The following is a 124261-nucleotide window of genomic DNA, read 5'->3' as shown; positions in this document are numbered from 1 at the left end:
CCGTCACTGTTTCTTGTCGTTTCAAGTACTTTTGCGACTTAATGACATTTCATAAAATTCTGTAGCAGAGGCGGCAATAATTTAGTCGCGGCCTTCCGCCGCAAAATGAACGTAGCGGAAACCCTGACGTTAAAAGCCATGACAACTCCGTCTATATATAGCTAGCTACTTAGCTAACAAGCTAAATCAAGCTAACCAAGTTGTGTCCGCATCGTCCAGGCGTCCAACACGCCTCCTCGTGTTTTACCGACGTGCTCCCGTGATACGAGCGGTGTTATATCACTGATGTTTACCTGCAGTCACGACGCACACGCGACTCCCCGCCACACGCGGCTCCCAGCAGAGATAGGAAGAAAGCGAGACGTCTCGCTCCGTCTAAAAAAATGATGCTGTTAAGCGCTATAGCGGGAAAAAAAAGCCGTGTGATGACATAACCGACAATAATCGACAATTGAATTTGTCGGGGACTAATTTTGTCATCGATTTTTGTCGACAACATCGACTAATCGTTGCAGCCCTACTGGTAAAGTGTTAAGCTTACCTCACCTCAAATCGCATTCCCTTTTCAAATGCATGAAATAACTGCTGACAGACTAAATGCATTTGATGCAGAAAATAATAAAACACAACAATAAAATATGGTGCTAAATCAACAAATAACTCACCAAATTATCCTTTAGCTTCGAAATATACTTTTTCCAAGTTGTTCAAAAGTTGCAATCTTCTTGTCGCATTTCTCTTCCACTGCGAGCAGCAGCAATGGCGGGCTTTTCCACAGGCTCGGTGAAGAAGCAACTACGCAAGTGCGTGACGTCAGAGGGATAACCTGAACTATTTCAGTACAATGACAAAAATTAATTAAAGTGGTTGAGCACTGTAAACTTAAAATTAAAAATTTGTTCTTATGACTCAGAAAAATAGAGGTGAATTAACTTTTATAAATGTTTGGGTTAACACAACCCATTTTCTTTAACAAGCTTTTACTGTTCGAGCTTACAGTGTGTTAAATCTAAAACCACATTCATATACATTAGGGAAGGACATTCCTTAAGGACCCCAAGAGCAAAGAAGAAAAATGAAACACTCAGTCATGATCATCATCTAAGTACTTGCACAGCTATTTAAATGTAATTTAATCATGACCATGTGTAAATGTGTAACCTTTAATATATTGATATTTTCAGAAATACAAAATTTGACTTTTATAACTTAAAATGTTGCTCGTGTCATTTTATCTGAATATACTTAACAGTTAAAGCAGTGTGTGTGTGTGTGTGTGTTCACTGCTGTTGCTTTGTATTTGCTAACCCACATCATATTATTTTCTACATTTGTTCTTTTTGCTATAATTTATAATTTTGTTTGTCTTAGCATTATGTTACAGTTCACAAAGCATATGTAAGTTAAAGCAAACAGCCATATGTTACTTTCAGTTCATCTTTATTAAGTTGCAGGTTTGGAAATTATTTTATAGTTTGTTTCTCTGTCCATACTTAAAATTGTTTGTTCCTTTGCTCAGAGCCTACATTCAAGTCTATTGTTTGAAAGAGGCCCCTCAAAGAATTTCCTGTTTTTTATGGTTTTGGTGATGTCATCACTAACACCATGGGTTAAACCAACTGGTGGGGGGTTCTTTTTAGTCTAAATGCGTTTGTGACCTCCCCCATTGGCGGATAAGGAGCTGTAGGACTGAACCTTAACCCAGGGTCCCCTGAGACAAACTTTAATTCACGGGTCTACACACAGATAGGGTTACGCAGGGACATGGCTTCAAGTTGAATTGTACAAATATTTATTTCATGAAATGAAAAAAACAAAAGTTTATGGCTTAAAAAAAAACATGGGATTAAAAATAAACCTCGACAATCCTGTCTCGGAGGTCTACAGACAACATGCACTGTTAACTGTGGGACCTTATATAGACAGGTGTGGGCCTTTCCAAATCATGTCCAACCACAGTGAACTCCTCGTCAAGGATGATCAGTGGAAATAGAATTCACCTGAGCTCAGTTTTGAGCTTGATCGTAAAGGCTGTGAATACTTTTTTACATATTATATTTTTGTTCTTCATTTTTAATAAATTTGCAAACATTTTTAAAAAACCTTTTTCATGTTGTCATCATGGGGTATTGTGTGTAGAATTTTGAGGACAAAAATTAATTGAATCCATTTTGGAAAAAGGCTGTAACATAACAAATGTGGGAAAGTGCTAAGTGCTGTGAATACTTTCCCTATGCACTGTATCCCCTTGCACTTTAAACAATTCCATTTCCTGTGGATATTTCACAATAAAAGTCCCAGTGTGAATGTCTATGTAGACTTTTATTGTGAAGTCAACAGAAACGGAAGTGACGTCAGGAAAAGACAAGGAAACATGTCTCTGATCATATATCAAAGATAAATTAGTCTTTAAGGATTGAAATTGTCATGGCAACATTAAACATTAATTTGATTTCATTATAAATATATTAATATTAATATATAATATATATTAAATAAATTATATTTACAAACATGTTCATCAAAATGATAAAATTATAATAATGACAGTGTGTGTGTGTGTGTGTGTGTGTGTGTGTGTGTGGTGGGCGGAGCCTGTGGCAGCAGAAGGTTCATTGTCTGAGGAGAGAGAGCGGGAGGAGGGAGGGACGAGAGAGGTAGACAAAGACTGCAGCTGGCAGAGAGAGAGAGGGAGAGAGAGACAAAGAGGAGGACGACTTTCTCATTCTTTCTTCATGTGGGGGAGGAGAGGGGGGGGATTAACCACCGGCTCATCTGACACACACACACACACACACACACACACACAAACGGCAGCAGAGCGAAGCTTCATCTGGATCAACATCATCAGCAGCATCATCATCATCATCAGCAGCAGCAGCAGCAGCAGCATCATCATCATCACCATCATCATCATCATCATCATCAGCAGCAGCAGCAGCAGCAGCAGCAGCAACGGCAGAAAGGACGAGAGACAAAGAGAGACAGAGGAGGTAGAGAGACGATCTGTTCCATCAGACGGGAGGAGAGAGAGACAGGAGAGAGAGACAGGAGAGACAGTCAGACAGAGACAGAGAGACAGGCCTCCTCCTCCTCCTCCGTATGTTCCCTCTGCGATGGCCGACCACATGTTCCTGCTGCTGTGTGTCTGCTAAGTGTGTTGTTGTAGGTGGGTGTGTTCGCTCCGCTCGGTGTGTGTGTTGTGTGTGTGTGTGTATGTGTGTGTGATGGGGAACGCAGAGAGCATGGAGAGCCAGTTGGCTGTGATCCGGTCCAGAGCTGCACCGATTCGACTCCCGATGCCCGACGCCGCCGAGCTGGAGGAGAGGTTCTCCATCGCACTGGTGAGTACAGAAGAAGACAAGTACACAGGACACACAACAAGTACACAAGTACACAGGACACACAACAAGTACACAAATACACAGGACACACAACAAGTACACAGGATACACAACAAGTACACACAACAAGTACACATGATACACAACAAGTACACAAGTGCACAGGATACAGGTTGAGATTATGTCTCAGAGGAAGCGATGCCTCACGTCTCCTGTCTTACACGAGGTCATGGGTCAGAGGGTCGTAGGGTCATGTTCTCATCTCTCATTGGTTCTGCTCCTAGAGTATTGACGTAATCATCACAATTTTAAATCCTAAATATAATCATGTTTGATGATTCAGCTGAGTTCTCGAAGTTAAAGGTTCTATAAACATCTCACAGCACCAGATCATCTGGTACCGTGAGAACATCAGAACCAACCGGGTTCCACACCAGATTCTTCAGACACGAGTCAGTTCAATGTAGACAGTTAATCTAGAGTTTCTCATCAAAGATTTCTGAAATATATATTTTTATTAAGAACCTGTTTCCTCCTGCTCGGTTTCAAACCTGGGTCCAACCTGGGTCAGGGTCTGGGTCAGGGTCAGCCTGTTTTTGCAGACGATATTAAAACGTTAACTTGTGTTTCAGAACTCGATGAACCTGCCGCCTGATAAGGTTCGTCTTCTGCGTTCCTATGACAACGAGAAGAAGTGGGAGCTGATCTGCGATCAGGTGGGCGTTGCTAATAAAGTTACTGAGTTTGAATCTGTTGGTGCTTACGATGCTAATTAGTTTGTGTTAGTTGTGGCCAGTTAGTGGTTTTTAATGGTTAGTTAGTAGTTTTAATAGTTACCTATGGTAAGTTAGGATATTTATTTTAGTTAGTAGTTGTATGGTTAGTTGACTATATTATAGTTAGTTTGTGATAGTAAGTGGTTGGTAAGATATGGTTAGAAGTTGTTATGGTTAATTACTCGTTTTAATTGTTACATATGTTAGTTAGTAGGGTTAGGGTTAGTTACTGTTGTTGTAGTTAGTTAAGAATAGTTAGTAGTTGGTTTGTGGGAAGAAGGTCAAAATGTTGCTGGTGTTGCAGCCATTTTGTATATTTAGTGTTATTGTTGTGAATGTTTTGATTCATTCTTAAATAAATGATCATCAGACGTCTGTATATGATCACATGGAACATCCACTTTCATATTTCGAACCAGGCTTCATGTCTGATGTCATCCAATGAGATTGCGTGTGTTTGATGTAGGAGAGGTTTCAGGTGAAGAACCCTCCACACACCTACATCCAGAAACTGAGAGGCTTCCTGGACCCTGGGGTGACACGCAAGGTGAGATGATCACCTGTCTGTCTGTTAATGACCCGTCTGTTACTGACCTGTCTGTCTGTTACGGACCCATCTGTCTGTTACTGACCTGTCTTTTATTAACCCGTCTGTCTGTTACTGACCTGTCTGTTACTAACCTGTCTCTCTCTCTTTTATTAACCAGTCTGTGTGATAGTAACCTGTCTGTCTGTCCACCTGTCTGTCTGCAGAAGTTCAGAAGACGAGTACAGGAGTCGACTCAAAGTCTCAGAGAGCTCGAGATTTCTCTTCGTACAAACCACATTGGGTACATGTCTGTTTCTCTGACCACCTGTCTGTCTCTCTGACCACCTGTCTGTCTGTCTCTCTCTCTAACCTGTCTCTCTCTCTTTGGATGAAGGTGGGTCAGAGAGTTCCTTAATGAAGAGAACCGAGGTCTCGACGTTCTGGTCGAGTATCTTTCCTTCGCTCAATATGCCGTCACGTGAGTTATGGATGAGGGGGTTTGGAGATTAGGGAGTTTGGGGATTATGGATTTGGGGGTTAGGGGTCTAAATGTCTCCATTAGTGGTTCAGGGTTAGTTGTTTAGATTTAAATGTGATCTAATGTTTGTCTTTATATGATCATGTATTGGTCTCTATATAGCTCTGTATATATGTTAATTCATGTTTTTCATATTCAGGTTTGACGGAGAGCAGTCAGATGCAGGCGGTGACGTCTCATCTATTGACTCACCCTGGAGTCGGTCCATAGAGGATCTCCATGGCGACTGCAGCCTCCCCTCCCCGTCCTCCTCTGTCCCCCGGGCAGCTCGACACTCCATCAGGTAACAGAGAGTTAATGTAAGTTAAATTCATACGAAGTTGATGACGATCTTCACTCTGACCTCTGTGGTTGTAGTTCCACACTGGTGACTCGCTCCAACACGCTGCCGAGTCGTCGAACTCTGAAGAACTCACGACTCGTCTGTAAGAAAGACGACGTTCATGTTTGTATCATGTGTCTGAGAGCGATCATGAACTACCAGGTAAAAACAACTAATCATCCTAATCAATCATTCTCTGAACTGATCAAGTTTCTCCATAATGAAAAAGCTTTATTCTTTAAGAAGGTGGTGTCATTCATGTAAAGATGTTGTCATACATAAAGTATTGAACGGGATTCGTTCCATATAAATGATCGTGATAACATCATCCTCATCCTCAGTATGGCTTCAACATGGTGATGTCACATCCTCACGCTGTCAACGAAATCGCCCTGAGCCTTAACAACAGGAACCCGAGGTCAGTACAGTACTAACTATTAACTATTAACTGCTAACTACTAACTATTAACTGCGAACTATTAACTGTTCACTGCTAACTGCTATCAACTGTTAACTGCTAACTGTTAACTATTAACTATTAATGGTTAACTGCAGAACCTAACCCATAGTACAAACAAAGGTGGAGACACCGTATAGTATAACCCCGCCCCCTCTCTTTGCCCCGCCCCCTCAGGACGAAGGCCCTGGTGCTGGAGTTGTTAGCTGCCGTGTGTTTGGTCAGAGGAGGTCACGAGATCATCCTGTCAGCCTTCGACAACTTTAAGACTGTACGACAACATGTGACCTTTGTGAATGTAATCAATGTGATTGATTGATTGATTGATTGATTGATTGATTGATTGAATTGTTCCAGGTATGTTCAGAGTCAATGCGATTTGAGAAATTAATGGAACATTTTAAGAATGAAGACGACAACATCGACTTCCTGGTGAGTTGATCAATATTATCTGTATAATATTCATATTTTACTGTTATTAAAGATGTCACTTCCTCCTAAAATGAGTCATGACATAAGTGTGACATCAACATGTTAAGGATTGCTTGTTGCCGTGGTGATGGTCACAGGTAGCCTGTATGCAGTTCATTAACATCGTGGTTCACTCGGTGGAGGACATGAACTTCAGAGTCCATCTTCAGTATGACTTCACCAAACTGAACCTGGACGAGCACCTGGAGGTAACGTGGTCACATGATCCGCTCTGAGCCAATCACATGGCTTCACCTGAGGCCCGTTTCCTTCTCCTGTCTCTGTCACCCTCTCCTGTCTCACTCACCTGTCTCCTTCTCCTTCTCCTGTCTCTGTCTCACTCACCTGTCTCTCTCTCTCCTGTCTCCCCTCAGAGGCTGAAGCACACAGAGAGCGACAGGCTGCAGGTTCAGATTCAGGCGTATCTGGACAACGTGTTTGACGTGGGGACGCTGCTGGAGGACGCCGAGACCAAAACTGCTGCTCTGGAAAGAGTGGAGGAGCTGGAGGAGAACCTGGGCACGGTGAGACAGACAGCTGGAGAGACAGACCGGTGGTGAGATGGACAGGTGTCGTCCTGACCTGGACCCGTTTCTCTCTCTGTCCTCAGATGTCAGAGCGTCTTCTGGACGTGGAGAATGAAGCGATGCTGAAAATCGTTGAACTGGAGAAACAACTGATGCAAACCAACAAGGAGCTGGATCAAGTCCGGGTCAGTGCCGTCACTATGGAAACCGTACAGTCAGTCACCATGGAGACAGAATACGTTGTACACAATGATGCCGTCTGACACACGTTGTACTCACCTGTGCAGGACGTGTACGCCAACGCCAACTCTCAGGTGCACACGCTGCGGCGGATGGTTCGAGAGAAGGACCAGACTATCCGCCGTCAGAGTCGTCTGGAGCGTCAGACTCAGGAGGCGCAGCAGGCGGGAGGACCGGGGGGACCGGGGGGACCTGGAGCTCCTCAACCCCAGAGAGGAGAGGGGGATGGGGGGGTGGCTGACTCCACCTCCCCTTCACCTCCACCCTGCCACAACCTGTCCCCCAGGTGAGACCAGAGCAAGTGTTGCTGTAAATATATGACTTATTAAGAACCAATAACAGAACGCTGAGGAACCACAATAATTCCTATTAATATCAATATGAATATATTCTATCACTATCATCAATTATTACATGTAATCACATAACTGACCATCTGTTGACCAACATAAACGTTGTCATGCGTCTATTGTGATTTTTTGTTTTGCTGCCTCAGAGTGGCCAATTAAGAAATGTACAAATACAACATATGTACATATATATATATATATATATATATATATATATACATATATATATATACATATATATATATACATATATATATACAAACACAAACCGACAAAGATACAAAGAAGAATAGATGCAGGTTTAAGTAACACATTACTTCTTCACTAGTTAATAACTTCTGTTGTTCTGAGGATCAATAATGTAAAGGACCAATAACAGAACCCTGAGGAGCCTCACAACTTGTGACTTTGTTCTGTTTGTGATCACATGGAAGAAAGGTTAGCTGTTGCTAAGTAACAAAAAGGATCAATACACCTTTAACTGTAATGTTTTATTGATAACTATCCTCTCGGAGGGTTTGTAACTTTGACCATTGACTGAGCCATTTGTTGTTGTTGATTGATTATTGATTGGTTTCTCCAGCCCTGAGACCATAGCCTATCACAGCCTGGGGCCAGGGATGCTGGCCCCACCCCCTCCCCCTCCTCCTCCACCACCAATGCCAGGCACAGGTGTGTTTCAGCTCCACCAATCAGAACGCTCATCTGATCAAACGTCACATTCACCTGAGAACGATCAAACTTTTCCTCGCTTCTTTGTTTTCAAAGTATCCAACGGCCTGTGTCCTACACCACCGCCCCCCCCTCCTCCCCCTCCCCCACCCTGTCGAACCAGCGAGCTCTCCTCCGTCCCGATGCCCCCCCCTCCTCCGCCCGTGGCCCCCCCTCTCCCGGGGTCGGGGGGGTCACCGACAGTCATCTTTAACTCCGGACTGGCAGGTGAGACGAACACTGGTGTTTGTTCAACAGGACACTTTTCACTTTACTAACACATCCATGTTTCTCTTTGTCTTCTCACAGAGGGTCCGCTCAAGTTATTTTGTAAGTGTCATCACTTCATCTCCAGTTCTTCAGCTGACTTCTGTTCATCTGTGTCTCAAAGATGATTAAAACACCAACACCATCACTTGTTCATCTGTGGCTCAAGAAGTGAATTCATATCAAAGATGATTAAAACACTAAACCACAGACACGACAGCAAAAACCTCCAGGTTCATCTTCAGAGAATCAGTTCTGAGATCAGGGTCAGGGGTCAGGGGTCAGTGGTTAGGGTCAGGTGATAAGGTCAGGGGTCAGTGGTTAGCACTTGTTCTCCAGGCAGAGTTACAGTGGGAAATGTCAAACAAGTGTTTTCATAGAATGTCACCTGTCTCTGTATCCTCACTTGTCTCGTACAGCGGTAAAGATTAAGAAGCCGATCCAGACCAAGTTCCGGCTGCCCGTGTTGAACTGGGTCGCTCTGAAGCCCAGTCAGATCAACGGAACCGTCTTCAACGACGTCGATGACGAGTCCATCCTGCAGGTAAGGACCTGTCCGTCTCTTTGATCACCTGGCTCCCTCTCAGGACCCGGATGTCGAGGGGTTTGAGGAGCTGTGTATTGATTACCCGTCTTTTCCTTATCACCTGTCTCCCTCTCAGGACCTGGATGTCGAGGGGTTCGAGGAGCTGTTTAAGACGAAGGCTCAGGGTCCGGCGGTCGACTTGACTCTGTCCCGACAGAAACTTCCTCAGAAAGCTCCATCTAAAGTTTCTCTTCTTGAGGCCAACAGATCCAAAAACCTGGCCATCACTCTGAGGAAGGCCGGCCAAGGGTCAGAGGTCATCTGCCGGGCCATTCACACGTAGGTCATCTGCACCAATAAGAACACAAATCAGTGACACTGAATCACCAGGAGACCAGAGCTGTATCCAAATTCAGGCTCCGCCTCCTTCCGAGGCTACATTTGTAGTCCGATTGCTTAACGGCGTCACGACTCGGTCGACCCACTTCATTGGCTAATTCAAACGCTGCCTTCTAGGCCCACGCAACAAAGGATCATCAGCAAGGTCGGTTAGGAAGGGAAATAACCACGTCCAACGATAACGTGAACAGAAAACATACTTTCAAATGTAAGTATCAGGCTTCATAACATCTAAAAGTATCGTGTAGCTAACGGTACATGTTTAAAAAGCAGTGGCCTCTGAAGGGGCTCTGAAGGCCCTCTGAAGGGACTCTGAAGTGCATCTCAAGGGCCTCTGAAGGGGCTCTGAAGGGCCTCTGAAGGCCTCTGAAGGCGTGTGGCCTATCCCCTGAATGGGGCCACAGCTCAGGTGTGACCCAGGTCTGGATCAAACATGGCTGACAGGTTTAGATCAGTAATCAGCTCCAGGCAGCAGCACTGGGGCCAGTGAAGGACGACGGTGATGACATCACACAGGTGTGTTCATGCTGCTGAGTGGGTACTGATGATGTGGTTCCTGGTTGTGCAGGTTCGACCTGCGGACGGTGCGAGTGGACTTTGTGGAGTGTCTGATGCGTTTCCTGCCGACGGAGGCCGAGGTGAAGATGCTGCGACAATATGAGAGAGACAGAAAACCTCTGGAGGCTTTGAGCGATGAAGACCGATTCATGATGCAGTTCAGTCGCATCGAGAGACTCAGTCAGCGCATGTCCATCATGACGTTCATGGGCAACTTCACTGACAACGTCCAGATGTTAACTCCGGTAAGACGCACAGGCAGAGAGACAGGAAGAGAGTGTGTTTACAGACAGGTAGACGTGACCTGTCTCACTGTGTTGTGTTTCCTCTCAGCAACTCCACGCCATCATCGCTGCTTCAGTTTCCATAAAGTCGTCTCAGAAGCTGAAGAAGATCCTGGAGGTTTGAATACAATCAGTATATATTCATATATATATATGAATATTCACACACAGATCAAGGGTTAATGTTCTATGTTACATGTATGATTTTCTGTGTTGTTGTAGATCATCTTGGCTCTGGGAAACTACATGAACAGTAGTAAGAGAGGAGCAGTGTATGGATTCAAACTACAGAGTTTAGACCTGGTAACACACACACACAGATCTGAGTCTGATTATTTTCATCACCCGTTATCATCAATATTACTTAATTTTCACAATTATTATTATCAAATCCTTTTTGTCCTGGTCCTTGACACAATTTAACAAACAAACACACAAACAGACGGGGTGTGTGTGTGTGTGTGTGTGTGTGTGTATGTGTGTAGCTACTGGATACGAAGTCGACCGACAGGAAACAGACGTTGCTTCATTACATCGCCAACGTGGTGAGAGAGAAATATTCTGCAGTGTCTCTGTTTTTTAACGAGCTTCACTACGTCGACAAGGCTGCTGCAGGTGAGTCTGTCAGCCAATCACAGCACAGTGTCTGAGACAGGACATGAGATCTGAAATGGGACATGACATGAGACAGGACATGAGACATGACATGAGACAGGACATGAGACAGCAGCAGTGAGACATGACACACAGGCAGACAGGCAGCTCACCTGTCTGTCTGCCTGTGTGTCAGTGAGTCTGGAGAACGTGCTGTGTGATGTGAAGGAGCTGCAGCGTGGGATGGAACTCACCTGGAGAGAGTTCAGTGTTCAGCACAACGCAACACTCAAAGACTTCATCAGCAGACACGAGTCACGACTCAGCAAACTGCAGGAGGACGCTCGCATTGCACAGGTGACCACACACACACTGTGAAACTGATGTGATGAAAATGTAGTTAGTGATTGATTGATTGATTGATTGATTGATTGATTTAGGACGCATTTGAAGATGCAGTCAAGTTTTTCGGAGAGAGCTCTAAGACGATGCCGCCGTCCGTCTTCTTCCCCATCTTTGTTCGCTTCATTAAAGCGTATAGGGTAAGTAAACACGACTCAAGGAAAGCTCCTTCCCCAGTAGTACTACAATGTTTAACTTTCAGGTAATCAACCTAGTTTTCTCAGTCGATCTATAAAGTGTTTCTGATTCTGAATCATTGCATTAGTCACCATGAGTGCTGACACACAAAAATACACACACACGATCAATAATGACTGTATATTTAATGTGTTAAATGTGTGTGTGGCTGTGTAGTTGGCGGAGGAGGAGAATGACCATAGGAGGCGTCAGGAGCAGATGTTGTTGGAAAAACTGGAGCAGGAGGAACAACAACAACAACAACAACAACAACAGGAAGAGACGAAGGTGAGACTCTGACCTCTGACCTCCTGACCAGGGTCAACTGTCTCTCTCTCTCTACCTGAACCAAGCAACGTCACTTTTCAACTTTTCTTTTAGGACAGTTTAATACAAGGAAATCTTAATTTGTAGCTTGATGTTTAAGGGTTGAACTAAATACCCCCCCCCCCCCCCCCCCCCACAGTCTCCTTCCCACAGGGGGAAGAGGCAGCAGCAGGAGCTGATCACGGAGCTGAGACGACGACAGGGAAAAGACAGCCGCCATGTTTATGAGGGGAAGGACGGAGCACTGGAAGACATCATCACAGGTAAACTCTGAGCATGTAAACACATCACACCAGCTGCTCCACATCTGTCATCTGACTGGCTGCTTGTTTCGTCCCCGCAGCTCTAAAGACCGTCCCATTTACGGCTCGATCGGCCAAACGCAGCTCTCGTTTTTTCTGTGACCCCGCCCACACGGAGGAGCACTACTGAGAGAGATGGCCACGCCCACTTACAATCCACGGGACCAATTAGCACTTTGAACATTTGTGAACTGATGACATAACAACTTGTCAGTTTCTGCACAGACTAGGTGCCCAGACACCACCTGACCTCTGACCTCTGACCTGATAACTACTCAAATTAGCTTGAGTCTGAACAAGTTCTTCTGACGAACATCATGTGATCCACCAAGGCTCCTGACAATGGGTCAAAGGTCGTCAACGAATGATTGACAGACACTGGAAAAAGGGTCGAGGAGGAGGAGCTGTAGGTTCTGACCACAGGTGGCGCTGAAGAGCAGAGCAGTGTGGAGCTGAAACAATCAGGACTATGAATCGGGTCACATGGTTAGTGAGGAAAGATTGAGGGGTCACAGCACCCCCTAGATTAAAATGTCGGTCAGTAGGTCAGAGGTTGTTGTAGGTTCCTTCAGTCTGTGTCTTGTACAGGGTTCTATCCTTTCACCACATTGTGTTCTACTGTGACTCATCGCCCTAAAACCCGCCCCTTCTTCCTGCTGTTAGCCTGTTAGCTAGCACCATGTGTGACACAGGAACTCAGAGCTTCTTGTTCTAAATGTGAAACCGGTTCAGCTGCGAGCCCCAGTGTGAAACATCGCTCTACAGAGGGCGCTACAGTAGACCACTGACACCACACTGACACCACACTGACACGACCCTGACACCACACTGACACGACCCTGACGCCACACTGACACGACCCTGACGCCACACTGACACGACCCTGACGCCACACTGACACGACCCTGGCGCCACACTGACGCCACACTGACACGACCCTGACGCCACACTGACACGACCCTGACGCCACACTGACACGACCCTGGCGCCACACTGACGCCACACTGACACGACCCTGACGCCACACTGACACGACCCTGACGCCACACTGACACGACCCTGACGCCACACTGACACGACCCTGACGCCACACTGACATCACAGCCCAGTCGTCAATCAAGTCAAACATGTTGTTCTCGACGGGTTTAACTGGACACACCTGGACAGACCAACAGAGGCAGTATTGAGCTACAGACGGACTGATGCTCACACTGAGAAATAGAAACATACAGGGCACGTCTCACCTGTCATCTCCTGGTGTCCTTGTTGGTCTACCGAGTCCCCCCCCCCCCCCCTCCTCCCAAATGTGACTTATTCCTGACCTATGACCTTCATTTCAAGTTAAAATGAGACAAACAGCACAAAGTTTTTCTACATGAATAAACATTTTTTAGAAAGTTGTGTAGCTCGTAATGTTCAGTGTTTGTTGGTGTGTAAATAAAACGCACCCTGTCACATGACGCTGTCGTGTCTCTGTTGTACATTTGGCCTCAAAGTCACGTGACCTGATAAACTGCATTACCCACAATCCTTCATTAACAGGTCAGATTTTCACTATTTATACAAAGTGAATATGAAAAGATTCAGTGACTCTGATTAGCTGTTGAACATCGAAGTCACAGTTTCCTTCTTTCTCATTGGACATCACATCCATCATTTATTTATTTCAAACATTCCTGAATTACACCTTGTTAATATCATTGGTCACTTCCTGTTGTTTTTGCCCTGATTTGATTGACATCATCCTGAGAAGGAGTTGGAAGTTCGACCTTTGACCCTGAGTCCTCTCACCTGTACACAAACACAAAGCGACACACAGGTGAGTCAGTGAGACAGGTGAGTCTGTGAGACAGGTGACTGGTTGAGTCTCACCCTGAAAGTGTGTCCTGCCAGCGGCTGCTTTCTTCTCTCTGATTGGTCGAGGCCTAGAGAGGCTGAGGTCACATAGAGGTCAGAGTAGTCTGGACCTCCAAAACAACAGGAAGTGGTCTTCATCACTGGGAGAGAGACTGTCTGCAGCCGCATACCTGAGACAACAGATCCCCTTCATCATCATCACCATGGGGAGGTAAGAACCAATATAATCAATACTGATCAGTGGGACCAGTCTCACCAGTATCAGGGTCGATGTTGATGACTCGTCCTCCATTGTAACAGGCGACCCAGAGACGACCTTCAACATCAACAGTCATCCCGTCAGGAAGCCCCTCCCCCTCCTCCATACGGTACACCACACGGCGGTTACCTAGGCAACAACCAACAGAAACAAAAACACTTAATATTAATCCCCTGCAGTACAAGTACACACATGTACTGCAGTATAAATACATGGTTACCAAGGTGACCGGTGTTTGAGTCGTAGTCGAAGGCGTCAACGGTCAAAGACAAAGAATCGATGTAGAAGAACGTCTTCTGATCAGGAGACCAGTCCATTCCATTAGATATGTCCACCTGAGAGTGAGACAGGCACAGAGAGACAGACAGGTCAATGACCAGTCCATTCCATTAGATATGTTCACCTGAGAGTCAGACAGGCACAGAGAGACAGACAGGGCAAAGACCAGTTCATTCCATTAGATATGTCCACCTGAGTGAGACGGGCGAGTTTACCTGGCTCAGGTGTCTGGTCACAGTGAGGTCAGAGGTCACAGAGAACAGTGACCCCTGCTGTCTTTCATCCTCCGCAGGTCCCGTCTCCTTCCCCATCGTACCTGAGACACATCACACCGTCACCATGGCAACAGTCACATGTCATGACACAGGTGAGCAGGTGACCGAACTCACCTGCCAGCAGTCGTCCAATCGGATCCACCTTCCCGTCGTTCAGTCGGTTGTTTGGTTTGTCCTGGTCAACCTCCAACATTGATGTCATCATCTGTGTCGACCAATCAACAGCCACGATGCTGCGACCGACACCTGCAGCGTAACCGCCGCACCTGCGAGGGACCGCAAAGCTAACCGTGTCACCTGTCGACAGGCAGACAGACGGGTTACAGACAGACAGACGGACGGGTGAGACAGACAGGCTACAGGCAGTTTACAGACAGTCAGACAGACAGGTGAGACAGGCAGGTTACAGACAGACAGACAGACGGATGAGAAAGACAGGTTACAGACAGACAGACGGATGAGACAGACAGACAGACAGACAGATGATACACACAGGCTACAGGCAGTTTACAGACAAGTCAGACAGACAGGTGAGACAAGCAGGTTACAGACAGACAGACAGACAGACAGACAGACAGGTTACAGGCAGGTTTCAGACAGACAGACGTATGAGACAGACAGACAGACACACGGATGAGACAGACAGACAGACAGATGAGACAAACAGGCTACAGGCAGTTTACAGACAGTCAGACAGACAGGTGAGACAGGCAGGTTACAGACAGACAGACAGACAGATGGAGGAGACAGACAGGTTACAGGCAGGTTTCAGACAGACGGGTGAGACAGACAGACAGGTTACATACAGACAGACAGACAGGTGAGAGAGGCAGGTTACAGACAGACAGACAGACAGACTGATGAGACAGACAGGCTACAGGCAGGTTACGGACAGTCAGAAAGACAGATGGGTGAGACAGACAGGTTACAAACAGGCTGCAGACAGGTGATTACTTGTGCAAATAAAATCAGTTGAATGTTTCCTGCATGCTGATTGGCCGACCTGTCTCCACAGACTGGATCTGATTGGTCGTTGGACTCCAGCGGTGGATCTTCTGCCCAGCGATGTCAACAAACAGCAGAGTTTGCTCTGACTCCTCCCACACTGGCCCCTCACCAATCAGAGCGCTCGCTTTCACCACACACTCTACCTGTACTGAAGACATCTTCACCCGTTTGTCTGGACCAATCACAGAGCAGGATTCACCTCAGTCACTCATACCCAGTACAACAAAACAAAAAAACTACTAAGTACTAGATACTACACAATATACAACAATTATTATCACATAAACAGTACCATTATACTACTCAATAAAGTTCCATGTAATACAGGATATAAAGAAGTAATACTTTCACAACCCAGTACTACACAATGTACTGCTGCCCCCGTGGTGTGAATTCATAACTACAGCAGCTTTCAACAGATATCAAGTACAGTACTGTGTAGTACATCACACAATAAAACCGTACTTTGTAGTATTTTACGCATTATAGTCTGCTGCATAAAGTCTTATGTAGAGAACTGTGGTAAACATAATACTACAGGTACTGAGAATTAATACTGCACATTATACTTCAGTAAGTCTATTAAAATGAAGTAATACTGCAGTATTCCGTCAGTTCTAGTTGTTTATACCCGACATTACGGTAACAGCCGTAAGAAGCGATTTCATCTCAAATATTTTTTTAAATAAACAAATAGAAATGTGTATATATATATAAATTAAACAAAATTAATGAATATGATAATAATGTAAGGAATTCTGACGTAGAATTTCAAATTCAAAGTCCTCCCGAATGTCAAGTGTCAAATTAATATTAGAACTAAAAGTTAACTTCCAGTTCCACGTCACTCTGACGCCACAGCGACAAACAACTGGTTTCACGGTGTTGACTCGGTGACCTCGGTTCGGCCGTCGGACGGTTCGGGTTCGGGTCACACATCCACCGGGACCGAGCGGAGTGAAGTCGCTGTGTTATCGAGCTGAACGTCGATGTAAAGATTGACTCATATTTCACTTCCGTAAACAAATTCAGATTTTGTTTCTCAAAGTCCGGGATCCAGAGACTCCGACTCCGCCGGACGGTACTTCACATTAGTACTTCTTCAGATTGTGTTCAAGTACATATTCAAATAAAAGTGGTAATATATAAAAACCGACCTGGTGGAGTAAGTTGCTGCCGCAGATCTTCGCCCATCAGCCGACTGGAGCTCCTCCGTGACCCCGCCCCTCCCAACCTGAGGTCAACCGACTCGTCAGAGTCCGTCACTGACAGTTGATTATTGACTGATCAGTGTTTTTTAAAAAATATTTATTTTATAATTTAAATGTTTTAATTATTCATTATAAAACGGGTAGCTCAAATCAAGACATGTGATTGGTTCACATCACCAAGGTCTGAGGTGGGATATTGATTAAGTAAGCTGATGGAAAATCAATAATCATTAGCCATGACATCATGTGACCACATCTCTATGACAACCGATCCACTGGCGAGGGAGAGCAGGCAGAAAGTTCAGAGAGAGAGACAGACAGGTACAGAGCGTTAGAGAAAGAGAGAGACGGGTACAGAGAGACAGGTACAGAGAGAAAGAGACAGTTACAGAGAGAGAGACCGGTAGAGAGACAGACAGGTACAGAGAGAAAGATACAGAGAGAGAGGCAGTTACAGAGAGAGATACCGGTACAGAGAAACAGATAGGTACAGAGACAGACAGGTACAGAGAGAGACAGACAGTTACAGAGAGAGAGAGACAGATCTCAAACAAAAACAAAAATGATAGAATTTACAAAGAAATGATTTAAGTCTTTTCACAATAAAATATCCAACCGGCTCTGACAAGCTTTTAATGTGAAGCTACACCAACAGGAAGTGCTCACAGCTGTGACGCAGCTGAAACAGGAAGTGGTCACAGTCTGAGATCTGTCATGTTACAGTTTCCAATAATAAGTTCAAGTTAAACATCTGGTTTATGTTTGTGGGTTCGAGTAGAAAGTCCTGTAGGACGCCACTGACCCGGTCCTGGATCCGGTCCTGGAGGTCTGGATGAGTCCATCTAAACTGGACCTGAAGCAACACGGGGGGCGGGACTTACTGAGGGACGGGAGGTCAAACCGACAGATCGATAATCAATCGATACATTGTCACATCTGACATTAGTGCACATGAAGGAGAAGATGACAACAGGTTCTCATCTGCTATCCAATCACAACTTAAGCACAGGATCACTTTTTGGCAGCGGCAGCTCTGGCTCGGTTCAGCCTGTCAATCAGGAGCCGGTCGGAGGCGGAGCACCTGGAAAGGATCGCCCCCATCTCTGCGTCGTTCTTGCGCTCGATTGCAGCATCTGCCGCCCCCTCAAGGTCACTGAGGGGAAGAGGAGGGGTTACCATAGTGACCCGGGCTCACCTGTCTGATGCTGTCACAGTTGTTCCATCTTACCTGACGGCCAGGTGAGCTTTGACCTTCTGCTCAGGCGTCACCTTGGAAACGTACTTCTTGGCTTCATACTTGTTGTTACTCTTCATGCACACGTCAACAAACGCCTAAAAAAAAAGACGGAGCTGAGGCTCATGGGACATGTAGTTCTAACTTTATTTAGAATTATATAATCACTAATCGTTGAATCTTTATTTAAAAGAGTGATATTAACAATGTGAAGGGGACGGGGCTGCTTACCAGGTAGCCAATAGGAGACTTCTTGCTCTTTGAGAACTTCTCTAGCTCCTCCCACTCTTCCTTCTCCGCCAGAGACATCAGCTTCAACCACCAATACCTGCACAGGTGTGACAGACAGGTAAACAGAGAGAGGGTGAGACAGACAGACACAGAGAGACATAGACAGGTAAACAGAGAGAGGGTGAGACAGACAGGCACAGACAGAAATAGACGGGTAAAAACAGAGAGGGTGAGACAGACAGGTACAGAGAGAGATAGACAGTCAAACAGAGAGAGAGACGGGTACAGAGACAGAGAGGCACAGAAAGACAGAAAGGTACAGAGACAGACAGTTACAGAGAGAGAGAGACAGGTACAGAGACAGACAGGCACAGAGAGACAGACAGACAGGTAGTCTGCCTGTCTCACCTCTTGTCAGGAACCCTGAAGTCTCTGTACAGTTGTTCCGTCTGTTTGTGAAGTCCTAACGACAGCAGAGCCTCCATGGTCGCCTGGAGACAGAACACAGGAAGTGACATCATAAGGCTGTGACAACATCCTATACTTGTTTTTGAGTGGTTGTACCTCAGAATAAACCTTTACCTACCTGGAGAGACAGTCCCAGTAGCCCCGCCCCTTTCTCGTCGTCCAGTTTCCGTTGAAAACGAAGGAGACGCATTTCGTCCTCTGTCATCTAATGGAGGTTAAAACTAAATCAGACCGAGTGATGCATCCTCACATATCAAACATCTTGATGAAACTTTATTTATATTAATGATTTGAAACAAGGAAACAGGAACTGAAAACAATCAATGTTTGTTACCTTTGCAGAAAATTCATTCTTTGCTTTGTTGTATTCATCTATGGCGCTCTGCAGGAGAGACAGACGGCTGTCTAACCTCTGTAGACAGACAAACAGGTAGGTTAACAGACAGACAAACAGACAGACAGACAGACAGGTACAGAGACAGACAGATGACTGTCTAAACTCTGTAGACTGACAGACAGAAAGGAGAACAGACAGACAGGTTCTGTGTTTGCTCGTCTCCATGACGACCTCTCATTACCTTCTCTCTGTAACTGGCGGTGACGTAATAATTTGCCAGTTCCTGATGATCATCGTCCTGATTGTAAAGATCCTTCAGAGTCTCCTGCTCCTGAAGTTTACAGAACTGACAACACACAAAGCAATCAATCAATCATCAATCAACAACCAATAACAATCATCAATCAATAATCGATCCATAATAACTACTTTTTGATTTACTGAGGCTGATAAAGATTTTATTTAAACACAAGACTTGAAGGTTGTTTTTAATTAAGACCACGAGACAAAAGTGATGAAGGAGGGAACAGTGATGAAGAGGATGGTACAGATGAAGATGTTGATGAAGAGTGAAGGTACAGAGTGATGAAGGTGAAGGTAGAGATGAAGATGGTGATGAAGAGTGAAGGTACAGAGTGATGAAGGCAATGAAGAGTGATGAAGGTGAAAGTACAGAGTGATGAAGAGGAAGGTACAGAGTGATGAAGATCACCTGTCTGTAGAGACTCAGAGCGACCGGTTGGTTCCTCAGGGTCATAAAGAAATCTCCTCTGTTCATCTCGTTCTTCAAGTAACTGACGACTGTGTACACTGACAACAGACAGGTGACATCATCAGTGACATCATCCATCTGTCAGACAGGTAGGGGGCGGGGCCAAGCAACTCACCTAGGTCAGTGTCTCCACTCTCCACAGCTTTGCTCAGAGCCAATTGACTCCTCTTCATCTTCAACAGCAGAGGAACCTGTTCTCCAGAGCGAGCTTCAGAGTCCAGCAGCTACACAGAGTACACCACATTTAATACATCACATGTACATGTATCATATATAATATACATCAGATTTAATATATCACATGTACATATATTACATATGATATAAATGAAACATATCATATATAATACACATCACAAATTTATCATATGTATAGACAAAGTATTGAGTTATTTTAAAATACATGTGAAAATCTAAAAAACAGATGGATAAAAATATATAGTGTAGTGATAAAACTGACACCAGAGAAAAATAAATAAATATGTAAAATATATAATTGTAAATTTATAGGAATATGGCATGTAAAAACATACCAATATCTAAAATACACTATTATCTAGAAAACTATACAATACTGTCATATCTACGATAGTATAATACAATACTAAAATCCACAATACTGTACTAGCTACAGTACTTATTTCTACAGTAGTGTAATATCTAAAATACTGTATGTCCATTATTATATTTACAATATTATAAGATCTTCAATACTATCATATCAACACTGTAATATCTAGATTTCTATACCTACAATACAGTTGTCTAAGTCGGTCATGAACCAGTCAATCAATCAATCAATCGTTGTATCAACAAGACCAAAGAGTGAATCTGTCTCATTAACCACCAGGACATTTCAAAAGTACAAACCAAACTCACACTGTCTCTTTAAGAGCAGACCACAGGAAGTGTTGTCAAACAGTCATATCAGACGTGAAGGTACCTTGATGGCGAGCTCAGTGCGTCCACACTCATAAGCCTTAGCAGCGATGTGAGAGTACGAAACGCCAGGTGAGTCTCCCACCTTCACACACACCACTCGAGCAATGGCATCATCTGATAGGTCCTTCTGCTGCACCTGGACACACCCATAATGACATCACACAGGTGAATGTCAAACATGCGGAACGAAGTCTGAAAAGTAACAACTACAAAGATGCCTGTTGGATATTGATAATGAAGATGATATAATTATAGGTGAGACAGGTGAGGATCAGTCACCTTGCATGAGGCCCAGTGTTTGAGGACTCGACTGACGCCCTGATAATCTGGAATCTTCAGGTAACGACACATTTCTATCGCCAACGGGTAAAACTGTCGATACACGAGCCTGAGAGTCAGACAGGTACAGACAGAAAAGTGAGAGTCAGACAGGTACAGACAGAAAAGTGAGAGTCAGACAAATACAGACGGAAAAGTGAGAATCAGACAGGTACAGACAGAAAAGTGAGAGTCAGACAGGTACAGACAGTCAAGTGAGAGTCAGACAGGTACAGACAGTCAAGTGAGAGTCAGACAGGTATAAACAGTCAGACAGGTACAGACAGTCAGGTGAGAAACAGACAGGTTGGAGGGGCAGACTCACCTGTCTATCAGCACCTGTAGAGTCATCTGTTTAAATCTGAGGTCAGTGGTCAAGGCGTTTGTCACCACGGTAACAGAGAGAACACAGTACGCACACGCACGCGCGCGCACACACACACACACACACACACACACACACACACACACACACACACACACACACACACACACACACACACACACACACACACACACACACACACACACACACACACACACACACACACACACACACACACACACACACACACACACACACACACACACACACTTCTGACTCACAGTCTGTCTGTGGAGGATACTGGGTGTGTGTGAGCGGCAGACCCACTCCGTTCTCTCGGACTCCGTTCAGAACCCTCAGTTCTCTGCAGGTCGTCACAAACTGATCTGGACTGAAGTCTGTCAGGAAACACTTCCCGAAGGACGCCGCCTGGTGGAGGAGACACCACATTACATGTCACACTGACCTCAGTTCAGTCTCACCAGTCGTTGTCTGTCTCACCCTCAGCAGCGACTTCTGGGTGCTGGGGTCATATTCATGACCTGCAGCCTCCACACACTGTCTGACTGCTTCTCCCAGCATGCTTTGCTCTTTGATCTCCCTCAGGTACTCATCAGCCTTCTGACTCGACTTCTGCACACACACACACACACACACACACACACACACACACACACACACACACACACACACACACACACACACACACACACACACACACACACACACACACACACACACACACACACACACACACACACACACACACACACACACACACACACACACACACAGGGTTAGAAACAACAGTTCTGTGAGAAACAACGTAAAAATGTATCGTCATTATTCAGACAGTCAGTATCAGAGCAGACAGATGGGTGTTGATTCAGACAGACAGTAACAGAGTAGACAGACGGGTGTTGATTCAGACAGACAGTACCAGAGCAGACAGACGGGTGTTGATTCAGACAGACAGTACCAAAGCAGACAGACGGGTGTTGATTCAGACAGACAGTACCAGAGCAGACAGACGGGTGTTGATTCAGACAGACAGTACCAGAGCAGACAGACGGGTGTTGATTCCGACAGACAGTACCAGAGCAGACAGACGGGTGTCTCACCTCATACTCCCGGTGGGCCTCCAGCAGCAGAGCTCCAGGAGCCATGGATGCGATCTTGAACATGTCCTGACAGACCAGAGGAACTTCCTGTAGCAGCTCCTGATTGGTCGAGCTGATGATCCGAACTCCATCCAGTTCTCCGACCAACACACACGGATCCTCCAGGGGGAACCTGAGGTCAGGGGTCAAGGGTCAAACAACCCTCACCAGTTCTGTGAGAACAAGAACAATCGACAAGAGAAGTTCTTTAATCCCTCTGCCAGTCTCAACTGGTTCTGGGTCCAGTCTCAACTGGTTTGAAGGATATTGGATGGTGTCACCACAGACTCCAGCCACCAGGAGGAGTCTGTCCCACATCAGCACCACAGACGGCTGCTGACTCTTGGGTCTGCGACACCTAGAGGGAGAGTGAGACAGGTACACATCAGTCAGACAGGTAAACTAACAATCAACATGAGACAGACAGGTGAGAGAGTGAAACAGGTTAACGAACGCGAGACAGAGAGGTGAGAGAGTTAGACGGGTTAACAAACGTGGGACAGACAGGTGAGAGAGTGAGACAGGTAGATGAACGTGAAACAGACAGGTGAGAGAGTGAAACGGGTTAACGAACCTGAGACAGACCAACGTGAGACAGACAGGTGAGAGAGTGAGACAGGTAAATGGACGTGAGACAGAAAGGTGAGAGAGTGAGACAGATTTACGTACCAGACCATATGTTTGGGCGTCGGCGTCTTTTTAGTGTCAACTTCGCTCAGTTTGTCCTAAAGACACAAAAACATCAGCTGTCAGTCATCCACACAGACCCCGCCCCTCAGGTTAGACATTTGGGAGCTATTTGGGCAGAAGAGCAGCTCACCTGGAGATGGGAGGAGCCTGTCCAAAGGTGTCCTGTGTCAGTGAAGAGAGCAAGGTATTTGTAGCTGAAAGACACAGCCATCTGGACGATGTTTCCAACCTGTGGACTGAAACCTGGAGGACACTGAGACAGTGAGAAAGATGGGGTTAGATTCCTGTCTTTCTGTCTCTCAACCTGTCTGTCTGCCTGTCTGTCTCACCACAGCAGTGCAGGACGTGTTGTCCAGGATGTAGAGTTCAGGTCCGTTGGACAGAAGAACTTTAGTCTGTCTGTCCTGAGTGAGGACGACCCAACAGGACGGCTTCCCCTGTAGACCTGAGGACAGACAGACAGACAGACAGACAGACAGACAGGTCAGAGAGACTGACAGGTCACAGACACATACAGGTCATAGAGTGAGAGAGACAGGTCAGAGACACACCTGGGACTTCAGGTAATCTGCGGAGCTTCAGGTCGTCAATGTTGGTTGCCAAGGTGAAGCGGGAGGAGCCGGTTACAATGGCAACACCTGTTCCATAAGGAGAGTGGAAAACTTTGGCCTCCAATACCTGAGTCTGGACCACTTCCTGTTTCAGACAAAAGACTACTTCACAGACTGACCTGTCCCACAGTGGTTAGTTATCTAGATAATAGACTAGCTGACATACTGACATGCCCCACAGTGGTTAGTTATCTGGTTAACAGACTGGTTAACAGACTGACATGCCCCACAGTGGTTGGCTATATAGTTAACAGACAAGGTGACAGATTGATCTGTCTCACAGTGGTTAGTTATCTAGATAACATACTAGTTGACAAACCTGTCCCATAGTGAAGTGTCTCTTGAAAGATCCAAACAGATCATATATCAGAACTGATCCGTCTTCTTGAATACATAACAACTCATCACTGACCGTCCAACCCAACTGGACCACAGGACCACTCTTCCACTGAGACAGAGAGACAGACAGGTCAGAGAGAGACAGACAGGTCAGAGAGAGAGGCAAACGGGTCAGAGAGCGAGACAAACGGGTCAGAGAGAGAGACGGACGGGTCAGAGAGAGAGAGACAGACAGGTCCGAGATAGACAGGTCAGACAGAGAGAGAGAGGTTCATTATGATCAGCAGCTGATACTTGAAAAATGTGATTGATTAAAGTGTGTGTGTGTGTCTGTCTGTGTGTGTGTCTGTCTGTCTGTGTGCGTGTGTGTGTGTCTGTCTATCTGTCTGTGTGTGTGTGTGTGTGTGGGTGTCTGTCTATGTGTGTCTGTGTGTCTGTCTGTCTTTGTCTGTGTTTGTGTCTGTCTGTCTGTCTGTCTGTCTGTGTGTGTGTGTCTGTGTCTTTGAGTGTCTGTGTCTGTGTGTGTGTGTGTGTGTGTGTGTGCTCACGGGGAAACTGGCGATGTCGACTCCAGACGCTGAATAAATTTCCAACTGAGGACGAGAACTTGGAGAACGTCTGTGAGGTTCTCTGAGGAGAGCTGAGAGAGAGAGATGGGTTCACAAGAGAGAGTGAGTGAGTGAGTGAGTGAGTGAGTGAGTGAGTGAGTGAGTGAGTGAGTGAGTGAGTGTGTACCTATTGGTCCTCCATACGGAGCTGCAGCAACCAAACTGTCTCTGAGTCCATCACGTAAGTTCCAGCTCATCTCATACAGCTCAGTTTTACTGCAAAAAAACAAGCACATGTACAACAAGGGTTGAGACAGAGAGAGAGAGATATGAACGAGTCGGAGGCAAAACTACGTTCATATGATCCGTCAATGAGGCCAATATTCACAAATGGTAAAAACAGAGAATAATTCATGGCCCTGTTGAGATCTCTCCCACACCGTGAAGTTTAAAAGTGAAAGCTGGAGCCAGACAATGTTGTTCAGGGAGAAGAGGGGAGGTTTCCCCAGGACGCCCCGACGTGTCTGTCGTCGTTCGGAGGACCAACGGATCACCTTCTTCTTTACGTCGCTTTTCTGAAAACAAGTTTAAAACCACAATTTCTTCCTCTTCTACCGATCCCAACACAGCTCCGTTTCTGTTTCTTCTTCTTGTGGTGGTTCCACCAGTGTAGATAGTCTTTTGTCAGCAGCTTTGACGTCACCGCCGTGCGCACAGACCAATTCGTCGAGCATAAATCCAGCTTTAGGGTTTGGCCTAACAAGAAGTCTCACACACTCTCTCTCTACAGGCTAACGGGAGCTGGAGTGACGAAACTGAGGGGGATCGTGGAGGCTGCTGGTCCTGGTTTCCAAAACACGGAGGCAGTGGCCTCCCTGCTAGGCCTGAGGTCGGCCCGCCACACCAGGACCATTCTGAACGAGTGGGACAACAGAATGGACAGTGAGGAGAAGGAGATGCTGCGGGACTATTCTAATGGAACCGAAGGCCCCGACTCTGGGGACCCTTTTCCGGACATTGGTTTTTCAGTACGTCATGCTGACCCACCGGACACTGCTGCTGATTTTCACATGCAAACTGGGAAAGGTTTGTACGGACACTGTGTTCTGGCCACTCACAGGAAGTCGCTGGGTGGGAGGAAGAACATGGTGTGGGAGGACAGACTCCCACGGGACAGAGCCGGTGTGGAGACTCTTGTGAACAAGAGGTCTGGAGACCTGCAGTGGAGGATCCTCCACGGGGCTCTGGTGGTGAATCTCTTTCTGTCCAAGATAAATCCCACGTGTCCTCCACATGTCCATTCTGTCAACACGGAGACCATCATTCACTGTTATCTGGACTGTCACAGACTCAAACCTCTTTTAACATGTTAAAAACCGTGTTTTTCGACTGTGGGGAAATGTTTACGGAGACTGCTTTTATTTTTGGTGCTGGCTACAGAAAACAAGATGCTGAGAAGTGTCAGTTGCTGAATGTTGTGGTTGGTCAGGTCAAGTTGTGGATCTATAAAAGCAGAAGGACAAGATATGAAATGTGTCCTGACACGAGCTGACACACATGTAGTGTCTCTGGTGAGAGTCAGACTGAGAGTGGACTTCAGGTTCCTCTCTGATGAACGACAGACAAGAGTTTTTGAATCAGTGATGTTTCACCACGTCTGTGTTCAGTGAAGGAGGAGACTCATCTTTCACTCTGTGTTTATGACCTGAATCATTCTGGTTTTCTGCTTTTGTTGTTGTGTGTGTTTTTTTTCATTTCATTTGTAGAGGACCGTGATGTTCTCTGGTAAATCTTAATAAACATTGTGTTTTCAAAATCTCACACACACACACACACACACACACACACACACACACACACACGCACACACACACACACACACACACTTCAAGTCACGTGGTTCCAGACTCCGTTTAAACTTCCATCATTTTAACGTTAATGTCTCTCACCAACACTGACGTCTAACCCTGCCTACGCTCAAATTCTGATTGGTTGAACACTTCTGCTCAGTTCGTCATCTCTCTGACGTCACCTGTTGTTTGGCAAGTATAATCAGGTGCACACCTGTTATGAACTGTCCGATCACAGTGCTAACAGAGCTAACATCGTCAAATTAAACCTAATGCAGCCGGAAGCTAACGTTAGCAGTGTCAGCTAAAATACATTTAAAACCTGAACCCGATGAAAGAAAAATGTGCTGATAGATTCAACTGTCCGCCCGCGTCCCGCTGCTGCGACAGAGCGGAAAGAGAAGACAAACTGACCGATAAAACGCTTCTCCCAGCGGGTTCCAGTTAGCTGTGATGAACGACATGTCGCCTCCCCGGAGCTCAGCGTCACTGTTAGCTTCGACAGTCAGCTGATCAGCAGCAGCCTTTTTTCTTCTTCTACGGTCCAATGGGCAGCACTCATTTCCTGTGCTCGCCCCCTGGAGGCCAACACGCGCCTCACAGGCCGAAGGAAAACAAAACAAAAGATAAAAATTACTTTTTTAAAGAATCAATCTGTTTTCAGAATAGTTTCTGATAGTTTGGTATTGATCGAATGAATATGTCAGAAACAGAACAAATATTATGTATATGTTTTTTAATTATCATTTTTCACCAAAGAATTAAACTGTTTTTTAAGTCCAAACACTTTGACACAGTTTGGACCAAAGTTTCTAACCCTAACCCTAACCCTCTTCAACTCAGTGTATAGTCTATACAAGTATTTTTTCTTCACTTGAAAAAAAAAGTGATTTTATGACGTAAAGTAATTAAATGTTATAAAACTGGTTCAGATGTTTGGAGTCCCCCCCCCCCCCCACTGTAAAGTGAGAAACTTTACATTAAACCTGGTTATGAATGTTATGAATGTTTTATTGTTCTGACTTCACGTCACAGAACAAACCAGTTTCCACGAACAGAGGGAGAGAGACATAAACACACAAAGAGAGGAAGAGGGAGGGAGGACGAGGAGGAGGAGGAGGAGGAGGGAGGGAGGGAGGTTTCCTTCCAGATGACTTCATCTTCAAAACACGAGAGAGAAAGCAACTGAAACAAACTGTCTGTCTCTCTCTCTCTTGTGTCTTCATGGCAACACACCCCTCCCCCTGGGTGGGAGAGAGAGAGAGAGAGAATTAACCCTTTACTGGATTTTCTAATAAATAAAACAACATGATGATTAAATTATTCACTTCAACTCTATCAGATGATATTATTTTAAAATGTCCTTCATCAAAGACTGAATTTTAATTTTGAATGTTTTCATTGATGTTATCTTTTTCTAATGTATTTTTAAATAGGTATGTATAAATGTCTAAATGTAAAGTCATACATGTACAGTGAGCTTGACTTTTTAAAATTCTTTAAATATAATACATATAATATAATAATTTTATTTATGTATGTAATAAAATATATATTTTATAATGTTTATTGTTATTGATTGTTTTGTTTCATTTTGCAAATTATAATAAATTCATTTTGTTCATGGTGTTTTCATAAAGACAGTGTTGGATGTGATCAGCATATTGATTATTAGTCTTTTTATTGATCAACAGGAAACAGTAAGAAACAATAAGAAGCAGTAAGAAACAAAAAGAAACAATAAGCTACATTAAGAAACAATAAGAAACAGGAGTTGGGGGTTAGAAGTTCAGTGTGTGAGTTGTGGCAGGGAAGGAGTTAAGGGTGTGGACATTTCCACAGTCGGGAAGTTGGACGGAAAGTTTTCCTCTGAGCAAACCAATCAGAGCCCAGCGCGCACACACACACACACACACACAGAGACTGGGCGGGCGAGTCCATAGTGTTTTTTTGCAGCACAAAAAACCTTGAGTTTTGCTTCGACGGAGGAATCATGGTGACAACTGAGACCCACCAGACCCAAGACCTGCTGGTCCCCCCTCAGAACCAGGACCTGCTGGTCCCCCCTCAGAACCAGGACCTGCTGGACCAGCAGGAGGACGACCAGGCCTCGCCCTCATCCCTCCTGGCTGCGTTGGACCCTGAGAAAATGAGTCAGGGTCCCGTCAACGCCATTACAGTCCTGACTCTGCTGGACAAACTGGTCAACATGCTGGACGCCGTCCAGGAGAACCAGCACAAGATGGAGGTAAGAGGGGGTGGAGCCACACCTGGACACCAGGTCTGAAGAAACGAGTCCAGTACTGACTCCAGGACACTGACTTAAGTTCTGACTCCAGTACTGACACTGACTCCAGTTCTGACTCAAGTTATGACATTGAGTCCAGTTCTGACTCAAGTTATGACATTGAGTCCAGTTCTGACACTGACTCCAGTTCTGACTCAAGTTATGACATTGACTCCAGTTCTGACACTGACTCCAGTTCTGACTCAAGTTATGACATTGACTCCAGTTCTGACACTGACTCCAGTTCTGACTCAAGTTATGACATTGACTCCAGTTCTGACACTGACTCCAGTTCTGACTCCAGTACTGACTCAAGTTATGACACTGACTCCAGTCCTGACACTGTCTCCAGTACTGACTCCAGTTCTCACACTGACTCCAGTTCTGACTCCAGTACTGACTCAAGTTATGACACTGACTCCAGTCCTGACACTGTCTCCAGTACTGACTCCAGTTCTGACTCCAGTTCTGACACTGACTCCAGTTCTGACTCCAGTTCTGACACTGACTCCAGTACTGACTCAAGTTATGACACTGACTCCAGTTCTGACTACAGTACTGACTCAAGTTCTGACTCCAGTTCTGACTGCAGTTCTGACACTGACTCCAGTTCTGACTCCACTTCTGACACTGACTCCAGTACTGACTCCAGTTCTGACACTGACTCCAGTTCTGACTACACTACTGACTCCAGTTCTGGATCCAGTTCTGACACTGACTCCAGTTCTGACACTGACTCCAGTTCTGACTCCAGTACTGACTCAAGTTATGACACTGACTCCAGTTCTGACGACAGTACTGACTCCAGTTCTGACTCCAGTTCTGACACTGACTCCAGTTCTGACTGCAGTACTGACTCAAGTTATGACACTGACTCCAGTTCTGACTACAGTACTGACTCCAGTTCTGACTCCAGTTCTGACTGCAGTTCTGACACTGACTCCAGTTCTGACTCCACTTCTGACACTGACTCCAGTACTGACTCCAGTTCTGACACTGACTCCAGTTCTGACTACACTACTGACTCCAGTTCTGGATCCAGTTCTGACACTGACTCCAGTTCTGACACTGACTCCAGTTCTGACTCCAGTACTGACTCAAGTTATGACACTGACTCCAGTTCTGACGACAGTACTGACTCCAGTTCTGACTCCAGTTCTGACACTGACTCCAGTTCTGACTCCAGTACTGACTCAAGTTATGACACTGACTCCAGTTCTGACGACAGTACTGACTCCAGTTCTGACTCCAGTTCTGACACTGACTCCAGTTCTGACTGCAGTACTGACTCAAGTTATGACACTGACTCCAGTTCTGACTACAGTACTGACTCCAGTTCTGACTCCAGTTCTGACACTGACTCCAGTTCTGACAGCAGTACTGATTCAAGTTCTGACACTGACTCCAGTTCTGACACTGACTCATATAATGTCTCCAGTTCAGATACTGTCTCCAGTACTGACTACAGTACTGACTCCAGTTCTGACTCCAGTTCTAACACTGACTCAAGTACTGTCTCCAGTTCTGACACTGTCTTCAGTACTGACTACAGTACTGACTCCAGTTCTGACTCCAGTTCTGACACTGACTCATATACTGTCTCCAGTTCTGACACTGTCTCCAGTACTGACTACAGTACTGACTCCAGTTCTGACTCCAGTTCTGACTCCAGTACTGACACTGACTCCAGTTCTGACTCCAGTTCTGACACTGACTCCAGTTCTGACTCCAGTACTGTCTCCAGTTCTGACACTGTCTCCAGTACTGACTCTAGTACTGACTCCAGTTCTGACTCCAGTACTGACACTGACTCCAGTTCTGACTCCAGTTCTGACACTGACTCCAGTTCTGACTCCAGTACTGACTTAAGTTCTGACACTGACTCCAGTACTGACACTGTCTCCAGTACTGACTCCAGTTCTGACTCCAGTTCTGACACTGACTCAAGTACTGTCTCCAGTTCTGACTCTGTCTCCAGTACTGACTCCAGTACTGACTCCAGTACTGACTCCAGTTATGACTCCAGTTCTGACACTGACTCCAGTACTGACTCCAGTTCTGACTCCAGTACTGACACTGACTCCAGTACTGACTCCAGTACTGACACTGACTCAGTAGCTACACTGACTCCATATTTTCCTTCTGTTAAGAAAAACTTCTGAAGTGTTAATCTTGTTGTTGTTCTTGTTGTTGTTCTTCTTCTTCGTTTCTCTGTAGAAAGACTCTTGAAAGTTGTGAATGTATCTTTGTCATTCAGTGGTCACATGATCAGTGCTGCAGGACAAACAAGCAGTTTTACTGCAGTGACAGTGAATTCTTCACATTCTATCTTCCTGTCTGTCTCTCCGTCTGTCTGTCTGTCTGTCTGTCTCTCCGTCTGTCAGTCTGTATGCTGTGTCTGTCTGTGTCTGCCTGTCTGTCTGCTGCCGGCCTCGGTCGGTCGGTTGGAAGATCGATCGATCGATCAATAGATTGATTGATTGATTGATTGGTTGATTGATTGATTGGTTGGTTGGTTGGTTGGTTGATCGATTGATTGATTGGTGCGTGGGTGTTTCAGGTACACCAGGTGGATATGGAGGGTGTGGTCAGAGGGATCCAGGCTGACATGACCAAACTGTCCAAGAGTCACAGTCACACATCGAACACCGTCAGTAAACTGCTGGACAAGAGCCGCAAGCTGTCAGTCACCATGAAGGAGGTAAACTGATCAATACACCTGTCAATCACTACAACCCACCTGTCAATCACTACACCATTTGTCATTCACTATACCTCACCTGACAATCAATACACCTCACCTGTAAATAAATACACCTCACCTGTAAATAAATACACCTCACCTGTCAATCACTACATCTCACCTTTCCATCACAACACCTGACCTGTCAATCACTTCACCACCTGTCAATCATGACACCTAACCTGTCTGTCTGTTCACAGGTCCGTGATAAGATGGAGCGACAGGGCGTCCAGGTGAGGAAGCTGGAGGCAAACCACGCCCACCTGATCAGCAGGAACAACTTCAAAGTCCTAATCTTCCAGGTCAGAGACGTTGTCTGACTGTCTGTCTGTCTGTCTGTCTGTCTGTCTCTTTCTTTCTGTCTGTCTGAGTGTGTGTCTGTCTGTCTGTCTCTCTGTCTGCATCTCTCTCTCTCTCTCTGTCTGTCCCTGTGTCTGTTCGTCAGTCTGTCTTTCTGTGTGTGTGTGTGTGTCTGTCTGTCTGTCTGTCTCTCCCTCTGTCTGTCTGTCTGTCTGTCTGTCTGTCTCTCTCTCTCTTTCTCTCTCTGTCTGTCTGTCTCTCCCTCTGTCTGTCTGTCTCTCTCTCTCTCTCCCTCTGTCTGTCTCTCTGCCTTTCTGTCTGTCTGTCTGTCTGTCTGTCTGTCTGTCTCTCTCTCTCTCCCTCCCTCTGTCTGTCTCTCTGCCTGTCTGTCTGTCTGTCTCTCTCTCTCTGTCTGTCTGTCTGTCTGTCTGTCTCTCTGTCTGTCTGTCAGTCTTTCCCTCTGTCTGTCTGTTTCTCTCTGATAGTGATTATCAGTCTTTGACCTTATTTGGTCGTCAGCTGAACTAGGAAGTGAACAGTAAATACATCAGATTGGACAGTGATAATGTGATCTGGTTGTCATTGTAATGTTCGGAGTATCAGTACTACAGTATCAGTGCTACAGTATCATTATAAGTACTTTAGTTTCAGTACTACAGTATGAGCACTACAGTATAACTATAATTACTTGAGTATCAGTACTACAGTTTCAGTGCTACAGTATCAGTACTACAGTATCATTATAAGTACTTTAGTTTCAGTACTACAGTATGAATACTACAGTATCACTATAATTACTTGAGTATCAGTACTACAGTATCAGTATTACTACCATACGGTTCCGTGAGGTTCCATGTCCCAACGTTCTGCCGTTCTGTCCATCAGGAGGAGAACGAGATTCCCTCCAGTGTTTTCGTGAAGGATCCGCCTCCGTTCCCGCGTGATGAGATTTTGGAGGAAGGGGAGGAGCCAGCGCCTGGCGTCATGGAGGATCGGGAGGCCGGGCTCACCACCATCGACCTGTCATCTGACGAAGATGTGGGTCTGGAGGCGGAGCTAGATGAAGAGGGGACGTGGCTTCATGATCTGGAGAATATGGAGAAGTCAAGAACGGAGAAATTAAAACGCTCCAGTCTGAAGAAGGTGAGAAAGGTAGAAGGACAGACAGTTGTTCAGACAGACAGACAGGTGTTCAGACAGACAGTTAGACAGACAGGCAGGTAGGCAGGCAGGCAGGCAGACAGAAAGACAGACAGACAGGTGTTCAGTTAGACAGACAGATGTTCAGACAGACAGACAGACAGACAGTCAGACAGGTGTTCAGACAGACAGACAGGCAGGCAGGCAGACAGACAGACAGATAGGTGATCAGACAGGCGGGTGTTCAGTTAAACAGACAGACAGGTGTTCAGTCAGACAGACGGCTGTTCAGACGGACAGACAGGCAGGCAGACAGGGGATCAGACAGACATAAAGTCAGACAGTCAGGAGCTCCGACAGACAGACAGATAGACAGGTGTTCAGACAGACATAAAGTCAGACAGTCAGGAGCTCCGACAGACAGACAGATAGACAGGTGTTCAGACAGTCAGTCAGACAGACATTCAGGTGTTCAGTCAGACAGACAAATAGACAGGTGTTCAGACAGTCAGTCAGTCAGACAGACTGACAGACAGGTGTAACTGTCTTTCTCTTTGCAGGTGGACAGTCTGAAGAAGGCGTTCTCCAGACAGAACATCGAGAAGAAGATGACGAAGATCGGAACAAAGATCGTGTCTGTGGAACAAAGAGAGAAGATCAAACAAAGAACGTCCAGTCTGAAGGTCTCACCTCTGACCTTCGGCATCCGTAAGGTAAAGTTTTCCTCTGTGAATGTTCTCCCAAAGTTCACCTGTGAAGGTTCTCCCAACATTCCCCAGTGTTCCTCTGTGAAGGTTCTCCCAACGTTCCTCTGTGAAGGGCTTCCAACATTCCCCAGTGTTCCTCTGTGAAGGTTCGCCCAACGTTCCTCTGTGAAGGTTCTCCCAACGTTCCCCAGTGTTCTTATGTGAAAGTTCAACCAACGTTCCTCTGTGAAGGTTCTCCCAACGTTCCCCAGTGTTCCTATGTGAAGGTTCACCCAATGTTCCTCTGTGAAGGTTCTCCCAACATTCTTCTGTGAAGGTTGTCCCAGTGTTCCTCTGTGAAGGTTCTCACAACATTCCCCAGTGTTCTGGTCGCCCCTAGCTTCCTGTTTGGTTCTACCAACAGACTCCCAAAGTGTCTTTAATTCTTCTAAAAAAAAATGTTGGTTCCCGAAAGATCCTCAAAGGTTCCCATAAGTTTAATTTTTACTTTCTGTAAAATGACACTTGGTACCCAAAAGGTTGTGACCTCCGACCTCTGTGTTTTCAGCCTCGCAGCGGTTCCGACTCGCAGCTTCCTGAGTCCGTCACCACTGAGGCCCACGTCCAGGTCTCGCCCCTGGGCTGCAGCGACCTTGAGGACCCCTTCACTGAGGAGGGAGGGATAGAGGAGGAGAAGGAGGGAGGGATGGAGGAGATGAAGGAGGGAGTGATGGAGGAGGAGGAGAAGGAGGACGTGATAGAGGAGGTGAAGGAGGAGGTGATAGAGGAGGTGAAGGAGGAAGTGATAGAGGAGTTGAAGGAGGTGGTTTCAGAGGGAGTCAGTCAGGAGTACGCTCTGTCCTCCACTTTGCCTCAGGGGGGGGGGGAGAAGAAGAAGGAGGAGGAGCAGGAGGAGGAGGAGGAGGAAGAGGAGGAGGAGTAGGAGGAGGAGGAAGAGGAGGAGGAGGAAGAGGAGGAGGAGGACAAGGAGGAGGAGGAGGAATAGGAGGAAGAGGAGCACAAGGAGGAGGAGGAGGAGGAAGAGGAGGAGGAGTCGTGAACACTCGCTGATATTGTTTCTATATTCAGAAAAATCCTCTTCATGTTTAGATGGATATAAACCAATGTTAGCTTAGCATTGAGACCAAAAACAGGTGGGAGCAGCTGGATAGCTTAGCATAAAGACGAGAAACAGGAGGAGTCACTCAGAGGGAAAAACAAGGAGAGGATTTGTTTGAATATAAAACTGTTCCTTTATATTTTAGAGCACACATTTGTTTTGTGATCGATATTTTTCTTTCATTGATGAACGTCCACACACACACATATATACACACACACACACACACACCTGTTTGCATGTGTTGACGTCTTCACTCGTAAAATTAAAATTGAAAAAAGTTTTGTATGACGTCGGATCTTAAACCTGAGATTTTTTTTTAAATGTGACATTTTAAGAAACATGGTTTTCTTTTTGCTTACTCTTGTTTTCTGAAACTACAGATGAACAAACCTGACAACTAACTACAGAATTTCCGCCTCTCTGCCTGTCTGTCTGTCTGTCTGTCTCTCTGTCTGCCTATCTCTGTCTCTACCTGTCTGTCTGTCTGCCTCTCTGCCTGCCTGTCTGCCTGTCTGTCTCTCTGCCTGTCTGTCTGTCTCTCTCTGCCTGTCTGTCTGTCTGTCTCTCCCTGTCTGCCTGTCTGCCTGTCTGTCTGTCTGCCTGTCTCTCTCTGTCTGTCTGTCTGTCCGCCTGCCTGCCTGTCTCTCTGTCTCTGCCTGTCTGTCTGCCTGCCTGTCTGTCTGTCTGTACCCGGGGAACACTGAGGTGAACTTTGTGCAAGACAGAACTGATCCCACTAAAATTCTTTCATTTTTAATTTTCTGTTCTGTCAAAGTTCCTCTAACATTCCCTATAAGTTCCTGGTAGGTTTCCTACAGAACCACCCCCCAACATTCACCTTGAGTTTTCCTCTGAGGTTCTATGAAGATCTTTCCACCATGTTCCCTGAGTCACCCTGAGGTTTCACTCACTGTTTCTAGACAAAGTTTCCTCAACATTCCACTAACGTTCCCCTGATCTTCCTCTAACGTTCCCCCAACGTTCCCCTGAAGTTAAGCTGATGTTCCCCTGATGTTCGTCTTACGTTCCCCTGATGTTCCTCTAATGTTCCCGTGTTCTTTCCTGTGTTACCCAAAATCCGTCAGCCTGTTTTTTTTTCCGTTGACCGTCAGTGAGATAAAAACCAAAGATCGTTTCCTGTTGGTTGTTTTCGGGTTCGGGTTCTAAACCCTTTACAGAAACAATAAAATAAAAAAATTAAAATGTTTGTGTCTCGTTTGATTTTCTCTCAGCTTTTCAGATTGAAAACTTGAATAAATAAGTTTTTATTTAAATATAAAATATTTGTTGTGAACATTTACTGTTGGTTACTATAGCAACAGGTAATCTATTACAAGTCCTGCATTCAAAACTTAACTCAAGCAAAGTATCCTGAGCGGAAAATATTACATTAAAAGTAAAAGTACTACAGTCAAAATAGAGGACTGCGGCCTTCAATCGATACAATTATTATAAACTGAGTTGAAATCAAACTGATTCAATATTAAACATTAATGTGATTCTAATCTCTGTATCTCAATCTTTGTACTGTTGACCTCTGACCTCTGAGGGAGGGGGCAGGGCCAGGCTGTGGGGTGTTCTCTTCATGAGCCAATGGGAGAGTCCAGGGGGCGGGGCTTTACCCTAGAGACCAATAGAGAGAGTGAAGGGTGGAGGCTGGGATGTCAGTCCACACACACAGTGCTGAGTAACTGTCTGATCAGAGTACTACTACCACAGCGTGTGTTCACAGTACTGTGAGTACTGAGTTTACTGAGCGTAGTACTGCTGCTGCCTCTGTACTGTGAATACTGACAGTGCAGAGTGCTGTACTGCTGCTACCTCAGGACTGCGAGTACTGAGTGTAGTACTGCCTCCTGCAGCAGATGGACTCAGTGGCGCCCCCTGGCCTCTCTCTGGTCTCCATCTTGTCTCTGTTAGCATGTAGCATCCAGGTGTTAGCTGCCATCCTGCTAACACACAGGTTCGGTGGGCGGAGCTCTGTGACGGACAGGTGGATCCTGCTGTGGCTCTTTTATGATGTCATTGTCCACCTGACGCTGGTAAGACCAATCAGTTGTTGTTGTTTGATGACAGGTATCTGATTGTTGTTGTTTGTTGACATGTCTCTGTTGGTCGTTGTTTTTTGTTTGTTGACAGGTCTCTGCTTGTTGTTGTTTGTTTACAGGAGGGTCCGTTTGTTTACATGTCTCTGGTTGGGACGGTGCAGACGTCTGAAGGTCCTCTGGCTGAGCTCTGTGAGTTTAACACAAACTCTCTCACCTGTTTGCCTCTCACCTGTCTGCCTCTCACCTGTCTGTCTCTCTGTAGGGAGGGAGTACAGTAAAGCCGACAGTCGTTGGTTAGTTTCTGATCCAACGATTGTTTCCATAGAGATTCTGACGGTCGTCCTCGACTCTGTACTTGGAGTACTGCTCATCTATGCAGTACTGAAGGACCAGTACTACAGGTAATACTACAAGAATTACTACCGACTGGACTCTGTACTGGGAGTACTGCTCGTCTATGCAGTACTGAAGGACCAGTACTACAGGTAATACTACAACAAGTACTACAGACTGGACTCTGTACCCGGAGTACTGCACATCTACTCAGTACTGAATGACCAGTACTACAGGTAATACTAAGATAACATACTTGATGTATCTGAGTTTATGTATTAATATACATATTCCCGTGTGTTACAGACACTTCCTGCAGGTCGCTCTGAGCGTGTGTGAGCTCTACGGCGGCTGGATGACCTTCTGTCCTGATTGGCTGATTGGCAGTCCACACCTGGACACGTCCAGTCGACTTCACCTCTGGGTTTACCTGGTCTTCTTTAATGGGGTCTGGGTTCTAGTCCCGGTCCTGCTGCTGGTCCAGTCCTGGTTCTGTCTGAGGAGTCTGCACGTGGCCAGAAGGGACCAGGCGGCGGACGACAAGAGGAAGTGACATGTTTTATTGATCTAGTCAGAACTTTACGTATGGTTCTTATTAGATTGTACTGATCAACTTTATCAATGATCACTATCACTGATCACAAATTGTTGGATTTGTTGTTTCAAAATAAAACCACTGAAAGTTTGTTTTTTGTTTTTCTTTGGTCACATGATGATGAACAAAAAGTTACACAAACTGTTTCACTAAATTAAATATTATGACTAAACCCCGTCGAGTCAAACTGATAATCAATCAACTTACCCATCAATCACCTTCATTAATACTAAATCAAGTTTATTTATATATTTTTATTCAAACGTTCAAAATGTTTCAATACCCCTCCCCCTCCTCTCAGCCCCTCCCCCTCCCGTCAGCTCTTCTTGATCATCTTGTTGATGGACATGAAGGCCTGTTGGAGGCCCATCCCCTTCAGAGCGCTGCAGGCCTGAATCTCCCATGAGCGATCAGAGCAGCTGTGGAGCTCCAGCTGTTTGGAGATCTGAGGGGGGGGCCGGGGAGAGGAGGAGGGAGAGAAGAAGAGATGAGGAGGAGGAAACAGCTTCTCCTGGTGTCTATTCAGGTATAAATACACGCCTGTAGGGAGGGGGACTCGCCTGTAGGGAGGTGGACTCGCCTGTAGGGAGGGGGACACGCCTGTAAGGGAGGGGGACTCGCCTGTAGGGAGGGGGACACGCCTGTAAGGGAGGGGGACTCGCCTGTAGGGAGGGGGACGCCCGGAAAACAGCGCTATCTGGTGCCACAGCAGCGGATCACTAATAAAAAGAAGCAGGCGACGTGTTGCTGCTGCTGTCAACAGTCAGTGGGAGAAATTAGAAAAAGTGGTCCGATCTGAAGGTTCACTACATCTTTCTACTCCTTCACCAACATGTATTTAATTTGTGTTGCTTGAGAATTATTATAAATGTGCGACACAAAGAATATCATTCATTCAAGGTGGGGGCAAAGAGGAATGTCCGCCCCCCCCCCGCACTCTCTCCCTCTACCTCGCGCGCAGGGTTTGTGTGTGTGTGTGTGTGTGTGTGTGTGTGTGTGTGTGTGTGGGTGGGGGGGGGGCAGTGAGCACCGAGGTCAGAAGAAACAGAGTTGCAGTAGTGAATTTGCAGTCTGTCTAAATGCTGCAGTGTCTCAGGGCGAAGGGGAATTGTCTCTGTGTTGTGACCTGTTGAGGTTGAGGAAGTAAAAGGAGATGGTCCGGAGTGAGAAAAAAGAATAACGAGCGCTGTGTGAGGCGTCACTCGCTCTTCTCACATTTACTTTCTACAATCTGACTTCAGTTCACGACCTCCCCGTCTGTGTCGCACTTTCCCCTTGTCTCCAGAATGTGCGTACGCCATACGCACGGTTCAGAGTTTGCTTTCGGTCCGCACATTCTCCCGTCAAGTTTTTTTGTTTTTTTAGATCACAACCTTTGCGTGGGAAGTGGCGTACGCACGTTTCCAGCCCCATTTTGTGCGTACGCCACATTTATAAATGAGACCCCAGGTCCTGTCTCAGGTCCAGGTCCTGGGGGGCGTGTCTTACCTCTCGTATGGTCATTGAGTTGGGCAGGTCCTTCTTATTGGCCAGGACCATGAGGGGAACTCCTCGTAGGCGGTCGTCACTCAGGACCTTTTTCAGGGACCTGTGGGCCTCCATCATGCGACCGGGTTCACTGCTGTCTACCACGAAGACCAGAGCCTTACAGTTGTCCAGGTAGAACCTGGAGAGGAGCAGCTGATTGGTTGATTGACTGACTGATTGATTGATTGAGTGTGTGAGGTAATAATTTCACCTCCAGTTTGGTCTCATGCTCTTCTGTCCTCCCACGTCCCACACAGTCAGAGATGTCTTCTTGTCCAGGTCCCACGACCCCACATTGAATCCAATGGTCGGAGATGTTTCCACCACCTACAGGGTCAAAGGTCACAGTTCACACCTGGACTGACAGACACTAAGGCTGTGTCACCCACTCATTCACTACTCCCTACTCGCTATAAAGGGAATTCGTGGTAGTTGCTATATAGTCACTCTCCAGCCGCGATCTCGGACCCTACTTGAGTCGTGATGGTAATTACATTTTTGTCGTAGGATATGACGTAACTACAATGACCCCGGGCGGTGGATGATCCTATTATATTTAAATTATTTTATATTTATGTCTGTGTCTATTTTCACCATTATTCAATGGTTTTTGACAAAAATTTGGCGAAATAGAACAAGAAGAAAGAAGGCTGAGATGTGTTGCTGCTGCACCGCCGTCGTCTCGTCTCTTCCCTCCGCCGTTTATCGGCGCAGCAAGCGCAATGCATCATGGTATATATTGCTCGGTTAGTGACCATCGGATGTCCACTACTTTTCACGATGCATTCTGGGATACAATCAGTGCACTATATAGGGTATATGAAATCTAGGGGGTGATTTCGGACACCACTACAAAATGGCGATGGGACTATATAGTGCAAGATATAGTAGTTAGGGGGTGATTTCGCACACAGCCTTAGTGCTAAGGAAAGGTGCTTCAATGCTTCCTTTCCTATCTCCTTTAGCAGAGGACACACTGGACCTTCCTATGTGAGAGGAAAGGAAACAGACCCACAATTCATTGCGGCAGCGATATTTTAAGGTGAAGCACGAACGTAAAGTATCAAATCTGAAGAAGAAGAGGAGTATGAATATGATGCACTACAAAAACATCTTGTAGGCAACTTCACCTCATGATGTTTGCTCTCACTCCTGTCACTCATGTTTATCACCATGACAACATGTGACATCAGATGTTATCATCTATATGTAACAGTAACTTACATCTGGGTCATATTCATACTCTTCTTCTTCAGATTTAATCCTTTACGTTCGTTCATGGCGCGACACGTTAAATATCGCTGCCGCAATGAATTGTGAGTCGTGTTTTTCCTTTCCTCTCGCATAGGAAGCTCCAGTGTGTCCTCTGCTAAAGGAGATAGGAAAGGAAGCATTGAAGCTCCTTTCCTAAGCACTTAGAGAATCTGAACATGATCACGTTGCTGTGGAAACATTTCACTGTCTGAACCTTCAGATACCTACCTGTCCCGTCAGCAGGCGGGCGAGCAGAGTCGACTTCCCAGCAGAGTCCAGACCCACGAGGATCACCTGAACACATCACAGGTCCAAGAATGGTGATGTGGGGACGTTCACAGACACGTGGGGCGTTCACAGACAGGTGGGGACATGAGAAAAGATTTAGATCTTATGATAAAAGACTTTAACAATCTGTTTATTTCATATTGAATCTGTTTAGTTGTTGATGTGGTGTTGTTATGTTCACGGGCTAGTGGAAAACTCAGCGTTCGAGTGTCTTTACCTGGAACATTTTGGTGTAATGTGCCTTTTGTTTCAAACTTCATTTTCCTGATCAGGACATTCTCAGAGCCGCTAGTGGTTCTCTGGATGTTCTCTGTTCACCTGTGACTCTGTAGGTGATGAATCGTCACAGGTGGATTCAACATGGTGACTGTTTTCACTGTGTCTGTGTTGTTGACTTACCTGAGGACATGTGGAGGAGCGAGTCTGACCCATCTTCTTCTTCCTCTTCTCCTTCTCTTTATCCTGTAAACTGTCTCTTCTTCCTCGGGTTGTTCAAGTCGAACCTTCCTCACCTGTCGAACGTCTCTCAGGTGTGTTCAGGCTCATTCACGCCAGCGGCCAATAGCAGAGCAGCGACCAATCAGAGCGGGTCACGTGACCGTGTGACCGGTCGGACTGCATTGTTTTTATTGATGACTCACAGCTGATCGCTGGATACAGAGCAACACAATAAAAACTGTTGAATATTGAGTAACTTTTTGATCGATCGTCTTATATTGGTGCAAAGCAGTTAAACAGAAACATGTTTACATTTATAAAAGTCTTGAGCTCCACGGGAGGAGGAGGAGGAGCCCTGCCCGGTGAGGAGGGGTCTATCTCCGGGTATAAATACGTCTCTTCCCGCCTCCTCCCTCCCTCTGACCTCCTCCGGCGGCTCCTTCTCCTTGTCTCCCCGGACTCTCCGCTCCATCATGGGCTTCGGTGACCTGAAAACCGCCTCCGGTGTCAAAGTGCTCAATGACTTTCTGTCGGAGCGCAGCTATATCGAGGGGTGAGTGCAGAGGAACAGACGGAACAGACTCACCACACGATGAGAAACTGCGGTGGAGATCTCCGCTGCAGCACCGCCATCTTGGCTCCGAGCTGCTCCAGTGCTAGCTCACAGTTAGCTGTCAGATCGTTAGCTGAGCAGAATCAAAATGTTTAGGATAAATATTAATAGATGAAATTAACCTGCTAAGAGCAGTGAAGACACGATTCAACGTTCACACTCAATTCTACTTTCATCAGGTTAGAGGCGAAGAAGTAGCTCTATGCTAACGTTAGCATGGAGCCACATGGTGCTAACGATGCTACGTGTCGTGATGAGACGAGGCTTCAGACTCAACTGTGGACACCGAGTACTGCCTTAACTACCGAGTACTGCCTTAACTACCGAGTACTGCCTTAACTACCGAGTACTGCCTTTACTAGCCAGTACTGCCTTTACTAGCCAGTACTGCATTTACTAGCCAGTACTGGCGTTACTAGCGAGTACTTAGCCGGTACTGGCGTTACTAGCGAGCACTGCCTTAACTGCCGAGCACCGCCTTAACTGCCGAGTACTGCCTTAACTACCGAGTACTGCATGATACTGTAGTTCTCTAAACTTCATATTTTGATGAATAATTTATTAGTCACATTAATGTGCCTTTGAAAATAACTTAATTGACTGCCTCAACAGCACGAGTTGAATAAATCTTTTATAAAGTGTTTTAATTCTTCGTAGAAGATGGTCACACGACATAAATATGAAACGTTAATATTAACGACCTTCTGTTCTCAGGTTCGTCCCCTCTCAGGCCGACGTGGCCGTCTTCGAGGTGATGTCGGCCTCGCCCCCGGCTGACCTGTGCCACGCCCTCCGCTGGTTCAACCACATCAAGTCGTACCAGGGCCAGAAGAGCAGGTGAGGGCGGGGCCATCAGAGGGAGGGGAGGGGCCATCAGGGGATGGGGAGGGGCACAGCCTCGGATGTAATGGCGTCTGTCAGTCTTCCAGGTGTGAAGAAACCTCTGGGTCAGTACGGCCCAGTCGGCGTGGCCGACGCCACCTCCGCCGCCGCTTCAAAGGACGAGGACGATGACGACATCGACCTGTTCGGCTCCGACGAGGAGGTGAGGTCACAGTGAGGTCACAGTGAGGTCACAAATGAGCGTTTACTCAGCTGGGTTCTGTCTGACAGGAAGACGCAGAGGCCGCCAGGCTGAAGGAGGAGCGACTGGCCGAGTACGCCGCCAAGAAGTCCAAGAGTAAGTGACATCACACACCACGTACCTCGTGACGCTCCGATTGGTTGACTCTTCATGATGAAACAATCACCATCTTTCGGCTGAATGTCTGATGGACAACACATTTACCTGATCAGAGTCTCTAGAGCCAATCAGTGAGTCGTGTAGAGTTGTTTCCGTGGTAACATGTCCCTCCTGTTCCTCAGAGCCCACCCTCATCGCAAAATCTTCCATCCTATTGGACGTGAAGCCGTGGGACGATGAGACAGACATGTCTAAACTGGAGGAGTGTGTCCGCAGTATCCACATGGACGGGCTCGTTTGGGGACAGTGTAAGAATACTGCAGTACTACTGCACTGTACTACTATTGATCTGCAGAGCTGATGATGATCTATCTCACCATCTTTCGGCTGAAGACGTGATGTCACTTTATGATCTGAAAACTCTGCAGATCAAAGTTATTGTTATAGTTATTGATCACATTGACTGCTGATCAATCTGGTGACGTGATCAATTTGTGTCATGTAGCCAAACTGGTCCCGGTGGGTTACGGCATCAAGAAGCTGCAGATTGGCTGCGTGGTGGAAGACGACAAGGTGATGAAACTGAAAGCACTTCAGAGGCTTTTACCTTGTTGATGTGTTTTTTTTTTTTTTCTCTGACGAGTGGTTTCCTGTGTTGTGTGCCCGCAGGTGGGCACAGACCTGCTGGAGGAACACATCACGGCCTTCGAGGACTTTGTCCAGTCGATGGACGTCGCAGCATTCAACAAGATCTGAAACTGCAAACCTTTCACAATAAAAGCACTTGAGCACAAGTCCAGTTGTCGACATTGAGTATCTGACAGTGTACAAAGTAAAATTTCATCAGTCACAGGAAATCTCATACTATTCATCTTTTTATTTAGTTTATATTGTATCGTCGTGACAATGAGTCATATTAGCTGAATGAAGTTGTTTGTTAAAACTCAGTTGTTCAGTTTTTGTTCACTGAGGATTAACTTATTTTGTACATATTAAAATATAAACTGTTTATGTATATATTTGTGTAAATATTTATTTAATAAAACGAAATGTATATTAGGGCAGTAGTTTCTGCTCTGACCGGGCGGTGGCACCACCGGAGGCGGGGCACGGTTTCCGACTGCTGGGTTACGAGCAGCGGAAGAAGAGTCCGACCGGAAGCGGAGCAGCGCGCGGCGGAAGAGGCTTTTAATCTGTGAAGGAAACAACAAACGGGTAAAAACTGATCAGTTAATGATTAATAAATGTCTGCGTCACTGATCTGAACCCGCCGAGCTCCTCTGTGCAACGGCTTACGACAACAGCAGCGCCACGTCAGCTGCTTCGTCACCTTGGTTAGTCAGGTTTAAGTCGGAGTTGAACCGAGAATCAACTGATGTTAGCCTCGCGAGTATCAGCCAATCAGAGCGCAGGGGGAGCGGAGCTGTGATTGGTCAGAGCGGTGGGACAATTATTGATCCAGTTTTTATTTTAACATTTAAAGTTGAATGTGTCACGAGACAGACAGGGAGGGTGAGACAGTTACACCGAGGAAAGATGAGACAGACAGGGAGGGTGAGACAGGTAAACAGAGGGAGGGTGATGAAACAACAGGGGGATCTGTTCAAACTGTCTGTCTCACCCTCCCTCTGTTTACCTGTGTCTCTTCAGCCTCATGGACTCTCCACCAGAATCTCTCACCTGGTTGCCATTGGTTACAGCATGGAGCACTCTGATTGGACGAACACTTCCCTGACTGCACTGCTTCCAGGTGAGATTTTGCTTTAAATAAATTTGAGATATTTGATTATTGAATTCAAATATTGATGTGTGTGTCAGGTGTCCAGTCAGCAACAGGATGTCTCACTCCTCTGACGGAGGTAAGAAATGTAAACACTACACTTTCATTGATTTGATATTTGGTTTACTATGTTAATTATGCTGTGTGTGTGTGTCTCAGGTGACCAGAGCCTGGCGGGGTCATCCAGCAGGTTACTGGAGATTCGTCTTCCGCTTCATGTTTTCTTTAACTGATCATTAATATTGATTAGATGATATTTATTGATCACGTTAATGAGTAACCTTTAATCTTTGATTATGGATCAGTGACAGGTGTTCTATCTGACTGACAGGATGTGGGCGGAGCCTCAGCCCAGCAGACAGGGTTACTGTGGATACTGCAGAGTCCTGTACTCAGACCTGGACCAGGTACAGAACACGAGTCACGTGACCCGAACTGTCCAATCACATCACACGATAACCTCGTCTCTCTCTCTCAGCACCTGTCGAGCCTCAGACACCTGGACTCAGTCAGGACGTCCAGAGGCTCAGGCGTCGCCGATGAGAGTCGCCGCTCCAACCTGACGCTGCTGGAGCGCTTCCTGCAGGATGTCCTGCAGCACCACCCGAACCGCTACAGTGACCCCAGGTAACGGAAACAAACCCACCTGTCTGTCCGATGACACACCTGTCTGTGATCATCAACCTGTCTGTCTCCGTCAGGCCATCCCACGCTGATCTCCCGTCAGTCTCTTCCCCTCCGCTGCCAAGGCCGGAGCTCGATGAACTACGTTTCTTTGACGACGACAGTCCGTTGCTAGGGAACAGAGAACAACTGCCCAGCTCTGACGACACCATGCGCAGCCGATCAGGAGCCATTCAGGACAGGCAGGAGGACATAGGGACCGCCCCCACAGGGCACACACACTCACCACACTACCAAGCCCCGCCCTCTGTTCACAGGAAAGCCCACAGGAAGACAAACAGGAGGAAAACCAGCGAGACGTCCTGCTCCTCTCCCCGCCCCCCCACAGATTCTCTGGACGGGACCATCGAGGAGGTTCGTCCGACCTCACACTAGTTGTTTACGACTGAAAATAATCATCATTTGAATAATTTAAATAAAGAACTCACTAATTTCAAGTGATTTTGGAATAATAATTAAAATAATTTTTCAGTTGTGTTTGTGTGAGAGTTTCCATGGTTACAGAGGTGTCATGTTTGATCAGGTGATCCAGAAGTGCTGTCATGGTGTCACTTCCACTTCCTGCCAGCAGGAGGAGACGGACAGCTTCCACTTCAGCCTGCCGGTCTCCATGGAATCACAGAGCGACGACTGGGACGGTCCCGTGGAGGAGCGGCTACGGTCGTCACTCACACCTGTCCATCAGGGAGGGGGGAGGGACCTGAGCCGTCTGATGGACGGTCAGGTGGAGCTGGAGAGCCAGGTGTACTCGCACCAGCTCGACGCCGCCCTCGCAGGGGGCGGGGCCAGGTATATCCCAGAATCCTTCAGGGGGAAGACCTGGGCCCAGATCGAGCAGGAGGACGAGGAGAAGGTGGAGAAACTGGTCGGACAGTTCAGACGAGGAAGATTCATCTGCTACTTTGACAGCGAGTCTCTGGCGAGGTGAGGCCATGTAGAATATATATATTTATATTAACGGGAGGGGAGAGAGAGAGGGGGGGGGAGAGAGCGAGAGAGAGAGACATACGGGGGAGAGATAGAGGGCGGGAGAGAGAGACGGGGGGAGAGAGAGAGGGAGGGAGAGAGACGGGGAGGAGAGAGATACAGGGAGGGAGCGAGAGAGGGAGAGCGCCTCTGGGCGAGTGACTGTAAATGGGAGTTTGTTGTGAAAGTTTCTGTCTGTTGATGAAGGAGACGTCTACGTCCTGTCCCACACTGAACAGGAAGTAGCCATGAGTCCCGGTCGGGCCTGTATAAAGTGAAAGTTCATCTCTGGAGGAAAAGTCTGAAAACATAAACTACGTTTCACCTTTAATATTTGTTCATAAGTTGTTTTACAGTCGGAACGTGTTTATTGATGCGATTGAAGATCTTTAGAGAATGTTCACTCAAAATCAGGTTTCTTTTTTCAGGCCAAAATGAAATCTTTTATTTATGTTGTATGTATCGTCTAACTGTATTTAAGAATATTAAACTTCAGTCTGACGTCAGATTTATATTATATTCATATCACTGTCACAACAGAATATTATAACATTGTTATAGAATATTATCTTTTATAAATCATTTAATCTACTGATGATGTCATCACAATCAGGTACGGGAGGAGGGGCCACATCACTAAGGGGCGTGTTGAGAGCCAGGAGGCAGGTCCAGACTCTGACGATTATGAGTCTGCGTATAGGAGGAGGAGGAGGAAGGGGCGGGGCTTCAGGTTGGCATCCAGGTGTCAGGTGAGTGAGTGTCACAGAGGAAACAGTTTCAGTGGAAAGACGAACTTCTCCCCTGCTCTTCTTCCTCCAGGTGGTTAAAGTCAGTCACAGCACTCAGACCGTCCGATTGGTCGTCCCAGAGGTCCGTCAGCCACCTCAAGAGACCCCGGCCACCAGCATCCCTGCAGCCAATCAGGATGTAGCAGAGAGGACACCTGAGGTGCAGATGTGGCGCTGCCTCCCTCCGTCGTACTCCCACATCATTACGCCAGTGCAGCCTCGCACCTCTCTGGTCTACCTGCTGTGTTCCCCCTCAGGCTCCGCCCCCAGCTGCACACCTTCACCCAGCTCCGCCCCCAAACGTTGCAGAAAGAAAAGGCGTCCGCTGGACCTGCAGGGGGTAAAGGTCAAATACAAACGACTTCCTGTCAGGTTCTACGACACCAGCACCAACCGCATCCTGAAGAACCCCCCGAAAGGCTTCCTGCGGCGCCAAGGCCCCGCCCCCTCAGGCCCCGCTCCACCCTGCGTCCGTCAGCTGTTTCGAAGTCTGAGTCCAGACCTGAACACAGACAAACCTCAGGGGGATGGGGGGGGCAAAAATCACACCAGCAACTTCCTTCTGAGCACTCTCAGTAGGGACGCAGCTGATAAACAGGAAACAGTCCAGAGGCGTGGTAGGACGTCTAAAGCCCCGCCCCCTCAACGGAGGAAGGAGGGGACACACCCCCCAACCTCCAAGAGGAGAACCAGGGCTCAGGCCACGCCACCGCAACCCAGAAGGGAAGGCTTGCGGCGGACAGTCCCCGCCCCCCGGACTCCCTCCCCTCCTCGACGGGGAAGAACACGGAGGGGGCGGAGCTGCGAGAGGGGACGAAGATAGCAGGACACCTGAACAAGAAGGGGATCGGGACGTGTTCTCGAATCAGGATTCTATAAGAAGTGTTCTAGAATCGGGACACGTGTTCTAAATCGGACACGTGTTCTGGGATCAGGATACTTGTTCTAGAATAAGGACACATGTTCTAGATCGGACACGTATTTTAGGATCACGACACGTGTTCTAGAACCATTTCACATGTTCTAGAAGCAGGATATCTGGGTTATGGTTGTAAAATCTGTAACTCAGTTTCAGCATTGATTCATGAATGAGTCAGTTTACAGTGAAATCATTAATAATCTGAAAAGTATTTTTATATTTGTGTCTTCTTTTTTTAACAAAATAAATCTGTATTGTGATTTTAAGATTTAAATATTTTGTCAAATGTTTTGAACATAATAATAATAATAATCATGTCTTGATTTAATATAAATGATTCACAGGTGCAACAGTAAACTGAAGGTCATGACTCAGGTGTGGTTCCACATGTTCCACCATTATTTAAAAGTCTGTTGAATAAAGTTTTTCTATCTGAGCGTCTCACCTGGTCAGTGTGTTGTAGTTCTCACAGCGTCCACCAGGTGCTGAACTGCATCTCCCACCTGGTCTGCAGCCTCCAGAAGCTCCGCCCCTTTCCTCTCACCTAGACACATTAGTTTGTTGAGACCTTTCTGACTGATTCAAATTGTCTGACCTTTATTGACACGATCATAATGAAACAGTTGTTTATCAGTTATTGACAAACAGATAATTGAATATCAATAAGAAACTGGTTAGAGTCACTGATGAACAAACCTTTCTGTCTCTCTCTCCACATATCTTTCTCCATTACAGTCTTCAGCATGTCAACAGTTTGTTGGACCAGCTCCTCTGGACTACACATCCCACAATCCACTTCTTCTCCGGACAGACAGGTTTCTTCTTCATGTAGTCTTGCCTCCTCTGGTCCATTCTCTCGTCCTATTGGACCGTCACCTGCTGGCCCCTCCTCCTTGATGGCATGTGACGGAGGCATGTCTCGGTGGATTGTGGGAGATGGAGTTTGACATCCGTCCTCACTACTGTCGTCCGTCAACACTTCTTCCTCTTCCTCTTCGCCTCTCTCCGTGTCATTGGCGCGTTGTTGAGCCTCCATCTTGTTCAGAGTCTGAAATGCAGAAGAACAACTGTCAGTCAACTACAACTCCCAGGGTGCATTTCAGTGGCAAACACCTAACTTTTTTTTTTTAAGATATTTTTTTGGGGCATTTTTATGCTTATTGATAGATTTGAAAGAAATTACAGGAAAGGGGGAGAGAGTGGGGAGGACATTCAGCAAATGGCCAGGGTCGGAGTCGAACCCATGGCCGCTGCAGGAGGACTTCAGCCTCCGGTGGGGCGCCGGTGCTACTCACTGAGCTAACCGACGCCCCTGGACCGGAGAACTTTGACCTTTGACCTACCTGAGTGAGCAGCCCCTGCACACAGACGTTCTGTCGCCTCAGTGTTTCCATGGTAACCTCCATCCCTGAGCACCTGTCCTCCAGGATGCCCTGCTCCGATTGGACGGTGAGCCGCCACGCCTGCATCTCCTGTTCCAGCAGCCTGATGACAAACAAACAAGAAATAGATCCAGACTCTGGGCTCTGATTGGTTGTTTCTGGTTGACTCCTCACCACTTGTCTCTCTGCAGGTTCCTGACTTCTGTCGTCAGGGGCGACGCCTTCACAACAACAACAACAACAACAATAAGTTACATTCAACAAATAAGCATCACACCAACAGTCAGTGGTGAGGTCAGAGGTCACCTGCTGAGTTGGCATCTCTGAGGATGGACTGTGACAGACAGCTGACTCAACCAATGGTGTTGAGGCATCAGAAGGGGGCAGGGCACTGAGGGGATTGATGACATGTTAAATTCAAGATAAAGTTTGAAACTTTCACGTTTCGTAGAAATATTCCATCTGATTTCACACCTGTCTCACCTGTTATGAGTCTCCTCCGGCCACATCAGGACCCTCCTCCCATTAGCTTCTCTCTGAGTGTATCGCCATGGCAAAAGGGTGTGACGGGCGCTGTGCACCAACGAGTTCAGAGACTCTCTCCAGGTCGGCTGAGGAGACACACTGATCACGTGTCTGTGTGCTCACCCGTTACCTGTCTGTCTCACCTGTCTGTCTGTTCACCTGTCTCTCACCTATCTGTCTCTCAGCTGTGTGTCTCACCTGTCAGTCTCACTTCTCACCTGTCTGTCTGAACTGTCTGTCTCACCTGTGTGCAGTACTCCAGGACTGGATGTTGTCTCTTGTGTTTCCTCGTCTGTCGTTGGCTCATGAAGCAGCTCTGACACACGTGGACCTTCACACACTTCAGACATCGATACCTTAAAACACACACACACACACACACACACACACACACACACACACACACACACACACACACACACACACACACACACACACACACACACACACACACACACACACACACACACACACACACACACACACACACACACACACACACACACACACACACACACACACACACACACACACACACACACACACACACACACAATGCTGATCTTAATCAGAATATAGTTGAACTCCAGCAGACGTGCGAGACATTCTGATTGGACAGTATTCTGTAGCTCTCTTCTGATTGGCTGATGTTTGCTCACCTGAGTCCCGTGATGGGGGAGGTCTTGCAGGTGTGACATCGGACCATGTGACTGACGTTCTGACTGACATAAAGCCGGTAGAGAGTGGGTAACCATAGCAACAGGCGTGGCTCACTCTGCAGCCATGACAACACGTGTTGTGATGTCACTGTAGGAGTCAACACCTGTAAACACACAGAGTCAGTGTATCGCCACGACGACCACCGATCAGCTTCTTTTCTCTGCGTCTCACCCTGTCGAAACACGACCTCACCGCCACCGCCACATCTCCGAACACCACGTCCTCCTGCACCGCCGCTGGGACCTGAGGATGAGCACATGTCAGAGAGAGCAGGAGGAATGGAGCATGCTGGGAAACGTATTCGGTGAAGATTCTACCTGGCTGAGGTCCTGAAGTAAACACCTGAGTCCAGACCTGCTGATGGATCCTGAAGTGTCCTCACAAACACTCACCAGAGCTGCAGCACAGACACATTGAAATATGTTATAATATATTTATACTCACCCAGGTTAAATATGGCAGTTTCTTTATGCAATAAAAGTATCAAATATTTTTTAATTCTTATTTCTGATCGTGATAAACGTGAAGCTGCTCAGGGTCACATTTATTGACATTATCGATCTTTTCTGTCAACTGATATGTTTTTCTAATTTGCTGATGATGTGATGTGTGTAATTTGTACTGATACGTAAAAAAGTTAAATATGTAAAACATGTGTTTATTAAAGACATACGTACGCAGTTATATCACGATCAATACACACAACACTCTGAGCCAATCAGAAATAAGTTCTCTCTTTTCCTTCAGGTTACATATCGTCCACACTAAATAAAGTTTAAATGATAAAATATAAAGTTTAGTTTTTTAACACCAGGAAGTGGTGCAGGGAACTACTCTCAGTGTCCAGCAGAGGGCAGACTTAGTGACAATGTTGTCATGTTCATTTCATGCTGATACATAATCAATAATATTGATTAGTGTGATCCTCACCTCTGTACTTGTCCAGCAGACTGTCGGGGGACAGAGCGATCAGAGCAGTTTGAAGAGAAGCAGCAGAAACTGAACCAGCCCTGGAACATGTACACAGACATCAGCTACCTGCCCTGGAACATGTAAACTAATTATAAGTATCAGTCTGGTAGAAATTAAAGCAACTGTTATACTACCCCCCCCCCCCATCCCCCGATATGTTTACAGTACATGTCACTAACCCTGTTTGTGTTTTCTATCTCTCCTAGTGTATCTCTGACCCCAGAGCTGCAAGACCCAAACCCGTCATTATTATTATTGCTATTATTAATATTAATATCATCACTAATAATGACAACAACATAATTGTATTTTTTAATTATAAGTATCAGTCTGGTAGAGATTACAGCGGCGGTTGTACAACTGTCCTCTCTCTCTCTTCTCTCCTACTGTCTCACCTCCCACCCTCTTTCTGCCCACCTCTCCTCTCTTCCTCCTCTCTCTCCTCACCCCAACCGGTCGAGACAGAAGCTCCGCCCACAACTGAGTCTGGTTCTGTCAGAGATTTCTTCCTGTTAAAAGGGAGTTTTTTCTCTCCACCGTCGCCAAGTGCTTTGCTCATTGTGGGATTTGTTGGGTTTTCCCTGTAATATTGTAATATTGACCTCACTATGTAAAGTGCCTTGAGACAATGTATGTTGTGATATGGCGCTATACAAATAAAATTGAATTGAACAAAAACTACCTGCCCTGGAACATGTATACAGACCTGTCAAACAGCGTCAGCATCAAGCTGCACGTCTTCTCTGGAGCCTCTGTGGTCACATGACCTGTCACATGATGGGTCACTTCCTGTGACACGCTGTGAAACATCCTGTTCAGAGTCCGGGTCACTTCCTCCCTGTTCAGCCCCTCGTCCTGCTGCGGCCGGGTCCCCTTCAGGGAGCGGATGGCCGCCATGATGTGACGAACAGACAGGACGTCCACTGGAAACACAAACACCAGCTGTAGCAGTCAGAGGTTTAACCCACTGATTAACAGAACATGAGCAGAACATGATCAGAACATGAGCAGAACATTAACAGAACATGAGCAGAACATTAACAGAACATGAGCAGAACATTAACAGAACATGAGCAGAATATGAACAGAATATGAACAGAACATGAACAGAACATGATCAGAACATCAACAGAACATGATCAGAACATGAGCAGAACATTAACAGAACATGAGCAGAACATTAACAGAACATGAGCAGAACATGAGCAGAACATGAGCAGAACATTAACAGAACATGAGCAGAACATTAACAGAACATGAGCAGAACATTAACAGAACATGAGCAGAAAATGAGCAGAACATGAACAGAATATGAACAGAACATGAACAGAACATGATCAGAACATTCTCACTGACGGTGACAGACTCTCTGCAGGGACAGAAGCTTCATGGCGGCTCGGTACACCGCCGGACGGATCTCATTCAGCCCATCTGTACAGGAAACAGGAAGTTCACCACAGTGTCAGAGACTGCATGGGAGTGTGTGTGTGTGTGTGTGTGTGTGTGTGTGTGTGTGTGTGTGTGTGTGTGTGTGTGTGTGTGTGTGTGTGTGTGTGTGTGTGTGTGGAGGGTAGTTTACCGATGACATCCAGATCCATGACGACGTTCAAGTCAGTCAGACACACAGAACCACTCGAGGTTTAACCTGAACAACAGAGTGAAGGAGAAAACTAACAGTGTCGTCATCGTCATCATCATCGTCATCATCAGAAATCATAGTGAATAATAATAAAAAGACTTTACGTCGAGTCTGTCGTCCTTCGTCTGTTCCAGTCAAATGTCTGCTGAACAAAGAGAAGCTGCTGAATCATGAATGAAGGTTTCGTTTATCACTCACCCGCTGTCTGTCAACCAATCAGCAGCCGCGCTCACCTGCTGTCTGTCGACCAATCAGCAGCCTCGCTCACCTGCAGTCTGTCGACCAACCAAACCATTCTGTTCGTGATTCTGATCCACATCATGAAGGTTCTGATCCACATCTCATTAACTCTGGTGACGAGCCGAGTGACATCATCGGAACCGTAGTGACATCATCAGAACCGTGAATAAAGACAAGTCTCACCACAAGTCTGTATGGCGTCAACCTTTTTTTCAGAAATACATATTTATTCACAATGTCATTGAGAAGAACTACACTACCAACAATCCTAGTGTAACATCGACGTCTCTGATTGGTTGGAAGTCGTTGGAAAGTCATTGGCTGTGGTCTATGGGACGGGACGTTCCTTCACTCCTAAAATAATGATGTTCAGTCTTGTTCCTTTGGACGTTAACTATTCATCACGTAGTTAAATGGTTTGGTTCCAGACTATAAGGATTCTATGAAAGGGAGGGTTAGGGAGGGTCATAGGGGTTAGGGGTTAGGGAGGGTCATAGAGGGTCAGGGGTTAGAGAGGGTCATAGAGGGTTAGGGAGGGTCATAGAGGGTTAGGGGTTAGGGAGGGTCATAGGGGTTAGGGAGGGTCATAGAGGGTCATTGAGGGTTAGAGAGGGTCATAGAGGGTCAGGGGTTAGGGAGGGTTAGGGAGGGTCATAGGGGTTAGGGGTTAGGGAGGGTCATAGGGGTTAGGGGTTAGGGAGGGTCATAGAGGGTCAGGGGTTAGGGAGGGTCATAGAGGGTCAGGGGTTAGGGAGGGTCATAGGGGTTAGGGGTTAGGAGGGTCAAAGAGGGTTAGGGAGGGTTAGGGAGGGTCACAGAGGGTGACTGGTATTGATCTCTTATCTCAAACTTAACCTGGGCTCAGTATCAGTTACCATGGTGACTAATGCCTGTAAGAAAAGAAGCAACACAACCTCTGACCTCTGGGTCAGACTGATTCTCATTATTATACAGAACATCATCCATCCAACAGACAGACAGGCAGAGAGACAGGCAGACAGAGAGGCAGAGAGACAGGCAGACAGAGAGACAGACAGACAGAAAGACAGGCAGGCAGAGAGACAGGCAGACAGACAGGCAGAGAGACAGGCATACAGACAGACAGGCAGAGAGACAGACAGACAGAAAGACAGGCATGCAGAGAGACAGGCAGGCAGACAGGCAGAGAGACAGACAGGCAGGCAGACAGGCAGACAGACAGAACTGTTCTTCTGTTAAACCAACATAGAAAAGATTCAAGTGACAAGAACACAGTGATGTCTTTACTAACAACTGTTAGCTTTCCTTCTCCTGAGAGTGCTACATTAGCTTGTACGTTAGCTTGTATGTCAGGCAGACATGCGCACAGGAACGTCAGTTCATAAGGAAAGAATAGCATGAGCCTTAGTAAAATCAGCGTTAGCTAAATCAGCGTTAGCTATATCAGAGTTAGCTTGCTTTAAAGTTGGACAGTGTAATATTATGGGATGAAGAGGAGCTTGAACAAATATAGATATGGGTTAGCAGGACAATATGTTAGCTTGTTTACTGTAACGTTAGCATTAGCATAACTCACCGTACACACGTGTTTGGTGAGTAGCTTTAACATTACTGTTTCTGTATTTCTGATGAAGATGATGATGGTGATGAAGACGAGTGGTGTGATGTGGAAACAGAGGCCTGTTGTTGTGTGTCGGTCAGTGTCGTCCTCCGCTCTTTGTTTCTCGTCACACTAAAGCTCTTTGTTTGTTTCTGACTGGAAACACTGGAGCTTTTCTTCTTCTGCTCTGAGATAAACGGAAGAACACTCAACGTCTCGTGGCCGCCGCCATCACCATCATCACCATCATCACCATCATCATCGTATCATCTCATCAGCAGCAGCAACACTGAACACACCAACAGTCTGCAGATATGCTATCTAATGTTAGGATCTAGCTCATGTCTGCAGTGTCTGGATGCTAACATTAGCATGCTAACAAGCTGAGGCTGATGGGAACGTCACAAGATTCTGACCTGATGGTGGCGCTAGAGGGTCATTAAGGGGGACTACAGTTCATCATGAGGGGAACACGTGAACATGTGAACTATTAAATTCATCAGAAAAACAAAAACAAACACGTTCCCTCTGGCACCTCCCAGTGGGCGTGGCCTGTCAGCTCCACTTACTCGTCAGTCACTTGAAAACCACATCAGTTGAGCTGAGGTTCAGTTCCTGCTGCTGCTGTGGTGAGTTCATTGTCCTCTGTCATCTGCAGGTCTCAGGTCAGTGAAGGACATCGTGTCTCATCACGTCTCGTGTTTGTGTGTCTGCAGACTGTGCTGTGCTGAGGTAGAAATGAAGCGCGCCCTGGGGATCTGTCTGGTGATCTGCTCTGCTCTGGTTGGACTGGGTATGTTTGATTTGTTTGATTTGTTTAATTCTGAGTAATACATTAGACAACAATTTCTCTGTTACCAGTCTATGTGCTAAAATAAACCAAGCTAATTTTGCCCCCTGTTTCCAATCCCTTCGTTAAAAAGGTAATTATTTCTCTTTTCCCAGTCTCTATGCTAAGCTAAGCTAACAGCTGTTGACTGTAGGTTCTTCCTTTGTTGTTTCAGGATCAGCCATTCGGTGTTACAGCTGTAAGGATTATACAGCCAGCTGCTCCAAACAACGAGACTGTAGCTATGACGATGCCTGTCTCACGGTCAACGAGAGGGGTAACTCAACACCTGTTACACCTCTTACATCTGTTACACCTTTTACACCTTTTACATCTGTTACACCTTTTACATCTGTTACACCTTTTACATCTGTTACACCTCAACACCTTTACACCTTTTACACAGGTTACACCTGTTAGACCTCAACATCTTTACACCTGTATCTGTACACCTGTATCTGGACCATGACCAGATGATGATGTGTGTGTGGTGCAGGTGGGATGACGTACCGTCAGTGTCTGAAGTATTCCGACTGTGAGTACAGCCGTTTGGCCCAGATGTTCCCCCAGGTAAGAACACAGGTAGAAAACCCTTCAAAATAAAAGTCTCCCTCAGGATCTGGGAGGAAGCAGCTTCAGATGGAGCCTCAGGTCTGAGGTCACATTAGCACTCTTCATCATCGACCTTCATCATACAACAGGAACCTGGACACAGAACCTGCAGGTCCTGGAAAGACTTGAAATTCACTGATTTCCACCTCGAAACAGTTAAATGCTTCATGTGATATTAGATCACAGCAGAGCTCAGGTGCGTTCTACTCACCGCGAGTGAGGTCTTCAGTTGTTCAGACTTGGTTCAGTCCACATGTCAGTGTCTCATGTCACTGACCAATCAGCTCCAATCAGCTTCACCTGCTGCAGCAGCTGTGACCTCAGGCTCTGTCACCACCCCCCCCTCCCCACACACACACACACACCTGTACACAATCTGCTTCACTTATGATCACATTGATTTCTGACAATATCAATAATTTACAGGTGTCCAGTTTCACCTTCAAGTGCTGCAACTCCGACCTGTGTAACTCCGCCCCCTCCTCTGCGGCAAGCTCTCTAATTGGTCTGCTGGCCTCTATGATGATCATGTGGTGGTGCATCCACTGAAGAATGAACAGCGCCCACCAGTGTCTGAACACATGGCAAACCTAACAACAGCTGCTTCTCTAACTGACTCATCATCACACGTCACATGTTCACTCTGTCACACGACGTTCACTCTGTCTCTGTCACCTGAAATAGTCTTTTACAAACTTAAACACTGTCTGTAAATGACCTTTGATTAAATAAAGTTTTACAAACCTGATACAATAATGTCTGAAAATTAGTTTTTTATTTAACGGGTATGATGAAAATGAATGATAAATATGTAATTCATCTGTGATGAGTTTCACAGCGCCACCTGCAGTAACAACAGGTGTGTTGTCTGACCTCTTGTCCGCAGGGTGACAAGGCCAGAGGTCGACGTCACAAGGGGGCGTGTCATGTAGGAAAAGGGGTGTGTCCTGTGGAAGTTTTCTTGTATCACTAGATTGTTTTTAAAACTGAAAAATACAACATCATGATTTATGGAAGTTTTTACAGTGCGAATATATTTTACAGTGTAATGCTTTTTTGTAAGTATTTATAAAATGGATTATTTTTTACAACTTTTTAGAGAATTAATGTGATTTTAAAGTGTAGTATTTCTAATAATGCTTAAGTGTCAAAACATTTTAACACAATTTACAGTATAAATGTTTTAAAGTGTAGTGTTATAATCAATGCATTTACAGTGCAAATATTTTTAAAGTGTAAATGTTTTTAAAAGTGTAGTTCTCGGTGTAACTGGAGAGTTTTCAGGAAACGCCCAGGACTTTGAAACACTTCCGGGTGTCTGACGTCAAACTGTCAAGTTCCTACATAAATAGGATGATGCGTTTTCAAAATAAAAGCACGGGGAATGATGAGGTTTTTGTTGTTTTATTTAAAATATATCAATTTATTCTGCAGATAAACATTTTAAAATCAAAATGAAATATTTTATGATGCTACACAATCTTCTATTATTATTATTCAATTATTATTAAACAACTATCATGCGATCTCATCTAACACTGATGAATATCAGAGAATAAACATTAAGCTAAGTTGTTTTTCAGAGATTCATTTTCTACTTTATATTTTCATAATGTTTTGAATCGAACTTTCTTCATTTCCTCTTAATTTTTTTTTTGACGTTCTCATCTGCGCATGTCGAAGTTTCCAGTGCGGCGCTTGTATTGTGAAATATGGCACCGGAAGTCGCGTCCATGTTTCTTCTGCCTTGACGCGGGGAAGTTGCGGGTCGCTCGGTAACAGCTGATCGACATGAACCGATCAAAATAAAACGATTACAATCTACCGCTGCTGCTGACGTCATCATGGCTCTGAAGGTAAGACCGCTCGCCTGCACCTGCAGGTGACCTTTGACCTCCTCGCCGCCACTGCTGTACGTCATCACACCGAACACGGAGCGAGCAGCTGCTGCAGCGGCTGGAAGTCAGATGGTTCGAAATATGATCAGAGGTTTTATTCCATATCTCAGTTTTCTGAAGATGTCCATCACGAACACTTTTCCACTGTTTTTATGTGATAATGTGATAATAAGAATAATAGAAAACACATTCAGTTTCCACCGATGATGACACTTGTTATAGAAATCATTAAATATAGTCGTCTGTCTGTGTCTCACCTGTCTGTCTGTCACCTGTCTGTCTTTCTGTCTGTCTGTCACCTGTCTGTCTGTGACCTGTCTGTCTATCTGTCTGTCTCTCACCTGTCTGTCTGTCTCAGGCTCAGGTTCTTTACGACTTCTCAGCTGAACCAGGAAACAACGAGCTGTCGATCAGAGAGGGAGAGACAGTGACTGTGCTCGACCAGGTCCACACACACACACACACCCACACGCACGCACGCACATACACACACACACACACACACACACAAACTTGTTACAGACTGTGTGTGTGTGTGTGTGTGTGTGCAGACGGTGGGCGGGGGATGGGTCCAGGTCCAGAATGCCGTTGGTCAGAACGGACTCGTTCCAGAAGGATATTTACAGGTGAGCAGGTCACTGGCCCCGCCCACTTCCTGTTAGAGACACTCTGACTCCTCCCTCTCCTCTTCAGGTTGGAATCGGAGGCGGAGCTTCTGTCAGTGACACTCCAGATGGGCGGGACCGTCTGGGAGGTAACACGACCCTTCCCATCCTGTGTGATCTGTACGAACAGCGCCCCCCACTGGTCACTGTGGTGAGAACATGTGATCAGTTTGCTCCTCTGATCAGCTGTCGAAGACGATGACGACTGGGACGACGACTGGGACGACCAATCAGAGGCCGGTTACCATGGTAATGATCAGGTGGATGGAGAGGGCGGAGCTTCAGGACAGGGGACCCAGGGACCGTCAGTGAAAATCTCCCTCAACAAGTAAACAAACACAGAAACAGGTTCTGTTTTCATATATATACATTTATATATACACACACGTATACACGTATATATGTATACACATATATGTGTATCCAATCCGTAGTTTTCCATTCTCCAGAGAACCCAATGTACAATTCTTAATGCTGCTAGATCCTAGTAGAACCCAGTAAAACCAGTAAGTGTAGTGATCCAAGTAGATCCAATAGATCCAGTAGAACTTGTAGGTTCAGTGATCCCAGTAGATCCAAGTAGAACCAGTAGGTTCAGTGATCCCAGTAGAACCAGTAGATCTAGTAGGTTCAGTGATCCCATTGGAACCAGTAGAACGATGAAGTTCAGTGATCCCAGTAGAACCAGTAGTTTCAGTGATCCCAGTAGAACCCAGTAGAACCAGTAGGTCCAGTGATCCCTGTAGAACCAGTAAAACCAGTAGATCCAGTGATCCCAGCAGAACCAGTAGAACCATCATGTTCAGTGATCCCAGTAGAACCAGTAGAACTATTAAGATCAGTGATCCCAGTAGAACCAGTAGTTTCAGTGATCCCAGTAGAACGCAGAAGAACCAGTAGAACAATTAGGTTCAGTGATCCCAGTAGAATGAGTAGGTTCAGTGATCCCAGTAGAACCAGTAAAGGCCAGTAGGTTCAGTGATCCCAGTAGAATGAGTAGGTTCAGTGATCCCAGTAGAATGAGTAGGTTCAGTGATCCCAGTAGAACCAGTAAAGGCCAGTAGGTTCAGTGATACCAGTACAACCCAGTAGAACCAGTACGTACAGTGATCCTGTCTGTTCTCAGGTTCCCGTTCTCCAAAGGTCCAAGTCCAGAAGTCTTCCTGTTGGCCAAACCTCCGGCGAACAGCAGAGACCGACTTCCTGTCTACGTGAGTAACTGAGTGGTGATTGGATGACACTTTGTGTTCTGCGCTCTGATTGGCTGCTGTTCCCTGGTGATCAGGTGGGAGAGGTGGGTCCAGTCTGGTTCTACCCGTCGTCCCCTCTGGATTGTGTGATCGCTGATCCAAAGAAAGAATCCAAACTGTACGGACTGAAGAGCTTCATCGAGTACCAGGTCACAGCCAGTGTGAGTGAATACTGCAGTAATACACTCAGTCATACACGCAGTAATACACTCAGTAATACACGCAGTCATACATGCAGTAATACACGCAGTAATACAAGCAGTATCACGCAGTATACACTCAGTCATACACGCAGTAATACACGGTAATACTAAGTAGTTCTCTCTCTTACTGCAGACGACCAACAGACCTGTCAATCATCGTTACAAACATTTTGATTGGCTGTACGAGCGTCTTCTGGAGAAGTTTGGCTCCGCGCTGCCGATCCCCTCGCTGCCGGACAAACAGGTGACAGGTGAGCTGTCTCCATGACAACCATACCTCACAGGAGCCGTTGACGGCGCAACGACGTCCAGCTGGAAGATACAGTAGATCATCAACAACAACAACAACAACAACAACAGTAGAACCAGTAGAACCAGTAGAAGTCAGACTTCCTGTCTCTCAGGCAGGTTCGATGACGACTTCATCAGGAGGATGGAGCTCAGTAGAACCAGTAGAAGTCAGACTTCCTGTCTCTCAGGCAGGTTCGATGACGACTTCATCAGGAGGAGGTAGGAGCTCAGTAGAACCAGTAGAACCAGTAGAACTCAGACTTCCTGTCTGTCAGGCAGGTTCGATGACGACTTCATCAGGAGGAGGATGGAGCTCAGTAGAACTAGTAGAAACCAGTAGAACTCAGACTTCCTGTCTCTCAGGCAGGTTCGACGACGACTTCATCAGGAGGAGGATTGAGCTCAGTAGAACTAGTAGAACCCAGTAGAACCAGTAGAACTCAGACTTCCTGTCTCTCAGGCAGGTTCGATGACGACTTCATCAGGAGGAGGATGGAGCGTCTTCAGGCCTGGATGAGTCGGATGTGTCGTCATCCCGTCGTCTCTCAGAGCGACGTCTTCCAGCTCTTCCTCACCTACAGAGATGAGAGGGTACGCTAAGCCCTGCACCCTGCGGTACCGTTACCTGCGTCCTGATTGACTGAAGCAGTGTTTTGATGTTTCAGGAGTGGAAGGCCGGGAAGAGGAAGGCGGAGAAAGACGAGACGGTCGGACCAATGATCTTCAGCCTTATCGAACCTGAGGCAGCAGAACTGGACCCGACTGAGGTGTAAGTTACCCTGAGCTTCGTCTACCAGGCAGCAGGGAAGAGCCCTGGTCCTGATGGTGTGTGTGTGTGTGTGTGTGTGTGTGTGTGTTTGTGTGTGTGTGTGTGTGTAGTGAACAGAGGTGTGAACATTACAGTCGGTTCACAAAGTCGATGGACGATGTCGTCAGAGAGCTGCTGAACGTCGGAACCACCCACTGGAAACGCTGCACCGGACGTAAGTTCACACACACACACACACACACACACACACACACACACACACACACACACACACACACACACACACACACACACACACACACACGCACTAATATGATGTCACTGTTTGTGCAGCGCTGCCTAAAGAGTACGAGCGAATCGGTCGAGCCTTCACAAACCTGTCGACTGTTTTCATCAGCAGCAAATATCCAGGTGAGGAAACAAGGAGGGAGGAAGTGTTCTTGAGAGGGAGACACTGTCCCTGATGGTGCATTCAGAGACAGTCAGGAATCTGATATGTTCAAAGTTGAAGTTTTTAATTTAAAGGAGAACATGTCAGACATCAGTGTCCCTTAATGCACCACCAGTATCTCAGCTGGGACATGTTTTCATAAACGTTCTGCTTCAGTTTATTTATGATTTTATGATTGAACATATTTTATATGTTTCAGGAGAAGAGACATTGACTGACGCTCTGACGGCTGCTGGAAAAACGTACGAGGAGATCGCTCTCATCGTCGCTGAGCAGGTGAACACAACAACTAACCCAAATCATTACATCAACTGTCTTTATAAACTGTTATCTGACCTCTGACGACCTCTGGTGACCTCTGACCTGCAGCCTCAGAAGGATCTTCTCTTCCTGTTGGAGACAAACAGCGAGTACAAAGGTTTACTGGGATGTTTCCCAGAAATCATCACTGTACACAAGGTACTTCACTCCGGACACTGCACTCTACTACTGTACTACACACTGAGTAATACTTCACACTGTGAGTAATGCTGTGTGTGTGTGTGTGTGTTTGTTCAGTCTGCAGTGGACAAAGTCAAAGACGTTGATCGTCTCATTTCTTCAGGAAAAATCAACACGAGCGACAAAAAGTTACTGAACCAACGAATCAGTCACATGAGCTACTCACTGCAGGGTAAGAATACTAATACTACTACTACTGTAGTACTACTACTCACTGCAGGGCAAGAGTACTAATACTACTACTCACTACTACTCACTGCAGGGTAAGATTACTAATACTACTACTACTACTGTACTACTACTGCACACTACTACTCACTGCAGGGTAAGAGTACTAATACTACTACTACTGTAGTACTACTGCTCAATGCAGGGTAACTAGAGTACTCATACTACTACTGTACTAGTACTACTACTAGTTGTGTACATACAAGTGAAAAGATTTTGTGTGTAACTCGAATTCTCGTCTCTGTCAAGCTGAGATGAATCATTTCCATAGCAACCGTATCTATGACTACAACAGAGTGATGCGTCTTTACCTGGAACAACAGGTGACCTTCTACCAGCAGGTGAGGGGGCGGGGCGAGGGGCATGGTCACAGGGGACCGGGTTACCACAGGTTTACTGATGTGTGATGTCAACTCTCTGCTCTCTGATTGGTCAGATTGCTGATAAGCTGCGAGCGGCTCTGAGCCAGTTCACCACTCTGTGAGGACGATGATGTCACAATGATGTCACAGCCCCAGCACGTCGTCATGGCTACATGCTTAACAAAATAAACAGAGTGTGTGTGTTTACTGTAACAGACGAAGTTTTGGTCTCTGATTGATCTGTCATCATTATTGTCTCTTTGTATTTTCAATAAACCTTATTTTAATGATCCGTTTTGACAGAAACATAATTCATATTTCACAGTGAAATTAAAACAAAATGGAGGAAATAAATGTTTTATTATTAGTAGCATTATTGATATTGTATTAAAATTACTACCTTAAATGATTTATGAAGTGATTTATTACTAAGTAATGTTCATCTGTTAATGATCACTGTTGAAATAAACATTACATTGATTTGTATAAATGTATCAATAAGTTTATGTATTATATATGAAATTATTCAGATGGGCGAGGGGATGGGTCAGAGGGGGGAGGACGAGGGGTCAGATGATGAGAGGGAGGGGTCAGAGGAAGAGGGGAGGGTTAGAAGACAGGGAGGGGTCAGATGACGAGGGGAAGGGTTAGAGGGAGGGGGAGGGGTCATAGGACGAGGGGAGGAGTCAGATGACGGGGGAGGGGTCAGATGACAAGGGGAGAGAGGTCAGAGGATGAGAATGAGGGGTCAGAGGACCAGTATAGAGGGGTCAGAGGACAAGGGGGGGTTAGAGGATGGGGGAGGGGGAGGGGTCAGAGGATGAGGGGGGTTCAGAGGACGATGGGTCAGATGACGGAGGGAGGGGTCAGAGGACGGGGGAGGGGGCAGGTGATGAGGGGGAGGGGTCAGAGGATGAGGGGGGTTCAGAGGACGATGGGTCAGATGACGGAGGGAGGGGTCAGAGGACGGGGGAGGGGGCAGGTGATGAGGGGGAGGGGGCAGAGGACGGGTGGGGGGTTCAGGTGACGGAGGGAGGGGTCAGAGGACACGGGGGTCAGTTATATACAATCAAAACAAACAATATGACCTTTGACCCTGCGAGAGGGTTTACCTTCAGAAAGTGTTCCTCCACATTCCTCACACCGTCTCCATGGTTACAGGCCTTCAGCTGTCTGATTGGCTTAGAGCAGAGCAGAGGATCAGTGGTGTGATGTCATCAGTAACTTTGTCTTTTGACCCTCACTGGCTCCTGTAGGGTTAGGGACCCTGCTGCAGTGCATGCTGGGAAGTGTATGCTGATGAGTTTGAGTGGGACTCGACTGATTCTTCCTCTTCTGGTTTCATACGTATCATCATCATCATCATCATCAATCAATCACGTGACCAGACTCAGGTCCAGGTCTCTGTTTCCTCTTCCTGTGTCTGTGTGCTGCAGGTAAAGTGTGACACCTGGTGGATGAAATGTAGAACAACAGCTTCAGACAACAGCAACCTGTTGTCCAACATGTTGCTCTGTTGTTGTTGTTGTTGTTGTTGTTGTTGTTGTTGTTGTTGAACATGTTGCTCTGTTGTTGTTGTTGTTGTTGATGAACATGCTGCTCTGTTGTTGCTTTTGTTGAACATGTTGCTCTGTTGTTGTTGTTGAACATGTTGCTCTGTTGTTGTTGTTGAACATGTTGCTCTGTTGTTGCTTTTGTTGAACATGTTGCTCTGCTGTTGTTGTTGAACATGTTGCTCTGTTGTTGTTGTTGAACATGTTGCTCTGTTGTTGTTGTTGAACATGTTGCTCTGTTGTCGTTGTCGAACACGTGGAAACTCTCTCAGTTTTCCATGAAGTTGTTTCACTAGTTGCTTCACATGACGCGTGTTGACGTCTCTGCTGCTGTTGTGTAACACACAGAACGTCTAGGGTCAAAGGTCAAGCGTCAGCTGTTCGTTTGTTTACTAAATGTTTACAGAGATAAATATAATCAATAAATAATCCAAACATAACAAAGTTTCAGTTAAATGAATAAATTCATTCTTACGACGACATCATGCAACATATTGTCTCAGGGGGGGGTGGGGGGGGTCCTCAGGGAGGAATGTGCAGCAGTGGGAGGAGCTACAGAGATCTATTTTTTTCTCAGTCACTTTGACAAACAGCCGGAGGGGGGAGGGTGTGTGTGCGTGTGTGTGTGTGCATGCGTGTGTGTGTGTGTGCGTGTGTGCGTGTGTGTGTGTATAAAGGTCGGCGGCAGACGAGCAGCGGCAGACGAAAATAAACCACAGACAGACGAAGACGATGGACATCCAGACAAGTCCGGTCGTCCGTCCGCTCAGCGCCATGGAGAATCTGGAGAAGCAACTGAGTTGTCCGATTTGCCTGGACATGTTCACGAAGCCCGTGGTCATCCTGCCGTGTCAACACAACCTGTGTCGCGGCTGCGCCAACGACCTCTACGAGTCCAAGAACCCGTACCACTACTCCGGAGGAACCTTCCGCTGCCCCACCTGCCGCTTCGAGGTGATGCTGGACCGCCACGGCGTGTTCGGGCTGCAGAGGAACCTGCTGGTGGAGAACATCATCGACATGTACAAGCAGCAGCAGGAGAGTCGGGGCGGCGGCGAGGACCCGCCCCTGAAGGACAAAGACGCCAAGGAGCCCAAGTGTAAGGAGCACGAAGACGAACGCATCAACATCTACTGCGTCAGCTGCCAGACGCCAACCTGCTCCATGTGCAAGGTGTTCGGGCAGCACCAGGACTGCGAGGTGTCGCCGCTGCTTGCCGTCTACCAGAGCCAGAAGAGCGAGCTGTGCGCCGCCGTGGAGCAGCTGGCCGCAGGAAACGGCTGCGTCCAGGCCGCCGTGGCCCAGATGGACGACACCTGCAAGGTGCTCCGGGACAACGGGGAGCTGCAGAGGAGGCGTCTGGGCGAGAGCTTCGACCTGCTGTACGCCATCATGGAGGAGAGGAAGGCTCAGCTGCTGGAGCACATCGGGCGCGAGGAGCAGGACAAGATGGCTGCCCTCAGGGCGCTCGGCGAGCGGTACAAGCAGCAGCTGCAGCTCAGCAACCAGCTGCAGGAGAAGCTGCAGCAGAACGTGCAGCGCTGCGGCGCCGCAGAGTTCCTCCTCGCCGCCAAGCAGTTGAAAGAGGACGTGCAGCAGGCGGCGAGCGGCGAGGAGCTGCGGAGACCCGAGCCCGGGTACGAGAGCATGGATCACCTGAGTCTGGACACGGAAAAAGTGGAGGCGCTGCTCGCTCGGGTCGACTTCAGACGGGACAGCGACGAAGACCAGGAGTAAAGAGAGAGGAAGACCAGGAGGAAGTCCAGGAGGAGGACAACTGAAAGTCACGGGAGTCAGAATCCAACACGTGTGTTTTTAGCAGGAGTCTGATCCACTGACCAGAACCAGGACAGAGGTCCGACAGGAGGAGGAAGACCAGGGGGGCGACAGAAATCCCCGACAGGAGACAGACTGTCCACAAACTTCACCGGAGTCGTGCAATTTTTTCACAAAGATTTTAAATGATTGTATTTTTTATACTTTTGTATTCTGATGTTTTATTTTGTCTCTTTGTGAAACTGAAAACTTGAAGTGTTGAAACTGTAAACGTCTTCAGGTGCCAATAAAGTTTGATTTCATCGTTGACTCGTCGTTTCGTCTTTGTGAATAAAGATAATTTGACTTCTGGGGAAAGTCCCGTCCTCAGTCTGGATTTAGACCAGAACATGTTGTCCTATATTTACCGGTGTCAGTGAACGCCTCCTTGTTTAGGCGTCTGTTATTTATACCGAGTGGGGTCGGGAATAGATGTGGGGGGGGGGGGGGGGACTGGTGCATGCTGGGAAACAGGCGAGGAAGACGACGAGGTCGACGTGGAGCTGGTCCAGAGTACAGAGTGTCGTTAGTCCCACAGATAACGAGGTGACACGGGACGTCCCACATGTCTGTAATTGAACATTTGACACCCTGATCAACCTCTGTGACCTCTGTGACCTCACAACAGCTGAGTCACGTTCTGGTGATGTGGACGAACATCACTCTGTCCTTCAGCACCTGAACACAACAACCAGTCAGAGGGTCACGTTGCAGTTCAATATACAGCTTCAACGGGACAGTGAACGCCACGCAGCTTCAACGGGACAGTGAACGCCACGCAGCTTCAAACGGGACGGTGAACGCCACGCAGCTTCAAACAGGACAGTGAACTCCACGCAGCTTCAAACAGGACAGTGAACGCAACGCAGCTTCAACGGGACAGTGAACGCCACGCAGCTTCACACAGGACAGTGAACGCCACGCAGCTTCAAACAGGACAGTGAACGCCACGCAGATTCAACGAGACAGTGAACGCCACACAGCTTCAAAAAGGACAGTGAACGCAAACCCGCTTCAACTGGACAGTGAAGGCCACGCCGCTTCAAACAGGACAGTGAACGCCACGCAGCTTCAACGGGACCGTTAACGCAACACCGCTTCAACGGGACAATGAACTCCACGCAGCTTCAAACGGGACAGTGAACGCCACGCAGCTTCAAACGGGACAGTGAACGCCACGGAGCTTCTAGTAGTGCTCTAGTACACGGCACCTTCCTGTAGCCACAGTCAGTAACTACAAGTACTACATGTGAGTGTAATGAGTACACAGAGTACTACATTTTAGTGTACTAGTGCACAGAGCGCCCTCCTGTGGCGACAGTCAGTAACTACAATTGTTTCAGAGTCAAATATTATGTTATTGTTTTATTTTGAGTCTCATTCAACTTGAATCAAAATAAGTTTTAGATTTTTATCATAAATTAATTCACATGATTTAATATGTCACTCGTCTGAATCTGTAAACATATTCATTTGGGTTAGGGGAAAATATAATATCCTTTATTTTGCACATTTTCACTGTAAAATAAAACAGCTTTATTTTATAACTTAATATTATAATACTATTATAACGTCATAAGGATATATTTTATTGACTATTTTATTATATGACTTTTTCAGAACATTTTATGTCATATTATTTTAAATTTAACAAATATTGTATTTAATTATAATAAAGAATATATTATAATATAATAATATTATTTCATATTATTTCATTTCATCCAATTTGTTTGCAATGCTGAGTGTGTGTGTGTGTGTGTGTGTGTGTGTGTGTGTGTGTGTGTGTGTGTGTGTGCTGGTCGTCAGGGCGTCGTCATGTGATCAGCTGACTGTCTCAGTTTAAACGCAGAGTCTCATCACTTCTGCCCGACGACACGAAGAAACCAGGTCAGTTCTTTTCTCCTTAATCTGATTAGTTTTAACTTTGTTAGAGAAATATTGTTTTACAGTAAACTGATTTAAACTGATTTATTCTGATTCACTGTGATGTGACACTGTACAACTCTGATCTTCATGATTCAACTCATTTTAATTGTTTCATCCGTCAAACGTCAGATTTGATCATCAAAGTTATTGATTATTGATTCAGTTAAAACCTGAGACGACGTCGGTTTGTGACTCCAATGTTAAATATCAGAGAATCAGAGTCAGTGAACTCATCAGGGTGTGGTGGCAACTGCAACTGAGCAACTGGCAACTTCTCAAATCAACATGTCCTTTAAAATTTTATTTCTGTTTAGTTTCCTCCTGACTGATAGAAACACTGTTATGATTTAACAACGTTGAATTATATAGAATCAAAGTTCTTTTCCTTCAGATCACTTTGACGCTTCACTTTTGTAAATTCCACTTTTTTGTAAATCCAGAAAATGAACTTTATTCGTCTGTTACATAAAGTTTCTGTCAACGTTGTTTTAATCCAAAACCATTTCCCATAATGCACCTGGATCCTGTCATGTTGGATGTTATGACATCACCTTGACATCATATTAACTTGTGAATTTTTATCACATCCTGCTGCTCTCCCTTTTTATTAATGTGATCATTATTATTCACGTATTGTCATGGCGATCAGGTTGTTGATCTCAGCGTCATGGAGCGAAAGTTGGATCTGTCTCGTCTGACGGACGACGAAGCCAAACACGTGTGGGAGGTGATTCAACGAGACTTTAACCTCCGCAAGAACGAGGAGGAGAGACTTGGGTGAGTCCAGCTATTGATTATTGATTATTGATCGCTCGCTCTGTGCTTCGTCTCTGACGTTGTCTGGTACGTGGAAAGTTCAGTGGAATGTGGCGTGAAACACGCGGTTGTTGTCTCAGTCGATCACGACTCAGTCACACGGACGAGAAGCTCACAAAGACGCTCTGTGTCCACGGAGGACTACGACTCCCATCAGCCTCGGAGGCAAACTCCTGAAGACACGTGTCACGTGACAGTGAATCATAACGACGTCATCATGTGACCCCCCCTTGTATACCGTCGCTGATCGTCTTTACATAGTCAGTGATCGTCTTTATATACAGTCGCTGATCGTCTTTATATACAGTCAGTGATCGTCTTCATATACAGTCAGTGATCGTCTTTATATACAGTCAGTGATCGTCTTTATATACAGTCAGTGATCGTCTTTATATACAGTCAGTGATCATCTTCATATACAGTCAGTGATCGTCTTTGTATACAGTCAGTGATCGTCTTTATATACAGTCAGTGATCGTCTTTATATTCAGTCAGTGATCGTCTTTATATACAGTCAGTGATCGTCTTTATATACAGTCAGTGATCGTCTTTATATACAGTCAGTGATCGTCTTTATATACAGTCGCTGATCGTCTTTATATACAGTCAGTGATCGTCTTTATATACAGTCAGTGATCGTCTTCATATACAGTCAGTGATCGTTTTTATATACAGTCAGTGATCGTCTTTATATACAGTCGCTGATCGTCTTTATATACAGTCGCTGTTCGTCTTTATATACAGTCAGTGATCGTCTTTATATACAGTCAGTGATCGTCTTCATATACAGTCAGTGATCGTCTTTATATACAGTCAGTGATCGTCTTTATATACAGTCAGTGATCGTCTTCATATACAGTCAGTGATCGTTTTTATATACAGTCAGTGATCGTCTTTATATACAGTCAGTGATCGTCTTTATATACAGTCGCTGTTCGTCTTTATATACAGTCAGTGATCGTCTTTATATACAGTCACTGATCGTCTTTATATACAGTCAGTGATCGTCTTTGTATACAGTCGCTGATCTTCTTTATATACAGTCGCTGATTGTCTTTATATACAGTCAGTGATCGTCTTTATATACAGTCAGTGATCGTCTTTATATACAGTCAGTGATCGTCTTTATATACAGTCTTGTCTTTATATACAGTCACTGATCGTCTTTATATACAGTCAGTGATCGTCTTTATATACAGTCAGTGATCGTCTTTATATACAGTCAGTGATAGTCTTTATATACAGTCACTGATCGTCTTTATATACAGTCGCTGACGTCTTTATATACAGTCGCTGACGTCTTTATATACAGTCAGTGATCGTCTTTATATACAGTCACCGATCGTCTTTATATACAGTCAGTGATCGTCTTTATATACAGTCAGTGATCGTCTTTATATACAGTCACCGATCGTCTTTATATACAGTCACCGATCGTCTTTATATACAGTCACAGATTGTCTCTCTACACAGGGAGCTGAAGACCCAGATCCAGAAGGAGGACACTAAGCGCGAGCTGCTTGGTTCTCAGAGTCAAGTGTCCGACTCGTTGTGTATTCGTTGTCTTCAGCCGTTCAAGTTCCTGGTAAACAGTAAGCGTCAGTGTCTCGACTGTCACATGTTCACCTGTAAGTCCTGCAGCCGCTACAACAAGAAGGAGCACGGCTGGGTGTGTGACAACTGCCGCATGACCAGGTGAGGCTCCACCCACACCACAGGTCAGACTCCACCCACACCACCACACCACAGGTCAGACTCCACCCACACCACCACACCACAGGTCAGACTCCACCCACACCACCACACCACAGGTCAGACTCCACCCACCCACAGGTCAGACTCCACCCACATGACCACACCACAGGTCAGACTCCACCCACACCACAGGTCAGACTCCACCCACACCACAGGTCAGACTCCACCCACACAACCACACCACAGGTCAGACTCCACCCACCCACAGGTCAGACTCCACCCACCCACAAGTCAGACTCCACCCACACCACAGGTCAGACTCCACCCACACCACAGGTCAGACTCCACCCACACCACAGGTCAGACTCCACCCAACCACAGGTCAGAATCCACCGAACCCACAGGTCAGACTCCACCCACCCACAGGTCAGACTCCGACCACCCACAGTTCAGAATCCACCCACACCACAGGTCATACTCCACCCACCCACAGGTCAGACTCCACCCACCCACAGGTCAGACTCCACCCAACCACACGTGTCACATGTTGTGCGTCAAGTGTCACGTTTACCTTCAGGGTGTTGAAGATCGGCACCGTGGGCTGGTACCATGACAACGTCAGGAACAGATTCAAACGCTTCGGCAGCGCCAAGGTCATGAGGTCACTGTACAAGAGGCTGAACGGGGACGGTGAGTCGTCATCATGTGAACATTTAATATCTTCATACGTCAGAAATGTGAGTTGACCGACGTGTCTCTTGTCAGGTGGTCGCGATGACGACACGCAGAGTATGCCGGACGTCCGCAGCTGTGAGTCCAGAAACAACACAACATCTGGATAAGTCAGAAACACGTCAACACGTCATGTGACTCAGAAACACGTCAACACGTCACGCGACTCAGAAACACGTCACGTGACTCAGGAAACACGTCATGTGACTCAGAAACACGTCAACACGTCACGTGACTCAGAAACACGTCAACAACTCACGCGACTCAGAAATACGTCAACACGTCATGCGACTCAGAAACACGTCAACACGTCATGCGACTCAGAAACACGTCAACACGTCACGCAACTCAGAAACACGTCAACAACTCACGCGACTCAGAAAATACGTCAACACGTCACGTGACTCAGGAAACACGTCATGTGACTCAGAAACACGTCAACACGTCACGCGACTCAGAAACACGTCAACACGTCACGCGACTCAGAAACACGTCAACACGTCACGTGACTCAGGAAACACGTCACGTGACTCAGGAAACACGTCACGTGACTCAGAAACACGTCAACACGTCACGCGACTCAGAAACACGTCAACACATCACGTGACTCAGAAACACATCAACACGTCACGCGACTCAGAAACACGTCAACACGTCACGTGACTCAGAAACACATCAACACGTCACGCGACTCAGAAACACGTCAACACGTCACGCGACTCAGAAACACGTCAACACGTCACGTGACTCAGGAAACACGTCAACACGTCACGTGACTCAGGAAACACGTCAACACGTCACGCGACTCAGGAACACACCAACACGTCACGCGACTCAGGAACACGTCAACACGTCACGCGACTCAGAAACACGTCAACACGTCACGCGACTCAGAAACACGTCAACACGTCACGCGACTCAGAAACACGTCACGCGACTCAGAAACACGTCAACACGTCACGCGACTCAGAAACACGTCAACACGTCACATGACTCAGGAAACATGTCACGCGACTCAGAAACACGTCAACACGTCACGCGACTCAGAAACACGTCACGCGACTCAGAAACACGTCAACACGTCACGCGACTCAGAAACACGTCAACACGTCACATGACTCAGGAAACATGTCACGCGACTCAGAAACACGTCAACACGTCACGCGACTCAGAAACACGTCAACACGTCACGTGACTCAGAAACACGTCAACACGTCACGCGACTCAGAAACACGTCAACACGTCACGTGACTCAGGAAACACGTCATGGGACTCAGAAACACGTCAACACGTCACGCGACTCAGAAACACCTCAACACATCACGTGACTCAGAAACACGTCAACACGACACGCGACTCAGAAACCAGTCAACACGTCATGCGACTCAGAAACACGTCAACAAGTCATGCGACTCAGAAACACGTCAACAAGTCATGCGACTCAGAAACACGTCAACACGTCACGTGACTCAGAAACACGTCAACACGTCACGCAACTCAGAAAATACGTCAACACGTCACGTGACTCAGGAAACACGTCACGTGACTCAGAAACACGTCAACACGTCACGCGACTCAGAAACACGTCAACACATCACGTGACTCAGAAACACATCAACACGTCACGCGACTCAGAAACACGTCAACACGTCACGTGACTCAGAAACACATCAACACGTCACGCGACTCAGAAACACGTCAACACGTCACGCGACTCAGAAACACGTCAACACGTCACGTGACTCAGGAAACACGTCAACACGTCACGTGACTCAGGAAACACGTCAACACGTCACGCGACTCAGGAACACACCAACACGTCACGCGACTCAGAAACACGTCAACACGTCACGCGACTCAGAAACACGTCAACACGTCACGCGACTCAGAAACACGTCAACACGTCACGCGACTCAGAAACACGTCACGCGACTCAGAAACACGTCAACACGTCACGCGACTCAGAAACACGTCAACACGTCACGCGACTCAGAAACACGTCAACACGTCACATGACTCAGGAAACACGTCACGCGACTCAGAAACACGTCAACACGTCACGCGACTCAGAAACACGTCAACACGTCACGTGACTCAGAAACACGTCAACACGTCACGTGACTCAGGAAACACGTCACGTGACTCAGGAAACACGTCATGGGACTCAGAAACACGTCAACACGTCACGCGACTCAGAAACACCTCAACACATCACGTGACTCAGAAACACGTCAACACGTCACGCGACTCAGAAACACGTCAACACGTCACGCGACTCAGAAACACGTCAACACGTCACGTGACTCAGGAAACACGTCAACACGTCACGTGACTCAGGAAACACGTCAACACGTCACGCGACTCAGGAACACACCAACACGTCACGCGACTCAGAAACACGTCAACACGTCACGCGACTCAGAAACACGTCAACACGTCACGCGACTCAGAAACACGTCACGCGACTCAGAAACACAGAAACACGTCACGCGACTCAGAAACACGTCAACACGTCACGCGACTCAGAAACACGTCAACACGTCACGTGACTCAGGAAACACGTCAACACGTCACGCGACTCAGGAACACACCAACACGTCACGCGACTCAGAAACATGTCAACACGTCACGCGACTCAGAAACACGTCAACACGTCACGCGACTCAGAAACACGTCAACACGTCACGCGACTCAGAAACACGTCAACACGTCACGCGACTCAGAAACACGTCACGCGACTCAGAAACACAGAAACACGTCACGCGACTCAGAAACACAGAAACAAGTCACGTGACTCTGTGGTTCTGACACTGTTTGTCTCCTCAGACATGTACAACGTGAACGAGGACGACCACGGCGACGGCGAGGCTCAACGCTACAAAGTGGTAAACACGTGTGACCATGAGAACAACATGTGAACAACATGTGAACAACATGTGAACATGAGAACATGTGACAACATGATAACAACATGACAACAACATGAACGTGACTCAGCAGCTGATTAACATGTTTTATCATCATCATCATCAGATGAGAAAGAGTAAACGATTGCTGTCAGTTCATCCTCTGGACTTTGACTCAGAAGAATACTTCACCCATTCACGACGAGCATCTGTGCAGGTACGGCACACACTCACACTCTCACACACACACACACACACACACACACACACACACACACACACACACACACACACACACACACACACACACACACACACACACACACACACACACACACACACACACACACACACACACACACACACACACACACACCCTCCCCCCTCCGGCTGTTTGTCAAAGTGACACGTGACTGTTTGTTCTAGCAGATGCAGGAGGATCGATTTTACAGGAACGACGTTGAGAACTTCGACTCGTTCAACCAGCGCAGAGACCGGAGGAAGAGTCTGGACCGGTACCACATGAGACCCGGTCAGTACACACTGTACTACAGTACACGCTACTACTATACTAGAGTACACCCAGTACAGGTGGTCCTGTGACCTGGTGAACCTCAGACATCTGATTTGAAAAGCTCCTCTCTGTTCTGAGATCAGTCCTGAGAACTCCTTGAACCTGGATCAGCACTACGATACAGTAGTACAGTACACACAGTACTGTACTACTGTACTACACTAGAGAGACTGGGAGAGAGAGAGACCTGAGAGAGAGAGAACTGGTAGAGAGAGAGACCTGAGAGAGAGAGAGACCTGAGAGAGAGAACTGGTAGAGAGAGAGAACTGGTAGAGAGAGAGAACTGGTAGAGAGAGAGAACTGGTAGAGAGAGAGACCTGAGAGAGAGAGAACTGGTAGAGAGAGACCTGAGAGAGAGAACTGGTAGAGAGAGAGACCTGAGAGAGAGAACTGGTAGAGAGAGAGACCTGAGAGAGAGAGAACTGGTAGAGAGAGAACTGAGAGAGAGAGAACTGGTAGAGAGAGAGACCTGAGAGAGAGAACTGGTAGAGAGAGAGACCTGAGAGAGAGAGAACTGGTAGAGAGAGACCTGAGAGAGAGAGAACTGGTAGAGAGAGAGACCTGAGAGAGAGAGAACTGGTAGAGAGAGAGACCTGAGAGAGAGAGACCTGAGAGAGAGAGACCTGAGAGAGAGAGACCTGAGAGAGAGAGACCTGAGAGAGAGAGAACTGGTAGAGAGAGACCTGAGAGAGAGAGAACTGGTAGAGAGAGAGACCTGAGAGAGAGAGAACTGGTAGAGAGAGACCTGAGAGAGAGAGAACTGGTAGAGAGAGACCTGAGAGAGAGAGAACTGGTAGAGAGAGAGACCTGAGAGAGAGAGACCTGAGAGAGAGAGACCTGAGAGAGAGAGACCTGAGAGAGAGAGAACTGGTAGAGAGAGAGACCTGAGAGAGAGAGAACTGGTAGAGAGAGACCTGAGAGAGAGAGAACTGGTAGAGAGAGAGACCTGAGAGAGAGAGACCTGAGAGAGAGAGACCTGAGAGAGAGAGACCTGAGAGAGAGAGAACTGGTAGAGAGAGAGACCTGAGAGAGAGAGAGAACTGGTAGAGAGAGAGACCTGAGAGAGAGAGACCTGAGAGAGAGAGACCTGAGAGAGAGAGAACTGAGAGAGAGAGAACTGGTAGAGAGAGAGAGACCTGAGAGAGAGAGACCTGAGAGAGAGAGAACTGGTAGAGAGAGAGAGACCTGAGAGAGAGAGAACTGGGAGAGAGAGACCTGAGAGAGAGAGAACTGGTAGAGAGAGAGACCTGAGAGAGAGAGACCTGAGAGAGAGAGAACTGGGAGAGAGAGAGACCTGAGAGAGAGAGAACTGGGAGAGAGAGAGACCTGAGAGAGAGAGACCTGAGAGAGAGAGAGAGACCTGGGAGAGAGAGAGACCTGAGAGAGAGAGACCTGAGAGAGAGAGACCTGAGAGAGAGAGACCTGAGAGAGAGAGACCTGAGAGAGAGAGACCTGAGAGAGAGAGACCTGAGAGAGAGAGACCTGAGAGAGAGAGACCTGAGAGAGAGAGAACTGGGAGAGAGAGAACTGGGAGAGAGAGACCTGAGAGACCTGAGAGACCTGAGAGACCTGAGAGAGAGAGACCTGGGAGAGAGAGAACTGGGAGAGAGAGACCTGAGAGACCTGAGAGAGAGAGACCTGAGAGAGAGAGAACTGGTAGAGAGAGACCTGAGAGACCTGAGAGACCTGAGAGAGAGAGAACTGGGAGAGAGGGAGAACTGGGAGAGAGAGAACTGGTAGAGAGAGACCTGAGAGAGAGAGAACTGGTAGAGAGAGAGACCTGAGAGAGAGAGACCTGAGAGACCTGAGAGAGAGAGAACTGGGAGAGAGAGAGACCTGAGAGAGAGAGAACTGGGAGAGAGAGAGACCTGAGAGAGAGAGAACTGGTAGAGAGAGAGACCTGAGAGAGAGAGAACTGGGAGAGAGAGACCTGAGAGAGAGAGAACTGGTAGAGAGAGAGACCTGAGAGAGAGAGAACTGGGAGAGAGAGAGACCTGAGAGAGAGAGAACTGGTAGAGAGAGAGACCTGAGAGAGAGAGAACTGGGAGAGAGAGAACTGAGAGAGAGAGAACTGGTAGAGAGAGAGAGACCTGAGAGAGAGAGAACTGGTAGAGAGAGAGACCTGAGAGAGAGAGAACTGGTAGAGAGAGACCTGAGAGAGAGAGAACTGGGAGAGAGAGAACTGAGAGAGAGAGAACTGAGAGAGAGAGACCTGAGAGAGAGAGAGACCTGAGAGAGAGAGAACTGGGAGAGAGAGAACTGAGAGAGAGAGAACTGGTAGAGAGAGAACTGGTAGAGAGAGACCTGAGAGAGAGAGACCTGAGAGAGAGAGAGAGACCTGAGAGAGAGAGACCTGAGAGAGAGACCTGAGAGAGAGAGAGACCTGGGAGAGAGAGAACTGAGAGACCTGAGAGAGAGAGACCTGAGAGACCTGAGAGAGAGAGACCTGAGAGAGAGAGACCTGAGAGAGAGAGACCTGAGAGAGAGAGAGAGACCTGAGAGAGAGAGACCTGAGAGACCTGAGAGAGAGAGACCTGAGAGAGAGAGACCTGAGAGACCTGAGAGAGAGAGACCTGAGAGAGAGAGAGAGACCTGGGAGAGAGAGAGAGACCTGGGAGAGAGAGAGAGACCTGAGAGAGAGAGAGAGACCTGAGAGAGAGAGACCTGAGAGACCTGGGAGAGAGAGACCTGGGAGAGAGAGACCTGGGAGAGAGAGAGACCTGAGAGACCTGGGAGAGAGAGACCTGAGAGACCTGGGAGAGAGAGACCTGGGAGAGACCCCGGACCCCCTAACCCTGAGTCAAGGGTCCGGGCAGCACGCCCCGGACCCTTGACTCAGTCTGACGTCCACCACAATAGTCTGTCAAAATCCTGTGGGAAACACTGAACCTACAGACGAGTCTAAAAAGGAGACTTATTGGAAGTTACATGCCGCTCTTTGTTTTTTTTTGGGGGGGGGGGGGGGCAGTCATAATTTGACCTAGGACACCAAAACAAACAAACACCATATAAGGCTTCACTTCCTGTTTCACTTCCTTTCTCATGTCAGGACGAGTTCATTCATGAGAACACGACAATCAACAAATGACACGTCAACTGACAGACGTGTACGCACATCTGGTCACTGTACTCCCACTACACACACGTGATTTTTTTTTACCTCTCTGTATATGTGTGTGTTTGTGTGTGTGATCAGATGATGTGGAGAACCGGATGGTTCGGACTCGTTCACTGTCTAAGATCAGCTCGTCGGTTGCTCGGCAACAGTACGTAGACACCTCTGACGAGGACGAGTACCAGAGGAACCCCCTCCCCCTGTACCAACAGCCCCCCCACCGCCGCTGGAACAGCAAGGCCTCGTCTCAGGAGAACCTGGGACAAGCTCCGCCCGTGAGAACCAACAACCTATCACCATCCATCGCTCAGAGGAACACCTGAATCACCATGACAATGTCTCTTCTGCATCTTCCACCTGCAGATCAACGAGCTGAACAAACGCATGTCGGCCATCGAGAGTCTGCTGAGTCGTCTGGAGGAGAAGATGACGCCCGGAGACGAGGTCAGATACCTGTCAATCACGCAGTGTCTCACCTGTCAATCACTGTGTCTCACCTGTCAGTAACTCAGTGTCTCACCTGTCAATCAATCAGTGTCTCACGTGTCAATCACTTAGTGTCTCTCCTGTCAATCACTCAGTGTCTCACCTGTCAATCACCCAGTGTCTCACGTGTCAATCACTTAGTGTCTCTGTACTGCCAATCACTCAAGTGTCTCACGTGTCAATCACTTAGTGTCTCAACTGTCAATCACTCAGTGTCTCACCTGTCAATCACCCAGTGTCTCACCTGTCAGTCACCCAGTGTCTCACCCGTCAGTCACTCAGTATCTCAACTGTCAATAACTGTGTCTCACCTGTCAGTCACTCAGTGTCTCACCTGTCAATCACTATAGTGTCCCACGTGTCAATCACTTAGTGTCTCTACTGTCAATCACTCAGTGTCTCACCTGTCAATCACTCAGTGTCTCACGTGTCAATCACTTAGTGTCTCTCCTGTCAATCACTCAGTGTCTCACCTGTCAATCACCCAGTGTCTCACCTGTCAGTCACTCAGTGTCTCACCTGTCAATCACCCAGTGTCTCACCCGTCAGTCACTCAGTATCTCAACTGTCAATCACTGTGTCTCACCTGTCAGTCACTCAGTGTCTCACCTGTCAATCACTCAGTGTCTCACGTGTCAATCACTTAGTGTCTCTACTGTCAATCACTCAGTGTCTCACCTGTCAATCACCCAGTGTCTCAGGTGTCATCACTTAGTGTCTCTGTACTGTCAATCACTCAGTGTCTAACGTGTCAATCAATTAGTGTCTCTACTGTCAGATCAGACCAGATTATCAGATCAGATTATGAAAAATAATCTGTTTGTGTCCAGACGCCGTCTGGTCCCAACGAGGAGGAGAAGCTGAGGAGGAAGTTGAGCGAGTTGGCAGGAAACCTGAGCGACAAGGTTCTGTCGTCGGACGACGAGTCGGCGAAGAAGAGCGCGTCTGTGGGTCGCGGTGCGGTCGGCGTCAGATCTGTGAAGGTCAAAGAACTGAGCTCGTCCAGCGACGAGGTCCCGACCCAGGCTCAGAAGGTAGGTCAAAGGTCACGACCGAAACCTGAAGGTTTTTCACGTGATGATGTCACAGACGTGTCCGTCAACAGATGTTGAAACACTTAAGCTGCATGACTCCTCCTGACCAACCGTCTGCTTCCTGCGTTAGTTAACCAGAACTGAACCAGAACCAGAACCACAACCTGAACTGAACCAGAACCTGAACCAGCGTCGTAGCAGGTTCCAGCTGCTAACATGTGTCTCTACGTGGCTTTCAGAGATCGACTGCCGCCGCCCTCTGTGACCTCACCACCGAGGTGCTGAGAACCATTAACGCCACAGAAAACGCGATGGTCGAGTTCGGCCTATCAGAGGCGAGCGACAGGTCCCACTTAGTAGTGACTGACGTAAAGCAGGCAGATGATGCATTCAGGGAACTTGAGGAAAATGTAAGCTTCAAACACCCACTGCACGACCCCCCCCATGTATGTGTGAAGGTCAAACTAAGCTCCACCCCCCCCCCCCCGCTGTGTCAATCACAACAAACTGAATGTTATTGGTTCTTATTTCATATTTCACAAAATACATCAGAAAGAAATTTTTCATATTAATGAATAGAGGAAAACTATTTAGTGAATCCTCACATTGTCATCGTAGTTGAACCACGTTATGTCGGTTTGTTGTAAACTGAGACTCCGCCCCTTCACTATGTGGCAGCACCCCCTGTGGTGACTCCGCCCTCTGTGGTGACTCAGGTGCGTGTGGTGACCCCGCCCCCTGTGGTGACTCAGGTGCGTGGTGACCCCACCCCCTGTGGTGACTCAGGTGCCTGGTGACTCCGCCCCCTGTGGTGACGCAGGTGCCTGGTGACTCTGCCCCCTGCAATGACTCAGGTGCGTTGTGACTCCGCCCCCTGCAGTGACTCAGGTGCGTGGTGACTCCGCCCCCTGCAGTGACTCAGGTGCGTGGTGACTCCGCCCCCTGCAGTGACTCAGGTGCGTGGTGACTCCGCCCCCTGCAGTGACTCATGTGCGTGGTGACTCCGCCCCCTGTGTCCCCTCCCTCCCTGCAGGTTTACATCGCCGCTGGTCAGTCGTACGAACTGGAGACGAAACTTCGTAAACTGGAGCAAAACGCCAAAAACCGTTTTGGAGGAACAACGGACTCGGAGCTGTCGGAGCTGGAGGACGTGGTGGCGCTGACCGCCGCCCGGGTCCAGAGCGCCGAGAGCGAGGCGAGTCACGGCACAGAGTCATCATCAGTCATAACTGAAATATCACCTGTTATTAATATTATTATTAATCACTCTGTCTTCTCTTGACAGGTCTCGGACATCGAGAGTAAAATCGCAGCGCTGAGCGTCGCCGGCTCCAAGAAGAAGGTTCATATATGAAACATTTATTCATAACTAAATAATAAATATTGTGATGATGAGAAAATGTATTTTATCCTGTAAAAATACATAAATAATGAATTTGTATCTCATTAATACAATAAAGTAGAAAGACTCATCGGATGAAATGTTTCTGCAGGTTCCTGGTTCTCATCAGAGGAAAAAGTCGACTCAGGATCTGCCAAGTAACGTTCTGCTGTTATTCATTATTGATTATTAATATTTAGACATCAAAACATTTTCACAAACGTTTGTTTTCATCTTTCTGACAGAAACTAATGGAGCTCAGTGGAGAACCAACAACATGTTCTGAGCACGAGAAACAGAGAACTGAAGGACCAGAGACACTGAGAACCAAAGAACCTTATAACTATAGAACCAGAGAACTATATAACATTATATCTATAGAACTAGAGACACTGAGAACCTTAAAACTATCGAACCAGAAAACCAGAGAACCTTATACTATAGAACCAGAGAACCAAATAACTATAGAACCAGAGAACTATAAAAAATTATATCTATAGAACCAGAGACACTGAGAACCTTATAACTATAGAACCAGACAACCTTATAACTTTAGAACCAGAGAACCAAAGACCTAAAGAACCAAAGACACTGAGAACCTTATAACTATAGAACCAGAAAACCAGAGATCCTTATACTATCGAACCAGAGAACCAAATAACTATAGAACCAGAGAACTATAAAACATTATATCTATAGAACCAGAGACACTGAGAACCTTATACTATAGAACCAGACAACCTTATAACTTTAGAACCAGAGAACCAAAGACCTAAAGAACCAAAGACACTGAGAACCTTATAACTATAGAACCAGAAAACCAGAGATCCTTATACTATCGAACCAGAGAACCAAATAACTATAGAACCAGAGAACTATAAAACATTATATCTATAGAACCAGAGACACTGAGAACCTTATACTATAGAACCAGACAACCTTATAACTTTAGAACCAGAGAACCAAAGACCTAAAGAACCAAAGACACTGAGAACCTTATAACTATAGAACCAGAAAACCAGAGATCCTTATACTATCGAACCAGAGAACCAAATAACTATAGAACCAGAGAACTATAAAACATTATATCTATAGAACCAGAGACACTGAGAACCTTATACTATAGAACCAGAAAACCAGAGAAACTTATACTATAGAACCAGAGAACCAAATAACTATAGAACCAGAGAACTATAAAACATTTATGTTAATTTACACAAACATCATTGATTTGAGTCATTGTCTTTGATCCTGATAATCGATAATCAATATGATCAGCTCACAGTCTCTGATTGATGTGGACAGGATGTTATTGATCAGTATCGATTCTTTGTGATTGATATCATAATCAATAAATGATCAGTTCACCTCGTGACAACTAGAGGGAGACAACAGACCTGACGACTGAACATTATTAACAGAAACTGTTTATGATTTATGATTTGATTTCTTTATTCATCTGAAGAGTCAATAAATAAACTCATTAAGAAGAAAAGTACGTTTCTCTCCGGTCCAGTTATTCATGTTAGTACTGTTATTATTATTATTATTATTATTATTATTATTATTATTATTATTGTTATTGTTATTGTCTCAGTTTGTTGATCCTTAAACTCGTGATATTATTCATGGAGTTTGTTGTAAATCTGATAATTTTTAGTTTCATGAGACTGAATCATTATTGAACTTTTTTCATCACTTTCCGTCTCTGGACGTTGTGAGTAATGTTGTCATGGAAACCAGTATCCTCCTCCTTCCTGCTCTCTCTCTCTTCCTGACCGGAGGGAGGGAGGAGGGGGACCCTCGCACCCGGAGTCTGGACCCGCGACCGGAGTCTGGACCCTCGAAACCGGAGTCTGGACCCTCGAACCCGGAGTCTGGCTCCACGCACCCGCAGTCTGGCTCCACGCACCCGGAGTCTGGACCCTCGCACCCGGAGTCTGGACCCTCGAACCCGGAGTCTGGCTCCACGCACCCGCAGTCTGGCTCCACGCACCCGGAGTCTGGACCCTCGCACCCGGAGTCTGGACCCTCGAACCCGGAGTCTGGCTCCACGCACCCGGAGTCTGGACCCTCGCACCCGGAGTCTGGACCCTCGAACCCGGAGTCTGGCTCCACGCACCCGGAGTCTGGACCCTCGAACCCGGAGTCTGGCTCCACGCACCCGGAGTCTGGACCCTCGCACCCGGAGTCTGGCTCCACGCACCCGGAGTCTGGACCCTCGAACCCGGAGTCTGGCTCCACGCACCCGCAGTCTGGCTCCACGCACCCGGAGTCTGGACCCTCGCACCCGGAGTCTGGCTCCACGCACCCGGAGTCTGGACCCTCGCACCCGGAGTCTGGCTCCACGCACCCGGAGTCTGGCTCCACGCACCCGGAGTCTGGACCCTCGCACCCGGAGTCTGGACCCTCGCACCCGGAGTCTGGCTCCACGCACCCGGAGTCTGGACCCTCGAACCCGCAGTCTGGCTCCACGCACGCAGAGCTCCGCCGTCATGGACCGGGATGTTTGCGCGCTGGAGCTGCTCGGGCTGCTGCTGGCGGGGGGGGCGCTGCTCTGCACCCTGACCACCACCCTCCGGTCCTCGTGGCTCACGCTGTCCACTGAGCTGCTGCCCACTGAGACCTTCGAACTCGGGCTGTGGGAGACCTGCGTGGTGCAGGACCTGGGGGGGCTGGAGTGTCGGCCCTACGACAGCCTGCTGGGTCTCCCGCCGGACATCAAGCTGGCCCGGGTCCTGATGTGCGGGACGCTGGGCGCCGGGCTGCTCGGGCTGATGCTGGCCATTCCCGGCATGCACCTGGTGAACAGCTGCCGCAGACGGAGCGACGAGCTGCGCTGTAAGAGGAGGCTGAAGGCGGCGGCGGGGGTGCTGAGCCTGCTGGCCGGGGTCCTGGGCCTGGTCCCGGTCTCGTACATCGCGCACCTCACGGTGCTGCGCTTCTTCGACGAGTCGCTGCCGGACGTGGTGCCGCGCTGGGAGTTCGGCGACGCGCTGTTCTGCGGCTGGACCGCGGGGGTCCTGCACCTGGCGGCGGGCACGCTGCTGCTGACGTCATGTGTGTGCGTGCAGGGCGACAACTGGACCGCACCTGTCCACGTGCCTTCGGGGGGGGCGCGGCCCGCAAGGCCCCGCATTAGGACCAGGTCGGAGTATGTGTGAGGCTCCGAACCTCTGTGATCCAGATGTGTGGTTCAGAAGAAACATCCGATCCGAACAATGTCAAAGTGAATCTGAAGGAAATTTATCAAAGAATTATTGATCTGAAATGTTTCACCGGACTAAAACAAACGTTGTTTAAATTAAACTTGAGTCTCACATTTCCTACAGACCGTGAACTGGACATCAGAACTAAGACAGAGGTTTTGAATCTTCGAGATCGCAAACTAGAAACATCTGGAAACTTTGAGTGGAAAAAAATAGATGAGAGAACAAAACTGGATTTTAACTTTTTAAACTTAAATTAAAAATGTAAATTCATGCATTTGAATCATTCGAACCTGAAACGTTACAGATGTTAAAGATGTTAGAGATGTGATGTTTGCTTCTAGACAATCATTAATGGTTTTCACCAAAGACTCATAAACCTGCTGCTGCTTCCTGTTCACTTCCTGTTTAATCAGAATGATGATGATGAACCACGAGCTGCTCATGAACAAAGATTATAAATAAAAACACACTGACATTTATTGATTTTTCTTGGTGTGGACTTCCTGGTTTGTTGTGAGTGTTGATGATTGACAGCAAATCATCATCGGTGTTTCCTGTGAGTGTGTGATTGGTCGACGGGGATGAGAGCAGCTGTTGTTCTGCTGCAACAAAGAACAACAATGAGCTCATTATGGTCTGAAACATCAGTCCACTGCAGCATGTCACCATGAAGACCACCGTTACCATGGCGACCGCAGCATGTCACCATGACCACCTTTGTTAACACGGCGCCCGCACCATGTCACCATGACCACCACCGTTACCAAGGCAACCGCACCATGTCACCATGACCACCACAGTTACCATGCCAATTGCACCATGTCACCATGACGACCACCTGTTACCACGGTTACCGCAGCATGTCACCATGACCTCCACCGTTACCACGCCAACCGCACCATGTCACCATGACCACCACCGTAACCAAGGCAACCGCACCATGTCACCATGACCACCACCATTCCCACGCCAACCACACCATGTCACCATGACCACCACTGTTCCCACATCAACCGCACCGTGACCACCACCCCTACCAAGGCAACTGCACCATGTCACCATCACCACCACCGTTCCCACGCCAACCACACCATGTCACCATGACCACCACCGTTCCCACGCCAACCGCACCATGACCATCACCATTACCAAGGTAACCGCACCATGTCACCATGACCACCATCGTTCCCAGGCCAAACGCACCATGTGACCATGATCACCACCTTTCCCGTCAACCGTATCATGTCACCATGACCACCACCGTTACCAAGGCAACTGCACCATTTCACCATCACCACCACCGTTCCCACGCCAACCGCACCATGTGACCATGACCACCACCTTTCCCGTCAACCGTATCATGTCACCATGACCACCACCGTTCCCACGCCAACCGCACCATGTTACCATGACCACCACCGGTGCCACGCCAACCGCACCATGTCACCATGACCACCACCGTTACCAAGGCAACCGCACCATGTCCACATGACAACCACCGTTCCCACGCAAACCGCACCATGTCACCATGACCACCACCGTTACCAAGGCAACCGCACCATGTCCACATGACAACCACCGTTCCCACGCAAACCGCACCATGTCACCATGACCACCACCGTTACCACAGCAACCGCACCATGTGACCTCAACACGTGATGCCACGGCAACTGCACCATGTCACCATGTCACCATGTCACAATGAGACCATGACGACCTCCTGTTACCACAGCATCCGTACCATGTGACGCAACCACAGCATGTGACCTCAACACGTGTTACCACAGCAGCTGCACCATGTGAGAGCGCACTGTGTTACCATAGCAACACCGGCATGTGACCTCCACTGGTTGTGGTCCAGGTCTGGTCCTCACAGAGACCTAGAACCTCACAGACTCACACACGCTCAGATATGGAAGATGAAAGCGGCGGCGCTGCGGGACCTCGCGGCCCAACGCCTTCACTTTAATTGACCTTTTCCTCTTTGGGACAATGGAGACGGTTTGGGCAGCCAGTGGACTGAGGAGCGTCATGTGGTCCAGACAGGAAGTGACCCTTCAGACAGGAAGTGACCCGTCAGACTCACATTGTTTCACGGTGGCTCTCATCACGAAGCCAAACAGGGGAACGCTGCCACACATCTCGCCGTGCCAACGGGCCAAACATCAGATGTGACCAGATCAGGTCCAGGCTGTGGATCAGGATAACATGACGGTGGGAACATCCAGACTGAAACTTTAGTAATAAACACGAGAGACAATCTGGAACAAAACATCAAACCTGAGAATTTTGAGCTCTGTGATTGGACAGTTTAGTTTAGTTTAGTTTAGTTTTTGTGAAACATCAAGACCCTGGTTTGGTTTTGGGGTTCGTCTGCATCTTTACTCTTACTGTACTTTAGTCTACAGTATCTTTACTTTAAAGTATCTTTACTCTACATAATCTTTACTTTAAAGTATCTTTACTCTACAGTATCTTTACTTTAAAGTATCTTTACAGTACAGTATATTTACTTTAAAGTATCTTTACTTCACATTATCTTTACTTTAAAGTATCTTTACTCTACAGTATCTTTACTTTAAAGTATCTTTACAGTACAGTATATTTACTTTAAAGTATCTTTACTTTACATTATCTTTAATTTAAAGTATCTTTACTCTACAGTATCTTTACTTTAAAGTATCTTTACAGTACAGTATATTTACTTTAAAGTATCTTTACTTTATATTATCTTTACTTTAAAGTATCTTTCCTCTACAGTATCTTTCCTCTACAGTATCTTTCCTCTACAGTATCTTTACACAAGTACAGGATCTGAAGCTTGAAACGATGCAGTAATTGACACACTGTGGAAATCATCTCTGCCAGCGTGAGTCAGCCAACACACACACACTGGGTGATGAATGACTTCCTGTCCTCAGATGTAAAACTGGATCTTTTGTTCTGATTGTTTCAACACTGGCAGCTCAGCAGTGTCAGTCTCACACACACACACACACACACACACACACGTGTCCTGGTCATGTGGTTAAAATCTGTACATTAACGAACACTAAAGGACTGTTTCTATGACGACACACAGCTGACAGGGTTTGATGAGCAGATCCTCGTGGTGGAAACAAATTCCATCGTCCATCAAGTAACTATGTACATTTACTCCACGACTGTACTGTACAAATCTGAACCATGAATCAATCATGAATAAATCCTGAATCAATGTGTCGATTGACAGCTAACTGAAGTTTAGTGGTTTAGATCATGTGACATTTGATAAAGAAAAACAGGAAGTTAATTTACTGTCTTAATTATCACACATTGATTGACAGCTCAAACTTCCCTTCGCCTTCATTTCCCAGAGTTAGGGTTACAGATGATTGACAGGTGTGTGTTGTGTTTCCCTGCAGCTATGGCTCTGCAGAGCTGAACTTCCACACTGATACAGAAACACTCAAGATATTCAAAACGGAAACAACTCATAACTGTTGATGTTGTTCAAACATCTGGTTTGTTATTAATATTAATTAATAATGCCTGTACAGAAAACAATCATGAAGCTAAACCACATTTTGGAATTTTTCTCAGTTCACCAGCCAGAAGCTCCGACAGCTAAGATAGGTGAGTTAGCTTTAGCAGATTTCTCAATTTTATTATTTTCTACTTGAATTTTAACATTTCTGATCCGTAAATATTTATTCATTTTAAACTTTTTTGTTTCCTGCACAAAGTGTTTATGTTGATTGAGACAAATATTTGATGTTTTATTAAAATACATTACGATGGTTGATTAGTGTCTGAAACCTATACGTCAACACAAACAGAAAATAATATTGAAATAAATCCAACATAGCCAGAGTTAAAAACACGTTAATGACTCCTCATGAATCTGCTGCTAACACATGCGAACACATGCTAACAGGAAACAGAGGCAGGGGGAGTAAACATATTAAATCTAAACAGGACTAGATTGACAGCACTTAGCTTCATGCTAAGAGCAGCAGACAGTGCAGATTAGAACATGTGGTGGACGTCAGCGCTAACAGAAGCTCTGTCCGTGGATAAAGAGTCAGACGCGAAAGAAACATTAATTTAACGTCTACTTTAATTTTTACTTTGGTCCATGTCCCATCTGCTAACACGAAGGGGGCGGCGCTTTTGAACAGTCTTTGGTTTATTTATAATTAATCAGTCACAGCTCTGAACTTTCAAGGAGTCACAGAAGAAAAGTTTTTGAAGCTGCAGATGAAAAAGAAACATCACCAGCACTTGGCGGCAGGAAGCAGCAGGGAAGGTTTGATCCTGCGGCCGGGGTTGAAGATGTCTCTGACCTCCGTCTCCAGACGAACACCTGGAACCTTGAAGATCGACACCACTGAAAAACACATTGTTGGTTAGCTTCAGGATAACTTTGCTAACAGCACGAGAATGGACAGAATCAAGCACACCTGTAACCATGTGGGAATCCATGACCATATATGGCATGTTAGCATCTAAGCCAATCTTTAGATTTGTTAGCATGCAATTTGTCCTTACTGTCTTTGAGGTGCATGATGGGAGGAGGTAGCGTGCTGAAGTACGGGTGCTTCAGAGCCTCCAGAGCAGAGATCCGGTCTGTCGGGACCCGGGTCAACATTCTCTGGACCAGGTCCTCGGTCTTATGGGGCAGCTGGTTCAACCTGATCCAGATCAACAATGCTGCGTTCCATTATCCCCCAAAATGCTAACACTTTGTGCTAACACTTCCCCACAGTTAGCTTACCTTTTCCAAACGGCCCTGAACTGTTTTGGCTCCGACTGATGAAACCACTCTGAACAGAAAACAGATGATTAGCAAATGCTAACGTGCCAACTAAACAAACTTCATGATGTTATGACTACAGCTCCCACAATGCTTTGAGAGATGTAGTTAGTCTGTGAGTTCGCTGTCACATGGTGTTCTTCAGTCTATAGTTTGTATCCAGGTGACGTCACATGATTGATCAGCTGATCACGCTGAACAATTTATTAAAATCACTTCCTGTTTCCCCACGATGTCTTATGATTGGCTCTGGGGCCAGGCATTGGGCGGAGTCAACTCACCTGGTCTATAATTAGGAAGCAGACTTACTCCAGGCCAGTTGTCCTCACAGGGGACACCCAAGACCTGTAGACCCCCAGGACACAAATATTAGCAACTGTTCATAATATCATTATCTATCTGGTTTTTCATCTTTATGAATAGTATTAGTAGTAGTAATATTGATAGTAGTACTGTTGTACTTGTAGTAGTATAGTTCTAGGAGTAGTAGTAGTCTTGGTACCGTCCAGATCTTCTGCAGCTGTTCGAACACGTCCGTGACTCCGGGGAATGCTGGCGCCCCCTGCAGCATCTCTATGAAGACACACCCGGCCCCCCTGATTCAAACAGAAACTTTATTGGAGTTGACATTCAGGACAGTTGACGGTGATTCAGCTGATCCACTCACCACATGTCCAGGGCCGTAGAATAATCTGTGGACCCCAGCAGGACGTCGGGGGGCCGGTACCACAGAGTCACCACCTCAGAGGAGAAGGTCTGACTGGGGATGGACTTGGACCGAGCCAGACCTGAACTCAGAACCAGGACCAGAGAACCAGAACCATCAGGACATCCGCTACAATCACATGCTGCTTTTCTTTTGAAGCAAATTGTACTTGTTTTTACTTTGACGTGATCATCCAGGCTTTTATTGTGAAAGTTTGACTCCGGGTGTTTTTCTTATTTCAAAAAAACCTGAAGTTAAGAAGAAGTCTGATATAAATCAATCTTCATATATCTATATGTATATTTAACTGCTATGAGTCCGAGTCGTGACACCTGCAGCTCCAGGTGTCGGCTGCTCACCGAAGTCAGCCAGTTTCAGTTCTCCCAGGTAACTGATGAGCAGGTTCTGAGGCTTCAGGTCTCGGTGGAGGATCCGGTTCTGGTGGATGAAGCTGAGGCCTCGCAACAGCTGGAACATGAAGATCTGCACAGACGACAACAGCTGGTGTCACAGCGCCGCCTGTGGAGGCAGCTGGTGTCACAGCTCATTCATTTGAACACAAAGATGACAACTTTAATAAAGACACTTTTACAGACTTATTGATCGATGATCAATAGGATCAAGTGATGTTCACATGTAGCTATGAAAATCAAATGGATCAGAAACATGAACAAGTGAACAAACATCAGTGTGATAAGAACTCATCACACTGATGGGGGCTTATGACCCGCATTGCAGCCACACACCAGGGGGCGGGGCTTATGACCCTCACTGCAGCCATACACCAGAGGGCGGGGCTTATGACCTGCACTGCATCCATACAGCAGGGGGCGGGGCTTATGACCCGCACTGCAGCCATACACCAGAGGGCGGGGGTTATGACCCGCCATGCAGCCATACACCAGGGGGCGGGGCTTATGACCTGCACTGCAGCCATACAGCAGGGGGCGGGGCTTATGACCCGTACTGCAGCCATACACCAGAGGGCGGGGGTTATGACCCGCCATGCAGCCATACACCAGGGGACGGGGCTTATGACCTGCACTGCAGCCATACAGCAGGGGGCGGGGGTTATGACCCGCCATGCAGCCATACACCAGGGGGTGGGGCTTATGACCTGCACTGCAGCCATACACCAGGGGGCAATCTGTCATGTCGTCCATCTTCAACACACTAAAGTCGTGACGTACCCGAACATTACGTGAGTGAAGACCTCCAGGATGTTGAGTCATGTACTGGGCCAGATCGGTCTGCTGCAAGAACAACAGCAGGAGGAGGAGGAGAAGAAGAAGAAGAAGAGGTCACCACCTTTTCTATCCACAAGCTCCGAACAGGAACTAAATGAACCTGAAGTTTAAGTCTCACCAAGTATTCAAAGACCAAGGTGAGCGACTCTCTGGTGTGGATGATGTCATGGAGGAGGACGATGTTGGCGTGTTTCAGACCTTTGAGCAGAGACGCTGCGCACACACACACACACACACACACACACACACACATTAATGAAGAGTTGTTGAAGATGAATCAGATGACGTGATGATGTGATTGGTCACCCTCTCTGATGGCAGTGAACGGGACGCCCTCCTCCGTCTTCATATGAATCACCTTCAGCGCCACCAGCTGCCCGTTGATCCTCCACAGAAGAAGAAACGTACGAAAGGTGTTAACCAACATAAGACAACAGCTAACGTTAGCTAACTAACATGACTGTCTAATTCTGTCACTGTACATGAAACGATGGTAAAGGCATTTTCATTATGAAACATTTATTAAAACCTGGAGGTAAAATAACGGCTTGTCAACCTAATGCTAAAGTTCTTGTGACAAACACACGGTGGCGCTGTGGTTCAGGACCGACCTGCTGATGCCTTTATAGACGGAGGCGTACGTTCCTTCACCCAGTTTCTCCAGACTCAGGTATGACTGAGCAGCTCCGAACTGAAGACCTGGTCCCTGAACACAACACGTAATGTCAATCATCACACTGTGACATCACGTGTCTTCACGTCACGCCATATGTTCACATGACAAAGTTTGTATGTTTTATTATGTCATACATGTAACAGGTCATGATATCTCATGATTTCTCATGTTGTGTCACATGATGTCACATGTTGTCTCATGATGTCACATTTCTCATGTTGTGTCACATGTCTCATGATGTGTCACATCTCTCATGATGTCACATGTTTTGTCACATGTTGTGTCACATGTTACATGTTGTGTCACATGTCACATGTTGTCACATGTTACATGTTGTGTCACATGTCACATGTTGTGTCACATGTTGGGTCTCAAGTCACATGTTGTCTCAAGTCACATGTTGTCACATGATTTCACATGTGTCTCATGATGTGTCACATGTCCCATGATGTCACGTTTTGTCTCATGTTGTGTCACATGTCGTGACATGTGACATGTTGTGTCACATGTTACATGTTGTGTCACATGTCACATGTTGTGTCACATGTTGTGTCACATGTTGTGTCTCAAGTCACATGTTGTGTCTCATGTCACATATCACGTCACGTCCCATGTGGTCACATGTCACATGTTGTGTCTCCTGTTGTGTCACATGTCATATGTCACACGTTGTGTCCAACAGGTGCGGTTCAGATCAGCTGACCCAGGTGAAGGCGTCGCCCTCACAGCCCGTCCCGCCCAGCGGGTCACTGTTGCTGCGTCCTCGTCGACCTCGCGGTCGGACCTGAAGCGTGTGGAACCAGTGAGCCCGGGAGCCGGAGGGGGACAAGCCGGACCGGACCAGATCTACCTGGGACACACACACAGGAAGTGAACACCAGGACTACATCCCATGACATTAATCTATAACACCTTTTATTTACAATCATCAAATCAATATCAATTTACATATTTTTAGTTTTTGAATTAAACATATTTTTTATGTATGTATGATTTACAGATAATTCACAATTGTCACAGTTTAGTCTTTTATATTGAAATGTGTCAACATAAACTTATAAAACCCACAGAGGAACATTCCACTGTAAAAGATGAACCACAGCAAACATAGACAATTACACTGTAAAAAGTTTGACACACCTCGGACGGCGGAAGTGAAGTTGAGCTTCTGCTTTTCCTGAAGATGAGCTCCTCCATCTTCACCTCCTCCTCTTCATTATCCTCTTCATCCCTCCTCCCCCCCTCCTCCTCTTCCTCACCACAGCAGCACCTCTTCAGCCACCGGGACAAGTCCTCCATCATTTCTTACTCCCTCTATAATCCACTCCTCCTCTTCCTCTTCCGCTCTCTCTCTCTGTCTCATGATTCACATGGTTCAGGATGAGCAAACAGGGTCTCATGACCGCCCCCCCGCCTCTAAGTCTACAACAACAGCATCTGTGTGTGTGTGTGTGTGTGTGTGTGTGTGTGTGTGTGTGTGCAACTCTGATCAACAGCTAATGGTCAGAAACGTGAACACTGTAAAATGAGGTTATCCATGACGTTGAGACACGAAAAAGGTTGAGCGGTCAAGAGGTCAAGAAGTCTCTTTGTATTGTTCAGAGTAACTTGAGACAGATTGTTTGTCGTCAAACGTGTCGTCGTCTCTGACAAACGAAGGTCGATGTTCATATCGTTTGATAAATAATATTTTAGTTGATTATCTTTTATCAACAGATTCATTCAATAAATGACGAGAGTTGGATCGTGGATCAGCTCTGATTGGTGGACATTATCAGAGGTGGTCATGTCCCCTGGTTGTCACGACAACAGGTCAGTTTGTGAGCTCCACCTTCCGTCTGCCCGGTTTATTAACCTTTATGAATTATTATTATTACTATCGTTACTTATTGGCGGTGATGATGATTGAACCTCTGAACACGGAGGACGGTGGTTGGATCTGTGAAAGATGACCTGGAGAACCAGGTGACGTAAAGAGAGCCAATACAAGACACCATAAGACAGGAAGTGAAGAGGTGACTATAAAATAAAACCAGAAATCAATACAGAAACAAAAGATAGTTTAATAAATAGACAGACAGACAGACAGATAAATAAACAGATGACAGACAGACACACAGACAGACAGATAAATAGATATATTTATTTTATTTCCGAGTATTTTCTTCTGTTTTATGGTTTGATTTTAATTAATTTCATTTCAATTCATTCAAATGTATATTTATGTTATTTTTAATACATTTTTCTTTATTTATTTGAATATTAAAAATAATTTTAAATTAATTAATCTTATTTAATTGTATTAATTTAGCCATTAAACAGTGATTAATTGAGGAAATAACTAATGTATTTTAAAAAGTACATTTTTCTTAATAATTTGTACGGTGATAATTTTTTTGGCGAGTGTATTCATTACTTTAAATCACTTATTGATTCATAGTTTGGACTTTAATTGACAAATTGTGGTGAGTTGACGCCCTCTGGAGGACAATAGCGGGAGAGCCAGGTGACATAAAGAGAGCCAAAACAAGACACCGTAAGACAGGAAGTGAAGAGATGAATACAAAATAAAACCGGAAATCAATCAGAAACAAAAGCTAGATTAATAAATAGACAGACAGACAGACACACAGATAGATACATAAACGACAGACAGACAGACAGACAGACGGACAGATAGATAAGTAGACGACAGACAGACAGACAGATAAATAGAACACAGACAGACAGATAAATAGAACACAGACAGACAGACAGATATATCAATAGACGACAGACAGACAGATAAATAAATAGACGACAGACAGATAGATAAATAAATAGATGACAGACAGACAGACATATTGATAAATGGACGACAGACAGACAGACAGATAGATAAATAAGTAGACGACAGATAGACAGACAGACAGACAGATATATCAATAGACGACAGACAGACAGATAAATAAATAGACGACAGACAGACAGATAGATAAATAAATAGATGACAGACAGACAGACAGATTGATAAATGGACGACAGATAGACAGACAGACAGACAGACAGACAGATTGATAAATAGACGACAGACAGACAGACAGACAGATAAATAAGTAGACGACAGACAGACAGACAGACAGACAGATAGATAAATAGACGACAGACAGACAGACAGACAGACAGATAGATAAGTAGACGACAGACAGACAGACAGATAGATAAGTAGACGACAGACAGGCAGATAAATAGAACACAGACAGACAGACAGACAGACAGATAGATAGATAAATAGACCACAGACAGACAGATAAATAAATAGATGACAGACAGATAGATAAATAAATAGATGACAGACAGACAGACAGATAAATAAGTAGACGACAGACAGACAGACAGACAGACAGACAGACAGATAGATAAATAGACGACAGACAGACAGACAGATAAATTGATATATTTATTCTGATATCCAAGTGTTTTCTTCTGTTTTATGGTTTAATTTTAATCAAATTCATTTCAATTCATTCGAATGTATCTTTATGTTATTTTAATATTTATTATATTGATTACTTTTAATCACTCATTGATTCATATTTTCGACTTGAATTGACAAATTGTGGTGAGTTGTCGCCCTCTGGTGGACAAGAGCGGGGGAACCAGGTGACATAAAGAGAGCCAAAACAAGACACTGTAAGACAGGAAGTGAAGAGGTGAATACAAAATAAAACCAGATATCAATCTAGAAACAAAAGCTACATTAATAAATAGACAGACAGACAGACACAGATAGATATATAAACGACAGACAGACAGACAGACAGATAGATAGATAAATAGACGACAGACAGACAAACAGACAGACAGACAGATAGATAAATAGACGACAGACAGACAGACAGATAAAAAATAGACAACAGACAGACAGACAGACAGATAAATAAATAGCGAAACAGACAGACAGACAGATAAATAAATAGACAGACAGACAGACAGACAGATAAATAAATAGACAACAGACAGACAGACAGACAGACAGACAGACAGATAGATAGATAAATAGACGACAGACAGACAGATAAATAAATAGACGACAGACAGATAGATAAATAAATAGATGACAGACAGACAGACAGATTGATAAATGGACAACAGACAGACAGACAGATAAATAAGTAGACGACAGACAGACAGACAGATAGATAAATAGACAACAGACAGACAGACAGATAAATTGATATATTTATTCTGATATCCAAGTGTTTTCTTCTGTTTTATGGTTTAATTTTAATCAAATTCATTTCAATTCATTCAAATGTATCTTTATGTTATTTTAATATTTATTATATTGATTACTTTTAATCACTCATTGATTCATATTTTCGACTTGAATTGACAAATTGTGGTGAGTTGTCGCCCTCTGGTGGACAAGAGCGGGGGAACCAGGTGACGTAAAGAGAGCCAAAACAAGACACTGTAAGACAGGAAGTGAAGAGGTGAATACAAAATAAAACCGGAAATCAATCTAGAAACAAAAGCTAAATTAATAAATAGACATAAATAAACGACAGACAGACAGACAGACAGACAGACAGACAGACAGATACATAAATAGACGACAGACAGACAGACAGATAGATAAATAAATAGACGACAGACAGACAGACAGATAGATAAATAGACGACAGACAGACAGACAGATAGATAAATAAATAGACGACAGACAGACAGATAGATAAATAGACGACAGACAGAGAGACAGAGAGACAGACAAACAGATAGACAGATTAATAGATGATGATTGTACCTCTGAACCCGGAGGACGGTGGTTGGATCTGGATCAGGTCCCACAGAGGTCCAACAGGTCCAGGTCCAACAGAGGTCCAACAGGTCCAGGTCCCACAGGTCCAGGTCCAACAGGTCCAGGTCCAACAGAGATCCAACAGGTCAAGGTCCCACATGTCCAGGTCCAACAAAGGTCCAACAGGTCCAGGTCCCACAGGTCCAGGTCCAAAAGAGAACCAACAGGTCCAGGTCCAACAGGTCCAGGTCCAACAGAGGTCCAACAGATCCAGGTCCAACAGAGATCCAACAGGTCCAGGTCCAGGTCCAACAGAGGTCCAACAGGTCCCGGTCCAACAGGTCCAGCTCCAACAGAGATCCAACAGGTCCAGGTCCAGGTCCAACAGAGGTCCAACAGTTCCAGGTCCAACAGGTCCAGCTCCAACAGAGATCCAACAGGTCCAGGTCCAACAGAGATCCAACGGGTCCAAGTCCAAGTCCAACAGAGGGCCCAACAGTTCCAGGTCCCACAGGTCCAGGTCCAACAGAGATCCAACAGGTCCAGGTCCAACAGTTTCAGGTCCAACAGAGATCCAACAGGTCCAGGTCGAACAGAGCTCCAACAGGTCCAGGTCCAACAGAGATCCAATAGGTCCAGGTCCCACAGGTCCAGGTCCAACAGAGATATCGTTGCTTATTGGCAGTGATGATGATCGTACCTCTGAACCCGGAGGACATGGTTGGATCTGGATCATATCCCACAGAGGTCCAACAGGTCCATGTCCAACATTGGTCCAACAGGTCCAGGTCCAACAGAAGTCCAACAGGTCCAGGTCCAACAAGTCCATGTCCAACATAGGTCCAACAGGTCCAGGTCCCTCAGAGATCCAACAAGTCCATGTCCAACAGAGATCCAACAGATCCAGGTCCAAAAGAGGTCCAATAGAGATCCAACAGGTCCAGGTCAAACAGGTCCAGGTCCAACAGGTCCAGGTCTAGATTGTGGAACAATATCATCAGTCACGTGACATGTTCACACTCAGTGAATATGTGTCATATTGTCTGGATCAAATACTACGAGTGCACTTGGGTCAGTTGTTGGATGCTGTACTTGTACATACACTAGGAATATTTTATTACTAATACTTTTCTAATACCACTGCATGACTACTACAGTACTGCTACAATAATACAACAGTACAACTACAATAACACTACAGCACTACTACATCCACAAACAAGACACAATTAGCTGCTGCTTCCTCCATCATTTTATTATATAATAAAATACATCAATTATATGAAATATTAAATATAAAGTGACTGCTCCTGACGATGCTCCAGCCCACACACACACACAACCCAAACCTTATAAAACGAAGTTTTATGAATTATATCAACAACCTGAGTTTGAATGAGGTTTCATTATTAAGAAAACATTAAAATGTTAAATACAGAAATACAATAATAAAACAATCACATGTAAGAAACTTTATGAAAATTAGCGACTCCTTGATTCTGGTATATTGGAGATAAGTGAACTTGATATTTGTAGAAAAGATCAGAGTGAAGCCTCTGTTCATAAACCAGCTCTGACTGACCTGACGCTCCTACCTGCAGCAGGTGAGTCTCTTCATCATCTTCATCATTCTCCTCCTCCTCTCTGACATCATCCGCTCATTCACAACAACTTCACATCCATCAAACTACACCTGCCATCAGGCTTCACTGTGACTGAAATCATCACAATGATTAAAAGATTGAATAACGTGATTTATGATTAAAATATGAATCAGGTGATCACGTGATCAGGTGATCAGGTCCTTCGTCGTCACCCGACTCATCGACGTCGTCGTCTCACCAGTCGATGTTTCACTACACGACTACAAACACAAACAGATGTTTACATATTGATTTTAATATCGTGCTTCAAACGAAATGGTCACATGGTCAGATCAATGTTCACACACACACACACACACACACACACACACACACACACACACATACACACACACACACACACACACACACACACACACACACACACACACACACACACACACACACACACACACACACACACACACACAGTGTTATTGCAATAACTTGTTCATCAGGTGTTTGATACATGAAGAGTTATGGATCGTTTCACATGTGACCAATAATCAAGAATCATGGGATCAGTATATTGGATTGGATTGTTCATCCATGAATAAATACAGACATGAAAGATGATCCTACAGACACGTGGCCACGCCCCCTGTGCTGTTACCAGGCGGATCCGGCCAGGTGGGCGGAGTCAACAGCACATGACTCATCGATGCTCTTCATCGCAGTTCACACGAGTTAATGATTTATTACTTTATAATAACTCAGTCTCATGATCCTCCTCATGGTTGTCATGGAAACAACTTTACTAAAAAGGACATTTTTCTGATCAGTGAATTTCACATGCTCTAAATGCACGACGGTGAGTAAACTCCGCCCACATGTCCGGAGCAGAACGACAGTACTGAGTGATTAATTCACTGATTCGCTGATTGAGTGATTGATTCACTGATTGATTCACTGATTCACTGATTGATTCACTGATTCACTGATTGATTCACTAATTGATCTCTCTCCTGCGTGACCACATCAGATTTTATCTCTTCAGATTCAGCTCAGTTATCTCCACCCGCTTGGTGCTGCATGCACAGTAAATGAAGTGCTGCCTCAGACTTGATTGTCTCTTTCAGGAAAGAGAGAAAACAGACACTTCTCTCTCAGCAGGGGGCATCACTCGCCACCGGGCCATCAGGGGGCATCACTCGCCACCGGACCAGCAGGTGGAGTCAGAGCTGGCCAGCAGGGGGCGTCACTCGCCACCGGGCCAGCAGGGGGCATCACTCGCCACCGGACCAGCAGGGGGAGTCAGAGCTGGCCAGCAGGGGGCGTCACTCGCCACCGGGCCAGCAGGGGGCGTCAGTGCTGGGCAAGAAGAGCGTTGCGGTTGGCCTTCATCTTCTCCAGACGTTTGGTCAGGTGACCTTTACTCACCTCCAGCTCGTCGACTCGGTCCAGAGCCGAGCGCAGCTGCAGATGAAGAAGAATAAAGATCAACAAACATATTCTTCATATTTAATTTCATATTTCAAACAAAAAGACTTGAGATAAACCTGTGAAACACTTTCCTCTCTCTGGAGTTTCCTCTTCTCCACCTTCAGCTCGTCCTCGACCTTCTCTGCGTTCTCTGATGCAGACTTGTATCGAGTCACCTGACCGTCCAGACGGACAATCTGAGGACAGACATCATCTGATTGTATATATATTTATATCTATACAACTGACCGTCCAGACGGACAATCTGAGGACAGACATCATCTGTAATTTCTATAAATATGAAGATATAGATTAACACGTACATTTTGCTCCATAGCAGCAACTTCCTGTTCAGACTTCACCAGTTTGAACTTCAGTTCACTGAGTTGTCTGTTTGCATCTCCTGAATGACGGAATAAATATATTCATATATAATATATATACGGTATGTAAACAGTGAGGAAGAAGAGCAGACATGAGGATGAAGACGAGGACTCACTCTGCAGGACCAGAAGGTGCGAGTCCATCCCGTTCTCCAGAGCGTCCTGGGGATCCTGGTCTGGTCCAGTCCTCCGTCTCTGGTCCAGTTCAGACTTCAGCTGACGCACCTGCACACACACACTGATCTGTACCATGTATGTATGTATGTATGTATGTATGTGTATATATGTATATACAGTATTATACAGTATGATGTACCATGATGTATGATTCCTCTAGAGGGCGTGCGCGCACACGCACACACACACACACACACACACACACACACACACACACATCTTTATCTATCTATCTCTCTCTCTATATATATATATTTATATATATATATACCTAGACACATACACACACACACACTTCCTGTGTCGTGTTTCCTGCCTAGGTGATTGATGATAAATGTCATTTGACCGACAGTTTCCACGGTAACATCTCAAACTCGTTTCTATGAATTGGGATGCTTTCCATGGAGATGGTTTTACATGTTGCTGATGTGTTTGTCTACGCTGCCCCCGTCTGTCGAAGTGTGAACTGCACCTGATCCTGTAACGTCTGTCGTTCTTCAGACACTTTGTTCAGACGAACTTCTGTAACAACAGAAACACAAACGACTCAAACTCAACTTCAACAGGAACAAACAGAAGCAGTGACGTCATCACAACTTGTGGGTGTTACTTGTGATTTTGGATGTGAATATACTCATTAGATGAAGCTGGTGAAGAAAAGCAGATGAGGGAAGTGTGTTTCACGAGGAGTGAATGAACAGCTGGTTTATTAGAGGTAATAAGACATTTGGACCAGGAAGAAGGAGTGATGAAGGTCAAAGGTCAACACTCTAGTTGACCCCGGCCGAGCTGGTCTGGACACTAAGATGTCTCTTCTGTTTGGGTCGGAGCTCTGAACCAGCTCAACAGACTCCGTTGGTGTCTTGACTTTGTTCAATGAAATATTTGTTCATTTCTTGAGGAAATCACAACTTGTGACTTCACAAGTCTCTTGAGGTTTTATCAAAGTTTGGTTTGGAAATAATCTGAATTCAATTCCAGAAATGAAAGAAAAGAAAATTACAGAATCTTCATGTTGAATAGATTTTAATTTATTATTCATCGTTTGTTTCTTTTCTTCTTCATCCAGTTCACTTCAAACCACTCTGAGATTCATCTTCATCCTCTTCATCCTGGTGAAGCGTCATCTTCATCCTGATGAAGCGTCATCATCATCTTCATCCTGATGAAGCGAAATCTTCATCCTGATGAAGCGAAATCTTCATCCTGATGAAGCGTCATCTTCATCATCTTCATCATCTTCATCCTGATGAAGCGTCATCTTCATCATCTTCATCCTGATGAAGCGTCATCTTCATCCTGATGAAGCCTCTCCCGGTTGCTATAGAAACGGTTGCTGCTGACGTTCAGTGACTCAGCATGAATCTTTTGTAAATTAAAATATCGTTGCTGCAACTTGATTCTTATTCTGAAACTTTATTGATGAAATCGTTTCTTTATAAAAACTTTACTTTATAAACAAAATTCAGCTGCATCGACATAGAAATGAAATATTTATAATAGAACTTTAACTTGAATATGATGATTGAACTAATGTTTCATGTGTTTTATAGATTTTTTTATTATGAAACCTTACAGTCACTCTTCTGATCCGGTTTCCTGTTCAACAAACAGATGTCGCTCGTCACCAGAACAACTTCTACATCTTCTACAACAACCTCCAGCGCCGGTGGACATGCTGGTTGCGTTGCTGGTTGTGTTGCTGGTTGCGTTGCCTCCTCGACAGCCTCCTCGCAGACGTCCACGTCCTCCGTCTGTCCATCCTCCAACATTCTGCCGTCGTGGAATCTCATCAACACGAACTCCGTCACCACTTCGTCCAACAGTCGTCGGATCTTCGAGCTCTGACTTGCTCCAGAACCGAGACCGTACTCGAACTCGGACTTGTCCACTATCGTATCCGCAGCGCCAGCGAAGTACGAGTCCACGAACACAAACTCCTCTGGTTCGCTTTCATGCCGCACGACTTCCTCCTGGACGTCGTCGTCGTTGTGGTTCTGAGGTTCCGAACTGTCCGTCAGAGTCGCTGCCGGAGGTCGGCCAACATCTTTAGAACCCTCCAGCTCTGGTTCTGGTTCTGGTTCGTCCTTCTCGTTTCCCTCGACGCTCCTCGTCATCTCCTCTGACTCCCTCCGATCCAGAGATCCAAAGATTTGTGGAACGAGTCTCGAGATCTCAGACACAAAACCTGGATTTTCGACGAACGCTCTCAGCAGGTTCTGAACTGAACTCTCTGATCTGATCCGGTCCGTCAACGTTCTGTTGGAGACGAGCGGCGATGGAGGAACCGTCTTCTTCTTCTCCTCCGGTTCCTTATGTCTCAGTCCGTCTCCGCTCATTCTGTTGAGATTCTGTTGTTGTTCTGTCAAAGGTTCTTCATGGATCTCAGTGGACGTTTCCTCCGGACGTGGTCCTGAGTCCCCTGCAGCTGGAGGTGGAATCAGTCTGACAGAACCCGGACACTCAGGTCTTTGGTCCTCAAAGGAGCGCTCCTTTTCCACCAGCAGGACGTCCTGGGAGTCTTCAGGTGCAGGTCGTCTCCTGGTGAGTCTCTTGTTGCTCTGAGGTTTGTTCCTTCTGCTGCGAAGAACCTTCCAGGCCTGAGATGGTTTATTGATCCTGCAGCGCTCCTTGTGCAGTTTGCTGCCCCCTGCTGGACGCTGCATTCCTGCTCTGCCTGAAACGCCATGAAGTTGGACGACGAAGCAGAGTTCAACACATTGAATCCATCAGGTGAAGAATCAGGTCGAACCCACGGACGATGGACGAATCACAGTCTCGTCACAAAGAGTCCGACCGGAACCGGAACCGGAACCATCGGATGATTCAACAGAACAGAACAGACACGATCAGTCCGTCAGTGTCTCAGGAGGAAAAAACATTCACGTAATAATCCACAGTATGAACGTTCAAACATTATGAACTCATTTTCTTCCTATCTAATAATTTAACTTAAAAGTGATAATATTGATTTGATGATTCATAATCCTAATAAATCAAATGTTTCTATAAAAGTCAGTATTATCATTTAAAAACCAGATCAAGATTTTGAAACTCAGAGATTGTTTGTCCTTCTGGGCTTCCTGCAAAGATTTACTGTGGAATGTAAATCCTCTCGATCCTCAGATTCTTACCCAGCATGCTCTCTCTGCCGCCACCAGGCGGCTCCTGAGCAAATCGGGAGCCAGGCTCTGCGCTGACATCGTCCTCGGTCCGGCCTGCCTCGCCATTGGTAATTTCCGGAGAGACGACGGTGATGCCATGTTTCTGTTTGGAAGGAAATCATCAGACGGGTTATCGATCGATCATTAATCAGAACGTTTCCAGAAACGGAAGAAGAATCAATAAGTTTGTGGGGGCGATCAGTTTGTCAACAGATGAGGGGGCATGTCCTCTGGATACCTTCAGTAAGTCTCTCAGCTGTGTCACTTCGTCTCTGAGTCGATCTCGTTCCATCACAACGATGTCGGACATTTCTCTCTGTCGCTCCAACGCCTGAGTGAGGAGGTGAGGGGAGGAGGAGGGGAGGAGGTGGGGAGGAGGAGGGGAGGGGGGGAGGAGGAGGGGAGGTGATGAGGTGAGGGGGGGAGGAGGTGGGGAGGAGGAGGGGAGGTGATGAGGTGAGGGGAGGAGGAGGAGGGGAGGAGGAGGGGAGGTGATGAGGTGAGGGGGGGAGGAGGAGGGGAGGAGGTGGGGAGGAGGAGGGGAGGTGATGAGGTGAGGGGGGGAGGAGGAGGGGAGGGGAGGAGATGAGGTGAGGTGATGAGGTGAGGGGGGGAGGAGGAGGGGAGGAGGAGGGGAGGTGATGAGGTGAGGGGGGGAGGAGGAGGGGAGGAGGAGGGGAGGTGATGAGGTGAGGGGGGGAGGAGGAGGGGAGGTGATGAGGTGAGGGGGGGAGGAGGGGAGGTGATGAGGTGAGGGGGGGAGGAGGTGGGGAGGAGGAGGGGAGGTGATGAGGTGAGGGGAGGCGGAGGAGGGGAGGAGGTGGGGAGGAGGAGGGGAGGTGATGAGGTGAGGGGGGGAGGAGGAGGGGAGGGGAGGAGATAAGGTGAGGTGATGAGGTGAGGGGGGGAGGAGGAGGGGAGGAGGAGGGGAGGTGATGAGGTGAGGGGGGGAGGAGGAGGGGAGGTGATGAGGTGAGGGGGGGAGGAGATGGGGAGGAGGAGGGGAGGTGATGAGGTGAGGGGGGGAGGAGGAGGGGAGGTAATGAGGTGTGGGGGGGAGGAGGTGGGGAGGAGGAGGGGAGGTGATGAGGTGAGGGGAGGAGGAGGAGGGGAGGAGGTGGGGAGGAGGAGGGGAGGTGGAGGGGAGGTGATGAGGTGAGGGGAGGAGGAGGAGGGGAGGTGATGAGGTGAGGGGAGGAGGAGGAGGGGAGGAGGTGGGGAGGTGATGAGGTGAGGGGAGGAGGAGGAGGGGAGGTGATGAGGTGAGGGGAGGAGGAGGAGGGGAGGAGGTGGGGAGGTGAGGGGAGGAGGAGAGGAGGTGGGGAGGTGAGGGGAGGAGGAGAGGAGGTGGGGAGGTGATGAGGTGAGGGGAGGAGGAGGAGGGGAGGTGATGAGGTGAGGGGAGGAGGAGGAGGGGAGGAGGTGGGGAGGTGAGGGGAGGAGGAGAGGAGGTGGGGAGGTGAGGGGAGGTGAGGGGAAGAGGAGGGGAGGTGATGAGGTGAGGGGAGGTGAGGGGAGGAGGGGAGGAGGTGATGAGGTGAGGGGGGAGGAGGAGGGGAGGTGATGAGGTGAGGGGGGAGGAGGAGGGGAGGTAATGAGGTGAGGGGAGGTGAGGGGAGGAGGGGAGGAGGTGGGGAGGTGAGGGGAGGAGGAGGGGAGGTGATGAGGTGAGGGGAGGTGAGGGGAGGTGATGAGGTGAGGGGAGGTGAGGGGAGGAGGAGGAGGGGAGATGAGGTGAGGTGATGAGGTGAGGGGGGGGAGGAGGAGGGGAGGTAATGAGGTGTGGGGGGGGAGGAGGTGGGGAGGAGGAGGGGAGGTGATGAGGTGAGGGGAGGAGGAGGAGGAGGGGAGGAGGTGGGGAGGAGGAGGGGAGGTGGAGGGGAGGTGATGAGGTGAGGGGGAAGGAGGAGGGGAGGAGGAGGGGAGGTGATGAGGTGAGGGGAGGAGGAGGAGGGGAGGTGATGAGGGGAGGGGAGGTGAGGGGAGGAGGGGAGGAGGTGATGAGGTGAGGGGGGAGGAGGAGGGGAGGTGATGAGGTGAGGGGGGAGGAGGAGGGGAGGTAATGAGGTGAGGGGAGGTGAGGGGAGGAGGGGAGGAGGTGGGGAGGTGAGGGGAGGAGGAGGGGAGGTGATGAGGTGAGGGGAGGTGAGGGGAGGAGGAGGAGGGGAGGGGAGGAGATGAGGTGAGGTGATGAGGTGAGGGGGGGAGGAGGAGGGGAGGTAATGAGGTGTGGGGGGGGAGGAGGTGGGGAGGAGGAGGGGAGGTGATGAGGTGAGGGGAGGAGGAGGAGGAGGGGAGGAGGTGGGGAGGAGGAGGGGAGGTGGAGGGGAGGTGATGAGGTGAGGGGGAAGGAGGAGGGGAGGAGGAGGGGAGGTGATGAGGTGAGGGGAGGAGGAGGTGGGGAGGTGAGGGGAGGAGGAGAGGAGGTGGGGAGGTGAGGGGAGGTGAGGGGAAGAGGAGGGGAGGTGATGAGGTGAGGGGAGGTGAGGGGAGGAGGGGAGGAGTTGATGAGGTGAGGGGGGAGGAGGAGGGGAGGTGATGAGGGGAGGGGGGAGGAGGAGGGGAGGTAATGAGGTGAGGGGGGAGGAGGAGGGGAGCCGAGGGGAGGAGGAGGAGGAGGGGAAGTGATGAGGTGAGGGGGGACGAGGAGGGGAGGTGATGAGGTGAGGGGAGGAGGAGGAGGGGAGGAGGTGGGGAAGTGAGGGGAGGAGGAGGGGAGGTGATGAGGTGAGGGGAGGTGAGGGGAGGAGGAGGAGGGGAGGGGAGGAGATGAGGTGAGGTGATGAGGTGAGGGGGGGAGGAGGAGGGGAGGAGGAGGGGAGGTGATGAGGTGAGGGGGGGAGGAGGAGGGGAGGTGATGAGGTGAGGGGGGGAGGAGATGGGGAGGAGATGGGGAGGAGGAGGGGAGGTAATGAGGTGTGGGGGGGGAGGAGGTGGGGAGGAGGAGGGGAGGTGATGAGGTGAGGGGAGGAGGAGGAGGGGAGGAGGTGGGGAGGAGGAGGTGGGGAGGAGGAGGGGAGGTGATGAGGTGAGGGGGGGAGGAGATGGGGAGGAGGAGGGGAGGTGATGAGGTGAGGGGAGGCGGAGGAGGGGAGGAGGTGGGGAGGAGGAGGGGAGGTGATGAGGTGAGGGGAGGCGGAGGAGGGGAGGTAATGAGGTGTGGGGGGGGGAGGAGGTGGGGAGGAGGAGGGGAGGTGATGAGGTGAGGGGAGGAGGAGGAGGGGAGGAGGTGGGGAGGTGATGAGGTGAGGGGAGGAGGAGGAGGGGAGGAGGTGGGGAGGAGGAGGTGGGGAGGAGGAGGGGAGGTGGAGGGGAGGTGATGAGGTGAGGGGGAAGGAGGAGGGGAGGAGGAGGGGAGGTGATGAGGTGAGGGGAGGAGGAGGAGGGGAGGAGGTGGGGAGGTGAGGGGAGGAGGAGAGGAGGTGGGGAGGTGATGAGGTGAGGGGAGGAGGAGGAGGGGAGGAGGTGGGGAGGTGAGGGGAGGAGGAGGGGAAGTGATGAGGTGAGGGGAGGTGAGGGGAGGAGGGGAGGAGGTGATGAGGTGAGGGGGGAGGAGGAGGGGAGTTGATGAGGGGAGGGGGGAGGAGGAGGGGAGGTAATGAGGTGAGGGGGGAGGAGGAGGAGGAGGGGAAGTGATGAGGTGAGGGGGGACGAGGAGGGGAGGTGATGAGGTGAGGGGAGGAGGAGGAGGGGAGGAGGTGGGGAGGTGAGGGGAGGAGGAGGGGAGGTGATGAGGTGAGGGGAGGTGAGGGGAGGAGGGGAGGAGGTGGGGAGGTGATGAGGTGAGGGGAGGAGGAGGAGGGGAGGAGGTGGGGAGGTGATGAGGTGAGGGGAGGAGGAGGAGGGGAGGAGGTGGGGAGGTGAGGGGAGGTGAGGGGAGGAGGTGGGGAGGTGATGAGGTGAGGGGAGGAGGAGGAGGGGAGGAGGTGGGGAGGTGAGGGGAGGTGAGGGGAGGAGGAGGGGAGGTGATGAGGTGAGGGGAGGAGGTGATGAGGTGAGGGGAGGAGGAGGAGGGGAGGAGGTGGGGAGGTGAGGGGAGGAGGAGGGGAGGTGATGAGGTGAGGGGAGGTGAGGGGAGGAGGTGGGGAGGTGATGAGGTGAGGGGAGGAGGAGGAGGGGAGGAGGTGGGGAGGTGAGGGGAGGTGAGGGGAGGAGGAGGGGAGGTGATGAGGTGAGGGGAGGAGGGGAGGAGGTGATGAGGGGAGGTGATGAGGTGAGGGGAGGAAAGAAAAGTGGAAATATTCTTAAGTATTAGCAACGTTAGAAAAGAAATGAAGATGAAATCAAATGTTTCTTTTATCAACAAACTTGATTCTATTTTATTTATCGTTTCTTCACATTTAAGCTTTGTCTCTGTAGATTGTTGTTTATATGTTTGTATGTTTGTTGTTTGTTGTTTGTATGTTTGTATGTTTTTAGTTTGTTGTTGGTATGTTCGTTATTTGTATGTTTGTAGTCTGTAGTTTGTTGTTTGTATGTTTGTAATTTGTTGTTTATAGTTTGTTGTTTGTAGTTTGTTGTTTGTAGTCTTTAATTTGTTGTTTGTATGTTTGTAATTTGTTGTTTATAGTTTGTTGTTTGTAGTTTGTTGTTTGTAGTCTTTAATTTGTTGTTTGTATGTTTGTAGTTTGCGTCGTACCGAGATCTGCTTCTGTTTCCACTGCAGAACTTCCTGCAGGTCAGAAACCTCCTGACAGTAACTGCTGCTCCTCAGACGGAGCTCTGACACTTCCTGTTCACCGAGGGGGCGGGGCATCAATGAACCAATAGAGCAGTAGATCAATAGATGAGTAAATGGAGAAGCAGCAGAAGGAAGGGTGAACAACAGTCAAAGAGTCAAAGGTAGTGAGAAGCTGCAGGACATGTGTCTGACATGTGTCTGACATGTGTCTGTCGTGTGTCTGTCGTGTGTCTGTTGTGTTACCGACCGTCAGCAGTTCTTCAGTTTGTCTCAAAGCTTCTTTCATATCTTTGTACTGGAACTGAAGGAAACTGTGAGTCTGACGCTCGCGCTCAAACTCCTGCAACACACACAGACACACACACACACACACACAACCACACCCACACACACAGAGAGACACACACAGAGAGACACACACACACCCACACACACACACACACACACAGAGAGACACACACACACACACACACAGAGAGAGACACACACACACCCACACACACACACACACACACAACCACACCCACACACACAGAGAGACACACACAGAGAGACACACACACACACACACACACACACACACACACACACACACACACACACACACACACACACACACAGAGAGACACACACACACACACACACACAGAGAGAGACACACACACACCCACACACACACACACACACACACAGAGAGACACACACACACACACAGAGAGAGACACACACACACCCACACACACACACACACAGAGAGACACACACACACACACAGAGAGAGACACACACACACCCACACACACACACACACACACACACACAGAGAGACACACACACACACACAGAGAGAGACACACACACACCCACACACACACACACACAGAGAGACACACACACACACACAGAGAGAGACACACACACACCCACACACACACACACACACACACACACACACAGAGAGACACACACACACACAGAGAGAGACACACACACACCCACACACACACACACACACACACACACACACACACACAGATACACACACACACACACACACATACACACACGGCCCCGTTAATGAACCTTAAAAATTGACGTTTGGATTATTTATTTGGTGACCTCTGTGTGACCTGTGTGTGACTTCTGACCTTGGAGGCGTGGTCACGGTGTCGCCGTGACTCCCACAGCTCCTCCTCCATGTCACTCAGCTCCTCCCTCAGTGTTTCCACCTGATACATCAGAGACGACTTGTCGTTGTGGAGCTGAGCGTTGGAGACCATCGCCCGGCGGTAACGCTCGTCCGCCTCCACCAGGGAGTCCTGAACTCATCATCACGCCTTCATTAATACACAGTGACATTAATTATTATTATTAATTAATTATTAGGGTTATTGATGAGGACCTTGATTTCTCTGATGGACGCCTCCGTCTCCACAGAGAATGACGTGTCACAGCTTCCTCTTCGGGACGAAGCTCCGCCCAATGAGGTGAGCGTGGCGGCCGACAGCGTGGAGGCGGTCCTGCAGCCCTGAGGAGGAGGAGTAGGAGGGGGAGGAGGGGCATCTTATCAGTCATACACTTTCTTCAATATAATATTTTACACAAGTTCTGTTCAAACATTGACTCACTTTGTCCAGAAAGTCTCTGTCCGGTTTCTCCTCCACCTGGACACAGACACTCAATTGGTTAATCTGATTGACTGACATGTTGCCGTGTTAACAGTCACAGTCACAGTGATTGACAGAGTAGAGAAGGAGAGAGAAGGCAAATCAGAGCTAACCACCGGACTCACACGAGCTGAACTGGTCCTGGACGATGCCCGAGAGCCCGAGCCAAGGAAACCACTGTGCTCCGACGGCTGGGGGGGGGGGGGGGGGGGGGGGGGGGGGGAAAGGAAGGAGGGAAGGTAGGAAGGAAGGAAGGAAGGAAGGAAGGAGGGAAGGATGGAATGAAGGAGGGAAGGTAGGAAGGAAGGAGGGAAGGAAGGAAGGAAGGAAGGAGGTAAGGTAGGAAGGAAAGAGGGAAGGAAGGAAGGAAGGAGGTAAGGTAGGAAGGAAGGAGGGAAGGTAGGATGGAAGGAGGGAAGGAAGGAAGGAAGGAAGGAGGTAAGGTAGGAAGGAAGGAGGGAAGGTAGGATGGAAGGAAGGAAGGAGGGAAGGATGGAAGGAAGGAGGGAAGGTAGGAAGGAAGGAGGGAGGTAAGGTAGGAAGGAAGGAGTGAAGGTAGGAAGGAAGGAGGGAAGGAAGGAAGGAAGGAGGGAAGGAAGGAGGTAAGGTAGGAAGGAAGGAGGGAAGGTAGGAAGGAAGGAGGGAAGGAAGGAAGGAAGGAAGGAGGTAAGGTAGGAAAGAAGGAGGGAAGGAAGGAGGTAAGGTAGGAAGGAAGGAAGGAGGTAAGGTAGGAAGGAAGGAGGGAAGGAAGGAAGGAAGGAAGGAGGTAAGGTAGGAAGGAAGGAAGGAGGTAAGGTAGGAAGGAAAGAGGGAAGGAAGGAAGGAAGGAAGGAGGTAAGGTAGGAAGGAAGCAGGGAAGGTAGGAAGGAAGGAAGGATGGAAGGAAGTAGACGTGAGTAGACGTCAGTAGATGCGAGTAGACGTCAGTAGATGCGAGTAGACGTCAGTAGACATGAGTAGACTTCAGTAGATGCAAGTAGACGTCATTAGATGTCAGTAGACGTGAGTAGACGTCAGTAGACGTCAGTAGATGCGAGTAGACGTCAGTAGACGCGAGTGGACGTCAGTAGATGCGAGTAGACGTGAGTAGACGTCGTGGAGGTCAATAGATGCGAGTAGACATCAGTAGACGTGAGTAGACGCGAGTAGACGTGAGTAGACGCAAGTAGACGTCAGTAGACGTGAGTAGACGTCAGTAGACGTGAGTAGACGTGAGTAGACGTCAGTAGATGTCAGTAGACGCGAGTAGACGTCAGTAGACGTCAGTAGACATCAGTAGACGTGAGTAGACGCGAGTAGACGTGAGTAGACGCAAGTAGACGTCAGTAGACGTGAGTAGACTTCAGTAGATGGGTGTAGATGTCAGTAGATGTCAGTTGACTTCAGTAGGTGTCAGTAGATGTCAGTAGACGTGAGTAGACGTGAGTAGACTCGAGTAGACTCCAGTAGACGTCAGTAGACTCCAGTAGACGTCAGTAGATGTTAAAAAATATGTAAAGTTTCTATAACTTTCATTTCTCCACAGTTGTAACCATTTTATAAAGCAACAGATCACTTCAGTCCGTGGTTTTCGTCAGGCTGGACTGGGAGAACCAGGCGGCCCACACCCACCGTGATTGGTCAGACACATTCCCTGTAGACAGTTAACATGTGTGCATTCTATGATGAGTTGCCTAGTGTTCTGCGTTCATGTGCTAGTTTTGGATCCTTCAAGAGGGGTCTCAAGACTTATCTGTTGATCTTAAACTTAAATAATTAATGAATTCTTAGAGTTATGATTTGTATATTCATGGTATTTGTTTATTTTTTAATTATTATTGATATTTGATATTGTATGGCCATTATTGTTATTATTACTATTTTGCTTAATATTGGCTTAGCAACTTTTAAAAACTGTTTAATGTTAATTTTAACTATTGTAAGATTCATATTTTGTCGCTTTGGACAAAAGTGTTTGCTAAATACAATAACCATAACCCTTCCTAAAAGCTACAATAAAGCTGAGAGTAGTATATGCCCTGGAAAAGGGCACCAATACAACAGAAGCAGTGTACTCACTGACTTTTGATTGACAACTTGGAGGCCATAGAGTACACAATGTCCATACTCAAGTGCAAGTAACAGTGGAAAGCTGCATGGCCATCTGAACAAGACTGGATTATTGTGTGAGCGTGGTATATGACCATAATCTTCCCCTATCAGTACTTCATTCAGTATTATTCATGTTATTGCATTTTTGCAGTTATGACGTGTGGCGCACATAACGAATGCACACACACACACACACACACACACACACACACACACACACACACACACATACACACACACACACACACACACACACACACACACACACACACACACACACACACACACACACACACACACACACACACACACACACACACACACACACACACACAGCCTCCCTCCCTTCCTGAGAGTCCCTGTTAAAATGCCCGGTGGGCGGCCCCGGTTTACGTTAATGAACGTAAACCAGCGTGTGTGAGTGTGTGTGTGTTGTGTCACTTACCCTGAAGCTGCCTCGACTGCCCACAGACATTTTCTCTTCATCGTCTGAAACCTGAAACACAAACAACAACGTTTTCATCAGCCTCCACTCACTGACCCAGGGTCGGTCCGTGACCACGCCCAGCTGTGATGTCACAGTGACGTCACTGTGACATCACCATTATCAGAGAGAAACAAAGAGTTACAGACCGAAGTGTGTCTCCGAGAGAGTCGAGAGTAACGTTCACTGTCCTCCTGGAAAAACACGAGAAGAGAGAGACAACGAGTAAGAGCAGGAGGACGAAAAAGAAGAGGAGGAAGAGCACGAGGAGGAAAAGGAGGAGGACAAGGACGAGGAGGAGGAAGAGGATGAAGAGGAAGAGGATGAGGAGGACAAGGACGAGGAGGATGAAGAGGAAGAGGAGGAGGAGGCCGAGGATGAAGAGGAAGAGGATGAAGAGGAGGAGAAAGAGGAAGAGGAGGAAGAGGAGGAGGAGGAATAGAAAGAGGAGGAAGAACCCCTATGTCACAGCTCAGGGACTTAAACATACATGCATCTTAACTTTCTGCGCGTGCGCTCATGAACACACACACACACACACGTGCACACACAAACAGGCGTGCGTGCATACACACACACACACACACACACACACACACACACACACATTTGTCAATGCAGGAAAATTTAAGTCCACAAAAATAATAAAATAATAAAAATATTAAAAAAATATTTAAAACAATGAAATCAATGAAATGAAAGTGATCCTATAAAGTAAAAAAAAATAATGTGTGAATTCAAAGATGAATATATATTTATCAACAATATAATTACAACAATACGTTCAGGATCAGCTGTTAGTCCGTCTGAGCGCGTGCGGACAAACAACAACAACGATGACAAAGACAACAACAACAACAACGACGATCACGACGAGCTGCCGTCACCACATGAAAAACTCACATCTTCTGTTTGATTGACAGGAGCCAAAATCAGCTGATTCCCTTTTATATCAATTAAAATATGATAACATGATGTTGTCATGGTCCTATAATAACTGTTGCCATGACAACAGGTGACATCATGTTGATTACGTTAAAATGTATTTGATTTCATCCATTAATTAATTTCTAATTGTTTTGTATTATTGATGACTCAGTTCTTTAATTTACGTTCAGGACGTTAAAGCTACAAGGAGGTTTCCATGACGACAGCAGCAGGTTCCTACCATCCACTGTTCAATGTGATCCCACTTATTATCCAGACCATAAGACTTCTGTGTGGGGGGGGGGAAACTTGTTCAGATGTTTGTTTTAATGATACTGCATCAAGCCCCGCCCACCTGGAGGGGAGGAGTTAGTTACCTTATGGCTGTGAAACAGCTACAGGAGGCAGGAAGAGGTCAGAGGTCAGAGGTCAGAGATGAAAACATGAAGATGAGTTCAGAGGTCATAGGTCAGAGCCACGCTCTCTCACACACACACACACACACACACACACACACACACACACACACACACACACACACACACACAGGAGGAGGACAGACAGACAGACAGACAGACAGGCAGGAGGAGGAGAAGGACGGACAGACAGACAGACAGACAGGCAGGAGGAGGAGGACAGACAGACAGACAGACAGGAGGAGGAGGAAAAGGACGGACAGACAGACAGACAGACAGGAGGAGGAGGAAAAGGACGGACAGACAGACAGACAGACAGAGACAGACAGACAGGCAGGAGGAGGAGGAGGAGGACAGACAGACAGACAGACAGACAGACAGGAGGAGGAGGAGGAGGAGGAGAAGGACAGACAGACAGACAGGAGGAGGAGGAGGAGGAGGAGGAGGAGGACAGACAGACAGACAGACAGACAGACAGACAGACAGGAGGAGGAGGAGAAGGACAGACAGACAGACAGACAGACAGTAAGACAGGCAGCAGGAGGAGGAGGAGGACAGACAGACAAGAGGAGGAGGAGAAGGACAGACAGACAGACAGGCAGGAGGAGGAGGACAGATAGACAGACAGACAGACAGGAGGAGGAGAAGGACAGACAGACAGACAGACAGACAGACAGGCAGCAGGAGGAGGAGGAGGAGAGACAGAGAAGAGGAGGAGGAGAAGGACAGACAGACAGACAGGCAGGAGGAGGAGGACAGATAGACAGACAGACAGACAGACAGACAGGAGGAGGAGGATAGTAACACACACACACACACTAAATATTTTGTTATCAGCTGTTGTTCATAAAGTTCCTTGATGTGATGAAATAAAGTGACTCACCATGTTCTGATTCAGTGAAGCTCTGAGCTGCTGACTGATCCACTCACTGTTCACACACACACACACACACACACACACACACACTGACCTTCGACCCCACAGGCAGGTCAGAGCTCCACTGTGAAAACTTGATGACATCATGTTTCCTTCTCTTAGAACTACACTTCCCACAATGCAGCTCATCAGACTGTGAATCTGATTTATCTGCTTCCTGATCAATGATCAACGTGTTGCTATGTCGACAGATGGTACAGACACATTCCTCACCTCCTTCTGTCGACGCTCCAGCTCCTTCATCCGGATGTCGCGGGCCTCGGCTCTCGCCGCTCGCTTCAATGCCAGCCGCGCCTCCGCCTGACACACACACGCGCACACACACACGCGCACGCACGCACGCACACACGCACACACACACCAGAACATGAAGTACAATATTCCAGACTGTTACACATGAACAATAATCCTAATCAGATTTCCCACACATGAGAATATTGTCTGATAATAAATCAAAATAGTATAAAACAAGATCTGGTGGTCTGTTGATCCTAGTGATCAGACTGAGCTCATTGATCTCTCGTGGTCATCATGTTTCAGGAAGATTCTTTGTAATTATTGATTTTCTCCAGCAGGGGGCGTTTCCCCAAGAAGGGGGCGTGTGTCTCTGTGTTCACCTGTGTACACCTGTGTACACCTGTCCTCACACCAGGAGACACGCCCCTCATCACCATGGCAACGACACACCCTGACACCTGCCGATGACTCACCAGTAAGTCCAAAAATATTGTTTTATAAAATCATATTGAATATTAAATTCAACACACACGCACGCACGCACACACACACTTTACATTAAATGAAAAATGATTTAAGTGGAGTTAGTATAATAATATTTGATAAACAATATAATAATAATAATAATAATAATAATAAGACTTGGGTGGATGTTTCTGTCCTTCAGTTTCTTGATGATGTCATCAGGTATGAAAATGGTCAGGATCAGAACCAGAGGGTCTGGACCACAATAATGAGAAGAATAATGATAAGAATAAGAATAAGAAAAGGAAGCAGGATTTGTGGTTACCATGGTGACTTCAGGTTTAACTGTGGTTTCCTACGCAGCTGCTTCTGCAGTCACGGTATACATCACCATGGTAACTGATGCTCTGCAGCAGGTAAAGTTCAGATGACAGAACAAAGCCTTTCAACTGTCAAACTACCGACCAATCAGATCGCTGGAGACCAGTGACATCACTCTACAGGATCCTGACTGGGACAAGAGAAATATTAAAGATCATGAAAAATATTAATGTAGAAGGAAAGTTTGATGAACATCAATATAAAGAATTTTCATAATATTCGAGATTGAGTGTAATCTCATAAGAAGATGATCAGACGGAGTGAGAACCAGAATCGATACTCGGACAGAGGAACATTATGAACTTCACCATGTAGTTATTGAATATTGATATTCTTCTGACATATTTAGATCTTTATGTTTAATTACAACTATGATCCATGTGAGTGATGACATCACACCTCTCTTCATCACAGACTCAGATATCCTCTCAACAGTGAACTTCATCACTTCCTGTAAATATAATTTAAATATTTGTTTATTTTTTTTGATCAGATTATTTTCATGTCGCTACTCAAACAGACCAGCAGGCGGTAGCGTTGAATACGTGATTCATGTTTTTGCTCCTTATTAACGACGCAGATAAGAAAACAGGGTTTTCATATTGTTACGATGTTATTACGTTTTTATTATGATATTGATGAATAGATTACATCACATCCTGCTTCTCAGTCTCACAATAAATCTACAGAAGAAGAAGAAGAGGAGGAGGAGTGACCCCCCCTCTCACACACACATACACACACACACACTCTCTCAAGTAGGTCGAAAAACAACAATAACTGGTTCAGCTTCTGTTCTGATTCATATTCTTCTGTCCGTCACGTGACAGATCGTTGATGACATCGTGTGATCATCATGTGACGACATCAAACATAGGAATAATAAACTGATACAATAAATATCAAACAGAAAATAAAAAATATATGTAAATCAATAAGTAAATATCAATTTAACTAATAAGACAGAATAAACGGTGTTCCTATTATTTCTCTGATATCATTATATGTGATACCATTTAACATCATTATATTATTACTATTCATACTAATAACAGCTGAGTGTCCGTGACGTCATCGATAAGTCATCGATAACTCACCTCGCGTGCGATCCGGTCGAGCGCGTCATCCTCGGCGCTGAGCTTGTCTCGGTTCGGGATCCTCCTCCGACCCGGTCCCTGAGTCCCCATCGGTCCGGAACCTCCCGAGCCTCAGACGGTTCAGCAGGTCAACTGGACCCGGTCAGGTCCGCACCGCAGGGCCCCATGGGTCACGACGACGAGGCCAGATTCTGGGACCGGACGGTCCGAGGCGGAGACAACACGAAACAAAGCCGGTTCCGTTTAAAGACCGGGATTTTTCTGACGCGGTTCTGCGGTCAGCCCCTCTCGGTCCTGGACCCGTCAGTCCACGTCACCGCAGCGTCGGTAAACCCGCCGGTCCGGTCCCATTTTGGCGTCACACGAGCTAAGGTGTCGTCTGAGCCGCAGTTGGACCGGTACCGGTCCGTGAACGCATCACGACACGAGACGCCGCAGTATGACAGCAAAGGAAGAGGAGGAGTCAAGTTACACATGTTTACATGGAGACAGGAAGTATGGATTTTCAAATTAAAATGGATTCAACTGACAACAATGTTTTTGTTCTTTAAAATATTGTTTTCGTAACAAAACCGCAGAAACTTTTCTATAAAAACTGTTCTATTTGATATGAAATTTGAAATTGTATCTATTACAAAATATTATGTTTGTTCTTGAAGATATTCTTTGAGAAAATAATATAAATCATCTTTTTAATAATTTATGACAATAATATTTTATGCTTTAAAATATCGTGACAATTCTTCACACGTTTGTGTATTTACATAATATCATATTTAATTGCAAAAAGGTCAAATTCATTCATCATTTTGTGGCTCAGCACAGTTTCAAAGTTCATAATTCATCATTCATACATTTCATTAAACAAGAAACTGAAGTTATTTTCTTTGTCGTTTGTGTTTTTGCGACTTGACACAATATGGTGGTTGACGACCCCTGCAGAGATGTTTGGGAAACCCCGACTGCGAATGAGCCACTCACCACCTGTAGCATGTAGCGTCATTAGCATGATGGTCACGTGACAGTGGGCAGGTGAAACTCATTAGAGACACCAGACAAGTAAAGACACCAATCACAAGAAGGGGGAGGGAACTGACCGACCAACTCATTTACTTTATCAGTTTTATGTTTGATGTTCATCTATTCAAATGTATCTTTATGTTAATTTTATCATATTTAAAGTCATTCATCTGAATATTTAAAATAATTTTAAATGAATTCATCTCATTTTATTGTATTAATTTAGCAATTGAACAGTAATTAATTGAGCAAAAAACTAATGTATTTAAAAAAGTTAATTTTTCTGAATACATTTATAGGGTAATAATTTTTTTGGCGAGTGTATTTATTACTTTGAATCACTTCAAAATTTATATTTTTAACTTTAATTGACAAATTGTGGTGAGTTGTCGCCCTCTGGTGGACATAAGCGGGGAAACCAGGTGACGTGAAGAGCCAAAAGAAGACACCGTAAGAAAGGAAGTGAAGAGGTGAATAAAAAATAAAACCGGAAATCAATCCAGAAACAAAAACTAGATTAGTAAATAGATGACAGACAGACAGACAGACAGACAGACAGACAGACAAATAGATAAAAAGCCGACAGACAGACAGACAGATAGATAAATAGACTAAAGACAGGCAGACACACAGATAGATAAATAGACGACAGACAGACAGACAGACAGACAGACAGATAGATAAATAGACGACAGACAGACAGACAGACAGATAGATAAATAGACGACAGACAGACAGACAGACAGATGGATAAATAGACGACAGACAGACAGACAGACAGACAGATAGATAAAAAGACGACAGACAGACAGATAGATAGATAAATAGACTAAAGACAGGCAGACACAGATAGATAAATAGACGACAGACAGACAGACAGACAGACAGACAGATAGATAAATAGACGACAGACAGACAGACAGACAGATGGATAAATAGACGACAGACAGATAGACAGACAGACAGACAGATAGATGAATAGACGACAGACAAACAGACAGACAGATAAATAAATAGACGACAGACAGACAGACAGATAGACAGACAGACAGACAGACAGATGGCTAAATAGACAACAGACATACAAACAGATAAATAGATATATTTATTTTGATTTCCGGTTGTTTTTTCTGTCAATGGTTCGATTTTAATTCATTTCATTTTAATTCATTCAAATGTATCTTTGTGTTATTTTTTATTATATTTTTCTTCATTTATTTGAATATTTTAAATAATTTTATTGTATTAATTTAGCCATTAAACAGTTATTAAGTGAGTAAATAACTAATGTATTTTAAAAAACAAATTTTTCTTAATTCATTTGTACGGTAATTATTTTTTGGCGAGTGTATAAATTACTTTTAATCACTTATTGATTCATATTTTCGACTTTAATTGATAAATTGTGGTGAGCTGTCGCCCTCTGGTGGACAAGAGCGGGAGAACCAGGTGACGTAAAGAGAGCCAAAACAAGACACCGTAAGACAGGAAGTGAAGAGGTGAATACAAAATAAAACCGGAAATCAATCCGATAAATTGTGGTGAGTTGTCGCCCTCTGGTGGACAAGAGTGGGAGAACCAGGTGACGTAAAGACAGCCAAAATAAGACACCATAAGACAGGAAATGAAGAGGTGAATACAGAATAAAACCGGAAATCAATCCAGAAACAAAAGCTACATTAATAAATAGATGACAGACAGACAGACAGATTGATCAATAAATAGACGACAGAAAGATAGACAGACAGACAGACAGACAGACACACAGATGGATAGATAGACGACAGACATATAAATAGATAAATAGATATATTTATTTAGATTTCTGGTTGTTTTTTCTGTTTTATGGTTTGATTTTAATTCATTTCATTTTAGTTCATTCAAATGTATATTTGTGTTATTTTTATTACATTTTTCTTTATTTATTTGAATATTTTAAATCATTTTATTGTATTAATTTAGCCATTAAACAGTTATCAAGTGAGTAAATAATTAAGTATTTAAAAAATAATGTTTCTTAATTCATTTGTACGGTAATTATTTTTTGGCGAGTGTATGTATTACTTTTAATCACTTATTGATTCATATTTTCGACTTTAATTGATAAATTGTGGTGAGTTGTCGCCCTCTGGTGGACAAAAGCGGGAGAACCAGGTGACGTAAAGAGAGCCAAAATAAGACACCGTAAGACAGGAGGTGAAGAGGTGAATACAAAATAAAACTGGAAATCAATCCAGAAACAAAGGCTACATTAATAAATAGATGACAGACAGACAGACAGATTGATCAATAAATAGACGACAGAAAGATAGACAGACAGACAGACAGACACACAGATGGATAGATAGAAGACAGACATATAAATAGATAAATAGATATATTTATTTCGATTTCTGGTTGGCGAGTGTATGTATTACTTTTAATCACTTATTGATTCATATTTTCGACTTTAATTGATAAATTGTGGTGAGCTGTCGCCCTCTGGTGGACAAGAGCGGGAGAACCAGGTGACGTAAAGAGAGCCAAAACAAGACACCGTAAGACAGGAAGTGAAGAGGTGAATACAGAATAAAACCGGAAATCAATCCAGAAACAAAAGCTACATTAATAAATAGATGACAGACAGACAGATCGATAAATAGACGACAGACAGACAGACAGACAGACAGATAGATAAAAAGACGACAGACAGACAGATAAATAGACTAAAGACAGGCAGACAGACAGATAGATAAATAGACGACAGACAGACAGACAGACAGATAGATAAATAGACGACAGACAGACAGACAGACAGATGGATAAATAGACGACAGACAGATAGACAGACAGACAGACAGATAGATGAATAGACGACAGACAAACAGACAGACAGACAGATAGATGAATAGACGACAGACAAACAGACAGACAGATAAATAAATAGACGACTGACAGACAGACAGACAGACAGATGGCTAAATAGACAACAGACATATAAATAGATATATTTATTTTGATTTCCGGTTGTTTTTTCTGTCAATGGTTCGATTTTAATTCATTTCATTTTAATTCATTCAAATGTATCTTTGTGTTATTTTTTATTATATTTTTCTTCATTTATTTGAATATTTTAAATCATTTTATTGTATTAATTTAGCCATTAAACAGTCATTAAGTGAGTAAATAACTAAAGTATTTAAAAAAAATAATGTTTCTTAATTAATTTGTACGGTAATTATTTTTTTGGCGAGTGTATGTATTACTTTTAATCACTTATGATTCATATTTTCGACTTGAATTGACAAATTGTGGTGAGTTGACGCCCTCTGGAGGACAATAGCGGGAGAGCCAGGTGACATAAAGAGAGCCAAAACAAGACACCGTAAGACAGGAAGTGAAGAGCTGACTACAAAATAAAACCGGAAATCAATCCAGAAACAAAAGATAGATTAATAAATAGACAGACAGACAGACACACAGATAGATAAATAGACGACAGACAGACACACACAGATAGATAAATAGACGACAGACAGACAGACAGATACATAGATAAATAGAGGACAGACAAACAGACAGATAAATTGACGACAGACAGACACAGACAGATAGATAGATAGACGACAGACAGACAGACAGACAGACAGACAGATAGATACATAGATAAATAGACGACAGACAAACAGACAGATAAATTGACGACAGACAGACAGACAGATAGATAGATAGATAAATAGACGACAGACAGACAGACAGATGGATAAATAGACGACAGATAGACAGATAAATATATATATATTTATTTTGATTTCCGAGTGTTTTCTTCTATTTTATGGTTTGATTTTAATTAATTTCATTTTAATTAATTCAAAAGTATCTTTGTTATTTTTTGTCCTTCATTTATTTGAATATTTTGAATAATTTAATAATTTAATTTTATTGTATTAATTTATACATTTAATTTGAGTTGTCGCCCTCTGGTGGACAAGAGCGGGAATAACAAGTGCCACTCTGAATGACGTCATACCCCTGCGCCGCGGCCATCGCTCCGCTGCGGTGAAACGCTCGTTGACCGTTCAGCTGAAGTTTCCGGTGAAATGTCGGTGTTTCACGACGAGGTGGAGATCGAGGACTTTGAGTTCGACGCGGACTCGGACACGTTTTACTTCCCGTGTCCCTGCGGGGACAGGTTCGTCATCACTAAAGTAAGTGGGGCAAGCTAACACGTAGCCAACGGCTAACAGCTGAGCTCACTATCAACTTCCGGGCCGTTTTCACTTGTCTGTGATTTCAAGCTTGAGACACTTTCACTTCATATTTCAAAGTGTTTCGATGAACTCGTATGATATTTCATGACGTCAGACACAGTAAACACTTTGTTGTGGAGTTTGAGTCATTAGAACGTCGTCACGTCACGGTCAGTGAACGCGTCTGCGCCTCTTCCTGCAGGAGGAGCTGGAGAGCGGGGAGGAGGAGGCCACGTGTCCTAGCTGCTCGCTCATCGTGAGAGTCATCTACGACAAGGTCAGTGAACGCACCACACCGCAGGTAACTGTCCACATCCTTGTGGCCTGTAGTGAGAGCAGAGTCGGTCCCTTCAAAATAAAAGGCGAGCTGCAGTTCTCTATTGTAAACCATGTTTTTCTGTTTCAGGACTTGTTCATGTCGGGGGAAGTGATCGATGCTCCGTCGTCTTCAGAGACCAGACTGGAGTGGGTCCGGTCCTGACCCCCTCCATCTTATTTATGCCGAGACACTTTGAAGTTTTCATGAATTCTCAGTAGAAATTTTTAATAAATAAAGTTTTATTTCCAAAAGATGCGTTCAGGTGCTTCCGTTTGACGTCATGCACGTTATGTCTGCAGTTTCAGTGACAGCAGCTGCAGAGGATGACCACGTCGTGTTCAAGGACATGTCTGTAACGTGGGAGATCTGAAGGTTTTGACAAACTGAATATCAGTGTTTCAGTTATCCACCACAGAAGAAGAAGAAATATTTCATATCATAAAGTTTATTACATGTGAAACAATAAAGTATAAAAATATAAATTAGTTATTGCACGTGTGATTATTGGCTCTTGTTCCGGTGCAGCCTCAGGATCACATTGCGGATCTCCTCGCGCTTCTGTCGCACCTGTTGCCTTGGAAACCAGCCGTCCAACCGCAGCGGGAGGTCAAAGTGCACAACGGGATTCTGAGGAGCCAATGAGAATGTGACGCCTCAATCATGTTGATTGATCTGAGATTAAACTGATATTGATCAGATTTCACTTTGAACACGTCACTGAGGACAACAGTCCTGCCACAGATCAATAATTATCACGATGTCATGATGTCATGACGATAATGAGGTCATGATGGTGAGGTCACCTGCAGGAAGCTGTGGACGTACTGCAGCAGGTAGACGCCACAGTCGCTGCTGTTGTCCTGCTGAGGGACTCTGCAGCTGCTGCTCCTCATCGAGTCACGAGAGAAGAGACGGCGCGTCTTCATGCGGACGTCCCACTCCACCTGCAGGTACCTGAACAGTCCACAACATCAGGACCAGAACCCTCTGAACCCCCTGAACAGTCCACACCATCAGGACCAGAACTCCCTGAACAGTCCACAACATCAGGACCAGAACCCTCTGAACCCCCTGAACAGTCCACACCATCAGGACCACAACCCCCTGAGCAGTCCACAACATCAGGACCAGAACCCCCTGAACAGTCCACACCATCAGGACCAGAACCCTCTGAACCCCCTGAACAGTCCACACCATCAGCACCAGAACCCCCTGAACAGTCCACACCATCAGGACACTCACCCTCTGATGAGTCTGCAGACGTCCTCGTGGTCCGTCAGCTTCAGTGAGTCCATGACGAGGATGCAGGGTCTGAAGAAGAGTGAGACAAGGTCACGAGGGGTCAGGAGGTCACAGTGAACCAGGTGAGGTTGTGTTGTGATGACTCACCTCTTCATCACCGTGTCCCTGTGGCGGCCGAGATCCGTGCACTCCTACAGAACA

General features: G+C 46.6%; 18 protein-coding genes and 1 long non-coding RNA gene across 57 annotated transcripts in view; 11 read left to right on the top strand and 8 right to left on the bottom strand.

Moving 5' to 3' along the window:
• Positions 1-3202: 3202 nt before the first annotated feature.
• LOC118309056 lies at positions 3203-7383 on the bottom strand. 2 transcript variants are annotated; one of them, XR_004793392.2, is made up of 4 exons: positions 7244-7383; positions 6783-7162; positions 5380-5610; positions 3203-3341 (listed from the first exon to the last, which is right to left on the bottom strand). It is a non-coding gene; the product is annotated as an uncharacterized LOC118309056 (long non-coding RNA). The 2 variants fall into 2 exon arrangements; XR_004793394.2 differs by having other exon boundaries at positions 3219-3624.
• Positions 3212-13561, top strand: fmnl2b (formin-like 2b). Its single transcript, XM_035630631.2, has 28 exons — positions 3212-3344; positions 3977-4060; positions 4587-4667; positions 4874-4950; positions 5044-5127; positions 5327-5470; positions 5545-5671; positions 5851-5927; positions 6144-6237; positions 6324-6398; positions 6536-6646; positions 6812-6961; positions 7048-7149; positions 7252-7490; positions 8138-8226; positions 8323-8493; positions 8575-8595; positions 8952-9076; positions 9195-9397; positions 10026-10260; positions 10349-10417; positions 10522-10602; positions 10785-10914; positions 11090-11250; positions 11334-11435; positions 11650-11760; positions 11939-12062; positions 12143-13561. Exons 1-28 carry the CDS (start codon positions 3228-3230, stop codon positions 12229-12231), a joined length of 3273 nt encoding a protein of 1090 aa, XP_035486524.1. The 5' UTR covers positions 3212-3227; the 3' UTR covers positions 12232-13561.
• A 167-nt stretch (positions 13562-13728) lies between these two features.
• On the bottom strand, positions 13729-17076 carry rgn (regucalcin). Its single transcript, XM_035630644.2, has 8 exons — positions 16937-17076; positions 15775-15951; positions 14886-15068; positions 14712-14812; positions 14438-14552; positions 14215-14346; positions 13974-14128; positions 13729-13892 (listed from the first exon to the last, which is right to left on the bottom strand). The coding sequence occupies exons 1-8, from the start codon at positions 16971-16973 to the stop codon at positions 13842-13844; spliced, it is 951 nt and encodes a 316-aa protein (XP_035486537.2). The 5' UTR covers positions 16974-17076; the 3' UTR covers positions 13729-13841.
• Positions 17077-17595: 519 nt separating this feature from the next.
• On the bottom strand, positions 17596-27387 carry vps16 (VPS16 core subunit of CORVET and HOPS complexes). Of its 2 annotated transcripts, none has more exons than XM_035638761.2 (24): positions 27230-27387; positions 25153-25241; positions 24966-25057; positions 24398-24526; positions 24019-24163; positions 23797-23912; positions 23598-23720; positions 23447-23502; positions 23046-23135; positions 22739-22910; positions 22119-22250; positions 21919-22046; positions 21618-21653; positions 21254-21362; positions 20976-21110; positions 20148-20256; positions 19973-20070; positions 19502-19606; positions 19258-19335; positions 19042-19128; positions 18864-18946; positions 18456-18552; positions 18219-18322; positions 17596-18143 (listed from the first exon to the last, which is right to left on the bottom strand). In XM_035638761.2, exons 1-24 carry the CDS (start codon positions 27277-27279, stop codon positions 18002-18004), a joined length of 2505 nt encoding a protein of 834 aa, XP_035494654.2. In that variant the 5' UTR covers positions 27280-27387; the 3' UTR covers positions 17596-18001. The 2 variants fall into 2 exon arrangements, with proteins under 2 accessions (XP_035494654.2, XP_047190351.1); XM_047334395.1 differs by lacking the exon at positions 27230-27387 and adding an exon at positions 26084-26287.
• A 1306-nt stretch (positions 27388-28693) lies between these two features.
• Positions 28694-35362, top strand: cavin2b (caveolae associated protein 2b). Its single transcript, XM_035639005.2, has 6 exons — positions 28694-29063; positions 31663-31803; positions 32046-32147; positions 33031-33288; positions 33846-33998; positions 34540-35362. The coding sequence occupies exons 1-6, from the start codon at positions 28809-28811 to the stop codon at positions 34912-34914; spliced, it is 1284 nt and encodes a 427-aa protein (XP_035494898.2). The 5' UTR covers positions 28694-28808; the 3' UTR covers positions 34915-35362.
• A 797-nt stretch (positions 35363-36159) lies between these two features.
• arl11 (ADP-ribosylation factor-like 11) lies at positions 36160-42049 on the bottom strand. 6 transcript variants are annotated; one of them, XM_035639080.2, is made up of 7 exons: positions 41890-42048; positions 41539-41789; positions 41080-41145; positions 39809-39924; positions 39559-39736; positions 37906-37980; positions 36160-37398 (listed from the first exon to the last, which is right to left on the bottom strand). In XM_035639080.2, the coding sequence occupies exons 2-6, from the start codon at positions 41569-41571 to the stop codon at positions 37933-37935; spliced, it is 441 nt and encodes a 146-aa protein (XP_035494973.1). In that variant the 5' UTR covers positions 41572-41789; positions 41890-42048; the 3' UTR covers positions 36160-37398; positions 37906-37932. The 6 variants fall into 6 exon arrangements, with proteins under 6 accessions (XP_035494973.1, XP_035494955.1, XP_047190396.1 ...); XM_047334440.1 differs by lacking the exons at positions 36160-37398; positions 37906-37980 and adding exons at positions 38574-38732; positions 41357-41465 and having other exon boundaries at positions 41890-42049; XM_035639062.2 differs by lacking the exons at positions 36160-37398; positions 37906-37980 and adding an exon at positions 38021-38515 and having other exon boundaries at positions 41890-42047.
• ebpl (EBP like) lies at positions 36955-38161 on the top strand. The gene is made up of 4 exons (XM_035639039.2): positions 36955-37136; positions 37262-37331; positions 37405-37543; positions 37782-38161. Exons 1-4 carry the CDS (start codon positions 36960-36962, stop codon positions 38026-38028), a joined length of 633 nt encoding a protein of 210 aa, XP_035494932.1. The 5' UTR covers positions 36955-36959; the 3' UTR covers positions 38029-38161.
• On the top strand, positions 41974-44167 carry eef1b2 (eukaryotic translation elongation factor 1 beta 2). Its single transcript, XM_035639029.1, has 7 exons — positions 41974-42130; positions 42905-43027; positions 43112-43235; positions 43304-43370; positions 43556-43681; positions 43879-43946; positions 44043-44167. Exons 1-7 carry the CDS (start codon positions 42051-42053, stop codon positions 44127-44129), a joined length of 675 nt encoding a protein of 224 aa, XP_035494922.1. The 5' UTR covers positions 41974-42050; the 3' UTR covers positions 44130-44167.
• Positions 44168-44456: 289 nt separating this feature from the next.
• Positions 44457-48951, top strand: zdbf2 (zinc finger, DBF-type containing 2). 12 transcript variants are annotated; one of them, XM_035638795.2, is made up of 10 exons: positions 44457-44588; positions 45024-45123; positions 45192-45232; positions 45313-45343; positions 45485-45560; positions 45632-45780; positions 45855-46191; positions 46361-46761; positions 47417-47552; positions 47623-48951. In XM_035638795.2, the coding sequence occupies exons 3-10, from the start codon at positions 45211-45213 to the stop codon at positions 48412-48414; spliced, it is 1944 nt and encodes a 647-aa protein (XP_035494688.2). In that variant the 5' UTR covers positions 44457-44588; positions 45024-45123; positions 45192-45210; the 3' UTR covers positions 48415-48951. The 12 variants fall into 12 exon arrangements, with proteins under 12 accessions (XP_035494688.2, XP_035494730.2, XP_035494764.2 ...); XM_035638837.2 differs by having other exon boundaries at positions 45459-45560; XM_035638804.2 differs by lacking the exon at positions 44457-44588 and adding an exon at positions 44745-44936.
• Positions 47223-54456, bottom strand: dytn (dystrotelin). 4 transcript variants are annotated; one of them, XM_035638909.2, is made up of 16 exons: positions 53853-54450; positions 53689-53754; positions 53466-53540; positions 52816-53032; positions 52068-52147; positions 51455-51534; positions 51309-51380; positions 51077-51240; positions 50662-50773; positions 50376-50503; positions 50199-50283; positions 50067-50113; positions 49854-49995; positions 49207-49558; positions 48956-49054; positions 47223-47922 (listed from the first exon to the last, which is right to left on the bottom strand). In XM_035638909.2, the coding sequence occupies exons 2-15, from the start codon at positions 53705-53707 to the stop codon at positions 48960-48962; spliced, it is 1668 nt and encodes a 555-aa protein (XP_035494802.2). In that variant the 5' UTR covers positions 53708-53754; positions 53853-54450; the 3' UTR covers positions 47223-47922; positions 48956-48959. The 4 variants fall into 4 exon arrangements, with proteins under 4 accessions (XP_035494802.2, XP_035494794.2, XP_035494786.2 ...); XM_035638901.2 differs by having other exon boundaries at positions 49854-50283; positions 53853-53890; positions 53982-54023; XM_035638893.2 differs by having other exon boundaries at positions 49854-50283; positions 53853-54456.
• A 1638-nt stretch (positions 54457-56094) lies between these two features.
• LOC118313563 (CD59 molecule (CD59 blood group)) lies at positions 56095-57756 on the top strand. The gene is made up of 5 exons (XM_035639108.2): positions 56095-56196; positions 56284-56360; positions 56572-56673; positions 56893-56966; positions 57435-57756. The coding sequence occupies exons 2-5, from the start codon at positions 56306-56308 to the stop codon at positions 57555-57557; spliced, it is 354 nt and encodes a 117-aa protein (XP_035495001.1). The 5' UTR covers positions 56095-56196; positions 56284-56305; the 3' UTR covers positions 57558-57756.
• A 971-nt stretch (positions 57757-58727) lies between these two features.
• LOC118313474 (sorting nexin-9) lies at positions 58728-63918 on the top strand. The gene is made up of 17 exons (XM_035638974.1): positions 58728-58864; positions 59265-59351; positions 59458-59532; positions 59600-59660; positions 59758-59899; positions 60698-60782; positions 60857-60982; positions 61158-61275; positions 61776-61906; positions 61981-62084; positions 62195-62298; positions 62418-62495; positions 62735-62811; positions 62905-62994; positions 63094-63208; positions 63514-63605; positions 63701-63918. Exons 1-17 carry the CDS (start codon positions 58853-58855, stop codon positions 63746-63748), a joined length of 1545 nt encoding a protein of 514 aa, XP_035494867.1. The 5' UTR covers positions 58728-58852; the 3' UTR covers positions 63749-63918.
• A 1885-nt stretch (positions 63919-65803) lies between these two features.
• On the top strand, positions 65804-67264 carry LOC118300240 (E3 ubiquitin-protein ligase TRIM63). Its single transcript, XM_047331534.1, has 2 exons — positions 65804-66939; positions 67050-67264. Exon 1 carries the CDS (start codon positions 65912-65914, stop codon positions 66914-66916), a length of 1005 nt encoding a protein of 334 aa, XP_047187490.1. The 5' UTR covers positions 65804-65911; the 3' UTR covers positions 66917-66939; positions 67050-67264.
• A 179-nt stretch (positions 67265-67443) lies between these two features.
• mlpha (melanophilin a) lies at positions 67444-82816 on the top strand. 3 transcript variants are annotated; one of them, XM_035624492.2, is made up of 17 exons: positions 67444-68243; positions 68804-68884; positions 69573-69700; positions 71213-71434; positions 72012-72124; positions 72200-72244; positions 74993-75051; positions 75200-75289; positions 75502-75604; positions 78843-79036; positions 79125-79205; positions 80078-80281; positions 80521-80691; positions 81315-81476; positions 81567-81623; positions 81775-81820; positions 81908-82816. In XM_035624492.2, exons 3-17 carry the CDS (start codon positions 69591-69593, stop codon positions 81946-81948), a joined length of 1698 nt encoding a protein of 565 aa, XP_035480385.1. In that variant the 5' UTR covers positions 67444-68243; positions 68804-68884; positions 69573-69590; the 3' UTR covers positions 81949-82816. The 3 variants fall into 3 exon arrangements, with proteins under 3 accessions (XP_035480385.1, XP_035480376.1, XP_035480395.1); XM_035624483.2 differs by having other exon boundaries at positions 75499-75604; XM_035624502.2 differs by lacking the exon at positions 80521-80691 and having other exon boundaries at positions 67445-68243; positions 75499-75604.
• A 637-nt stretch (positions 82817-83453) lies between these two features.
• On the top strand, positions 83454-85353 carry LOC118300246 (putative claudin-24). The gene has a single exon (XM_035624528.2). The coding sequence runs from the start codon at positions 84158-84160 to the stop codon at positions 84824-84826; it is 669 nt and encodes a 222-aa protein (XP_035480421.1). The 5' UTR covers positions 83454-84157; the 3' UTR covers positions 84827-85353.
• A 2997-nt stretch (positions 85354-88350) lies between these two features.
• Positions 88351-97924, bottom strand: cdk15 (cyclin-dependent kinase 15). 2 transcript variants are annotated; one of them, XM_035629940.2, is made up of 14 exons: positions 97085-97924; positions 93439-94251; positions 93002-93148; positions 92234-92328; positions 91929-92008; positions 91741-91835; positions 91566-91628; positions 90735-90876; positions 90337-90457; positions 90172-90265; positions 89951-90014; positions 89631-89679; positions 89405-89547; positions 88351-89243 (listed from the first exon to the last, which is right to left on the bottom strand). In XM_035629940.2, the coding sequence occupies exons 2-14, from the start codon at positions 93598-93600 to the stop codon at positions 89128-89130; spliced, it is 1371 nt and encodes a 456-aa protein (XP_035485833.2). In that variant the 5' UTR covers positions 93601-94251; positions 97085-97924; the 3' UTR covers positions 88351-89127. The 2 variants fall into 2 exon arrangements, with proteins under 2 accessions (XP_035485833.2, XP_047187487.1); XM_047331531.1 differs by having other exon boundaries at positions 90735-90858.
• A 1033-nt stretch (positions 97925-98957) lies between these two features.
• On the bottom strand, positions 98958-118383 carry lrrfip1b (leucine rich repeat (in FLII) interacting protein 1b). 13 transcript variants are annotated; one of them, XM_035624439.2, is made up of 19 exons: positions 117251-118382; positions 115284-115370; positions 114095-114112; positions 113959-114006; positions 112940-112984; positions 112752-112802; positions 110341-110406; positions 110177-110212; positions 109951-110076; positions 109697-109867; positions 108796-108888; positions 108507-108599; positions 104106-104198; positions 103838-103970; positions 101176-101225; positions 100643-100751; positions 100467-100546; positions 100221-100340; positions 98958-100137 (listed from the first exon to the last, which is right to left on the bottom strand). In XM_035624439.2, the coding sequence occupies exons 1-19, from the start codon at positions 117338-117340 to the stop codon at positions 100027-100029; spliced, it is 1620 nt and encodes a 539-aa protein (XP_035480332.2). In that variant the 5' UTR covers positions 117341-118382; the 3' UTR covers positions 98958-100026. The 13 variants fall into 13 exon arrangements, with proteins under 13 accessions (XP_035480332.2, XP_035480342.2, XP_035480242.2 ...); XM_035624449.2 differs by having other exon boundaries at positions 100236-100340; positions 117251-118376; XM_035624349.2 differs by lacking the exons at positions 98958-100137; positions 100221-100340; positions 100467-100546; positions 100643-100751; positions 101176-101225 and adding an exon at positions 102104-103380 and having other exon boundaries at positions 117251-118379.
• Positions 118384-122257: 3874 nt separating this feature from the next.
• Positions 122258-123069, top strand: dph3 (diphthamide biosynthesis 3). The gene is made up of 3 exons (XM_035634498.2): positions 122258-122457; positions 122702-122776; positions 122906-123069. Exons 1-3 carry the CDS (start codon positions 122350-122352, stop codon positions 122978-122980), a joined length of 258 nt encoding a protein of 85 aa, XP_035490391.1. The 5' UTR covers positions 122258-122349; the 3' UTR covers positions 122981-123069.
• A 176-nt stretch (positions 123070-123245) lies between these two features.
• Positions 123246-124261, bottom strand: part of senp7b (SUMO specific peptidase 7b) — an 8240-nt gene continuing 7224 nt past the window's right edge. For all 3 annotated transcript variants that reach the window (XM_035634486.2, XM_035634473.2, XM_035634480.2), the window contains exons 17-20: positions 124208-124251; positions 124061-124129; positions 123622-123772; positions 123246-123445 (exon numbers count right to left, since the gene is read on the bottom strand). In XM_035634486.2, coding sequence (XP_035490379.1) covers positions 123320-123445; positions 123622-123772; positions 124061-124129; positions 124208-124251 — 390 coding nt within the window. In that variant the 3' untranslated portion in view covers positions 123246-123319. The remainder of the gene's footprint in view (positions 123446-123621; positions 123773-124060; positions 124130-124207; positions 124252-124261) is intronic.

The sequence above is a fragment of the Scophthalmus maximus genome, chromosome 1 (assembly GCF_022379125.1).
Source record: "Scophthalmus maximus strain ysfricsl-2021 chromosome 1, ASM2237912v1, whole genome shotgun sequence".
In the NCBI taxonomy this organism is placed as follows: Eukaryota; Metazoa; Chordata; class Actinopteri; order Pleuronectiformes; family Scophthalmidae; genus Scophthalmus; species Scophthalmus maximus.
The sequence above is the reverse complement of the archived record's forward strand: the minus strand, read 5'-3'. Positions and strand labels throughout refer to the sequence as shown.

Coding starts and splice junctions, on each gene's coding strand:
- lrrfip1b (XM_035624349.2), bottom strand. CDS start 117,340: ATGGGGACTCAGGGACCGGGTCGGAGGAGGATCCCGAACCGAGACAAG. Junction 109,868..109,950: donor CGTCCATCAGAGAAATCAAG/GTCCTCATCAAT, acceptor TGATGAGTTCAG/GACTCCCTGGTGGAGGCGGA. Junction 108,600..108,795: donor AAACTGAAGAACTGCTGACG/GTCGGTAACACA, acceptor CTCGGTGAACAG/GAAGTGTCAGAGCTCCGTCT.
- zdbf2 (XM_035638781.2), top strand. CDS start 45,282: ATGTTAATTATGCTGTGTGTGTGTGTCTCAGGTGACCAGAGCCTGGCG. Junction 45,781..45,854: donor AACCGCTACAGTGACCCCAG/GTAACGGAAACA, acceptor TGTCTCCGTCAG/GCCATCCCACGCTGATCTCC. Junction 47,553..47,622: donor GGTTGGCATCCAGGTGTCAG/GTGAGTGAGTGT, acceptor TTCTTCCTCCAG/GTGGTTAAAGTCAGTCACAG.
- cavin2b (XM_035639005.2), top strand. CDS start 28,809: ATGGTGACAACTGAGACCCACCAGACCCAAGACCTGCTGGTCCCCCCT. Junction 31,804..32,045: donor TGTCAGTCACCATGAAGGAG/GTAAACTGATCA, acceptor GTCTGTTCACAG/GTCCGTGATAAGATGGAGCG. Junction 33,289..33,845: donor AACGCTCCAGTCTGAAGAAG/GTGAGAAAGGTA, acceptor TTCTCTTTGCAG/GTGGACAGTCTGAAGAAGGC.
- dph3 (XM_035634498.2), top strand. CDS start 122,350: ATGTCGGTGTTTCACGACGAGGTGGAGATCGAGGACTTTGAGTTCGAC. Junction 122,458..122,701: donor ACAGGTTCGTCATCACTAAA/GTAAGTGGGGCA, acceptor CTCTTCCTGCAG/GAGGAGCTGGAGAGCGGGGA. Junction 122,777..122,905: donor TGAGAGTCATCTACGACAAG/GTCAGTGAACGC, acceptor TTTCTGTTTCAG/GACTTGTTCATGTCGGGGGA.
- LOC118300240 (XM_047331534.1), top strand. CDS start 65,912: ATGGACATCCAGACAAGTCCGGTCGTCCGTCCGCTCAGCGCCATGGAG.
- fmnl2b (XM_035630631.2), top strand. CDS start 3,228: ATGGGGAACGCAGAGAGCATGGAGAGCCAGTTGGCTGTGATCCGGTCC. Junction 3,345..3,976: donor AGAGGTTCTCCATCGCACTG/GTGAGTACAGAA, acceptor CTTGTGTTTCAG/AACTCGATGAACCTGCCGCC. Junction 10,915..11,089: donor CGTCGACAAGGCTGCTGCAG/GTGAGTCTGTCA, acceptor CCTGTGTGTCAG/TGAGTCTGGAGAACGTGCTG.
- eef1b2 (XM_035639029.1), top strand. CDS start 42,051: ATGGGCTTCGGTGACCTGAAAACCGCCTCCGGTGTCAAAGTGCTCAAT. Junction 43,371..43,555: donor CGCCGCCAAGAAGTCCAAGA/GTAAGTGACATC, acceptor CCTGTTCCTCAG/AGCCCACCCTCATCGCAAAA. Junction 43,682..43,878: donor CGGGCTCGTTTGGGGACAGT/GTAAGAATACTG, acceptor TGTGTCATGTAG/CCAAACTGGTCCCGGTGGGT.
- dytn (XM_035638893.2), bottom strand. Junction 51,535..52,067: donor TCTGCTGGACAAGTACAGAG/GTGAGGATCACA, acceptor TCTGTGCTGCAG/CTCTGGTGAGTGTTTGTGAG. Junction 51,241..51,308: donor TGAGGTCGTGTTTCGACAGG/GTGAGACGCAGA, acceptor GTGTGTTTACAG/GTGTTGACTCCTACAGTGAC.
- LOC118313563 (XM_035639108.2), top strand. CDS start 56,306: ATGAAGCGCGCCCTGGGGATCTGTCTGGTGATCTGCTCTGCTCTGGTT. Junction 56,361..56,571: donor CTCTGCTCTGGTTGGACTGG/GTATGTTTGATT, acceptor TTGTTGTTTCAG/GATCAGCCATTCGGTGTTAC. Junction 56,967..57,434: donor TGGCCCAGATGTTCCCCCAG/GTAAGAACACAG, acceptor AATAATTTACAG/GTGTCCAGTTTCACCTTCAA.
- arl11 (XM_035639052.1), bottom strand. CDS start 41,571: ATGGGTCAGACTCGCTCCTCCACATGTCCTCAG. Junction 39,925..41,079: donor CCCGCCTGCTGACGGGACAG/GTAGGTATCTGA, acceptor TTGACCCTGTAG/GTGGTGGAAACATCTCCGAC. Junction 38,733..39,558: donor ACTCAATGACCATACGAGAG/GTAAGACACGCC, acceptor CCCTCCCTACAG/GCGAGTCCCCCTCCCTTACA.
- vps16 (XM_047334395.1), bottom strand. CDS start 26,286: ATGGTCTCCGTGTTGACAGAATGGACATGTGGAGGACACGTGGGATTT. Junction 19,336..19,501: donor CCGCCAGTTACAGAGAGAAG/GTAATGAGAGGT, acceptor GTCTGTCTACAG/AGGTTAGACAGCCGTCTGTC. Junction 19,129..19,257: donor AGAATGAATTTTCTGCAAAG/GTAACAAACATT, acceptor AACCTCCATTAG/ATGACAGAGGACGAAATGCG.
- cdk15 (XM_035629940.2), bottom strand. CDS start 93,600: ATGATGGAGGACTTGTCCCGGTGGCTGAAGAGGTGCTGCTGTGGTGAG. Junction 90,877..91,565: donor TTCACTCACGTAATGTTCGG/GTACGTCACGAC, acceptor CTGTGACACCAG/CTGTTGTCGTCTGTGCAGAT. Junction 90,266..90,336: donor TCTACGGCCCTGGACATGTG/GTGAGTGGATCA, acceptor TGTTTGAATCAG/GGGGGCCGGGTGTGTCTTCA.
- ebpl (XM_035639039.2), top strand. CDS start 36,960: ATGGACTCAGTGGCGCCCCCTGGCCTCTCTCTGGTCTCCATCTTGTCT. Junction 37,332..37,404: donor AGGTCCTCTGGCTGAGCTCT/GTGAGTTTAACA, acceptor GTCTCTCTGTAG/GGAGGGAGTACAGTAAAGCC. Junction 37,544..37,781: donor CTGAAGGACCAGTACTACAG/GTAATACTACAA, acceptor CGTGTGTTACAG/ACACTTCCTGCAGGTCGCTC.
- rgn (XM_035630644.2), bottom strand. CDS start 16,973: ATGGGCGAAGATCTGCGGCAGCAACTTACTCCACCAG. Junction 14,553..14,711: donor TGACCAGACACCTGAGCCAG/GTAAACTCGCCC, acceptor TCTCACTCTCAG/GTGGACATATCTAATGGAAT. Junction 14,129..14,214: donor CAACATCGACCCTGATACTG/GTGAGACTGGTC, acceptor CTGTTGTCTCAG/GTATGCGGCTGCAGACAGTC.
- LOC118313474 (XM_035638974.1), top strand. Junction 62,299..62,417: donor CTGGAAACGCTGCACCGGAC/GTAAGTTCACAC, acceptor CTGTTTGTGCAG/CGCTGCCTAAAGAGTACGAG. Junction 62,812..62,904: donor CTCTCATCGTCGCTGAGCAG/GTGAACACAACA, acceptor TCTGACCTGCAG/CCTCAGAAGGATCTTCTCTT.
- mlpha (XM_035624483.2), top strand. CDS start 69,591: ATGGAGCGAAAGTTGGATCTGTCTCGTCTGACGGACGACGAAGCCAAA. Junction 69,701..71,212: donor AACGAGGAGGAGAGACTTGG/GTGAGTCCAGCT, acceptor CTCTCTACACAG/GGAGCTGAAGACCCAGATCC. Junction 81,624..81,774: donor TCGCCGGCTCCAAGAAGAAG/GTTCATATATGA, acceptor ATGTTTCTGCAG/GTTCCTGGTTCTCATCAGAG.
- LOC118300246 (XM_035624528.2), top strand. CDS start 84,158: ATGGACCGGGATGTTTGCGCGCTGGAGCTGCTCGGGCTGCTGCTGGCG.